This window comes from Peromyscus eremicus, chromosome 5 (assembly GCF_949786415.1).
Source record: "Peromyscus eremicus chromosome 5, PerEre_H2_v1, whole genome shotgun sequence".
Classification (NCBI taxonomy): Eukaryota; Metazoa; Chordata; class Mammalia; order Rodentia; family Cricetidae; genus Peromyscus; species Peromyscus eremicus.
This window is the reverse complement of record NC_081420.1, coordinates 10,993,140-11,137,318: the sequence shown is the minus strand read 5'-3', so window position 1 is coordinate 11,137,318 and position 144,179 is coordinate 10,993,140. Positions and strand designations below refer to the sequence as shown.

Here is a 144,179-nt window from a genome sequence, read left to right as displayed (position 1 = left end):
AATGAAGTCATTCTGTGATGTTACTAGGATGTAGCCATCCTCTCTGGGACTTAGGCAGCCCTCCAGTGTGAGGTGACAAAGACATGGGTGACATTCCTCCTACAGTTCAGAAGTTCTGTGTGCAGGAGAGTGACTACGTGATGCTGTTTCTCACTACCCTCTGTCTTTTGGAAGTTTTTTTTTTTGTAGGGAAGGGATTATAGGTCACACCCAGATCTACAGAGATGGGGTCCTTGTGGATGTAAAAATAACCTTGCAGGTGTCAGCTCCAGAGAACTGCATGCCTGTGCTATCCAAGCTGGGACGATTTGGGAAATAAGAAAGGGGCACAGTAGAAATAAAGCAAGTGAGCAGCCTCGCTTCTCCAGCATCCACAATGTGTGCGAACTACCATAACTGTTTGATGTGCTGGGCAGACACTCACCTGACATCACTTTCTGGTAGTCAATTTACAGCAAGGCACTGAGAATTACTATATATAAAAATTCAGAAAGTGCTTAACGTGAAAGTAAAATCTGTTCTGAGGCTAGTTCACATCTTGTTATGTTATTGCTACGCTGGTTAAGTCAGGATTTACCAAAAAGGATATAGTTTCCATCCCATGTGAACACTAATATTTCTTTCTCCCCTTAAGAAGAAAAACATTTTTTGCTTTATTATTTCAACAAGTTATCAATCTTAGTTTTCAACTAGTCCTCATAAATTCTAGTTGTTAGTACTCATATCATTTTTATGACATGGCACCAGACTCTCAAATAAATACTGACAGGAACCAGGCTGGAATTCATGGTACAATGTGTCGTTTGTATAATCTACACCCCCCTGGAGATACATAAATCATGCATTCCTGTGTGACAGGACAGGAGACCCCGTGTGGTCCTGCAAAGGAACGACACACATATCTGTGGAGTGTCAGAGCCCTGCTTCAGGAGGAAGGCCCTCTTGATGTGGTCATCTCATACCTGGGGGTCTACCTTCAAAGGAAAGTGGGTGCCCTTCACTCTAAAAGGCCAGGTCCTTGCACGGAGTGGACGAGTCCACACATACCACCAGGAAGTAGCCAGCTCTCTGTGTGGGTTTGATAACTTAATGTCTGATGATGGAACGGAGGGAAGAAAGAGAAATCTAAGAGATCATTAGAACCAGTTCATAGGGGCAGTTAAGTTCTGAATAAACAAGACAAATAAGTCAACTTAGCTTCGATAGGTGAAGATGCATGCTAAGGAGACTGTATGCCCAGAAGTGGGGAACAGTCTGGGGTGGTGACGAGAGCATCCATTGAGGAGAGGACAGTGAGTAGGAAGCAGAACAGGAGCCTGTCAGAGGAAAGTGTTCTGGACAGTGGGAAGACTGAGGAAGCTTTGCAGAAGGACTAAGTAAGGGAGTGGTAAGAGTGTCACAGAACATATAAAGTCAAGGCCAGATCACATGGGGGTGCCGGCCAAAGGGGAGGTTATTGTCCTTTCTACAGATGAGACAGCTGTGAGGAAAGTTAGCGAGAAGAAAGAGACATGAGTGAATAGTTTGAAAAGTCAACTTGCCACCACCTAGAATCAACTGGGAAGATTCTTTTGTTGTTGTTTGTCTTTTGTTTTCTCCAGACAGGGTCTCACTGTGTAGCTCTGGATGTCCCGAAACTTACTATGTAGATTAAGCTGGCCTCAAACTCACAGAAATCCTCCTGCCTCTGCCTCCCAAGTACTGGGATTAAAGGCATGTGCTTCTATGCCTGGCAGGGAAGAGATTCTTAATGAGAACTATCTAGGTCAGGTTGGTCTGTGGACATGTCTGTGGGGGGTTGTCTTGATTGTTAATTGATACGGAATGGTGCCTTTGTGAGTGGCACTGTTCTGTAGGCAAAGAAACTGGCTGAGAGCAAGGGAGAATACACGTATCTTCTCCTCTTGAATTGAAGGTGAGGTGACTAGCTGCTTGACTTCCCACAGTGACTGTCTGTGACCCGGAATGGTGAATCCTTTCCTAAGCTGCTTTTGTCAGGATATTTCATCACAGCAACAGAAACGAAACTTGAGCAAGATGTGAGTTGGATGTTTGTGTGTCTTCCTAGATGCTGGGATCAGGTGTAGCTGTAGCACAGGAAGGAGGGAACCGGAAGAAGCAGGTGCACACTGCCGTGACCTTCAACCGTCTGGTCGGTAACGGAAACACTGTCCGGGTCACATAAATTGGTTGGCTTAGGGTTGTTTTCCAAAAATAGAGCCAACATATCTCCTGCAGGATTTGACATGGCCTGTAAGATGGAGCAAAGACTCAGGGGGGACAGAAATCTCCAGCCCGAGTGATATTTGCACTGGGATGTAAACAGATGCTAAGGGGCCACCAGGTGAGAAAAACCCGAAGTGACTTTGTAGATCTCCAGAGTTCGGCACGCCTCTAAAAGTCAAGTAGAGATGCTGAGGGCGTCACTGAGAGGGTGACAGCTCAGGATGTCACTGCACGGGTGACACAGCTCAGGATGTCACTGCATGGGTGACACAGCTCAGGGCGTCACTGAGCGGGTGACAGCTCAGGGTGTCACTGCACAGGTGACACAGCTCAGAATGTCACTGCACGGGTGACAGCTCAGGATGTCACTGCACAGGTGACACAGCTCAGGTGTCACTGCACAGGTGACAGCTCAGGATGTCACTGCACGGGTGACACAGCTCAGGATGTCACTTCACGGGTGACAGCTCAGGCGTCACTGCACGGGTGACAGCTCAGGGTGTCACTGCACGGGTGACAGCTCAGGGTGTCACTGCACGGGTGACAGCTCAGGATGTCACTGCACGGGTGACACAGCTCAGGCGTCACTGCACGGGTGACGCAGCTCAGGCGTCACTGCACGGGTGACACAGCTCAGGATGTCACTGCACGGGTGACACAGCTCAGGCGTCACTGCACGGGTGACAGCTCAGGGTGTCACTGCACAGGTGACACAGCTCAGGTGTCACTGCACGGGTGACAGCTCAGGCGTCACTGCATGGGTGACACAGCTCAGGCGTCACTGCACAGGTGACAGCTCAGGATGTCACTACACGGGTGACAGCTCAGGCGTCACTGCACGGGTGACAGCTCAGGGTGTCACTGCACGGGTAACACGGCTCGGGTTAAGAACCGTGGTTCGTACCTGTAATCTCAGCACTGGGGAGGCAGGCTGAAGCAGAAGGATCATGAGTTCCCGGATGGCCTGGACTACATAGTGAGATCCAGAACAACAATAGGGAGAAGCTGAAAAGGCGGGGGGGGGGGGGGGGGGGGGGGGGAACGGGGGGGGGGGGGAGCAGCAGCAGCAGCAGCAGCCACGTCATGCCCGCAGAACAGATTTTCACATTGCTCTTTCTCACCCTCTGGATCTTAACATTCTTTCAGGTCCTTCTTTTAAGATATTCCCTGAGCGTTGGGGTAGAGGGTGATATAGGTGTCCCACTTGGGGCTGGGTACTCAATGGCCATTTGTTCTCGGCACTTTGACCAGTTGGAGTCACTTCATTAGGGACTGGAGAGATGGCTCAGCAGTTAAGAGCACTGGCTGCTCTTCCAGGGGGACCTGGGTTCAGTTCCCAGCACCCTCATGTCTGCTCACAACTGTCTGCAACTCCAGTTCCAGGGGATCTGGCATACTCACACAGACATACATGTAAGCAAAGCACCAATGCATATCAAATAAATTTTTTAAAAAAGGAGTCTCTGCATTAAATGTTGCCCACTGCAAGTGGAAGCTTCTCGATCGAGGCTGAGAGCGGCACTAATCCGATTCTTAGCACTCATTTTAACTCTCCCATAATCCTTCTCTTCTGCTTGGAGGTCCTCTGCAATGGGCCATCTTAGTTTTTAAGACAAGGCTTCTCCTTGGCTTGGGATTTTCCAGGCAGCCTAGGCTGGCCAGCAAGCCCCAGAGCTCTGCCTGTCCCTGACTCCCCAGGCCTTGGTTACAAGTTCATTTACCATGCCTGGCTCTTTACATGGGTTCTGGGGTTCTAACTTGAGCCACCATGCTTACAAGACAAGTCCTATAACGGCTGAGCTGTCTCCCCAGCTTTGGAGAGGGTATTTAGAATAAGGAATCAATCGTAGCACAGTGCATTTGTGATGAGAGACTAACCCGCCAGAGCTGCAGAGGGCTCTGGCTGTAAGTGACGGCGGGAGAGAATGTGTCAGCAATTCTGTATAGACGGGCTTTGCTGGCCTCTGCCGTGGTCAGTGCCTGGACAGAGAGGAGGAAGGGAAGATTCTGCTCAGAGAAACCTACAGAGGTGAGGACTTCAGCTTTTCTCTGTGAAAGAAGGGGGAGTGCTGGAGCTAAGAGTGGGGAGGCAGATCTGTGTCCCCGTGGAGAGAGGAAGAGCAGGCCTGCAATCCACTGGTGGGAATCTGTGGACCTGGATCTGTGGCCCCAAGTGGGGCCTGAGTTCATGTCAGTGAGCTGAGCTGGGTGAGTTCCATCTGCTCTAATGGAACGGCAATGCTGGGAGAGCCAGCCAAGAGGTGAGCTGAGCCAGGATTCCTTCCACGTCTCTGTAAGCCTGGACTGGGGGTAGCTAGCTGCCTTTCATCCTGTTCACCTCTGCTTCTTAGTCATTCAGCATCCGCATCCTGTGATCTTGACCCTCTACCCACCTCTACTAGGTTCAGGCTACCCTCTCCATATATGGTGTGTGTGTGTGTGTGTGTGTGTGTGTGTGTGTGTGTGTGTGTGTGTATGTATGTATGTATGTGTATATATATATATGTACGTATGTATATTTATGTATGTATATATCATTGCAGATTCCAGCCCCTGGTACTGCCACCTGCTCAGACAGCATCATTGCTGTTCTTACTAAACCTAGAAAAAATCTTTAAATCTCTTTGCAGATTATTGCCCATCTGGATTGGCCTTTCTGCCTGTCACCCTACAGCATCACAAGCAAGACAGGGACATGGGCACAGAATGGAGCATTGAGAAGAATTCGTTATGTTAGTGGCCCTGAAATGCTCAAATGTGGGAAATAAGTCACAAAATAAAAGCAGGACTATGAGTCAAAGATCCAGATATTTAACACTGTGGAATATTGGAACTGACACACCTGGCCAGGAAATTAAAAAGGCATTGTTAACACTTATCAGCAACGTTCAGAGGACCTGGAAAAAAGTGAATTTTCAAGTATGTGGAGGAAATGTTATAGAATGCAGAACTCAGAACAGAGTGCCAAAGAGAGATGGATTTGATGAGGGATGGTTGCACAGATGTTCAAAAGCAGTTCCCGGAAATTTCTAGGCATATAAATAATGGATGCAAGGCAGTGGTGATGACTAGGACATTTCCAGATATTAAGATGCGAATCTTCAGGCTGGAAAGGCCTGCCAGCCTCCAGGAGAAGAGATGAAAGAAAGTAAGATCACATCTGGAATGTTATGGCACAGCTGTGGAATCAGAAGGGTGAGGAGAATCCTGCCATCACCAGACAGAGAAGACAAACCACAGTAAGAGACTGTCAGACTCACAGCCCACCTCTCAGCTGCACAGACGCCAGGGAAGGACAGAGTCAGGGGGCGTTCTAGTACATCAGGGTGAATCACTGAGAATTTAACTCCATACCCCACCAAAAGGTTATGATACAATTGTGTCAATGTCTTAGTCAGGGCTTCTATTGCTGTGACAAAACACCATGACCAAAAGAAACTTGGGGAGGAAAGGGTTTATTTGGTTTACACTTCAGCATTGCTGTTCATCCTGGACGGGAGTCAGGACAGGAACTCAAGCAGGGCAGGACCCTGGAGGCAGCAGCTGATGCAGGGGCCATGGAGGGTGCTGCTTACTGGCTTGTACAGCCTGGTTTCTTATAGAACCCAAGACCACCAGCCCAGAGATAGCACCACCCACCATGGGCTGGGTCCTCCCCCATCGATCACTAATTAAGAAAATGCAGGCCGGGCGGTGGTGGCGCACGCCTTTAATCCCAGCACTCGGGAGGCAGAGCCAGGCGGATCTCTATGAGCTCAAGGCCAGCCTGGTCTCCAAAGCGAGTTCCAGGAAAGGCGCAAAGCTACACAGAGAAACCCTGTCTCGAAAAACAAAAAACAAAAAAAAAAAACAAAAAAAAAAAAAAGAAAGAAAATGCCCTAGAGCCTGGTCTTATGGAGGTATTTTCTCATCTGAAGTCCCCTTCTTTCAGATAACTCTAGCTTGTGTCAAGTAGACATAAGACTAGGACATCAGGACAGATGTCATCATTAAGGTATGTTAGTTAGGGCTACGGAGACGGCTTGGCAGATAACGCACTTGCCTCCCACATAGAACAACTTGACCTCAAAATGGATTTTACTCTAAATGTGATCGTTTACATGGAATTCAAGAAACTTAACAAGGGGCTAGTGAGACGACTCAGAAAGTACTTGCCACCAAGCCAGGCCACCTGTGTTCGATCCCCGGGCAGAGGGAGAGAGCCAACTACTGCAAGTTATTCCCTGACCTCTGTTTATGTGCCCAATACACACACACAATAAATAAGCATAATAAAACATTTAAAACTAAGCAAGTACTGATAATAAAAATAAAAAGCCCCAAGTATTTAAGCTACAATAAAATACAAGGCAGTGCAATATGGACTAGCAAATCTTGGAGGAGAATTAAAATACAATTCTTTTTGTGCTGGGTGTGGTGACACATGCCTTTGATTCTCAGCACCCAGGAGGCAGAGGCACTTGGATCTCTGTGAATTCAAGGCCAACCATAGACTTTGATTTAACTTTATCCTTTACTAAAGATAATCAGTACAAATAGAAGCGTGATGGATGACTTTCAAACAAAACAGTTAAAAAAAATTAACTCAGCCAAAGTCAAAAGAGAAAAATAGAATCAAAGAGGAAACATAATAAAATTGAGATCTAAATTAGTTGTTAAAAATAAATTCAGTCAGGTGCAGGCCACACCATCCAGAAGAACAGATAGGCTGTCCACCTGCCCTGTTACCACACCCTCAGTTCAGTTCCCAAAAACCCAATCCGCTGCAACTCCTTCCTGCCTCACCAATCACCCCTGCTGCGATGCCCCCACCTCCACCTCAGGTAGATATCCACTGCTCAGGTGCAGACCACGATAGCCAGAAGAACTGATACCCACTCTCAGGCAGACTCCCTGCTGGACCAGAGACCTCACTGGCTGCCAGAATTCCAGATAAGCTGCCCACACAAAGGTTGCTCTCTCAGTGCCCACCCCTAACTATCTAAAATCCCCACTCTTTCCTCATCACCATGTACCACTCCCCACTCCCAAGTATGGCAGAGAACCCCTGCTCGACCAAAGGCCACTCTAACCTCCAGAAGCCCCGGTCCTAACTAGGATGAGAGTCCCTGTTGGACCAGAGATCACACCAGCTGCCAGAAATCCAGGCCACAAAGATCAGAAGAGCAAAAAAGAAACAGAAACCAAGGAACAAAACATCCATCTTTAAATGAGAAATCCACAGGAGTCTGCTTAAGGAATATTAGGAAATTAATTAGGATACAAATTGAGGAAATACATTCACAGATACAGCTGAAGTCCTTCTCTGATCTGACTGGGAGCAAATCCACCTGGCAGTTAGATCACACCAGGAAGCAGGGAGAAGGGACCTCATGACCCCTCTCCCTTTCCTTTTAAGAGGTCATATACAATGGCAAGAAACACTGTTGTTCAAATGATAGATGGTCTTAGAAAAAAAACCCAGATCCAGATACTGGGGTAAATGCTGAAAGATCAGAGAGACAAAGGAACAAGCCACTGCCACGTCTTACCTCTAGAGGACTCCTCAGCCTGAAAAGGCTTTATAAAGTTCCTGTCTCCTCACACCTTATATACCTTTCTCTGTCCAGCCATATCACTTCCTCCCTAGTGCTGGGATTAATGGTGTGTATGCTTCCCAAATACTGGGATTAAAGGTGTGAGATCTCAAGTGCTGGGATTAAGGGTATGTGATGCCCAAGGACTAGGATTAAAGGTGTGTGCCACCATTGCCTGGCTCTGTTTCTCTCCTAGACTAAATCAATCTCATGTAGTCCAGGGTGGTTTTGAACTCACAGAGATCCAGATGGATCTCTATCTCCCAAGTGCTAGGATTAAAGGTGTGCACCACCACTGCCTGGCCTCTATATTTAATCTAGTGGCTTGCTCTGTTCTCTGATCTTCAGGAAAATTTTATTAGGATACACAATATATCACCACAAAGCACCACCTCCTTTGGGCCATATAGCCCAAGGTCATGGGCAGGGCAAATACCACTACGTTTCCTCTTTTTGCCTAAATAAGAAGATTCTAAACCTAATGCAAACTATATACAATAAGAATGATTATCGGGCTGGAGAGATGGCTTAGTGGCTAAGAGCATTGATTGCTCTTCCAAAGGTCTTGAGTTCAATTCCCAGCAACCACATGGTGGCTCACAACCATCTGTAATGGGATCAGATTCTTTATTCTGGTATACATATAAAATATATGAATACATAAATCTTTAAAAAAAATAACCAAAAACATTGTCTTTAAAAAAATGATTATCAAGTATTGTTCAGGAAAAACATAGGGTAATAACATGAACAAAAATGGAACTACAACCAACAAGAACAACATCAACACATGCTAAATGTCCAGAAATGTCCAGAACATAGGTAAATGGCAAATTACTGAGATTACTCCAATAGTTGTCCTATCCTGAAGATTCTAACTTTAGTATCTAAAATGTTCTTAGCTAATATATGAGAGGATTATAACTGGAACTATCTAGTCTTCAACCCCCATCAAAGACCTGAGAAGTAAAATAATATTGCCTGAATAAACAGGAAGTGCAAGTGAGCAACTTCTGGAAACTGCAAGAATTGACAGAGACAGCTGGCAGCCTGAACAGTTACCTAATGTTTCTCAGCACTGTAGGGACATCCATTTTTGGCTACAGGCCTAGAATATCTGATAGACCATTTTCAGAAGCAGGAATTTTGAAAGACTGTCTTACCTTGTCTTGGCTTTTCCTTGTGTCCTGCTCATCCAGAAAGGACAGCGTTCATACTGTCAGCAGTCGAGGCAAGGGCAGTTCTTTGACCAGCAGGACATTTTGTGCCAAGAAGAAGACAAACTTCTTTTTGTCCATCCTCTCATCCTTGAAGCTCTCCCAGTATCCTAACAGGACAAAGAGAAGGAAATATCCAGGAGGGCCAGTTCTTACCCACATGTTAGAGCTTTTGCTATTGTGACTAAAAGCTTGACAGTAACAAGTTCAAGGGAGGAATTGTTTCTTTCAGCTGATCGTTTCTGAGGTTTCAGGCCACCAAGTTCTGTCGCTTTCAGGTCTGTGGTGAGACAGCATATATAGAACCGGAACACATGATGGGTGATGGGAAGCAGAGGGAGAACCAGGAAGGGGCCAGGGCAAGATGCAGCCCAGGTACATCTCTCCAGCGACCTGCTTCCCACAGTTGGGCCACCTCCTACAGATCCAGAACCACTTAGGTAGCCACCCCACCCCACCCCCCGACTGCCATGCCAGGGATCAACCCTTCAGTACATGAGCATTTGCATCTTGTCTGGAACAACACAGTTACTCTTACATAGAAGAGAAACAAGAATTATGTCTAGCTCGGTATTTGACTACCTCAACAAAAACTGGAGTATTTTTGCTAAGGAGTAAGAGAAGCATATACAGGAGATAGGCTACTAGCAGTGTTTTAACTATTGGATAACAAGATACAATTACTCTAAACTTGTACATACCTAATAACATCGCTAAGAAATACAGAAAGCAAAGGTTGACACAAGTGTATAGTCAAAATTATGAAATCCCAATCATGGTGGGAGCTTTGAAGAAGACTTTTTCAGAATTTGACAAATCCAGCAGGCACTGAGTGAGTAAAGACAGGAGAGACTTAACTGCATGCTTCTCAAGGGTTCTCTAGCGACAAGAGTGCTCCATACTTGTAGCTGGTGCTGGAGCGTAAATAAGCCCACTGTGCAGTTCAGCTAACACTTTTCAAGCAAGTTCCTCGATAAAGGGACTCGTGCACTGATTTACAAGCTGTCTTGTCATAGACTTGAGAAAGCAGCCACAGATTCCCTACTAAAACTGATGTTAATCCACCTGTTTCACCTTCATCAAAGATTTTGGGCCCCCTAAGATTAAATAACATGCCCCCATACTTTACTAGTCTTGACAAAAAATAATCAATCAAGGGCATTTGGATGGAAGAGTTCGATTAGAACCCTGGTAAGCTTAAAGGCCGTTGCTGCTCAGCACTCCACTGCTGCACGCCCGGTACACAGCTTGCCGTGCACGCACAGGTACAAAGTGGCACACTTCCTGTTTGTGAGCAAGAGCGGAGGTCTAGGCATTTCACCACGTGGAAATAGTCACTAGGCATTTCTGCAAATCTGAATCTCATTTTTCAATCTTATTGCATATTAGTTTCATCCACTAAAGCAATGAAATGCATTGTCAGAAAGACTCGGCCATCAAGTAGGGAAAGGGATTTTCATTCATTGAGCTGCGTTTGAGCCAAGTGAAGGTGGGGGTCTTTCTCCTGTTCCGTTGCCCGTCTTTAGGGAATAACTATGGGATCACAGCAAAGATAGACTTTTATGGTTCCAAAGACCTTATCTATGCTTAATCCTGGGCTGTTGTGGGAATTCCGCCATTCAGTATAATGACCAATGGAATGGAACAGGTTGCCCCAATGGGCGTGGTCTTCTCTAAGATATGTCACCTTTTAAGAATCAGAGGAGGAGGATCGCGGGTCCTTTTTTGGACGGTGGAAGGCATCCTGATTCCATGGCTCGGTGATCTAGTGGGGAGTTTCCTCGTCTCTCTGGTGGACGAAGAAGCAGCGTCTGTCCTTCGTTCTGTGTCTGTGAGTGTGTTGTATCGATTTCATCCTTGAATAAATCTTCCTGATCCAAAACTTCTGTGGCCTGCCACAATACCGGCGGACATTTGATTTCCTGTAAAGTAAGAGTTCAAACCCAGCCTGATCAACAGAGCAAGTTCCAGGCCAGCTGGGACTACACAGAGAGACCCAACTGTGGACATTCCTTGGCCCAGGCCTTGCCCACCTCCCTTCATTGCTGTGTGCAGACAGTGAGCCAGGCATCCTTCAGGCTCATGTTGGTGCTCACATGTAGTGCAGGTGACTGTGGGACTGGCATTCTCTTACCAGTAACGGGAAAAGTAACATCAAGCCCTTCTGTTCTCTGTTGCTTGTTTTTTCCTCATTAGCTCTTAAAGGTTTATGGTGGTCAGTATATATAGATCAATCTCACTCTTTCCTACTGGTGTGATAAATAGATCTATCTATCTATCACCTACTTATATATAATTTTGAATGGTATATTAATTAATTTAGAATTTACGTACAGATGGATATTTAGGCAATTTTTTTGGTATGAAAAACATACAGAGCTGGCGTGATGCCTCAGCTGGTGAAAGCCCCTGCCACCAAGCCAGACTACCCAAGTTTAATCCCCAGAACAAACATGGTGGAAAGAGAGAACTAACTCCCACAGACTGTTCTCTGATCTCCACATGCATGGCGCAGTGTGTGTGCCTACATCTATATATACACAGATACACATGCAGGCAAAATACCCACACATACACATAAAATAAATCAGTAAAATTTAAAAGTAAAGGAATACTAGACTATGAAGGTGTTCTCTGCTGGTTTTATCCTGTTCTTCCCTGAGCACTCATGAGGAAGAGTTAAATTTTTTTTTTTTTTTTTTTTTTGGTTTTTCGAGACAGAGTTAAATGTTTTAATAGTCATTGTGTGACCGCTTATGAGACCATACACATTTTTGCAGTTTGAGGGTCCGTGCTTGCTCCCTGTTTCTAAGACAAATTTACTAGTGTCTCCAAAAGCAACTTGGGAAGAAAAGGGTTTCTTTGGCTTACGTGTCCCAATCATACTCCATCACCAAGAGAAGTCAGGGCAGAGACTTGAGGCAGAAACCTGAGGCAAATGCCATGGAGGGGTGCTGCTTACTAGCTTACTCCTCGTCACTTGCTCAGCCTGTTTTCTTGTAGAACCCAGGACCACCAGCCCAGGGTGGCACCACCCACAATGTGCTGGGCCCTTCAACGTCAATCATTAATCAAGAAAATGCCCCACAGACTCACGCACAGACCAATCTGATAGAGGCATTTTCTCAACTGAGGTTCCCTCTTCCCAGATGACCCTAGCTTGTGTCCAGTTGACACAAAAATTAACTAGTACAATCCTGATTTCTCCACTTACCTCTTTCTCTTCCATTTTGATGAAATAATTGAGAGTTGTAGCTACACACTGCCTCTTGTGTGGGTGAGCAAGATAGCTCAAGGGATAAGGTGCTTGGGCCGGAATTTGATCATCAGAGTCTGTGTGGCTGCTTACAACCATCTGGTAACTCCAGTTTCAGGGGATACAGCGCCATCTTCTGGCCTCTGTAGAGCACTGCGTACATTTGGTGCACATACAAACATGAAGACAAAACACTCATACACATAAAATAAAAATAAATCTTTTTTGAAAGTGCAAAAACACCAATCTATGTTTCTGCTGTTAGAGGAGTCTTTATTTAATAACTGAAGTCTATGTAAGCTATATCATTAACAACTTCAGGTGTAATTCTAAATTTTTTCATTTTTTGGCTCACAATTCTTCACTTTCAAGTGAAATCTTCAGTTTGAACAGTCACACAGATGCATAAATTTTATATATAGTAAGTATGATTTAGAAATTCTTTTAGCAAACTTGTTCTGAGTTCTACTTCTGCAGCTGTCCATTCTGTTACACCCCTTCAGTGTATACTTGAGATTGAGGACTATTATTTAATTTACAGTAGTAAGAGTATCCTTTTTGTATGTGTGCATGTATGTATATATATTTGTGTGCACACGTGTATGGGGAACAGAGGCCAATATCAGATGTTATCTTAGTTAGGGTTTCTATTGCTGTGAAGAAACAACATGACCATGGCAACTCTTATAAAGGAAAATCATTTAATTGGGGTGGTGGCTTACATTTTCAGAGGTTCAGTCCATTATCGGAATGGTGGGACATGGTGGCATGCAGGCAGACATGGTGCTGGAGAAGGAGCTGAGAGTCCTACATCTTGCAGCAAACAGGAAGCAAACAGGAAGTGAACTGAACACTGGGTGTCACTTGAGCATGAGACCTCAAAGGCCTCCTTGAGGACCCAGTGACACACTTCCCCAATAAGACAACACCTCCTAGTAGTGCCACTCCCTTTGGGGGACATTTTCTTTCAGACCATCACAGATGTCTTCCTCTATTGCTCTGTCTTGTACAACATTTATTCATGTATATGTGTGTTTTGTGCACACATACATCTGTGTACCATGTGCATGTTTGTTAATTCCAGAGGCCAGAAGGGGGCATAGGATCCCCTGGGACTGGAGTTACAAATGTTTGTGAGCCACCTTGTGGGTGCTGGGAACTAAACCCCTGTCCTTTGAAAAAGTGGCCAATGCTCTTAACCACTGAGCCATCTCTTCAGGCTCTCTTGTTTAATCTGGAGCCTGTGGAATGGGAAACACTGGCTGGCTAGGGTTGTGGGAATTGGTTTCACCAATGGCTTTGGGGGTACAAACCCTGGGCTATGACTTTCTGTCTGCATATGTGACCTCTTAAGAGTGGAGGGAGTAAAGTGGTGAGCTCTCTCTTGGGTGGTGAAGACTGGATCAGGTGGCATGAAGCAGCGTGTGATCGGTCCCCAGGTTTCCAAGGACTCTGCAACTGAATTTACCATATCCTGTATTTGTGAGTGTATTTCCCCTTTTCTTATCTTAATAAATACCTGATACCCCTTAAACAGACTCTTGTGGTTCCCTCACAGGATAGGGAGTTTTAGGGACCCTCCTTTTTCTGCTTCTCCAGTGTTAAGATTACAGGTGCATACCATAATGCCGAGTCAGAGTCTCTTCAGATTAAGAAAAGACATTCTATGCTTTCTATTTTCCATTGCTTACTTACACCAAGGGTTTCATTAGCTTATTTTTATTTTGTATTGTGTTTTTGACACAAGGTCTCATGTAGCCCAAGTTAGCCTGAAACTTGCTTTGTATGAGGATGACCTTTAACTCCTGATCGTCCTGCCTCTATTTCCCGAGTTCTGGGATTACAGGAATGTTTACCATGCCCAACTATGCTAAGGGTTTTAATAGAAAGAATTGACCATAACTATTGACAGCTGGGAGGATAGAGATTCACACACCCATTAAAAATTTTGACCTGTGCCAGCGATGGTGCCTCATGCCTTTAATCCCAGCACTTGGGAGGCAGAGTCAAGCAGATCTCTGTGAGTTCGAGGCCAGCCTGGTCTACAGAGCGAATTCCAGGACAGCCACGGATGTTACACAGAGAAATCCTGTCTTGAAAAAAAATTGGCCTGATTCCCAGCTGGATCTTTGTAAACATGTTCAGCAGATGTGTAGGGGTGACTGGTATAGCCTGGGAGGATGTGCAGAATTCAACATCCGGCCACTTGATCTGTCACTCTGAACCTCTCTCCTCTTTTGTCTTCCTGACCTCTTACAAGTGTCTTTCACCAGCAGACACCATCCCAGGAGCAGCCATGCAAGCTTCTGGGGGCCGAGGGCTCTGGCTCTCTTGCAACGTGGGGGCCATGACGGAGATGACAGACAATGCTGCATCCCATCAGGTCCCCCTGTTACCTCCTTTTCCTCCCAAGTCCGGTGCACTTGCTCATCTCCATCCTTCCATTAGTGCATCTTCATGCAAAGTACCCAGAAAGGCTTCTTTTATTTAACCTTATTTTTTTAAAAAAGACTGGTTTTTTGTTACTTTAAATTGTGTGTGTGTGTGTGTGTGTGTGTGTGTGTGTGTGTGGTGGGAGTGGGAGTGTGGTATGGTGTGTGTGTGTGTTTTGTGTGTGGTGTGCTGTGTGTGGGGGCTGTGGGTGTGTGTGTGGAGGTGTAGGTAAACTCACCTGCAGGTGGCAGCAGAGGCCAGAGGCATCAGATCCTCCTAGCTCTGGGGTTGTTGGAGGTTGTGAGCCACCTAACATGGGTGCTGGGTATTGAACCTGAGCTGCTGAACTTGGGTTCTCTAGAAGAGCAGTCCATGCTCTTAGCCACTAAGCCACCTCTCCTGTCCCTAGGGAGACTTCTTGGCTGTTTCTCTGCATAGTCCCTAGCCACCCTCTTATCTGAAAATGTGACCGGGGAGCAGGTGCAAACGGCACCTACTGTTTGGTGGTGAGCTTCATTCAGTGGCAGCATAAGGAACAAACTTGCGGGAATCCTCCTGTCTCTGTCTCTTGAGTTCTATGATCACAGGCCTGTACCACCACACCTGGCTATAGAATCGGTGTGTGCGTGTGTGTGTGTGTGTGTGTGTGTGTGTGTGTGTGTGTGTGCACATGTGTGTGTATGTGCACACATGTGTGTGCATGTGCATGGGAAGACCAGAGGTCACCCTCCGGTGTTGTTTCTTAGGAGACTTCCGACTTGTTTTTTTTTGAAACACAGTCTTCCACCAAGACCTGGGCACACTGACCAGGCTTGCTGACCAGTGAGCCCCAGGGATCTGCCTGTCTCCACCTGCCAAGTGCTCACATTCTAAGTGCTATGTGACATGCCCTTACGCTTGCTCAGCAAGCACTGTACCAGCTGAGTTCTTTCTCCAGCCCCTATAGAAATGTTTTGTCTCATGTCATTGGGACTCATAAGGGAACTCAGGACAGCACGTTGAGTGGCAGTCATGACCATTGACTTTATATACTTGTCTGAGCCGTGTGCTGACCACACAGGTGGTTACACATTGTTTATGAAGGTATCTGTGGGGGCATTTCTGGAAGGGTTTTAGCATTTGACTCTATGGACACGCAGAAAGCAGACTCCGTCTACCACGACCCAAAACCTGGGTTGCTATCCAAATTGTAGAGGGTTTGAATTGACCAAAAGGCTGAGGAAGCTTGGATCACTCAGTCTTATTTAGGACTTATTTATGCTCCCCTGCCCCTTGAACTCCTGGTCCTCAGGCTCCAGGCTCAGACCGAACTCGGCCAGCTCAGCTCTAGGCCTTTGAACTGTTCAGTTGGCTGTTTACAGCTTGTAGATGGGAGACTGGAACCTCAGACTCCATGTCTTAGTCAGGGTTCTACTTCTGTGAAGAGACACCATGACCACAGCAACTCTTACAAAAGAAAACATTTCACTGGGGTTGGCTTACAGTTCAGAGGTTTAGTCCACTATTACCATAGTGAGAAAAATGGCATGATGCAGGCAGACATGGTGCTGGAAAAGAAGCTGAGAGTCCTACATCTTATTCCCCAGGCAGCAGAAGCAGACTGTGTGATTACCAGCACCTACCTGGTGGCTCATTACCATCTGTAACTCTAGTTCCAGAAGATCTGATACTCTCTTCTGGCCTCTGGGAGAAACTACATGATGCACAGACATACATCCAGGTAAAACACCCATACACACAATAAATAAGTAGATAGACGGTTGATAGATAGATAATAAATCTTTAAAAACCTTCATGTGCATGTGCATATAGGTGTGCCTTCCAATGTCTTTCTGTGAGCCTCTGCACAGAACCTTGAGTGCATCTTCCAGTGCACAAGAGTTTTCAGGTCCTTTTGTACTTAGCACACTGAGCATAGAGGAATGTACTAGGAAATGTAACAGATTGGAGAAAGGCCAGTGGTAAAAAGCTGAACTCACTGCTAAAATTTCTCAGGAAAAGATTAGGAAAGACTGTTGTTTATATACTTTATCATCTTATCTGGGACACATTGTTACTCCATTTGTATTGTTTGTCTAATAAATGAAACACAAAAAAGAAATACCTATTTTTTTCTCTTATAGAGCCAAATACCGCTCCCTAGCTCCTAGCTCCAGATATTAATGCAGATCTCACAGTCATAAACCTGGGTTACAGTGACTGTACATGGAGACAGGGCATGGGATGTAGTAATTACACTCTTGTCAATAACAGACGTTCAGTGAGGGCCTCCATGTGTGCAGCACGCGTCTCAGAATGTAAAACAAACAGGAAGTGGCCGAGAACACATGGTCTGCTCGGTTAGATGTGTGTGATCTTGAGCTTCATGGTTCTGGCATTTGAGACTCAGAGCTTTATGCACAAGAGTACACTGGTCTACTTAGCCTGGTTCTGAGGACGGATCATGCTTGAAACATGGACGCCATATATGAGGGATGAATTGGTCCACTTCTGCCGAGTAACAGATGATCCCCCAAATCAGCATCTTCAGACAGTGCCTTTTTATAATGCCACAGGTTCTGTGGGCTGCAAGTCCCTCAGCAAGGCACTACACAGGGCTGGGCTCACCTGAGGGCTCAAATGGGGGAAGGGTTTACTTCCAAGATCATGCAAGTGGTCCTCCCAGAAACCCAGGGGATGACTATAGACCCCCCTTTTTTCTAGGCAAGCACTCTACCACTGAGCTACACCTTCCTGCTTTGGGTTGTTGTTGTTTGTGTTTGGTTTTGGTTTTGGTTTTGACTTTGAGATAAGGTCTTGCTAAGTTGCTGGAGCTAGCTTTGAACTTCTGATCCTCATGTCTTAGCTTCTTGAGTAGCCACCAGGCCTAGCTGTTACTCATGTAGCTCTTGATGGGCTTCAGATCCTTAAAGTTTGTAGAACTGAAAGTCCTGCTCCTTACTGGCTCTTAGCTGTGGTGGCCACACCCTCCCTGCTTTGACACATGGTCAATTTGCTTTAGCATAGCCACCAAGGATACAGCGCAGTGGTACAGTATGGGTTTAGAATACCCCAGGGAGCTGGGCAATGGTGGTCCATACCTTTAATCCCAGTACTCTGGAGGCAAAGGCAGGTGTCTATGAGTTCAAGGCCAGCCTGGTCTACAGAGTGAGTTCCAAGACAGCCAGGGCTACACATAGAAACTCTGTCTCAAAAAACCAAAACAAACAAACAACAACAACAAAATACAAAAACCATAAGAATAACCCTGGGAGGAAACAATCTGAGAAAAACCCCTAAAAGCTGCTCTCCATGACAACTGATGCAGCCTCAGTGCTGAGCAGATGTTCAGACGAAACAAGTGGTGGGGTGGGCTGACACAGCTTCAACCAGGAGGCAGCGGCGGGCAGACCCAGTTTGGGTTTTCGTTTTGTCTTACTGTTTTATTTTACTCCTCCACACTCGTCAGCTAGGTAACATGTTGACACCTCAAGGTTTGAGGATGCACACAATGCTGCAAAACCCAATCCTCATACCTGTGGATCTCAGGGGACCTGGAATCCTGTTTATTTATTAAAGTTTTTTTTTTGGGGGGGGGGTTTGGTTTTTCGAGACAGGGTTTCTCTGTGTAGCTTTGCGCCTTTCCTGGAACTCACTTGGTAGTCCAGGCTGGCCTCGAACTCACAGAGATCATTTGTTTTTCTTCATGAGTTTTTTGCCTACATATATATCAAGGCACTTCATACATACCTGTTGTCTGAAGAGGTCAGAAGAGGGCATCAGATCCCTTGGAACTGGAGTTAGGGATGGTTGTGAGTGGTCAAGTAGGTTCTAGGAACTGAACCTGGGTCCTCTGCAGGAGCAGCCAGTGCTTTGTTTTGTTTTATTTTTATTAAGAAATTTTTTATTCATTTTACATACCAACCATAGATCCCTCTCTCATCCCTCCTCCTGCTCCCCCTCCCAGCATTCCCCACCAGCCCACCCCTATACTCTCCTCCGAAAAGGTAAGGTCTCCCACGGGGAGTCAACAAAGCCTGGTACATTCAGTTGAGGCAGGTCCAAGCCCTTTCCCCTGCATCAAGGCTGTGCAAGGTGTTCCACCATAGGTAATGGGCTCCAAAAAATCAGCTCATGTGCTAGGGATAGATCCTGATCCCACTGCCAGGGGCCCCTTAAACAGATCAAGCTATACAACTGTCTCCCGTATGTATGCAGAGGGCCTAGTCCAGTCCCATGGAGGCTCCACAGCTATTGGTCTAAAGTTCGTGAGTTCCCACTAGCTTGCTTTGGTTGTATCTGTAGGTTTCCCATCATGATTTTGATGGCCCTTTCTCATAGAATCCCTCTTCCCTCTCTTGGACTGGACTTCTGGAGCTCAGCCTGATGCTTGGCTGTGGATCTCTGTATCTGTTTCCATCAGTTACTGGATGAAGGCTCTATGATGACAGTAGGGTATTCATCAATCTGATTACTGGGGTAAGCCAGTTCAGGAACGCTCTCCACTATTGCTAGGAGTCTTAGCTGGGGGCATCCTTGTGGATTCCTGGGAACTTCCCTAGCACCCGGTTTCTCCCTATCCCCATGATGTCTCCCTCTATCAAGGTATCTCTTTCATTGCTCTCCCACTCCATCCCTGTTCCAGCTGGACCATCCTGTTCCCCTATGTTCTCATCCCCCATCCCCTACCCTTTATTGCACCCATCACCCCAAGTTTACTCAGGTGATCTCATCTGTTTCCCCTTCCCTCTTAGGGTCCTCCTTGTTTCCTAGCTTCTCTGGAGCTATGGGTTGTAGTCTGGTTATCCTTTGCCTTACATTTAGTATCCACTTACGAGTGAGTACATACCATGTTTGTCTTTCTGAGTCTGGATTATCTCACTCAAGATGATATTTTCTAGTTCCATCCATTTGCCTGAAAATTTCATGATGTCATTGTTTCTTTACTGCTGAGTAATACTCCATTGTGTATATGTACCATATTTTTTTTAATCCATTCTTCGGTTGAGGGGCACCTAGGTTGTTTCCAGGTTCTGGTTATTACGAATAATGCAGCCAGTGCTCTTAAACACTGAGCCACCTCTAGCACATGGATCCTGGTATTTAAAAAAACCAAAGTATAAATGGGAACACCTAAATACTAACTGGAAGGAGGGTGGAGTAAGTGTGGAAATCATCACATTTGTCAAGCACGATAAAGGTACCAGTTACAGAGGCAAGGTACAGTCCTTCCTCTGTGTTCACAAATTCTTCACCCATGGATTCAAGTAAAATTGATTGGAAAAAAATAATTGAAAACTGTTCCAAAAGCAAAGCTAAAATCACCAAGCACCAAGTACCACTGTTCCATCCAGGACAGTGGGAATGTTGTCCATTGTGCTACAAGTCTGTGTCCTGGTTAGTTCTGCCTGCAATCACTGCGGTGTGTGTGTTGAGCATGTGCAGATTCAGTCTTGTCATCCTCTAGATGACTGTCCAGGTGTGTGGGGAGGCGGGTGTGTGGGTTCTGTGACTTATTTCTCATGCTCTTCCGTGGGGAGGCGGGTGTGTGGGCTCTGTGACTTAGTTCTCATGGTCTTCCGTGGAGAGGCGGGTGTGTGGGCTCTGTGACTTAGTTCTCACAGTCTTCCGTGGGGAGGCGGGTGTGTGGGTTCTGTGACTTATTTCTCATGCTCTTCCGTGGGGAGGCGGGTGTGTGGGTTCTGTGACTTAGTTCTTACCGTCTTCCGTGGAGAGGCGGGTGTGTGGGCTCTGTGACTTAGTTCTCATGGTCTTCCGTGGGGAGGCAGGTGTGTGGGCTCTGTGACTTAGTTCTCACGGTCTTCCATGGGGAGGCAGGTAGGTGTGTGGGCTCTGTGACTTAGTTCTCATGCTCTTCCATGGAGAGGCAGGTGTGTGGGCTCTGTGACTTGAGTACTCAGGGTCTTTGGCTATCTCCAGGGTTTCTGGAGCCAATGCCTGATGGATACCAAAAGACAGCTGTGTCTTGTTTCTTGGAAGGGTGACATGTCATAGAGTCTGTAACCCACTTTATAATGGCACAGAAAAATATGTACATAGCCCTGTGTTATCAGAAAAAAATATAGATCAAGACATGAGAACAGGAGAATATTGCCAATAGGGTTTTTTTTTTTTTTTTTGTTGTTGTTGTTGTTGTTGTTTTTAAGAATTTTTGTCTTTCTTATAAATCTTTACAAGGCTACTTGTTTTCTTGTCTGTTCTAAGGCCTGAGCAGGCCTGACCAGGCTGTGTCGTTCCCCTCAGCTAACACTGGGTTCACCAAGCATCTGCGCTTTGCTTTTTGTTGAACCAGAAGTTTTGTATACATTCAGCTTTCCCCTGGAGGGAGCAGCTGGTCCTTCTACACCATGCAGATTTTTCTATACATTCTATACCTTATAGATTCCTTTTTTCTCTTTTGAGACAGGGTTTGAGCCCTAGTTGTCCTGGAACTTGCTTTGTAGACCAGGCTGGCCTTGAACTCAGAAATCCGCCTGCCTCTATGGCGAGGAGCACCACCACCTGGCTACCATATAGATTTTATCCCATGATGTGTTCATAATGCAGGTCTGGCTGGGAGCAATGCCAGGTTTGTATTGGGTGTTTCTGACCATAGTTGGCCATAATGGCTTCCGGCTTCCCAGAGAACCTTCCCTGGTGCGGTGAGGTCAAAACTGAACAACACAGCAAACTGAGTGTCGCAGAAACCTGGGAAACCAAATCTTAGCGATTCTAGCCTCTAGGAGGGGTAAACAAGGAAAGGAGAGGTTAGGAATTGGGGCTGGAAAAGCTAACAAACAGATTTTGTTTTTCACCATTTCAGACGATAACTAAATGTATTTCCGAGCAGATTTCCTTGGCAAAGTATCTACAGTGTTAAAGCAAAACAATGCAAAACCTGAAAACTAGGGGCTGGAGAGTTGGCTCATCAGTTAAAAGCATGTGCTGTTCTTTCAGAGGACCCAAGTTTAGATCCCATCATTCATGTCAGGCAGTTCATAACTGCATCTAACAGTTCTAGGGTATCTGACGCCCTCTTCTGGCTTCATCCGGCATCCACAGATACACGCACATACCCCATATATATATATGCACCTGTGTGGGGGTATATATATATATATATATATATATATATATATATATGATAAATATATATGTTTATATATTATATAACAGAATATATACTTATATATTATATGATATGTATGTATTTATTATATATGTGTATATTATATATTTGTATATTATATTTATATTTATATATTATATTATATATTTAATTTATATATTATATATTATATTTATATAGTGTATATTTTTATATAATATTTATATTTGTGTATTATATAAAATATATATTATGGATAAAAATAAATGACACCTAAAAACATGAAAAATAATCAAAAGTCACTGAATTTACTGTGAATTATAGTATTAAAGTCCACCTATAAATATTTAACAAGCCACAGATTTACACAGCTCCACACCACACATGGGGCTAGAAACTTCACTAACAAAAGTCAGTAAGTGATGCTGCATGTCTTCAGAAAGTTTATAGTACAGATCTACAAAACATAGCCAGAATGTGAGAGAGAGCCTACAGAAACAAACAAAAAACCTGGCATTCTCTGTGGGCACAGATAACTGAGGACTGAGCCATTTCGGGGTTTTGTCTCCAGCAGCAGAACAGGGAGACAGTACAACACGGGGTGGCCAGAGTGGGCACCAGGGCAGCAGAGACCTTTTCATGCGACTGCCGGTGTGAGAGCACAAGCAGGTGCCATCTAGACAGATACCACTCCAGCCCCACAGCCCTTCTGATCGTGTAGCACAGCCCACGCTCTGCACTGAGCTTTACAACCGGGCGGCTGACAGTGCCTGGAGTTTCCGTCCATCTGCGAGGACTTGGGATTCCGCCCCCCGCCCCCCAACACCCCCAGACAAGCCAGGCATTACTTATGACAGCAGATATGTTCCTGGAAATCTTGGTGCTGGTCCATTACACAGCTCAGCACTCACCCAGGAAGCCTGGTCCAACATAAAGAAAACTCGAGTTTCTTGTGTGGAAACTCCCCAGGACCACACGGAGTGCCCAGTGCCTGGTAGTACTGAAGCAAGTGAAGACCAGAAGGGAAAGCTCCCCATCAGGAGAGAGGGAGGCAGCCTTGTGTCTGCCAGAACCAGAGTGCTCACACACTGTCATCTGCACTTGAAAACAAATTCAAGAAAAAACCCCTCACCTCTCCTTTTTTGGTCACTTCAGCTTTTCTCTGGTGGCTTTAAAAACGTCTTTTCTTCCATGACACACTAGGAAAGGCACTTTTGGAGCTGCGGCATAGTTATAAATGACTCCCCCACAACTGTTTTTTATTTCCTTTTTGTTTCACTGACTGAGAATGTAAATTGAACTCCAGGGCTATTGTGCTTTGTTCTGCCTCTCTGTGGAAATGTGTTCCGAATTAAAGTCCACGGGTAAAGCAGAGTAGTCCTGAATGTGGCCCTGCAGGTTTTGAACGGCCCCCAGAGCCAAGAAAAGACAGAGCGCAATTTTATGAGGCCCAGATGGTGTGGTGGGTGTCGCGGATGTCTTTATGTGGGGAGGTCATGGGTTCAGGTTCCATCTGGAGGGAACTCGGAGGGAGCCCTTCATATCTAGGGAAGAGAGATGGGTGCTTGGGCAGGAAATGCAGCCACCTGCAGGCTCTGCATGCTGCCTTCCTGGCCCAGCCTAGCATCCCCACATGTAGCTGTGAAGAAGAGGTTGAGGGGCTGAGAACAAAGGGAAGCCATCAATTCTGTCCCTGCCACCTTCTGTGTCCAGCCGCTGTGTTGTGGAGATTCTTGACCAGCTTTTCCCTTGCTGGCTCTGGGGAGTCAGTCTGCTCTCTCATCAACTTACTCCTGAAGGAAGTAGGACTGATTTTACATCAGACCCAGCAGGAATGTTGACTTTTTAACATTGGGAGATGATGTTGTCAAGTTCAAGTTGGAGATCATGTAATTGAGTAACAAAGTTTTTAAAAAGTAGCAAAAACAACCAACCAACCAACCAACCCCCCCAAAAAAAACCCTCATAATGTTGTAAGTATGTTTATGATTTGGGGCCATATTTATAGCTATCTCTGGTTGCGTGATGCTGGTGCAAAGGGTGGGCATGCCTGCTTAGGCCATCAAGACACGGTGGTCCTTAGAGAGGGAACCGTCAAAAGGAAGTTGTTAAGACCAGTCTCCGCTGAATAAAGTGGGTACAAATGCTTCCTGGTGATTTGGTTTGATTTGGCTGAAGAATAATGCTGATATGGCAAAGGTATAGTGAATGACTTTATGGCCACAATTAATTCATGCATGCTATATTTATTTATTTATTTGTTTGTTTGTTTGTTTGTTTAGTTTTTGTAGGCTAGCCTCTAACTCACAGAGAACTGCCTGTCTCTGCCTCTTGGGTGCTGGATTTATTTATTTGTTTGTTTGTTCTGAGATATTTGTACACCGTGTGAAGGTGTATTATTGTGATTGGTGTAATAAAGAGCTGAACAGCCAATAGCTAGTAGTAGGTATAGGCCGGACTTCCGGGCAGAGAGAGAAGGTTGGAGGAGATAATCAAGGTGCAGAGGAGCCGCCAATGAGACATGGAGCGCATTGGACATACAGAATGAAAGAAAGGTAAAAAGCCACGAGGCAGAACATTGGTTAAGTTATAAGAGCTAGTGGGACAAGCCTAAGCTAAGGCCAAGCATTCACAATTAATAATAAGTCTCCATGTTGTTATTTGTGAGCTGGTGGGCCAGAGAAAAGCCCAGCTCTCCAGTGCCACCATGCCAGAAGGGGCATTAGCAGGCCCGAGCATGGCAGACATTGCAGACAGATTTTGCCATGTGTGGGCCTGCTAGAGCCCCTTCAATGCCTGACTCTTTTCTTTTTTTAATTTGGGGGGGGCTTTCAGTGGATAAAGCAGTTGATGAGCAATCCTGAGGACCAGAGTTTGTGTCTCCAGAACCTATGTAAATGCCAGGCAAGCATGGCAGCCATCTACATCCCAGCCCTCAGTAAACACAGACCATGGGGCAAGTTGGCTAGCTAAATCAGCTGAAGTATTGAGCTCCATGTTCAAGTGAGATCCTATATCAATACAACATAAAGAAAATTACCTACATAAATCTCTGGCCTCTGTATGTGTGTACACACATGTACACACACTCACATACATGTGGATGTGTATATGTACACACACCACACATACACATAGACACATATGCCTAAAACTTCACTGGATGTGGTGGCACACATAATCTCAGCAGTTGGGAGGTTAAGACAGGATTGGAGTTTGAGTCCAGCCTGGGCTACATGGTGAGATCCCAGCTCAGAAGCAAACACAGCCTAGCATGGTGGTGACTGCTGGCAATCTCAGCACTTGGGAGGCAGAGGCAGGAGGATCAGTTCAAAGTCTGCAAGTTTGAGGCAAGCCTGCTCACCCTGATCTACATATCAAGTTTCAATCTAGCCAGGGCTACACAGTAAGATTAGGATACAAACAAACAAACAAACAAACAAACAAAACACAGCTTTAATTGGTGTAAAGCACACATTATCTTAAATGCGCCATCATAACCATTTTTAAAAGCTTTGTATTATTTTTATTCATATAAATGTGTCCCTATGTGAGTGTGTGTATACCTGAGTGTGGTGCCCTTGGAGGCCAGAGAGGACTCTCGGAGTTGGAGTTATAAGAGGCTGTAAGCTGCTGGATATGGGCGCTGGGTATTGAACCCTGGTCCTCTGCAAGAATATCAAGCACTCTTAACTGATGAGTTATCTTTCTAGCCCCAAAGTATTGCCAATGCACCTTCAACCAGATGGCTAAAGGATTTCTTCTCCTTTTGTTGTGACCAGGAATCAAACCTAGAACCTCACACATGCTGGTCCAAGTGCTCTGCCACTAAGCTACACCCCTCAGTGGTCATAACCATTTTAAAGGAAACATTCGAGCAGTATTAGCATTCACTACAACACACAGCCCTGGCAATCCTTTTTTGTTTTAAATAGGGTTTGTTTTAAATAGAATATTTTTATATAGCTCAGACTAGATCTGAACTCTGGAGCCTCCTGCCTCTCTCAGGTGTTGGGATTACAGGCATGTACCATCTGACAGTCTTTTTTTTATTATTTTTTTTAAAGATTTATTTATTTATTATGTATACAGAAGAGGCACCAGATCTCATTACAGATGGTTGTGAGCCACCATGTGGGTGCTGGGAATTGAACTCAGGACCTCTAGAAGAGCAGCCAGTGCTTTTATCCTCTGAGCCATCTCTCCAGCCCCCCATCTGACAGTCTTAACTCATACATTTTGGCAGATTTAAAAAAAATATTTATTATTATTATTATTTTTAATTGTGAGTGTGTGAATGATAGTTTGTGAGTGTGTGTGTGTGGGGGGGGGTGTGGGTGTGTGGAGTGTGTGAGTGCAGATGCTTTTGGAGACCAAAGGCATCAAACCTTCCTAGTCAGGGAGTTGTGAACCACCTTCATCAGAAGGTACTAGAAACTGAACCAGGTCCTCTGGAAGAGTAGCCCTGCTCTTAACCACTGAGCCATGTTTCCAGCCTGCTTTTGTAGACTTTCAAGTGTGGATTAAGCAGATTAGTTCATGAGGGGAAGGAAATATTTCCCCCTTCTTTGTCTTAGACTAATGGGTTATGGCCTTGTAAGTTAAGCTGACAGTAACCAGATAACAGGAGAAAACCAGCTAGTTAGCGTATGTGTTGCTCATACACAAGGTGTGTGTGTGGAGGGGGGCACCAAGCAAGAGAATCTTGTGGACAGTTTAGAACTGGGGCTTGCTTATCAGTAAAATGTAGAGCAAGCACCAGACAGAGGAAAGAGCCGAGCTTCAAGAGGCAGCAGCAGGTTGTGGGGAGGTGGGTGAGGGGAGAGTGGAAGAGGAGGTGACTGGCTGACTGTCACATAGGGCCCTGGTGCCTCCCCAGGCCCATGGGTGTGTTGGTGATTAATACCAGCTCTGTGGTTCCTACTCAGAGGGAAGAGGCACTTAAAACACCTTTATATTTATTTACTCATTGTATGGGGATATGGTTGGGTGTGGGTGGGGCGTGTGTAACTTTACCCATCCAAGTCCTGCCTTGGGAAAGAGGATGAAGACAAAGCCTTCTCCTGTAACTGCTCCTTCATAGTTGCCTTTGGCTCAAAACGGCTGAAGCTGTCCTCTGACTTCCACGTACAGCTGCCCACACAGGAGCACGTGTCCTACCCAGGTACCTGCACATGCACACACACGCACGCATGCACACACACACAGATGCACACAGGCAAGCATGCACGCATGCACACACACAGCCCTGGAATGTTAGGCCAACCACAAGGTTATACACATAGAACAGAGAGTCCCGATACTCCTGTCTCCTCAGTGCTGGCATCTTGTATAACAGAGCCCTAGGCACAAGCCCAGGAAACTGGCATGGATGCAGTGCTGCTAATGAACCACAGACCTAATGAGAGCTTTGCCACTTTCCCTGCTGTCTGTCCAGAGTCACCTGTGTCCTCGTGGCTCCTTAGTCTGCTCTAGTCTGAGACTCTCCTCCGTCCTTCCTCACCTGCCTCCCCGCACCGGTCTTGGTGCGCATTCGGAACACACTGGTCAGTTCTTCCTGTAGGACGAGCCTGAACTGCACTCCTCTGATGTTTTCTTCAGTTACAATGGGTTCAGCAAGAACGTCAAACACACCATGACCACTAGCCTTCCCATTGCACAGACTTCTCTGTTTCTTGGTCCTGTCTAGGGGCCCGTAGCACCTGCAGAATTTCCCACTGTATAGTATCATCATCAGGGAGACATTTGTTCTGAAACACAAACATCCTGTTTCTTCCAGTGTTTTGTAGATGTCAGTCTCCACGCAAGAGTCATCACTGCCCCAGGTGCCCAATGGTACCTCTCTCCCACCCTGGTCCTCTTTACTGATCGAGTTGATTTGTAAGAAAGAATCTTCCTTCTTTTCCCTGGTTATTCATTTATCCAGTCTTTAGCTGCATCTGCACGAACCCATTGGCCTTGCTTTACGGTTACTGTCACTACTCCTTCGTGACTGATGGCCTTGGCTGCTTCTCAGGACTCAGGCTTCACCGCACTCCTGGAGCGAGGCACTGTGATTCAGCTGCACCCTCACATGTACCTTTTCCCCCATCACCTGCCACCCAGTGGGTATTCCATGGGAAAGACACTGAATTTACCCCAATATCTTTTTTAAAATTTAACATAATGTCTGTATTAATTCTTGAGGAATTTCACATCCTGCACCCTAATTCCGCTCACCTCCAGAACCCCTATATCCTCCCCTCGTCCCTGCAGGACCCCCTCCAAAAAGAAAATTTAAAAGCATCAAACCAAAACAAGTAAGCAAGCAGACAAACAAAATCAAGAACAAAACCAGCCCCCCCCCCCCCCACACACACACACAACATCTTGGCTTCTCCTTCTTTCCCGCCTCTCCAACCCCTCTTCATTCCTCTGGTGGCACTGGGAACGATGTGTCACATATTATACCCTTTTGTCCAATCAGCTTTACTAGCAAATATTCATTGCAATGTGCCACTGGTCTGGTTCAAGGCCTCTGGTTTCTGGCACACCATCCTCGCTGGATCCTTACCGGAACTCCTCTTGGATCTCCTGAAGTCATCCTGAATCCTGAAGATCCTGCAGGTATCGTTATCATTCCTCAGGACCAATCCCTTCCCAGGCTCCAGCAAGTTCTAGATGGGGCAGATGTTAGGGTAGTCCAACTCAAGGCCTGGTTGTGGGCCTGGGTGGTAGCTGGGCTGGTCAGTCCAGGCCACTGGGGCCACCCACCTCAGGCAAGTGGGCAGAGCCAGCTTCCCTATGCCCTGGCCAGCTCTCTTGCTGCAGTGTCCAGTGAGATGCAGGGCCAGGGAGGGGTAGAGTAGCTCAGTCTGGCACTTGATCATGCATGGTTCCTATGGCCCCCTGAGGTGACACGGAATACAGATATCAACACAGATCCCAGTTGCAGCCTGACCACAGACCCAGACGTGACCCTTGACAGCAGCCAGGGCCTGGATGACACCATGGCCCTGAATGGCAGCACAGGCCTCCCAGATCTGTATGGCTCCGGCTGCAGCATGGGCCCCAGATTCCAACAAGGCCACAGGCTGTGGCCCAGACCCTGGGCTTCCACATAGGCCCTGGTGGCAATGTAGGACACAGACTTCAACACAGATCCCAGCTGTGGTAGGACCATGGACCCAGACATGGTTGGGGCAGCAGCCCGGGCTGGATGTCACCATGGCCACAGGTGGTGGCAAAGGCCACCAAGATCTGCATGGCCCCAGTGGCAACGGACCCTGGGACACCAATAGGGCCCCAGGTGGCAGCCCAGACCTTGGTAAATAGCATGGCCCTAGATTTACTCCAGTATTTTAATACAACACTCACTCATGTATCTTAACTTAGTGATCTTATTTCTTTATTTATGTTATATTTTATTATTTATTTATTTTTGTCTGTAAGTGTGGACGTTTGTGTGCATGTGGCAGGCAGTGACTGCCTTTCCGTGGCATTCCTCAGGAGCAATTCGCCTTTGTTTTTTTGTTTGGTTTTGGTTTTGGTTTTGTTTTGTTTTTGAGACAGGGAACTCAGAGATCCACCTGCCTCTCTGCCTCCCTAGTGCTGGGACTAAAGGCATTCATCTGTACCCACCATTTGTAAACCTTTAAAAAAAATTTTATTAGTTGAGAATTTCATACAATAAATTTTCATCATGTTCACCCTCCCTCCCGCAAGGGCACACATGTTCCCTTTCGGGCTGAGCATCTGCTGTCTCTCCTCTCTCCCAAATGTTGGTCAGCATTTTACCTGAGTGCTGGGGTTCTGAACTTGGGTCCTCAAGCTTGCGCATTAAACATTTCACCAACTGACCCACCCCCTTCCACCTAGCCTCCCCCTCCTCCAGCTCCCCCTCCCTCTCCCCCCCCCCAGCCTCCTACATTAAAATACTACCTTAGATAGTTTGCAATGTGACCTTGAGCCATTTTTCACATGGTGAAAATCTTGCTTTGCTAGGGAGACACAGTGCAGTTCCCACTCCGGGTGCAGACATGCACAGTGCGGTTCCCACTCCGGGTGCAGACATGCACAGTGGCTTCCCTTGGGCACTCAGTCACATGTGTTTTTACACCGGGATGGTGTTAGGTAAATTATTTTGATAGCTTGTAAAATATACAGATTTTATTCATTGTTCTCCCTTTGAAAACAGTACCACCAGGAAAACGGGATCTGTTAAAATTTGCCCAATACAGTAAAGAATTTTAATTTACTTATATTTTGGCTTTGAGAAAGAGGGTTGCTTAAACAAACTCCCTCAAGACCTCAGCAGGTCGTGGGCCAAGTGCTGGATTAGATTAACCAGTTCTTGTCTCCTTACCTAAGTGTAACTGGGCAGGACTATTAGCTCCCCATTAAAACAACATTTGTTCACCATATTTTGTTAAAACTCAGAATGGAGCTTTAACCAAAATCAATTTAATTCAGAAAGTTCTTTTAAAACAATTTTTTAAAGATACATTTTTAGCAGGGTGTTGGTAGCATATGCCTTAATCCTAGCACTGGGGAGGCAGAGGCAGGTGGATCTCTGAGTTCAAGGCCAGCCTGGTCTACAGAACGAGTTCCAAGACAGCCAGGGCTGCACAGAGAAACCCTGTCTTGAAAAACCAAAAACCAAAACCAAGCAAACAAAGAAAGAAAACAAAACAAAACAAAACATTTTTATTGTACGTGGTTTTCCATACATGTATGTATGTGTACCTCATGTGTGCCTGGTGCCCAAGAAGGCTAGAAGAGGGCATCTGACCCACTGGGACTGGAGGTACAGGCAGTTGTGAGCCACCACGTGGGTCCCAGGAACCCGGGGCTTCTGGAAGAAGAGCAGGTGCTCTTAACCACTGAACTATCATTCCAGCTCCCAGAAAATCCTTCAGATAGAAGTAGACGGTGATGGAAGGAGAGAACTGACTCCCTCAAGTTGCCACTGTGCCCACACACATGCACAAACACACACACAATAACTACATAAATGTCAAAAATGTTTAAAGAAGGAAGCCTTCAAAGCATTGTTATTCAAGAACACCTGGGAGCAAGGCCCTCAGCCTTAACTGTAGTTGACAGCAGTGACTGTGGTAACCCAAGTTTTTGGTTCTTGTCCCTCAGAGACTGACAAGGGTGGAGAAGGCCCCTGTCAGGAGACAGGGGAAGGGATTTGGGTGAGAAAATCCTGCTCTGATTCCAGACCCTTAGAGCTTCTAGTTGTGTGGAAGGCTCCTCTCCACTTTCCAGAATTAGTGACCTTTGCCAGACCGAGAAGCCTCAGAGCCAGGCCTGCCAGCCCCGCCCGACCCTTCACTCCATGCTCCAACAGGCCTGTATTACTTGAGACTCTCCAGAAAATCAGCACCAAGGAGCCACTGTCTGCCAAAGACTTCAGATGATCCCCGAAGTAAGCAGGCACAGACTCGGGGTTGATATCAGGAACTGATATTCATTCGGGGAGAGCAGAGTTAACAGAAAAAAGTAAGCAGAGGGATTTAGACAGGGGGGAGGGTGTTTAAGTGGATGACATGATGACTTATGTTCCCCGAGAAAAATTGTGATTGCAGAATGAGGAAGTTCAAAGCACAAATCAGCAGAGAATCTTGTTCAGGTGTCTGTGCTGCAGATCAGGGCAGGCAGGTGATCCTGCCCTGTGGGGTGGTGGGCAAGGGAGATGGGGGTGGAGATTCTTCACCTACTGACTCGACTAACAGCAGGAAAACACACCCACTGAACACCTACAGTGCAGGATCACTGAAAAACTGAAACCAATCCAAAACAAAAACAAGACCCTGTGTCTTAGAGTTTCTGTTGCTGTGATAAGTCACCAGGACCACAATCAACACGGGGAGGAAAGGGTTTGTTTCCTCTTACAATTCTCAGGTCACTTGGGGGCTGCTTTATCTGTTGAGTTCTCTATATGATTTCTGTAGAGTTGAACCCAGGGCTTTGGAACATGTCATGCAAACTCTCCACGACTGTGCTCCATCCCCAGTCCACAGATAGTTTTGATTTAACTAATTAAATAACATTTCAAAGATGTATTTTTATTTTTTCTTTATGTATCTCTCTGTGTTTAATGCCACCACGATGTGTTGGTGCCCACAGAGGCCAGAAGAGGGCATCAGATCCTCCGAAGCTGTAGTTGTGTGTCTGTGAGAGGCCTGAGGTGGGTGTTGGAGTGTACCTAAAACATGCCTAAGGAGACTTTCCTAGGCAGAGCTGTGAACACAGTGTCTCCACAGGACTGGGCCCCAGCTGCCCCGTGGAGCCTCGCCACCAACCCCTAGATGTGCTTCCCTTCCTGACTTCCCCCAAGGAGTTTCCCAGATTGGTTTCCTGCAAAACTCCTTTCCTAGACTCTGCTTATGAGGAAGCTCAGGCCGAGACAGTTGGCACAAATTCAGCTAGATGCCCTGGTGTGGGGGTGGGGGTGCTCTTGTGGTCTTGTCTTATGCTGCTAGGGATTGGGGCTCCGCCAGCTGGGTGGGGAGCTTCCTGGCTGTCACTCTGTGAGTCGGTAAGGGTGCCATGCAGAGGAGAAGCCAGGGAGATTGGAGGGCCTGTGTCGGCAGTGCTGTTCCTCCAGGATTTCATCTTCCAGTGGCCCTTCCCTCCCCTTCCTCCCGCGCTTTGGATTGTTGGGTAGTAGAGGAAAAGGCAGGAAATAGAGCAAACGGAGCCCAGAACAAGGTCTGGCTGTTGGAGTTGAGGGGGGTTAATTACTTTGTTTCTGTTTCCCTACGTTTAATAGGAGTTTGTGGAGTTTAAATGTGATGCAGTTTGTTGGACAGTTTGAGACATTACCCTATGGGTATACACTCTCTATAAAATACCATGGGCGATTTTAAGATAAGTCTGGGAGTACAGAGGACTCCACTGGGTCCCCCTCACACGTCTGGATGAGATTCTCCACAAGTTCCTGTCTTGTACTCACTCTCAACCTTGAGAGTTTTCCCAGCATCCTTCACAAATAGGAAAGCCCTTGCAACCCCCCAGCTGTCTTCTGAAACCCAAACATGCCTGGAATATCATTGCTCGTGATCATCAAGACGCAGCCATAAGAGACGATTTCTGAAACAACGTGGGAGAAGGCTGTGGACTCCTGAGGTGTGGCAGGCTCCCTGAAAAGTCAGCATTCTTGCCATCAGAAAGCATTATGTACCTACAGCTGGACTGTGTGGAGGGGCCACTTTATACCCTCTTGTTTGACTGCAGCTGGGGATGGGGTGGATGGAAAGACTGTGTTAATCTCCTGACCAGAGGAAGAGGAAAGGGATGAAGAAATCCCCAGACACAGGTGTGTAGGCGCCACCCAAGCACACTGAGGCAGGTTAGTTTCCAGTTCCTTTTCACTCATTGATTCATGTCATTTGTCTTCCTCAGGGAAGACACTGAATGCTGACAAGATGCTAGTGGTGTCATTTGTGTGGCAGGAAGGCCATCAATGAAGAAGCAAGGTAAACGGTGGAGTCCAGACATATAGAACTGGATCGCTAAACCGCCAAGTCAAGAACGAATAAGACCCGTACTGATATTCAGGACCCATACAAAGTTCCCCAGGCCTTTCAGGGCACAAGGTCTGCTGCAGCAGCACTGTCACAGAGGGCCGGATAGCAGCACCCACAACCTGGCCTCATATAATCAAGTCCAGACGCTGTTGCCCAAAGAGAGCTCTGCACCATTCACAACCATGACCCGGATCATATTTCAAAAGTGTCAAATCAAAGCTGCCCCACCAAAACCCAGTTCTTAATGACTCCCTTATGCATTTCACATATTGAACACAAAACCGGGGTGTCCTTTGGGGAGTAGACTTCAGACTTAGGAAAACAAACCCTAGCTGGTATGATCCTTTGTGAAACCCACACCGAGGGGTTGGCTGTGCACCGTGGGGTTATTTACTGCCTCACTTAACTGTTTGCGTTTAAAAAGCCACATCTCAGAGTCATCATAATATTTACAGAGGAAAGGGAATGAGAGTTGGAGGAAATTTAGTAGGAATCTGGGCATCTAGGCATATTAAAACCCCACCGAGGCTGTCACTGTGCCATTAAGAGTGAGAGTTAAAGACCTATCATGTCTGCACGTTAAATCCTGGTGTCTTTCCTGAGGGACAGTCCAGACAGGAGACTGACTGGTCTATTCAGCTGAGAATATCAGGTTAGTTGGTAATAAGGGCTAATCCTTTCAAAGAATAGAAAAGAATCCTTCAAGCTGATCAGCAAGGCACAGACAGAGTGGCAGATGGATAAGCAGCTGGGTAGAAGGACTGTGAGATGGGGTGCATAGAGGGATGGCTGTTGAGGTGTCGGAGAGGGTTTAAGTTGAAAGTAATGCCATTACCTTTTGGACAATAGCAGCTTCCTGCCCTCAGGTCACCAGTTCACCAGGACTATGTCTCACAAAGACTATGTCTCACCTACAGCCTTGGGAGGCACTTACTCAAGAGTTGAGGGACACGGGGTCTGCCTGACGACAACGTGAAAGGTTCTGATATTCTTGAGTACGGAAAGCATCATGTCCATCCTTTCAGTTCACAGATATTAGAGTTCACTCCACACTGGGGACAGGAGAAACTTGGTTCATGAAACGCAAATGGCTGGTCCATCCAGTCCCTCGTGCAGAGTCGTCTCAACAGCCACAGAAGACAGGGTAAGCCGAGCGTTCCAATTTCATGTCTGTTGCTAGGACAAACACCCCGACCAAAGGCAATGTGGCCCACAATTCCAGGCCACATTCCATCACTGAGGGAAGTCAAGGCAAGAACCTGCAGTAAGGAGCAGAGGGAACTGTGAGTGTGTGACACCCTGAGTGAGTGTGTGACACCCTGAGTGAGTGTGTGTTATTGGCATGAGTACAGCCACATCAAGGACTCCAAGGCCTCAGCCCGATGGGAATGGCAAAGCCTTCCATGAGCGAGGCTCAGAGGATGGCAAAGCTTCCCTCAGGGCTCTGAGTGCAAATGACTGGCCAGTGTGTGCAAATATAGCAGCTGTAGCCTTTCTGCTATGGGATGTCTTCAGGGCGAGGCTGCTTGCTTTCAGAGATCTCCTCCAAGACTACCCAACCAATCCCCATGTGCTGTACCTAATAAACACACTGAGGTTCTCTAACTGACCCCCAGACCTTAGCATAACTAAAACCATGATGTAAAGACCATTCAAGCCTTGGAAACCAGCACAAAGGTAGTACCACAACCAACATGAGAACAAAGACCTAATCCATCAAAGTCCATAGTTCTGGGAAAGTGCCTAAATGTACTGACCTTGCTTCTGTATTCAGCTTCTGGCTAACTGTTTTTGCTAACTGAGGTGTGTTAACCTAGGCTGTGGTTTTTGTTCTTAAAAGCTCATCCTGAGAAAGGCTGGGGACTACACTCAGGTCTAGAATATCCAGTGTAGTCACCATCTGGCTAATAAAGACTTTCTATTGGCTTGAACCCGTGTCTGAGTGGTCTTCTCTGGTGGATCCCCCACAACAGTTCTGGGTTCTGGCCTGAGCAGGTGCCGCTCCATGGAGTGTGCACACCCCACCTGACCCCTCTCCTGTGTTGCCTGTGTATCTGTACTTCTTTCATTCTCTTGTCACCCCTAGTCAGGGTTCCAGGGCCCAAGCCAGACAGGACACAGCCCCCCTGAAGGCAGGTCAGCTTGCTGTTCACACACCATTAACTCTGACCAAGGAACTCACTTCACAGCCAAAGAAACGAGGCAGGAACTGTGGAGGGTGTTTGCTGACTTATGCGCAGCTAGCTTTCGTAGGTAATTCAGAACAATCTGCCTAAGGAAGGGTGCGGCCCACAGTGGGCTGGGCCCTCCTACATGAATTAACGATTAAGTCTGCCTCCTGCTAGACATGGTACTGAGGCCAGTTTGATCTCCATTGAGATTCTCTTCTCAGATAATCCTAGATTATGGCAAGTTAAAACTAACCTGCCCACCAAGTATGAGGGCCCATGTGGTTGATATATTGTGTACCCCAATAAACTTATCTGGGGGTCAGAGAACAGAACAGTCACTATATTAAACAGAGGTTAGGCAGTGGTAGCACACGCCTTTAATCCTAGCATTCCAGAGGCAGAGATCCATCTGGATCTTTGTGACTTCAAGGCCACACTGAAAACAGCCAGGCATGGTGACACACACCTTTAATCCCAGCACTTGAGATCTCACGTCTTGCTTGGGAAGGACACATGCCTTTAATCCCAGGAAGTGATGACAGGAAGCAGAAAGGTATATAAGGTTTGAGGACCAGAAACTAGAGGCTTTTTAAGCTTTTAGGCTTTTGAGCAGCAGTTCAGCTGAGATTCATTCCAGTGAGGACTTAGAGGCTTCCAGTTTGAGGAAAAAGGATCAGCTGAGAAGTTGGCAAGGTGAGGTTAGCTGTGGTCTGTTCTGTCTCTCTGATCTTTCAGAATTTACCCCCAATAGCTGGCACTGAGTTTTTTTTATTAATAAGACCATTTAAGATTCGTGCCTATGCCTGCTTGCAGTCATCCTAGTACTTGGGCTGCTGAGGCAGGAGGATCACAGTTCAGAGTCCCCCTTGACTACAGATGAGACCTCATCTAAAAAAGCAGGACGAAAATAAACAAATGAATGCCCTGGAAAGAATCCCCGGGCAATGGTACAAGACTCTGGGCATCTAGAAGGCAGACCCATGAAAGTGCTTAGAATCAGGTGAAACAAGGTCTCAAATGCCTGTGTTTTCCTTTTGTCCCCCAGAAGACCCCAGACTGGATGACAAAAAGGCCTGAAACCTCTAAAAGTCACATAGGGCGCTCTCCCCAGCCCCACAATAGGGCAAAAGTGGGGTGGCCTCCTTTGTCTTCAAACCCATGCTGGGCTGACCACCCCCTCTCCAGAACTGGGCGAGTGGCCAGCCAGCCATTGAGACAGCATCAGCAAAGCAAACTGTTGCCTTGCTTTGTTTGAATCTCATTGCCTGAGGGGCTATAGGCCCATGGCTTCATTTCCTCCCATCTGCCCAGGCAGAAGGTGGCCTTGCCACACAGCAGCTGGGACAGAGAAGCAACTTCTGTTCTGTCAGAGAGCAACAGCAGAGACCCAGAAAGAGCCCTAGAATGCCAGAGAAAGCAGGCCGGTGAGCAATATCACATGAGCAGGAAAACACAACACAACAGTGTTGGAAGCGTGAGACACAGCTGCAGCCAGAAGCCAGCCTCCGCTCCAGAGAGGCGAGCCTCTGTTCACTGCGGAGCCTGGAGTCCCACCCAGAGGCCCCGAGCAGAAGAGCCAACATGTCGAGGATACAATGAAAGGCACCGGTCTACGGATACTCAGGGAAAATACACATTTGGTGAGGAAAACAACAACAAAAACCTACCCATGCAAGTACTGAAATGAGTCATGCTGACATTATTTCACGAGGACTGGAAGGTCACAGTAAGAATGCTTCAACAGATTATTCCCTCGAGACAAATGAAAACCAGCCTCAGCCCAGCTCTCAGCAAAGAAACAGACTCTGGCAGATATGGAAATCGTCGGACTGAAAAACACAATGGAAATGAAAAACTCGTTGGACAGACACAGTGTTAAAGTGGAGACGGCAGGAGATAAAGCCTAAACTCAAGCCGACCTCAGTGGATACATCCTCAGTAGAGAAAAACACAGTAAAAATAAACAGACACCAAGGGCCTTCAAAACCTGGGGGAGTCTCTCCTACACCTAGACTACCTCACAGTCGTATCTTTAGAGTTCTAGAAGAAAACGGGAAGAAGGTGGGGCTCCAGAGTCCCCAAATGAATGGTGTCTGTCAATCTCCCAAAGTTGGCCAGAGACATAAAACCTCAGAGTTCTAAGGGTAAGTGAAGCCCAAGAGGATAAACCGAAACAAATCAACACCCAAACACACAGTAATTCAACTGCCAAAAATAACTAACAGCCTAAATACATAACAAACAAACAAATCTCTGAACAGCCTGAAATTAATGCAGTGCCTAGAGAGGAAGACCAGTTGAGGGACAGAAGATCTGAAGTCATGAATACCAGAAGTCAGTGGCACAGTTTATAAGTGATTTAAAAAAAAAAAAAATCTGTCAGCCATAGTTTCTATAGCTGAGAAAATTAATCATTCCAAAATGGAGGGAGGAAACAAAGGGGGGTCAGTGAATGGCTCAGTGGGTTAAGGCACTTGCCGCCAAGGCTGATGACCTAAGGTCCATCATCAAATCCCACACAGAAGAAGGAGAGAACTGACTCCCAAGGGTTCTGATTTCACACGTATGGTTGGTAGCTTCTGAGTGTGGACAGAAACTTACACACACTAAGTAAACCTAATAAATTCAATAAACACAAAAATGAAGAGGGCCCCATCAAGATGGATCAGTAGGTAAAACGCTTACTAGGCAAGCTTAAGGACCCACGTTCAAATCCCCAGGGCCCATCTGAAGCCAGCTACGTCAGCATGCACTTACCCTTCTATGGAGAGATGGAAGCTAGTCAGAGTTCTGAGAGCCTGTGGGCCAGTTAGCCTGGCTTTCTCAGTCCAACAGCAAAAAGTAAACTCAGTCTCAACAAGACGGGAGGTAAGGACTGACACCCCAAGTAGTCTCTACCTCCACATGTGTTCAGTGGGATGTGGGCACCCACACTTACTTCAGACACACACAGGGAAGGGACAAAAGACATTGTCACACGAAGCAAAGCTACAGATTTGTTATTTGTTCGTCTCTGGGTTTAGGAGGAAGGGGGATGTAAGACAGATGTCCTGTGTGTGACTGAGCACCCCACAAACACTTATACTTGTCACTTTGACCAGCTGTGAGTTAGAAAAAACTTAAAAAAAAAAAGTGAATGAAATTAGTAACATTAACAAATGTAAACAGTGAAAAGAGGGGCACCCAAATGGCTTAGTTCATAAAGTGTGTGCGGGGCAACATCTTGACCTGAGTCCCAGTGCTAGGACCAAGGCTTTAGAAAAGCTTGTAGTCCTAGTTCTGGGGAGATAGAGACAGGAGGATCCCTGAGGCCGTGGATCTTATTGCTTTGTCTGTTCATTAATATGGTTATATAGTGTCCAGGACAAGCCGCACAGTGTACTAGAGGGACAGAGGCATATACAGTACCACGGCTCCCCAGAACGGGGGAGGGCCTGACATAGCCTTTCTCTAACCCTGTGGTAGGGACAATTCTTTTAAAAAGACTTATTTTATTTTATGTCTATGCAGTTTTGCATGCATGTATGTATGGGTATCTTGTGCATGCCTGGTGCCCTCAGAGGTTAGAAGAGAGAGTTAGAGCCACTGGATCTGGAGGTAGCGATGGTTTGTGAACCACCATGTGGGTGCTGGGAACCAAACTTGGGTCCTCTACAAGAGCAGCTGGTGTTCTTAACTGCTGGGAGAGGGAAAGACTGGACATAGAGCGTGGGAGAGACTGACTGATCACAGAGCACAAGAGAAGAGAGACAGGGAAACGTGAGTGAGCAAGAGACTCAACACAGGATAGAAGTAATACTTAAGGGAGAACTGATGGACAGAGGGAACCAGCATCTGCAGTTTTGCTTATTTGGTGTTGGTTGTTTGAGACAGGGTTTCTCTGTCTAGCTCTGGCTGTCCTGGAACTAGCTCTGTAGACCAGGCTGGCCTTGAACTCACAGAGATCCACCTGCCTCTGCCTCCCGAGTGCTGGGATCAAAGGTGGGTGCCACCACTGCCCGGCTAGCATCTGCAGTTTGTGCAGACCTGGACCACCCATCACAGAGACTGCTGCAGATCTGCATGATGTTCTGTGCCCAGGGACGTTTTTTTTTTTTTTTTTTTTCCCTTAGCTTTCTTCATAGTAGGAAAACATTAAAAAGAAACTGAGATATCTACAAAAGAAAATTGATCAAATAAATTGTCCTACAGCCAAACTGCAGAACACTCTGCCAGGGTTCAGAGAACATGCCTTACTGGTGAGATCAAGTTCCTACATTAAGTCTGAATAATGAAGTTACACTGTGGATGTTATTTCCAACACCCTTTGAATGTGGGTAGAGATGTATGAACTCATGAAATGTTATTGCAGGATGGCCAGCTCAGCTATTCCCTGGGAAGGAAACTGGGTAGAAATCAGGTTTTCAACTTTTATTATTCATACCTCATTATTATTTGGATGTTTATTTTTAAACATTACATGTGTATGTATGGGTGTGTGTGGAAGATGGAGGTCAACCTCAGACTACTGCCCCAGTTTCTGTCTACCTTTGACTTTTGAGACAGGGTCACTTACTGAACCTGAAGATGTTTATGGGGTCAGACTGTTGATAGACAAAAATCACCTGCCCTCCTCTATGAGGGTCTGGCGGTCAAGCCTATGATTGTGCAGTCAACATTTTACCAACCGAGCCATCTCTCAGCTCCCTGTGTAATTTAAAATTGTAAACAGTAACGAAGCCAGGGGGGCCCCCAGGCACCACGTGACAAAGACAGGGTGAAAAAACGATAGCACAGCAGCAGCCCCTCACCCAGTGTCGGCCCTAGGGTAGAACCAAGGGTCCACATTCTGTGGAGCAGCAGGGATTTGAAAAGCCAAGTGGTGGCCACCACACAGAAGTCCTGCACCCTGGAAGCTGGAGGCGGTGGGGGCTGTTGTAACTTCAGGCTACTCAGCAGTGTTCCAGGAGGCCCAGCCAAGGTGGCTTTTCTGTGAGGGCAGTAGAGAGAGCCTTGCAGGCCCAACAAGGGCACCTGGCCTTGGATCTTACTGCTGCGCCCTGGGCTGAGCAACCAATGGAAGCCTGGATTTTGGGAAGCTGGAACAGAATCTGCCTCCCACTGCCCTGAGGCAGGGGAGTACCTCTACAGGACATACTCTTGGAAATTTGCACAGAGCTCCTTCTCAGGTTACCTCCTTTCCCTGTGGCCAGAGTCCTCAGTTCTACACCTACATCTTACAGCTGTTTATCACACAAAGATGAATTCTCACTTAGCAGATGGGGAACGGAGGCGCAGGGCTCATGGTGACCGTCCAAGTCCAGGCAGGTGGAGAGGAGAGATGCTGGGCTCTCGGCAGAGGCTTTGATGGGAGTGTGCGGCCCGGCACCTCCTCACCACTGGAAGTATGGTCAGCTGCATCCCGAGGACTTGCTCTGCCCGGCCTTTCTCTAGCCTGGCACTATCGTGTGTGTGAACCTGGAAGGCTGTGTCCCTGCTGGTGAAGGAGACAAGACTGCACGTCAACCCCTGTAGGAAGGGACTAAGAGTTGTTGTTGTTTTTAAATGAGATGTTTGTTAACTTAAAAATTAAGTTTTGGTGTAGTATTTTATTCATTAATTAAAAATCAAAACGAGATCCAAATGCTTGACATGGCCTACAAACTTTGCATGATTTCAGCTATCCCATATCAGTACCACACCTACTATTAGTAGTAGTAGTACTTAGTACTAGCAGTATTAGTATTAGTACTTCATCTACTCACTATACTCCAGTCAACCTCCCTAAGAGCCCTGCACACAAGACCTTTCCTGACCTCACTGACTGCTCTTCACTGTCCTCTCTACCTGGGACAGTCTTTCTTCCATTTGGTCATACCACGGTAGGCTTCCATCCTTCCTCAGATCCATCTTAAATATCATGTCCTGCTGGGGGATGTCTTTCTGTACGCTGTGAATATATGCTGTTCCCATTGGTTAATAAATAAGATGCGTTGGCCTATAGCAAGGCAGCTTAGAAGCAGGTGAGAAATCTAGGAGAGAGACAGGAAAGAGAAAGGCAGAGTCTAGAGAGAGATGCCAGCCACTGCCAGAAGAAAGATGTGAAAGTACTGGTAAGCCACGGCCACATGGCAACGTATAGATTAATAGTTGCGGGTTGAGTTAAGTTGTAAGAGCTAGCTAGCGAGAAGCCTGCCATAGGCCATACAGACTGTAAACAATATTAAGCCTCTGAATGATTATTTTATAAACGGATGAAGGACTGAGGGGCTGGGTGGACCAGAGGAATTTGGCCTTGGGGCTGTGACCTCACCAGGAGCCACTGTGAGTTGTAGACTCCGTTCTTATAGAATGCTGGCTGGAGTGTGCTCCCCTCCTCACACTGCGGAGAAGCTGGTGCACGGCTGAAGGGCAACTGCTCAGACTTCAGTTGTGACAGACATGGATAGTGCTCATCTCTCAGAAATGGATACTGATCCACTTTGACCTGAAGATAGGGAGTTTGTTTCCTGTTTCCTTGGTTTTGGTTTGTGGGTTTTGATTTATATCTTGTGTTATTGTTTTGGTTTGGGTTTTTTTGTGTTTTATTTCATTTTTTATTATTATCCATTTTTCTATTCTTAACTATTCATTTTTCTTTGACATTTTTATATGACAGAGATGTAACAAAAACGACCATTATGGCACAAAGGAGGGAGCTATGTTAAAACATTTCTCTTTCTTTTTTTTTGGTTTTTCGAGACAGGGTTTCTCTGTGTAGCTTTGCGCCTTTCCTGGAACTCACTTGGTAGCCCAGGCTGGCCTCAAACTCACAGAGATCCACCTGGCTCTGCCTCCCGAGTGCTGGGATTAAAGGCGTGCACCACCACCACCACCCGGCTCTCTTTCTTTTTAATCAAAACTAAGTTAATATTAATCCAATGTAGGTTTGGGTGCATCATTAAAACAACCAGCAAGAAAGTAATTAAAACAAAGATTACAAAGCCAGGAAAGGATTTAATATGGAAAACCAACATTTTAGTATTTTATACAACATTAAGCCCTCTAGTCTGATAATTTCTATACCGACCTTATTTGTTCATTGTTGTGGAATATTTTGATTGCATTCTCATGCTCCTGAGGTTGGCAATAAAGTTTGCTTTGAATCAAAGGGCAGAGCTAGCTACTAGCTGACCAAAATTAGCCATAGAGGTTTTGGAGGACCAAGGACAGATAGAGAGACAAAGGAAGTAGTAGAGCAGAGCTTGGAGATAGTCTCAGCCCTTTTGGATTGAAGAATGAGAGGTCATCACTGGTCACTTTCGGATCATTCAAGTTCTTGACTCATATTTGATTCTCAAGTTTTTATTGATAAAGAATAATTACATAAATGCTTTGTCAGGGGGAAATGTGAAATAATCTTTTTGTACACTGTGAAGATGTGTCTTTGCCAAGGTGCCTTCTGGTTGGTTTAGTAAAAAGCTGAATGGTCAATAGCTAGGCAGGAGAGGTTCTGTGAGAGGAAGAGGAGATGAATCTAGTAATGAGACACCAGAGGACACAGAAAGCAAACAGGACATGCAAGATGGAGTAGAGGTTAAAAGCCCTGAGGCAACATGTAGATGAATAGAAATGGGTTAATTTAAGTTATAAGAGCTAGTGGGACAAGCCTAAGCTTTAGTGGGAGCTTCCATAATAAGTCTCTCGGTCATTTTTGTGACCCCCCCCCCCAAAAAAAATCCATCTACAATTTATTTATTTATTAACTTAGGTTTTTTGAGACAGGGTTTCTCTGTGCAACAGCCTTGGCTGTCCTGGAACTCAATCCATAGACCAGGCTGGTCTCGAACTCAAGAGATCCACCTGCCTCTGCCTCCCACGTGCTAGAATTAAAGGCATGCGCTGTCACTGTCCGAACTATGCAAACTTTATTGCCTCTGTACTTGCTTTTTATCTGTTTGAATTTGATTTCCCATCTGGTACCATCCTTCCACACTGAAAGACTTTCTTAGAATTCATGAGGCAGGCCACCAATTCTTTGTCTTTATCTGGGAAAGCTCCATTACTGACAGTTTGGTTGGGTAGAGAACTCTTGGCAGACCAAATTTTCATTTCAGTACTTTGACTAGTTCATCTCAATGCCTTCTTACCCACCCCCTTCCCCAGAGAACTTAGCCTTATTTGAATGTTGGTCTTTTGTATGTGCTGACTTCGGTGTTTATCTTATAGTAGGTTAACTTGGTTGTACCTAGTATTTCTTTGACTTATCTAATTTGGAGTTTGTTGAGATTTTTTTAAAAATTTTTTATTTTATATACATTGGTATTTTGCCTGCATGCATGTCCAGAGTGTTGGGTCCCCTGGAACTGGAGTTACAGACAGCTGTAAGCTGCCATGGGGGTGCTGGGAATTGAACCCAGGTCCTCTCCAGGCAATCTGTTGAGATTCTTGAGTTTTCAGGTTCTCCTGTGGTAACTCTCCATTATTGCACCACCTTTTTTTCCTTTCCTTGTTGGAGAACTAGTATGTGTCTTAGTGGATGTGATGTTCCCATCAATGACATGGTCATTGTCCTCTTGGGCCTCAGCAGCTGTGATTAGCAGCATGAGAGCACAGAAAATTGAGCCGCTCACAGTCAGCCTGTCATGGAGGTGGGCCTGGGCTCACAAGGCCCCGTTCTCCCTAAGGATATACAGCAGCTGACAGTTACCTAAGTCTGCCATTGTACTTGTAGATGACTGCAGTGAAGTCGCTGGTTTACCAAGCTAGACATGAGTGAACTGCTTCTTTGGTTTTTCTTTTTTTCTTTCTTTTTATTTGAGACAGAGTTTCTCTGTATAGCCCTGGCTGTCCTAGAACTAGCTCTGTAGACCACGTTGGCCTTGAACACACAGAGATCCACCTGCCTCTGCCTCCTGGGTGATGGAATAATAATTATTATTTTAAGACAGGGTCTCATGTAGCCCAGGCCCTTGAATGACCTTGAATTTCTGATAGTATTGTCTGTACCTCCTGAGTTCTGGGACTAAAGGCCTGTGCCACCACAGTTTAGTTTCTTGGGTCTTCTGCTGGTGTCTTGTCTGAAGTGGACAGATGTCTGTTCATGTCTTTCCAGAAGCTCACACAGTAACGGGGTCTGACCTAGGGGCTACATGGATCTTGCACTCTGAACTTCCTGTGAGTACTAGGTAGGCCCTGCTGAAGCTGGAGGGAGCCCACCAACGGGAGAGGTGCCAGGAGTGCAGGTGACCTGCTGTCTCTGGACCTTTTCTTCCCAGCAGACAGAATCAACTGCTGTCTGTAAAGTTCTCTGAAAGCTGTGTGTCGCTGTCACTCAGTCAGGCTTCCTTCCCCAGCTGAGCAGCAAACCCAGGCCTTATGCTTCTAGCCAAGTACTCTCCCATTGAACTAAGTCTCCCACCCTTGCCCCAGCATTTTTATAGTCCTAAGCAGCCAATGTTTAAAGTAGTAGGAACCTAAGAATTTTAAGACAGTATATACTCTTTGGTTGGGCAGGGAGATGGGACTAAGAAATTAAATTATTCTCTAAAACAAAAGAAAAACACACAGGCACAAAGAATACTGCCTCAGATTTGCAAAAAGGTTAAAAGAGAGACTGCTGGGCTGAACATGTTGCTATACAAACAGATTCATTTTCAGGAATATAGGCTCTTGGAGGTTTATTTCATTAAAAACCAAAACAAAACAGACCCATCCCCGACAGGACCGTACCCTCACAGCAGCAGCAATCACAAGGCACGTATGAAATAGAAACATTAAAAATGTCACAGATCACTTAAAAAGATGCTGATCACTGTTAACATGAATGCACATCATAAAACGACGTTTAAATGACCTGATTCCTCTGCCTGTGCAACAAGGGAAGGGTGACGGCCTTCCATGGACCCGCTCCGTGGCACACATCACAAGCCTTTCCACCATTCACCACGGTGGCCAAGGAGAACAGCAGCCAGTGTACAGCCTGGAAGTCACTTTCAGAGCATTCCTGTTTTTGAGGCATCTGGAATTTATAGGATGAAAAGAAGTTCTCGTTTTTCTCAGCTTAGAAAAAGCCCACAGTTCTCTGCTCCTGGACAAAACCACCATGAAAAAGGACATCTGACATATTCAAAAATACCCAGGGCATGATTTGGGGGCCAGAATAACCCTCTTCCCAAAACCGACCAGAGAATATATAAAAATATAAAGTCAATTACACAAAAATAAAATAACGTTTGATTCAGATTATTGCTTAGGAAGCACTATGAATATTTTGTTAGTGAAGCTCAGACTAGAGTGAAATGATAACATTCAGTAACTAGTGCAATAAGGTTCTAGGGTTCGAATACGCTTTATGAAATCTCTAACTCGCAGAAAGTGTTCTCCACACAGCAGCCACCACTGAGCGCCACCTGAGGGACTTGGGAAGACGCAGCTGACTCCTTCTCCCACAGTAACTGTGGTACATGGCGAGTTCCTCTTAGCTGCTAAGTCCTTTTCTATGAAATACGGAGGAGGCTTATGGATTCATTACCACAGATGGGGGAAGGAAAACTGAGGCTCCACTTTAAATGAAAACAAATGTAAATAGCAGATAGTAAAGCATCCAAACGGGCCAAACGGCACAATGTAAATACAGTTCTATGCTGTCATCTGTCTTCTTATAAAAAACCATCCATTGATTACAGCTGCGCACTCAAGCTGCAGCTGCAGCGCGGGCAGCAGCACTCCACTCCCTGGCCAGCTGGAGGTCTCCGAGAGGTTCTGCCTGCAGGTGATGTGGCAGGAAGCATTGGGCCGCAGCCTACAGCAGCACAGCCTGGGCGGCCTCCCTGATGGTGGACGCAGCCCTCTCCAGCTCCTCCTCCGTCTGCTCCACCGTGACCACAACCCTGATGCTGAGAAAGACAAGGCACAGTGAGGAGGCGGGACACACACCGGTGCTGGGGACCATTACAGTTCTTCAGGAAGCCCACCTTTGGTCCCTCCACCCGCCACTGCTTTCCTACCATGCAGCAGCAGGCAGCAGCTGTGAGAGGGATCCATGGCCTAACAGAGGTCTCTATGGCCACAGGCAGAAGTTATGCCTCCTGACTGTCCCCACTCACCTGCATCTAGTCCGAGTGTTTTGTTTTGAGGCAGCCACTGGGGCTGGGAAACCAAGTCCTCTCAACAACCTACCACTCTAAGCAGTCCTGGCCCAGAGCAGGAAGTCAACATTTCTCACACCAGTGACTGCCTGGTTGCTCCTATTTAATAATTCAGTTGAAACATGAATGCCTACGTCAGAAAGCAAAGCAGACATTTTCAAGGAAACAGGTGGATGAGGCAATGCTCCTCCTGTCCTCTGCCAGCACTGGCTTTAAGCACTAGGCATGGTCACCAAGGAAACAGAACAGGCTTGTCTCCTGTCTTAATCCTGTGCCCCGAGAAGGAAGCACAGAAGCACAGGGAAGGTGGGCACAGGACAGGACAGAGTCGGAACTGTAAGGTGTTTGAGCAGCGACTTCAGCGAGCTCAGTTCCGATCTGGCCTTCTGCATGTGAGAACCCCTCCACCCACAGGGAGTCTGTGCTCCTAGTCCATGGCATATTATACTCTGTGTTCCAGGTTGTGCCACTGCACACCCCAGGCAATTAGTGTCTCACTTGCTGAAGATCATGGTACCTACCAGGGTCCTCTTGGGCAGATACTGCTTGGCCCAGGGTGGGACCACACGCCAACAAACCCTCTAGCAATCTAATCTACAAATACCACACTCAGCCGGAGCACAGTAATACCTATGCGCTCAGGACATTAGCCTACAGTGTGGAAAAGTCCCAGACAGCAAATGTACTTTGTATGTCATGCTATTAGACCCTACTAACACGAGCAATCAAATGCTCTGGTGGGAGTGCTTTCCCATCATGGTGAATCTGAGGGGAAAGCATCAGAAGCTGGGGACTGTCTGCACTTGACTCTCCCAGGTCAGGGTGTCACCAGTTCTAGTAAGCCTCAGCATCATTCCAGTCTCCTCTGTGACCTCTGACCCAGGGCTGTGGTGGTCAGGGTGTCCACTTCCTCTGATTAGTGTAGGCCCTTTGAGATCAGAGTTGTGTCTCTACAGCCTATTCAAAAATCCTGATCTTCCCCTTTGCCTGGCAGTCCTGAGGTAGCTTTGGTGTCCCCAGGATGATGCATCCAGAATCCAACCAGTGCAGCCGGGAAGGTGACCACATCCAGGCTGCTCCCTCTCTAGTGTCTCCATGGCACAAGTTACAGTTGGACTCCAGTTGTTATTACACACTGCCAAGAGGATGTCATCAGTTCATTCTTGGGTCGCCAGATAATCCTTTGAGTCACCTAGGCGGACACTGAGTCCTCAGATGCTTCTCAGTTAAAACAAAAAGCATCTAGATGAGAGGTGAACTCAGGTATGTGCTGTACTTCAAGGTCATTCTTATCCTGCAATAGTCCTTCCAGTTTCCCACCATGACACATTTCAGAGTGTAAAGCGGGGAGGTAGCACTGTGCTTTGACATTAACCAACCTTGGAGGAGGAAGGCACTTCTCTTCCTTGTCCAGGTAGCGTGCCTGAGTCAGCGCGATGCCCTCGTTCATGCACTGCAGGGAGAAAGGGGTAGAACAATCCAGACTCAGACCCCAGGAGAGACCTCTGCTGCCTCCACAAGTACCTGTCACCCACAGTTCCACTCAGAGTTCTAGGAGACAAAGCTTATGTGCCCCCACTGTACTCTGAGGTGAACTCTTCTTTTGCACTCAGACCTTCCTGTGATGGTAGATGTGCCGGGCTATGGAGTCGGGTGGCTACAGAGCCTATGTGATTCGGGAGAAATGGCTAGGCTCTCTAGAGACTGTAAATCTGATTCTACACACTTTGACCCAGTCTTCAGTTACACAGCCATAGACAGCTAGAGTCCACCGTTTCAGACAAAGCAGAGTGAGGACGCAGGGAGGCCAGGAGCAAAGCCCTGTGTGTGGACAGTGTTGGCAGGACTGTATCAGAGAGCAGCCGTAGGAGTACAGGCACCGTGAGACCGTCCATGGTTCCATCTTGGCACGGTGCTCCCAGGCACCAAGAGACTGGCATTGACAGACTGTTCTGAGCTTTCCTACGCATCAAGCACTCACTGATTACGTGTGTAACTGAGAAGCCTCCACTGTAAAACAGAAAGCCCACAACCTTGAACGAGGCAGGAGTTTATACAGAGTTCCTTTTGGGTGATGACAAGTTTGGAATTAGACAGGAATAGCTGCAGAACCCCGTGAATACAGCAAAGACCGCTGAATTGCAAGGTTCCAAGAGTTGTACGGGCTGTATTTACTGTGTGTGTGCCTGTGCACACCTAAGTGCATACGTGATGCATAGGGCAAGGCACGGTGCACAAAGGAAGAGACGACCACCTCACATGCCCAGAGTTAAAGCATCCGCCCAAAGGAAGGTGGCCACAAGCTTCAAGGAAGAATGGGCAACGGTACAGATGGCAGCACAGCCACCTGCTCACTTCAGAAACAGGGAGGAAATTTGAAAGTGTGCCGGCCTCCCAAAATCTGGCCTGGCTCTGTGTCTAGCCTGGCTTGTTAAGAGACATCACAAACCACAGCTGTTTGTGAAAACAATGTCCTGTGAAGCAACTCAACATAAACTTGGTGAAAGTTGTCAGGTGTGCAAAGAGTAATTGTACTCTGATCCCCTTCTCTAAATACGGGTTAGAACAGGAGTGTGGGGCAGGGGATCAGGAAGATTTTAGAGGGGAGGTTGTGAAGGAGCTGTGAGGCTGTGTCCATGCTGGATTTCTCAGGGTGATTTCCCTAGATAGCCAGTGACGTAAGAGAGCCTGCAGACTAGATATGACTTGGGAACTGTGGACTGCTCATGGGCTTGCATCTTTCTTATTAATTGGCTCCTGTGTGTGTACATATGTATGTGTGTATGTGGAGGCCAAAGGACAACCTGGCTCTTGCTCCTCAGGCACCCTCCACCTTTTTGAGACAGGGTCTCTCACTGGCCTGATGCTTACCACAAAGACCAATCTCTCCAGTGTTGAGATCAAAAGTATGTGCTGCTATAACTGCTTAAAAAACAAAAACGATTGCAATCAGATCCACATGACCAAAGTCAGCAAGTGCTTTACTTAGTGTGGTAGTTTGAATGAGGACAGCCCCATAGGCTCATATATTGAATACCTGGCTCTCAGTTGGTAGAACTGTTTGGGAAGGATTAGGAGGTGTGGTCTTCCTGAAGGATGTGTGTCACTGGGTGCAGGCTTTGAGGCTTCAAAAGCCTCCTGCTATTTATTCAGTGTGTTCTTCTCTGCCTCCTACTTGTGGATCAAGCTGTGAGTTCTCAGGTGTTGCTGCCACTGTGCCTTTTCTCCAACCTCATGGACTCTAACCCTCTGAAATGGTAAGCCCAAATTAAACACTTTTTACATAAGCTGTCTTGGCTGTGGTGGTTTGTCACAGCAACAGAAAAGTAACGAACACACTGAGCCATTTCTCCTGCCCCATCTTCTGGTTTTGTTCTGAGAACGTCTGTGCGTGCAGTCTGCTCATGTCCATTGCTTGCACATGAGCCCCATGTCTCTGAAAAGCAGCTTCACTGTGCTAAGGAAAAGAACAGAATGGGGCTAATACAGAACAGATGTACTGGCATGAAGATCACTCCAACTACAGGGCAGTGCACAGAGCACAGTCCAGGGAAGACAGGCTCCTTTTAAGGGCTGCAACACAGGCACACTGCTTTTCTGGAGCCTCTGCTCTGTGTCCACTGGCCTGGCCTACCAATGAGAGCAGTCCTGTTGAGAACAGCAGACTCAACAGACACATGGAGGTAATACAATCCGCTTGAGTTGTACTGCCCTGTCTTTTCAGTTGGTTCTATACGTGTGCATCTGCTTTTACCTTTGTCTAAAAACTCTAACAACTAACTTATTTTTATGTCTGTATACATCTAGGGTAAAGCACTGAGGCAGTAAAAGGGCGGAGGAATGCTCTGCCCCTTTAAGGAAGTCTGTCTTTCCTCAGGCCTGCAGAGCTGAGCCTGAGAGGACATGTGTGATGTGTCCTTTTCCAGCCAGGCAAGTACTGCTAGCCTGATCATCATACTCTGACAAGTGTCTTTAATTAATCTTAGATTCTGGTTGGTTTGATTTTAATACAGCAATCCTAAGAGGTTGTGTGCCATGTGCAGCCTCCACAGACTCTCACTCCAGATCACACAATTAAAACATGGTAGGATAAAGGATGGTCCAGGAAGCTTATGCAACCACAAGAGGTCTTTACGTAACAGCTGCACACTGAATATCACACGACCAGCCAGTGCCCTCCAGGCATGCCACAGGGATGGAGGGGGTCGGTCGGTCGGGGTATCATTTTATTTACTTTAAGGAGCCTGGTGATACTGTCTCAGGGCAATGACAGAGGGGAATGGGGCCTTTATTCCTCCTCAAGGGCACAAAGGGTCTGTGCCAGGTTCCATGGGAAGGTTGCATGAGCCCAGGTGCGCACATCCCCAGTGCTGCAGCACATCCCCGGTGCTGTAGCATATCCTTGGTGCTGTAGTACACTGGGTTTCTGCAAGGAGAGGGCAAGAAGGCCTCAGGAGAGGCAGCTACTGCTGGGAGGATGGGCCAAGCCACTGCCCAGTGAGCGCATGGAGTCAGCAACTTGGCCGTAATTAGTAAAAACAAAAGTGAAACATCAAATCAGTAAGGAGATTTAGTCGGGAGTAGTGGCTCACACCTGCAATCCCAGCACTAAGGAAGCTGAGGCAGGCGACGCAGGAGTTGGAAGTCCAGCCTGGGCTACATAGTGAGTTTCAGGCCAGCCTGGTGACAGAGTGAGATCTTATCTCAAAAATGCAAATGGTGAGTGGGAGAGTGTTCTGCAGGGCTATTCAGGAGAGAAGCTGAGCACAGACATACACAAGGCAGCAAGTTCACAACATCAGGAGCTGAGTGGCCCAAGCGGAGAGACCTTTAGCCAGCATTTCAGGAACCCAGTGGGCTCAGCAGGGCTGGCTGGGAAGGTCAGGGCTATTAGACAGTCCCCAGCATGAGCGTGGTAACCAGCTGCTTCTGGCATACCCCACGGTGGGAGGCATTCCTGAAAATGAGGTAAGCGAGGGTGGAAAGGCTGCCTAGTGCTCACCGCGTAACTGCCCACTTACTTGAATTATGATTTCCTGAAGTAGCTTCACATCCTTCTCCCGAGACCCAGTGCTCTCTTCCAGCTGCAGGTGAAGTGCCGGGGAAAGGGGCTCCCCCACCACTTTTAAACCAGAAATGCTGGAGAAACAAACACATGTGACATCGGTACACAGCAAGTTCACAGAGATCCCCCACACACAGTGTAACTGTTAGTGCAGGCTCGGAGCTCAGAGCATCAGGCTCGCCTAGCATGTGTGAGGCCCTGGTGGGATTCCATCTTGGGAAACCATGTATTGGGCAAGGCCTCCTGGTCCAGGGAAGGCCTGTGAAGCTGTTTCTACAGGCACAGGCCTGGAAGGAAGGCTCCTGTTCACGGGACACTGTAGCCTTTTCTTTTCAGTCTCCCACGGGAGCCTGGGCATTGCTGCTGCTTGCCCTACATGCTCACCCTTCTCACAGCCCCTCAGCCCTGGGGTTGGCACTCCCGTCTCTTCACTAGATATACACTGCTCTCTTCTGCCCAAGGAAGCCGTCCATACTGAGGTCCAGATCCCATTGCCTTTCTGGAGGGACCTCCCGGGAGCCTCTTACAGCAGGACATGTACTACCATTTCTATGATTTGTCCTGTTTCCTTCCTTTAGGTCTATGTACTATCATACCACTTTGCCTATTATCTAGGCTGCAGAATGTCATAGAGACGTGATGTAATAACATTATATTTTTACTATCAACAATAGGTTTAGGTGGCATGATTGCCTTATCTGTGTGATTTGCTTTACATCTTATGTGGATTAAGATTTTCTTCTTAGATTAACACACAGAAATCTACTATGTCAGGGAAGACGACAGAGTCCTTTAGGGTAAAATCTTGTCCTTTGAAATGAGATGCAGGGCAACACTATGAGTGGTAGTCAGTCAGGTTCACTTTTGCCTATATTATCCATCTCCTAGGACACAGCTGTGATATACGCCTGTTTGAAACTGGGCTACCTGTTTCAGATTGGCTGCTTTTGCCCAGCTCCTTGTTCTTAGACCCAGGTTTCCCCTCAGGATAAAATGAAGCCCTGGGCAGCACTCAAAATGCTCCCAACTTAGGACTCAATAAGCTTTTAGTGACTGTTGCTATGGCCTAGAAGAATGTCTCCATTTCTCAGTCCCACGGAACACACTGGCAGGTGTCATGTACTTTCAGAAGGTGGGAAGTCCTGAGGTCACATGGGTGTACCTCCTGAATGGCACTGTGGGTCCTAACTGCCTCTTTCTATTTCTTGGCTCTGTTCAGAATCCCCAAAGAATCCTTGACTAGACCCACCAAATCATGAAGAAAAAAGCCTTTCAAATTTATCAGTTAACTGCTTCAAGCATTTTATTACAGAGATAGAAAGCTTGTAACAGGAACTGTGAGGTGCTGGCAGCTAATCTTACTTGGTTTACAAGCCACGCCCAAACATTACTTATTTGTGTTTTCTTTATTTGAATGTAATTCAATACATTAGGTTTTCTCAACAGAACAAGGCACAGGTCTGCATTTAGACCCTAAGAACTAAGGGTATCTGCAGTGTGGGGAGACCTACGTTAGTTTTCCCTAATGCAGAAACTATGCAACACACTCCCAAGACCTGCCAATTTCTTAGGTTATGTTCCCTCATGAAGAACCTTAAAAATTATGCTTTCCAATGGCACCCCTAATGACCCAGGCTTCCTTCAGTCTACAAAAGGTAGACTGCTCTAAGCAGATGTGCCATGCATGGGGAGAGCAGGCTGGTGGAGGAAGGAACGAAACAGAATGCTGTCTGTGTCGAGACCAGATGGACTGAGTTGCAGTTGAAGTTCAGAAACTAAGGCGCTTTGCCTCCCAGACTATTATACACTTGGCAAACACATCACTTTACCCACACCAGTAAATACCAAGCCCTGGGTTAGATCCTAGGCTCAGAGCCATCAACAAGGAAGCCAGGGCCTCCATCCTGTAGTTCAGGAAGAGAGTCCCCTGCAAACACTGTCTCCACACATAGTGGAGATCTTCAAGCTCTGCTGGAGGCAAACAGCAGGAAGATGACTTCCCCAAACCCAACCTCAGAGACAAAGGAGGAGGCTCTTCCTCACTGGCCACTCTTCCTCAGCCAGTTCCACCCGCTACACTTGGAAATGCTTTCAATGCTCCCAGGTGCTAAGGACTCCAAACACCTCTCCAGGCCAGAACTTCCAAACATAAACTTGGAAATCCAAGGCTGCTCTCCAGTGGATGTCTGATGAACAGCTGAAGGTTGACATATACCTTGCACTGAACCTCCCACTGAGTACTCCCTCCATGGTTCTAGCCAGTCCCCAAGCTGCTACTTCATTCAGTCCTGAGGGACTGAATTAAAGCTTTAGATCAGCCATGATTCTGTCTCACTCATCCAGTAGACAAACTTGTGACAGAGCCTGTTGGATCTCCCTGCATTATATCCAGAGTCCAGGCATTTTTCTCTGCAATTACGAAGTTGGTCAGCCACCTTTTGTCTGTATGTATCTCCTAAATGGCACCCTGGCCTCTGCTCTTTTCGCCATACAATATATACCACACAAGAGCAACTTTGTTAAGACTCAAGGCCAATAGCTGTAGGCTATCTCTTCACTCAATCCATGTCCTCACCCACTAGTTCTCCTCACTTCTTGCCTCCTTGCTGTTTTGTTTACTGTTCCCTTCCACACTGCCTGCTGACAATGGGTATCGAGTTCCGGCAAGGGTCTTCCTAGTGTTGCCACTGAGTGCATAGCTTGACCTGGATTATGGAGCCCTGAATCAGGCCACAGAGGAGACACACACACATCTGTGAGTTGTTCACGGACAGAATTATGAAATAATTTGGGACTAAACCCTAAAGAGCAGGACATTGAAGAAAGCGTTCCAAGGAGACTAAGATGAAGAAATTTAGAGTCTTAAAAGGAAGCTGACAAGTTCGTTGCAGCAGAATGCAAAGATGATAGGGTGGTCCTTGAGCTGAAAACCGTGAGACACTGTCAGATGAGTTCTGAAGTGGGTCCTGTTGATTCTGCACCTCTGTCATCACTGGTAACCCACAGTCTGATCAAGTGTAAAAGAACAATCAGCTCTCGGTTTCTAGCAGAAGTCAACATGACCATGTGGAGAGAGCATGCACAACTCTTGAGACTAGCAACAAAGAGCAGAAAGAAATGGAGTCTTGACAGAAGGGAGGGAGTCATACGGACAGGATTAGACAGGATTAGAAAGACATGGGGTGGAAACCCTTTCCTGAAACCCAGGAAAGGGGAGGGACTGACAACCTAGCAGACAACAGTCCTTAAGAAGAAGGGTAAAGTGCTTGCCTTGTGGGCACAAGGACCTGAGTTTGAATCCCCAGAACCTCCGTAAAAAATGCTGGGTGTGGTGGTGCATGCTGGGATCCAGTGCTGGGGAGTTGGGAGGAAGGTGTATCTCTAAAGTTTGCTGGCTGGCCAGCCTAGCCAACTAGGCAAGTTCAAGGTCAATGAGAGACTGTATCTCAAAAAATAAAATGGATGGCAAGTCAAGGGCAACAGCCAGTCATCCTCCCTATATACAAGCATGCATGTGTACACACACAGACACATAGACACAGACAGACAGACAGACACACAGAGACATAGGCAGGCAGGCAGGCAGGCAGGCAGGCAGGCAGACAGACAGACAGACAGACACACACACACACACACACACACACACACACACACACACTCTTCTTTGTAAAAGAGGGGACACTGGCAGCTGTCCAGGAGTAAGCAGGGAGTTTCTGAGTGACAGGATGAGGACAGGCTATCCACTAGAGTGGGTGGATAGAGACAGAAGGCAGGAACAGCAGAAAGATGGTTGGACAGAGCCAGAGGAGGTGGGACAGGACTTAGAGAAAGCTGGAACACAGGACACCTCAGGCCGGTGCTGGTGGATGTGCAGTCCTCCAACGTGCTATGTTGTGCCAGAAAATTAATAGTGCACAGCAGCACTAGTGGCCCTCCCCAATAAACCACGTGAGAGGCATCCCCATCCAGCAGACACACAGAACACCACAGTCTGCCTGCTCTACCAACAGCTGCCCCGCTCCCTCATCTGCCCTCTTTCAGCAGTGTCCATTCTCATATCTTACAAAGAAGATAGAACTTTCACAACTCAAGAGGCACACATTTCCTTAGGGAGCAAAAGGAAAGATCTAGAACAATGCCAGATCATTTCCTGTGGAACCAAAAATCAGCCTGAAGATTTTTTTCTTTTTTAGAAAAAGAATAATCATGACTAATTTGAATTTCCTAAAGTAGCAGGGACGGCAGGATTTGAGACTGTCCAGTACACAGCACACAGTGCCGTCCTTCCTCTGTGGAGATGAGGAACCCTGTGCACCCGGGTCATCCCGAGAGCAGTTGCGGCTTGTTTTCCTGTTTAGTACAGTGCCCACTACAGGCCAGGTAACAGTGGCAAATGGCTGGTCCAGTTGTATTCAAAGCTGCATGGACTAAGTTTTTGTTTTTGTGGTTGCAATGTGGGCGAAGGGCCCAGAGCCCATAAAACTCAGAACTGCAGTTTGCTAAGTGTGGTGCAGACGCATGTTATGCTGGCTGAAAAGCACAATACTTACCCTTGTAGAGATCTATGGATGTGCTGGCATTTTTTCTTTAAAACTGCAAAAATGCCTGCACAGGAAAAAAAAAAAAATGTAATGGTATATCTAGGACATTTAATGGTTTCAGCTTATGAATTCCTCTACACGCCCAGATCCTTAGTCTGAAATGCTATGAATGCTTCCGGTGAGAGCAGACACCCAGCATGCATACCTTGCGGGCCTGGGTTTCTGACATCATCAACTGGCTCCTTCTCGCTCGTGCTGCCCACTGGCTAGACCAGAGATGGTAGCTTCTGAACCAAATGCAGGCTCTAGTCCTTATCAAGATGTACATAGTCCAGCTAAGACTTACTACTTTACTTACTTACTTTGCCACTTACTATTCAGTCTGAACTTGAAACCAGTGGGTAGCAAAGTAATTGTTTGGGATGTTTTCCTTTTATCCAGAGAAAGCTCAAAAGTGAAAACCATGTGACTGGAAGTCAAGACCTGGACACCCTTCTGGAGATGTGTCTGAGTGCATGAGACACATCTGACTGTGTGAACTGACATCTCTGCTGGAGATTCAGGGGTGCCAGCTAGGAAAGGCCTCTTGTCCTTTCCTGTTTCCTAAATTTACTCATTATTAGTGTGCACCGGGGGTTGGGGGTCCATGCACCACTGGGCCTGCGTGGAGGTCAGAGGCCAATTTTATGGAGTTAGTTTTCTCCTACCACCTTTGTCTGGGTCCTGGGGATCTTACCCAGGCTGCCAGGGCTGCGCAGCACGGACCTTTACCTGCTGAGCCATCTTGCCAGCCCCATTTTGGTTTGAAGGCTGCACTGCTATAGTCAGAGGCCACTCGCTAAATTCTCAGGTGATGTTTTTCGCCCACTGAGTTGTCTGTGACAGACTAGCACTGAATTAATCAATGATTCAAAGGCTGAAGGGAAAACAAGGTAGAAAACGACATCCACTAACCTCAGCACACTTCCCCAAACACTATAAGCCACATGATGACAGCCACTACACTTGGGGAAGCCCCCAGGACTGGCGGTGACACAGGTCTCCACCTTTCTGGCATTTCCCCCTGGAGAATCAGCCAGCTACTCTGGCTCAGCACCACACTCAGAGCTAAAGTTCTATGCACAGTCCGGAGGCAAGTCCACTGCCATCTTCCCACAATGCCAGGCACTGGTGAGCACTCCCATTTAAATGCTGGGATGAGGCATGGTTTGGATCTTGGTGTTTTAGACTTTGTGGCATATTCGTAGACTACTGGTTAAATTTTACACACCTGTGCTCAACAAGTTTGGATACTGGTTTTTGTATTACAGACATATGATTTCTAAAGTAATTCAGTTTTGTCTGATAAATAATTCCCTTGGGCTAATTCTTCCAGAAAACAAGCTGGCACCACAGTTTACAGAACCAGCTGTTACAAGACTATACCTGGATTCTCCTCCATGATGTTGAGGGCCTCGATGGCGGCAGCAGCTAGCAGGGGAGGTAATGAAGCTGAAAAGCAGTATCCTTGGCCAGAGAGCCGCTAAGGAGAAACAACAGAAACAGACATTCTCTCTGGAGAGACATTTGGAAGGCACTGCATCTCCACAGGCATCTGAGCAGCAGGCACACTGAGTGCACCATGAGGGCAGCCGAGGACACATGTAACAAACCCAAGATGCCTTCTTAAGAGATAGGGGCTTTATGTGTCGAAATACTCTGAGCTACCCTTTAAAAATAGGCTTTGCAATAAAAACAGTACGGTCAATTATGAGTTAAAGCTTGGATTGGATTGCACTGTATTCTGCAATGACAGTGGGGACAATCATCTGTGACTGTGCTTCACTTCTAAGGAGCATCACCTGATGGTCAACCACGAAAGACCTGCCACAGCAGAAGCCCCCGACAGATGCTAGAGCGTTCTCCATGTTAGCACTGATTAGGTCGATGTCCTCAATCTGCCAGAAAAAAGAGAAAGCAAGTCACCATCAAGCCCCTCTGCGGGTGGTTCGTTCTCCTGATTAAGTTTTCATATCATCGTTACATCTCACTACATCCCTACCCACACCCACTTGCTGATGTCAGCTGTCCAGCTACCTTCATGCAGCATTACCCTGTACTCTTCTTCAGCAGTACAGTGCTGCAGTGCAGATAACTCAGGAGACAGTGGATTTTATCTGTCAACTTGGTGATACACAGAGAAAAACCCATCACCCACATGGTTTCTTTTGGAGAAAAGGCACCCTGTAACCATACCCCATGGTGGTCAGCAAGGCAGCTATCACCAGCCTGAAGCACCGGGAGCACACCCCAGGGCACCTGGTCTCTCTATCTCCATTTCCCTTTAGTGAAAGGAAATTGGTGACTTTTATTCCAACTGTTTGGGGCCTTTAGTAGCTCCTCAGCAGTGTTTTTGACAGCATGCATGTGTATGCATCAAAATTACATATAAAATATGTACACACATACTGCCACCTACACAAACATATACACACATATACATAGCACAATTGTGCATATGCACTTCCACAGAGTATATGTGGAAATTTAAATACTGAAAATGTCTTTTAAAGAACTAAAGGAATCCTTTCTGTTGTTGCTGTTTGTGTGGGGGATCTTTTATGTAGCTCATGAAGGCTTCAGTTTCCCATCTGCTGCTGTGCCATGACGCCCAGCTTCTAAGGCAATTCTTAATGACCTTAATAATATAATACAAAAGTAGCTGCTACTAGAAGAGACATGAAAAGCCAAGTTCAACACCTTATCTCCATCCCTGGTCAACAAAAATGCCAGAAGGATTGGGCTAACCAGATCCACCCAGACATCAAAGCCTCGGGAGCCTCTGATTGGCTGAAGGGTCTTTCTCATGCCTCTGATAGGCTTCCAATGTGGGGAGCTTCCCCAGTGAGAACTCACACTGATCCCATAGTGCTCGGTTACTCCTCGCCCATGCTCTCCAAGGACTCCAAACGAAAGGCTTTCCTCCAGAAAGAGTCTTGCTTTATATCTGTATTTTAACTTAACCTAGGTGTTAAATAAAACTGAACTTAATGCCATCACCATTAGCAGCATACATAATGTATTTTGTAGAAAAACATTAAACTTGTAAAAGTGCTGACTGTTGACCCTCAGTATTATAAATTCTGTATTTGCAAATTTATCTGTTAACAAAAAATCAATATCCACTCATCCATCCTTCAGAACATTTGCGTGGGGTGGAGAAGAAATGAGTGAACGACCTGCCAACAGGTGCTCCCAGCTGAGGAGAGAGGTCACTGTCCTCTGAATAAGTGTACATTTTCATATCATTGTGCCATTACTAGAGATTCTGCTGTTCACACTGTCCCTGCTAATGCGCTTTCTAGTATTCTCAGATGCAGAAAGGCTGAGAAATGCCTTCTGGGCAAATGTGCATTGGAGAAACTTCCCTCAGCATGAGTTATAAAGCCGTGGGCAGGAGTCCAGTGTGAATGAATCAACACTATGTATTAGATTGTTGTCTTTAAACAGAGCCACACCCAAAGCAGCTGTGTCCTGACTGCCGCTCACAGGGTCCCAGGAGAAAAGACTCGTCCTTCCCTATGTCATTTCCTGTGGTACCTTTACAGAATGTAAGGACAGTGGATAATGAGAACCAACCATCCTTTCAGTCTCTGAAATGACCCACATTAGTTTGTTTTTTTTTTTTTTTTTAGATTTATTTATTTATTTTGTATACAGCATGTATGACCAGAAGAGGGCACCAGATCTCATTACAGGTGGTTGTGAGCCACCATGTGGTTGCTGGGAATTGAACTCAGGACCTCTGGAAGAGCAGTCAGTGCTCTTAACCTCTGAGCCATCTCTCCAGCCCATGACCCACATTAGTAACAGACACCAAATACTGAGTTTTAAAAAGGGAAATGTTAAGACATTTATGTGTACAGACATACAACTTATCTGTTAAATACTTGTCTGACTACATATAAAATTTCCTTGGAAGTATAGCTTTTTTCTCAGTAGCAATTTCAATTTGGATTCACAGAACTGTTTGAATGTTAAAAAAAAAAGTTTTATTATGTTTATTATTATGGCTCATTAGTCTGTTTTCCACTTACTTTTATTCATTAATTTACTTTTTAAAGAGGCATCTCACTTTGTAGCATAGGCTAGCCTAGAACTTGCATGCAGATCAGGCTGGCCTCAAACTCGTGATCCTCCTGTCTGAGTCCCCTAACTGCTAGGATACAGATATTATAGGCACGCGGTGGCACGGATGGCTTGTTCTTCTCTGTCATCGGGCATATAAAAAATCTTTTTCCTTCAAGGTTATTAGATGTATATTTATCTGTATTTTGTTCTGAGCTTTTTTTTTTTTTTTTCCAAAAAAAAAGGGAAGGAAGATTTGGGGGTGGATATGATCAAGATACATTGTAGACATGTATGAAATACTACTACTAATTATTATTACTATTATTGGTTTATCCAGACAGGGTTTCTCTGTGTACCCCTGGCTGTCCTGGAACTTGCTCTGTAGACCAGGCTGGCCTTGAACTCAGAGATCCGCCTGCCTCTGCCTCCTGAGTGCTGGGATTAAAGATGCGTGGCAGTAGACATGTATGAAATTATTAAAGAATAAATAAACATTACTGTTAAAAACCTTACCAGCAATGCATTAGGAAGTAATAAATGCATGTTTGCATGTATTTTCCCCAAGTTGTAACTAGGAGCTAAGGGCGGGCGGTGAGGACAGTGACTGCTTAACACAGTGGGGTCTGCTACATGCTGGAGCTCGATGGAGTTGATGCACAACGAACACATTGTACAGTGTGCTGTGCGCTTTAAAACACAGGAGCTTCACCTTGATTAGGAAAATGGCAGCGGCTGTGGTTTCTGAAAACACTGTAATGCTTTCCCTGTTAAAGGCTGTTTTATAAAGTAAATATCATTTGTTTTCATTGATACAAAATTCTACAGATGTTAAAACTAATCTATAGGAACAGAAAATACATCAGTAATTGCCTGGCGCCGGCAATGGGTACGAGAGAACTTTCTAGAATAACAGAAGTGTCCTGTACCTTGACTGTGTTGGTGACAGTATACGTCCATACATATCTATTATCCATATACACAAGACATCCATACACATATATCAAAACTTATCTAACAGTACACTTAAAGTGAGTTCATTTTTGCATGTTAATTTTGTTTTAATAAAATTTGTTTTTAAGCTGGGTGGTGGTGATGCATGCCTTTAATCCCAGCACTCGGGAGGCCAAGCCAGGCGGATCTCTGTGAGTTAGAGGCCAGCTTGGTCTACAGAGTGAGATCTAGGATAGGGACCAAAACTATACAGAGAAATCCTGTCTTGAAAAACCCAAAATAAGCCGGGCGGTGGTGGCGCACGCCTTTAATCCCAGCACTTGGGAGGCAGAGCCAGGCGGATCTCTGTGAGTTCGAGGCCAGCCTGGGCTACCAAGTGAGTTCCAGGAAAGGCGCAAAGCTACACAGAGAAACCCTGTCTCGAAAAACCAAAAAAAAAAGAAAAAAAAAAAAAAAAAAAAAAAAAAAAAGAAAAACCCAAAATAAATAAATAAATAAACAAATAAACAAAATAAAATAAAATAATTTGTTTTTAAAAGCTAAGTTATCCATTACTCTTTGAAGGCAGTATTGGCCATTAATGTTATCGACTTTACTGATGTAAGAGTATTTTTATGATACCCACCAAGCAAAGTGGTGTACACACTGTTGCAGGGTATTTGTTCATACTTTGTGAAGATGTGTTTATGTTTTGCCTCACCTGCCTAAGGCACCTGATGGGTTTAATAAAGAACCGAATGGCCAACAGATAGGCAGGAGAGAATAGGCAGGGCTTTTGGACAGAGGGAGGAACTCAGAATGAATCTAGGTGTGCAGGTAATGCCAGCAAGACACAGAGCAAGTCAGACATACAAAATGGAGGAGAGGTAAAAAGCCACTTGGCAGAACATAGATTTACAGAAGCAGGTTAATTAAGTTATAAGAGCTAGCTGGGAACAAGCCTAAGCTAAAGGCTAAGTTTGCATAATAACAAATCTTCACGTCATTATTTGGGGACTGGTGGCCCAAAAGGAAAGTCTGACAACAACTCATCATACGTTCATTATTATTTTTTTACATATAGTTCTTATTGATTTGTGTGTGTGTCTGTATGTGTGCATGCCACAGCTTGAGTGTGGGGTTGGAGCACAACTCTCATGGGTCAATTCTCTCATTCCACGCTGTGAGTCCTGGGGATCAAACTCAGGCTAGCCTAAACGCAAGCACCTTCACCTGCTGCGCAATCATGCCTCAGGCATCATGCTTTAAATGTGATTCTACGTGAAAGGTCTAATTGTCAGATAATCAGCACAATAAGGATTCAACAGGGCTGCTCACCAGTTCTGGAAGAGGACAGATGGTTCCAGTGTTCATATATAATCCTTCCACGACGATGAAACGCCGAGTCACACGAGCCTTTCGAGGATTCTTTAGAAAACCAGACATCTTAACTGTCATAACTCCAAATATAAATTGTTACTCCCAAGGACTTGTGCCTCATAAAAGATTTATTTAAAAAGAAAAAGGGCCATAATGAATTAAAACTCAACTCTTGAGATCCTATTATTTTGATAGAAACACTAGTGAGAAGAAGCAGCTCCCTTCCTCAGGCAGTTTTTAGTTTACGATGTCAGTGAGCTGACCTCACACACCACTGGAGCAGCCCTAGCAATATCAAACAATGTCCCAGCCCCAGAACGGTTGGGAGATAGCCCAGGGAACTTAATGATGAAGCACAGACTCCAGAGTGAGTTACAAGGTAAAAATGGTCAAAATTACACAGTTAGGATTTACATATTTCAGTGGAAAAGGAGAGAAAATTACAACGAAGACCATTATCACCACACACGGCTAGGGCCTGAGGAGCAGGGAGAGGCACAGATGGTACAAGTGTGGCGGGAGGTGGACGACAACAGTAAGAAAGGGGCAGGGTGTGTGTATGCGCACACGAGCATGTGAATTCTACTACTGTACTTCCCTGTGTGCTGGCAAGCTCTAATCTTCCTCTCCCATCAAAATACAACGCACTCCTTTGCTTCCCCTGCTCCTTGCTGACCTATCAGTGAGTCAGGTAAAATTCAAATGTGATCTTGTCTGATCAAATACAAGGTGGTATCAGACAGTATGTATCTCCTACTCCTTGTCCAGAAGGCCAGGAATCTATCACACCTAAGAACCTGAAGATACTGCAGGTATGACAGACTGGAAAACCCGAGTTAGAACTCACCTCCCACTTCCCTACGCAAAGATTTCTTACTTGTGCTCCATCACTAATTGTAACAATGCTCTAGGGGTATTTCAGGACCCAGCAGGTGCTGTCTGCATAGAAGTACTTCTGCTCTGTAGGGTACACATCACAGAGACTGGCAGTCTCCCACAACTCACAACTGAATGCTGCAGCTCATAGTTGAACACTTTCAAGATGGTAGTATGGACCTGTCAGAGTCCCCGGTGGAAAGAGGCCACCTGCATGTCAACACAGCATCCAGACAACTCCCTTTTCAAATGTGTCCTGTTTGCTGGAGGACTTTCTACAGGGCTTCCTTTACACACACTAGTTAAGCGCTCTACCATATCCTCATTCAAGTACCTGCTTAGGATTTCAAAATAGTCGATGTAGGAGACTTAGGATGAGCAAAAATATATATGGAAGAATTCTAAAAAGTAGCCATTCTATGCATTGATATCTTTTTTTCTTTCTTTTAGATATTTATGTATGCATCACTTTTTCTAAAAGTCAGGATTTTACTGTAGTAATTTTAGAATCTGATTTTTAAAAATATTACATTGTGAGCATTTCAAAGTTTTACTTAAAACAGTTTTACTTTGTTCCTTTGAAAGATTTATATTTATTTTATGTATGTGAATGTTTTGCCTGCTTGTATGCATGTGCATGTGTGTGCAGTGTCCACATGAGGTGATAAGGTGGTGGCATGAGACTCCTGGAACTGGAGTCACAGGGCTGGAAAAGGAATCTGGGTCTTCTTAATCACTGAGGCATCTCTCCAGCTCTGCACAACATGGCCGTACTGGAGACATGGTCTCTTGTCGGTATACTGCCTCCTCACCATTCTCAGTGCTGGAAGCAAGCAGCTACCTTTGGTTTGCATTTTACATCACATTGTAAGGATGTGCCAATCTTTGACACAATTTCTATTTGTTTTCTAGAGACAGCATCTCAAGTAAGAAGATCTTTCGAAAAATAAAATGTGAAGTTATTTAATAGCCTACTCCTGGCAGAAAAATGAAATATAAATTAATTAGTAAAAAAGTGAAATTAAATTTCTAAGATACATAGTTTTCTTTCCAATTGTTATCCATAAATATCTCCATAGACTATAAATCTTATGAAAAATACACATGAAATCTGAGTATGACAGCTCCTAAATCACGCCATGAAAACCTCCAGCAGGCTGGCTCCTTAGTCACACTTCCCAAAACAGTATTTATTCTGGTGGTTGGGATCTAGTACTTAATCACAATAAAGGCCATCTTTTTAGTCTGTTGAAAGAACTAATCTATTTGACAGTCTCAAATTCAGAATTTCTTTAGCTTTTTCTTAATTGTATAAATACAGAACATTGGCTGATAGTATATTTAGCACAAAATGGTGAGTTTATGCATATTCAATACAACAATGTACATATTCATGAAGTATCTGTCACACAGGCTGACTCCTAAACAAAGATGACAGAATCATCCTGAATGATAATGCAAATATTTAGGAAAATCTAAATGAACACAAAACCAAGAAGGCAGTGAGCATTTTCATCAGTTACACTAGTTATGAATGAGTTGCTTGGGCAAGGTCAAACTTGAAAGGGGTGCTTGAGATGTGAGAACCAGGCTTCCAAGACAGTACACACACCATGGGGTCCTGCTGCAGAGTCACAGACCAGCTCAGCCTTTCCTATCCATACTGCCTGGAAAGTAAGTCATAATTCTCCCCATGATGCTTTGAACACACTTTCTCTAAAGTGCTGCTTTCCAGTCATGACAGGGAAACACTACCTAATCACCACATCTAGGGGTGCTCAAGGCTCCCAGGCATTCCCTCTTTAGGGTAGCTGCTCCCCACAGGCAGCAGGAGCTTTAGGAGGGCTTAGGATTTGATGGCATAAATAAGTATATTCTGAACTTAATCCATGCACCCCCCTTACCACCTTCGTGTGTTCTGGAGCTCCTACACAGAATTCAGAGTACTGTGTCTCCTCAAGGACAAGCTGCTGCTCTCCCCTCAACCCCCAGAGAAAGCCACCTCAACCTCCTCCCCCTAAATATGACAAGGTTCTCCAAACTGAAATACATTTAATAAGCAGGAACACCCTTTACTTAGTATCCAAATGTGATCTGCAGGCACATTTTCAGTGACAAATTACCATTTCATCTATAATTCAGCTGCTTAGGAAGTACAAACAGCTGCATAATGTTCTTCAAAAGGATCATACCTTTTGATCTTCAATCTCTTGTTCTTTTAGCAGTCGCTCCAGGTCAGCTACATTATTATGCTTAAATAACTTAATGTCACTGCGTGATGCCTGTAATCCTTTCTGGATAGCAAAGCAAGCCGCACTGTCCCTGCAAGGAGGAGAGGCAGCAAATTGGGGTTAAAGAGCCTTGTCAATGTTCTCAGAGGAAGAATGCCTGCTTTTATAAGTTGACCAGCCTCCAACTGTTACTGGAAACACAGCAAACAGAGAGTGTTTGAGAACTCACATTCACTGCTCTTCACTCTGCAAGGCCTTTTCATGTGACTACTTCACTTACCTCTTCCAGGAAACACAGCTAGCCACATCATGACCTCTCTGAAATCAGGATGCATGCTGTGGAGGGCATCTGAGCTTACTCACGTGCTCCTCTTTCTAAGAACTTTGAAAAGCACTGGTGACCTGATGTCAGTGGCATCTCTGTTTACCTGACTCACTACTCCATGACTTCTCCACGAGGAAAACCACTGGCAGTCAGCTGGAGGCACAGCTGCTGGGCAATAAGCACGTGACTACAGCCAAGCAGCACAGGGAACTGGTTTAAACTCACCCACACCAGCTGCGGTTGAGTGAAGCACTTAAGACAGTTGGCCTTTGAAGGGTTATTTTGATGGCACCCTGCATCCCTCCCTGGGAACACAAACTTCTACCCAACGTCGTAACAATGAGGCACCCTCACATCTTCCACGTGGACGAGGAAATCCAGTGGAAATCAGGACTGTCACCATCACAGCAGCAATGAAGCAACTGTCCTTGGGGGTCCAGGCTGAAGCAAGGGCTGAGACTGAACACGCTTGGCATTCGGGATGACACAGTCGTCTCCTACCTCCCATTTCCCCAGTGTCAGAGGAAGCCAACCCTAACAGATGGCACTGCAACACTGTAAAGTCCATGCTCCAGAAACACAACTCAGAAGAGGGGAAAATCTCACAATGTTTTAAGTTTAGAATTTTGTGTTGGGCCACATTTATAGCTACCTTGGGGTACATATGACCTGTGGACAGCAGGCTGGACACGCCAGTATAGACTGGAGCCACATAACATTGAAATGCCTGGGTTCCAACTAAGCACTCCATCAAGTATCACTACTAAGATGACAGAGACCAAGATGACTTAGCAGTGAACCCAAAGAGGCCAGGATAACAAGGCTGCAATGAGCGGTCACCAACACACCTGAAACAGTGAACTCAAGCAGAAAGCTGAGCAAAGAGGAGCCACAGAGAGAATCGTACGGAGAAAGCATTCTGAAAAACAGATTAGCCAATGAGATACACAGTGGACCAGAGGGAAAGAATCAGTGGACAGAAAGACATATTGAAATGAGTCAGTGCATGTCAGAGAGAAACAGCCTGGAAAGAAGAGAGCAGAGCTCCAAGGACCTGGGGAGGGGGCAGATGTAAAGCAGCAATCTAACATCCATGTCAGTGGAGTCCTAGGAGAAGAGAAAGACATTAGAACTGCAAACTGACATGAACAAGCTGGCTAAAACCCCAATACAAAAATGACTTAAACCTAAGGTTAAAGACAGTGAGCAAAACTCAAACAGGTAAGGCCAAATGAAGAGTCACAAGGGGTACAGTGAAACCCGAATCTCTCCAGGCTGTCAAATGCATGCACAATCCAACGTGGTGTTAGCCACTTAGCATCTGTCTAGGTGGCCAAGGGACTGCCTTCATCCATTACAGTGTGGACCAAGACTCGTTTATGAAAGTACAAGAAAAGCATAGAGGCATGACTTCACAGTGTCAAATGGGAGAAACCTAACATTAGAGTCTAAGACACTAATTCCCCCCATCTCCCGCCTGTCTTCAGGTCTGAGGACAGAGACCTCCTGGTAACAGAGGCTATCTAAGTGTGTGAGAGACCTCTGTAAGAGTCAGGATCACCCATGACAGCTGCACTGACCACAGGCCATGAGTCCACGTCACCCTTAGTCCAGAGAAGGGGTGTTCTTGTGCGTCCCCAGTAATGTGCAGGTTTGGGGCCTTATGGTATCACATGGTTTGGCACCGCTGATGGCCACAGGTGTGGCACAGGAGGTAGAGTACCTCTATCCACAATGATTCTGCCACGTTGGACAGAATCCTGTAGTGCCTGACTATATACCTGTGACTACGAGGACAAAACACCTGGGTTTATGGCAGGGGCTTCCGAAAATTTATGAACCTTTTTAGGTACTACTGATTCATCCCTAAGCAACCTACCACCTATGGATTTGAGATGAATTTGGGCTTGGATCACCCTCTAGTGGTCAGTGTGTGGCAACACAACAGCCCACTTCTGGTAAACCTGGTCTTGGGGATCACAATGCTCATTCTAGAAAGACAGGCACCAGCAAAGCTAGCTTGAAAAGACCAGTCATGACCTGTTAGTGTCCAGATGATGTTTCACACCCAAACCATCAAGAGTCTTCCATAAACAGAGACCTTGGGCAGGAGCATGGGCTTAGCCATTAAGAGCACTACTGCTCTGCAGGGGACCTGTGTTCAATTCCTAGCAGTACATGGTGCCTAGTGACCACTCTTAACTCCAATTCCAAGGGATTTGATGTCTGCTTCTAACCTCTGTAGGCACTGCACATACATAGTGTGCACATATATACATGCCAACAAAACACCCGCAAATTAAACAAAAATCTTAAAAAAACAAAACAAAAAACTCCAGGAGTTACGGGAGAACTCACAGGAGGAGTCACAGGAGGAGTTATAGGAGGACTCGCAGGAGGAGTTATGGGAGGACTCACAGGAGGAGTTACAGAAAGACTCACAGGAGTCAGAACATCCATTCCAAGGAAAACCAAGGAGCTCAGAGGAAGCATGGATAAACTTCTCAGTACTCTAACATGGAAATCTGATAAGAGGAAACAAACACACAGAACTCTGAGCTAAAAAAACCACAGTAAGTGAAATAAAAAAAAGTGACAGAAAGTATCAACATCAGGAAAGGTCAAATACAAGAGAGAAGTACCGTGCTCAGGGACAGACTATTCGTACATAGTTATCTGGAGAGAAAACACCAAGTGCAATGGAGATAGCCATAGGAGCTTTGGAGCAGCATTAAAAAGCAAACATCTAAGCCAATGGGGGTCAAAAGGATCCAAGAATGCCATCAGGGTAAAACTTCCCAAAGAGACGGTTAGAATACATAGGTCCAGGAAAGCCAACGGGCATCGCCAGTCAGATGCAACATGGTCAAGACTTCCTGGAAGCACTTCACAACCAGGTTCTTAAGAGGTGAAAGAGAGATTCTCAAGGTGTCCAAATTAGTCTCTGGCAGATTCGCTACAGAAACTTTAGAGCCAGGACTGAACAGTGCAGGTTTTCAACTAGATAGAGAAACTAAAAACCCAGAAACTTCCAATAAAGAATTCTCTATACAACAAAGCTATCATTTAGAAATGAAGGTGAGGAGCTAGAGAGATGGCTCAGTGGTTAAGAGCACTGGCTGCTCTTGCAGAGGACTGGGGTTCAATTCCCAGTGTCCACATGGCCACTCACAACTGTCTGTAACTCCAGTTCCAGGGGATCTGGAACCCTCACACAGACACTCATGCAGGCAAAACACGAGTACACATAAAATAAAAATAAATTAATTTTAAAAAAAGAGAAGAAATGAAGGTGAGTTCTCAAAAAACAAATGAACAAACAAACAAAAAGACTGAACTTCTTTTTAGGACTGATCTTTCTTTTGCTGGGTGGTGTAGTGATGGTGCATGTCTTTAATCCCAGCACCCCAGAGGCAGAGGCAGGTGGGTCTGAGTTTGAGGTCAGCCTGGTCTGCAGAGGGAGTTTTAGAAAAGCCAGGTCTACACAGAGAAAAACTGTCTCGAAACATCAAAAAGAAAAGAAGAGAAGAGAAGGTGAAAGTGAGGTAGATGATCCCAGACAAGCCAGAGCAGAAAGACGTTATGTCCACCCAGATCTCCTGAAAAAATTCTAACTGGAGTCATTCTGCATAGGGACAGAGATGCTAACACTGTAAACAATGAGGACAAACCACTCATATCTTCAGTACAATTTAAAAACTAGACCAAAACCCCTGAAATAATAACTATTTAGTAGGATGAGATAGTCAACACAGAAAGATGTAAATATGATACCCCAAAAATGTAAATGGAGATTGGAGAGATGGTCCAGTGGTTAAAGTGTTGGCCTTACAAGTATGAGGACTGGAGTTTGGATTTCCAGAACCCATGTAAATGCTACCTGTAAAGAGAGTGTCCCAGAGCAGGCTGGCTAGCAAGATTAGTTCTATCAGTGAGATCTGGGTTTGACTGAGGCCCTGCCTCATTAAACAAAGCACAACAACAACCCAGGCTAATTGCAAACATCAACCTTGGGCCTCCACAGATATGTCCACACACAAGCACACACAAAAACAGAAAAAAGAACATTTAAATGGGGGGAATGGATGCAAGGGCAGAGCTTCCTTACTATTTATTTTTGTTTAGGGTGCTTAAGTTGCAATCATTTGAAAAGAGCTTGTATGATAAAACGATGTACTTGAAGCTGCTGACATCATCCACATAGTCACAGTAAACAGCCACAACATGCATCTAGGGAATTCACCTCAGTTTGTAGACTTGCTGTGGGCAGTCAGGGACATCCCCACCTCATGGCTTCTATATCCATTATAAAAAGATTTTTTAAATTTATTTTATGTGTATGAGTGTTTGTCTGATCATATATATGTACATGATATGTGTACCTGGTATCTAAGGAAGTCAGAAGAGGGTATCGAATACCCTGGAATTGGAGTTACAGATAGTTGTACGCTGGTATGTGGGTGCCGAGCACCAACCTGGATTCTCTGCAATAGCAGCCAATGATCCTAAGCACTGAGCCGCTGCCCCTGCCTCAGCTCCTCTATCCTTAATAAGCACTGTGGCAAGATCACAGAGACCTGGAGAGTGAGAAGGGAGAGTGATGAGGAGCGTGTGACTTGGCCAGACACAGTAAGCAATGTGAGGTTGTGATCATGACTCACGGCATGCCAGGGTCACAGAGCCGACAGGGAAGGAGATGGCAAGCCTCCTTTGGACATCAGAAACTGTCATGGTACAGGAGACTGACTACTGCACTGTCAAGCGTCTTTTGGGTGAGGGTCTCAGAGCTCTTGGCCGGGGAAACCAAACAGTTAAAAAACAGAACAAAACAAAGAACCCCAGAAGACTCCTTCCTTTAGGCAGGTATTTTCCAAAGCAGGACAGGCTGAGCCCGGCAGCACAGTGCTGTTTCAGAAGGAATCTGATTAGAAGCGTAGGTGAAGGCACTTACACAAAAACAATATCCCCTCTCTTAGAGTATGCAGGAATCGCACTGGCTATGGTGGAAAATCCATACGAGTAAATGATAGCTTCTTCAGTCCTCATAAATTTTGCCAGGCGCTCTTCCAAATCCAGATGGACATCTATTTTACAAAAAAGTTAAAATAATTAAACTGTCTTATAATTCTTTTTCCTTTACCAACAAATGAAAAAAAGCACACAGTAGTTTAAATTACTGCCTCTTTCACCTTATAGATAAAATGCAACTTTAAAAATATGTATTATTGCTGTATGTCTGTGTTTGCGCCACAGCCCACGTGTGGAGGTCAGAGGGCAACGGTGAGAGCTAGAGCTGGCTGTCTCCATCCAGTGTTTTAGTTCTGGGGTCAAACTTGGGTCTCCAGGCTTGGCAGCAAGTGCTTTTACCTACTGAGCCATTTTACCAGCCCTTAAAATGGAATTAAAAGCAACAACAACAAAACCACATACACACACACACACACACACACACACACACACACACACACACACACACACAAAACAAACAAAAAACCAAAACCAAAACAAAACAAAAAACCCTCTAGATTAAAATAATTTAGGACCCAAAGTTCTTCTGAGACATGTGAACTGAAAGCAGCTCCCTGTCTCTAAGCATGGCAAATGGAGACCTCAGTTTAGCTCCGGGCTTCTTAAGTGTTCCAGAAGTCTGGAGTTAAGAGCTGATCCCACTGCACCGGAGCAGTGACAGAGCACGAAGCAGAGCCTTTGCCTCCTTACCCCTCCGAGTGAGAACCCCACACCCACCGACTTTACTCACCTTACCCACTTCAACTTCTCTGACCGCTTTACTGAGGCTTTACCACTTACACAAACGGCCTTCACACTTTAATAAAAAGAGCTTCATACACTCTGCACCAAGACACACTAGAACTCAAGTGGCCTCTTCTCTCACAGTCTGGGTTAGCACTCAGGTGTGGCAACTGCCACCCCCAAGTATACCAGAGAATTCAAATTCATAGTACCAAAAGACAGAAATGGAGTTCTGTGCAGAAGCAGCTTAAGAATGCTGGTCTAAATCCACAGAGCCACAGAGGGTAGGTATAAAGGACTAGAGGGTATGCTGTGGGATGTTCTGTATGGCAAATGTGTTGCTGATTAGTCAATAAATAAAACACTGATTGGCCATTGGCTAGGCAGGAAGTGTAGGCGGGACAAGGAGGAGAATAAAGCTGGGAAGTGGAAGGCTGAGTCAGAGAGACACTGCCAGCCGCCGCCATGATGAGAAACAGCATGTGAAGATGCCGGTAAGCCACGGGCCACGTGGCAAGGTATAGATTAATGGAAATGGATTAATTTAAGCTGTAAGAAAAGTTAGCAAGAAGCCTGCCATGGCCATACAGTTTGAAACCAATATAAGTCTCTGTGTTTACTTGGTTGGGTCTGAGTGGCTGTGGGACTGGCAGGTGATAGAGATTTGTCCTGACTGTGGGCCAGGCAGGAAAACTCTAGCTACAAGGGTACAGGAAAAGAAATAGAATAGATTGTCATGGGGGCGGGGGGGGGGGGGGGGGAGCGCTGGAACAGAAGGAGGAGGGAGTGCTGTGGGATGGTCTGTATGTCAAATGTGTTGCTGATTGGTCAATAAATAAATCACTGATTGGCCAGTGGCCAGGCAGGAAGTATAGGCGGGACTAACAGAGGAGAATTGAGAGAACAGGAAGCTGGGTGAGAGAGACACTGCCAGCTGCCACCACGACAAGCCGCATGTGAAGATCCCGGTAAGCCACGAGCCATGTGGCAAGGTATAGATTTATGGAAATGGATTAATTTAAGCTGTAAGAACAGTTAGCAAGAAGCATGCCACGGCCATACAGTTTGTAACCAATATAAGTCTCTGTGTTTACTTGGTCGGGTCTAAGTGGCTGTGGGACTGGCGGGTGAGAGAGATTTGTCCTGACCGTGGGCCAGGCAGGAAAACTCTAGCTACAAGGGAGGGAATTCAGGAGAGACAGCTAAAACTAAGGGCCACCTGAGGGGTGGTATGGAAACCTAATACAGTAGAAGCTTCCTAAAATATATAGGTACACGGAGGTGATCTAAATGAAATCCCCCCCAAAATGGAGTAGACAGAGTCCCAACTGGCCATCTCTTGTCACCAAATGAAGCTTCCAGTACCAACTGGGCTATGTTTGATTGAGCTGTTGGCCAAAGGGATCTCTGAGAATCCCCAAATAATCCAGGCTGTTGCCAAGACTATAGGTTGGTCTCCACACACTGAGGACAAGGCCCCATTGCTGAAGACAGCACCTCCACAGCTCACTGAAGATGACAAAGTCGAGCTGGTACCGACACAGAGCCTCCACCCCAATGCTCTAGCATCTTTGGTACAGAAAGCTACTCTGCACGCTACCAAAAGAGAAACACAAATATCAAGCCAGCCACAAACACTCTGATTTACAATTCTGTCCTGCCTATAAGATATGCTAGGGCAATGCTAGCACAAAGCTTGTGGGAGTAACCAACATCTGAATGGCCTGAAGGCCCACTCCACCAGATGGAACCCATACCCAACACTGCTTGGGGGATCAAGAACCAGACATTCTGCTATACTCACAAATAAGTGTCTTGCTCAGCCATCACCAGAGAAGCTTCCTCCTACAGCAGATGGGAACACATATAGAGACCCACAAGATGGCTATTCTAGGTTGTCAACTTGACTACATCTGGAGTGACTACAATCCAGAAATGGGAGGGCACATCTGTGAGAGACTGCTTTTGCTTGGTTTGAAGTGGGTGAATCCACTTCTAGTCTGGACCTTTGAGGTGGGAAGACACACCTCTGATCTGGATCTTGAGGTGGGAAGACACACCTTTAATCTGGGTCACATCTTCTGCTGGAAGCCTTTATAAGGGAATGGAAGAAGGAAGCTTCTGCTTGTTGCCTGCTTGCCCTTGCCTTGCTAGTACATCCATTCCTTCACTGGCATTGGAGCCCACTTCTTCGGGATTCCAGCATATACTGAAATGAAGACCAGTCAAGACATCCAGTCTTGTGGACTGAGCAACTATTGGATTTTTGGACTTTCTGTTCAGAGCCAGCCATTGTTGGATTAGCTGGACTACAGCCTCTAAGTCATTCCAATATATATATTCATTCTATAAGTTCTGTTACTCTAGAGAACCCTGACTAATAGAACCCACAACCAGACATCATGCAGAGAGTCAGAGCTAAATGGGGTGTCTCTATTAAATCAGTCCCCTCAGGGCTCAGGGAACTCCATGGAATAGAAGGCAGAAAGAGTGTAAGAGCCAGAGAGGATGGAGGACACCAAGAAAACAAGGCCCTCGAAATCAACCCGATCAAAGCTCATATGAACTCAGAAACTAAAGCAGAAAGCACAGTGCCTGCATGTGTCTGCACGTGGTTGTCCACATAGTACGGCTTCCAGTTTAACATTCTTTCGGGATTCCTGAGTGTGCAAATGAGGGAGTCTCTGATTTTTGTGCCTTCTCTTGGGGTCTTTTCCTCATTTGTTTGTCTTGTCCAACTCTGGTGTGTTAGTTTTTGTTTTATCTTATTTTATTATTAAATAATAGAAGCCTGTTTTGTTTTGATTTTGGAGATAGGATTTCACTGCATAGTCATGGCTGTCCTGGAACTCACTCTGTAAGCAGGCTGGCCTCAGACTCACAGACCCACCTGTCTCTGTCTCCTGAGTGCTGGGGTTAAAGAGGCCTGCTGCCTGGTATCTGTTTGTTTTCTAATGAGAGACAGAAAAGAGTGGATCCAGATGGGATGGGAAACTGTAATCAGGATATATGACATAAGAAAAAAAATATTTTCAATAAAAGTGGGAAAAAGAATGCTGGTATAACAGGATAAATTATAATACTGAACTGACATATCTAGTCACTGACATGTTTAGTCAATCATGGCTCCTTAAGGCCTTTCAATTCACAGTCTAAGCAATTAACTCATGCTCAGAAGGAAGGACAATCAGCCTTTGGAGACAGCCTGCCACCAACTGGCTCAGTCTTAGAGCTTCAAGTCCCTTTAAAATGAAGCATTCTGAGGAGAGAACTGGAAATGTAAGCATCCATTTACCCTTAGGACCAGATCAGCCACACGCTCCATGCAAGGAGCACTCCAGTACAGGCAGGGGAGTTGGTTCTGGCTCCTGACACTAAGGGAGGAATTAGGGGCAGGGAGGGGAGTAGAGGCAGATTCCAAAGTAGTGGAGGAAGGAGTCAGGGTGTGTCCACAGAGGATACTCTGAGTAATGGCCAGGTCAAGCCTTGTCCAAGTGAGGAATGTCAGGGAGTACCAATGGCAGATCCCAGATTAGCTAGACTCCTTAAAAGGTGCTAGACTTGTGAAAATAAACAGCAGATCCCATTTCAAGCAAGTGGTGACACAGCATGCTTCTCCACACTTACTGGTCACACTATCACTGTAAGGAACAAGAATACACTGCCAACTGCCATGGTCAAATCACAGACTAACTACTTTCCTTACATCAACATTAAATGAATGTGGCTTTCACGGGACTAGGCTTAAGTGCATCAGCAAGTCGTAGATCCATGACATTAATCCCATGGAGTCTAAGGCAGGTGGCTGCTCAGCCTCTAGAGAAATGTCACTGGGGAAAGGGTTCAGGAAACAAGTCCACAAAGAGAAAAGCCATGAGGACTTAACAGCTGGTCACCCCAAAATTTGCTGGCATAGGCATATCTTCCTTTCCTTTTCTAGGGTCCCCAGCATCATGGCCTGTGTCTCTGAAGCCCAGGCAAAAGACACCCCTCAACTACAACCCTGCCTCTGGCTGGGAGCCTACCATAACCTTCAGTGTTTAGCTGGTAGGTGGACAGTCTAGGCCACCAGACCATGGTTAAAAGCTCTCATTTGTGATCTCCATTTCAGAACACTATGCAGTCAGTCACACCATACTTTGGAGGCAGATGCAACATTTTTACTAACTCTGAAAGGGATTTCTATCAATTATTATGCAGGCTTCTTAGCTCTCCAGACTCCTGTCACTGGTGAGGGATAAGACTGAAAAGCTGGACGTACCAGGGCTTTAGAGGGAGCCTCTCGGCTAATGGAAACAGTATGTCAGAGCATGCTCATCACTGTGTACACTGAACACCACACACACACACACACACACAGCTGCAGGAGAGCAAGCTCATCACTGTGTACACTGAACACCACACACACACACACACACACACACACACACACACACACACACAGCTGCAGGAGAGCAGGCTCACCACTGTGTACACTGAATACCACACACACACACACACACACACACACACACACAGCTGCAGGAGAGCAGGCTCACCACTGTGTACACTGAACACCACACACATACAGGTACTGTATACCGGGATGGAGAATGTGAGTGATAAATCAATGACCTGCCTAGTCCCCAAAGTTTCTCAAACTGTGGCCTTCCCTCCTGCCTAACAACACAGATTTTAGCTGCTGTCAGTCTTGCAGAGCAGGTTCTGTGCTGGGTTAACAGGATAAGTGCAGAACTCGTTTCTCTTGATGCTAGCTTGTGAGTGAACACCTCCCCACCCAAGGGAGGGGGGCAGCAGGAAAAACCACCAAGGGCTGTTCTGTGACTTCGGATGGTCCTGTCTTCTGTGTGTAGATCCACCCAGGACAGTGAGGCCCCAACTATGCATGGAGTAAAACTCAAGCATTACCTTTTCTAACTTACATCAGCAGAGAAGAGGCCAGGACTGGGAGGTCTGTGTCCACCACTCCCTAAAGTCTCTGATATTCAATGCATTCCAGCCCTCCAAGAACCTGAGACAAGAGGTCTGACCACTGAGCTATCCTATCCCACAGCTCAGACTGCAGCCAAGCCTCCGGAGGTTCAGGCTGGGCACCCATCATTGGGTATACATTCATACAAGCCTGAGACTGTTCCACGCCTCCAATATCTCCTCTGACAAACATGAGTAAGAGCCACACCTTCCTCAAAGGGCTTCTGGGAGGACAATAATTTAACATGATATGACACTCAGAAAAGTGCCAATCTCTGAAAGAGTATTCATTTAAACCAACATCTAGAAAAAAAGCTTTCACTTCAAAAAAGAAAAGTCTGGTTACCGCTTATCTTCCAATGAAGTCACTGATTTACAGTAGTTAAAGTTTATTTTTTCTAGGGCCACTTGTCTGGCCTCATTTACAGTGAGGAAACAGCAAACCTCCTTGGTTGTTTTCCAAAGGAAAGACTAGAAAACAACCAACTTCACAATAGTTCAAATTCAATTTACCATATTTTCTTTTAAGAACTTTCTATTTGGGGTAAATACTATTCTTTTCCCTGTTTTTTTTTTTTTTTTTTTTTTTTTTTTGGAGGGTGGGGTGGTGTGGAGTGTGGTGGGTGGTTGAGACAGGCTTTCTCTGTGTAGCCCTAGATGTCCTGGAATTAGCTCTGTAGACCAAGCTGGCTTCAAACTCAGAGATCCACCTGCCTCTGCCTCCTGAGTGCTGGGATTAAAGGTGTGCGCCACCACTGCCCAGACTAATAAATACCATTCTTAAAAAAATATTTCTGAGCCACTGAGATAGCTTAGCAGGTAAAGGCACTTGCTGCTAGGCTTGATGACCTGAGTTTGAGCTCCAGGATGTACATGGTGACAAGGTAGAACTGACTCCTGCAAACTGCTTTCTATCTCCACACAGGAGCTGTGGCATACGCCCCTTCCCAAACATAAATAAATGAGTGAAAATTCCCAAGACAGAGGAGACATTAGCTTGACTACTTAGGAGGCTGAGGCAAGAAGATCCCAAATTAAGGCCAACCTGGACAACTTAGTGAGACCCTGCTTCAAAATAAAACTACAAAAAAGGGCTGGGGATATAGTTCAGTGGTACAGCGCTTGCCCAGCATGTGCAAAGCCCTGGGCTCAATTCCTAGCAACACACAAGCATGCACACACGTGCATAATTCTTCCTAAAAGTAAAAACAACAGCACTTGTGTATTCAAATGTCATGAAGAATGTCTCACATCCAGGACGCCGTGTTATTCTTACTGAAATGCTCTAAGCTATGTGCCTGCGGACAGCTCCCCACATCTACAAAATCACAATCTTAGGAGTCTGAAGAGCGCATGCTGGCCCCCATGCAGCTCTCACAAAAACAGAAGGAAGGCAAGGATGTTCACTTCTAAGTCCGTCACATAGTGATGTCTTTGATTTAGACCGAGACTAAGAAGCCAGTGAGGATTACGTGTAAGAATGGCTTCCGTGTATGCAAACAGGGAAACACTGGAACAAACAGGCACAGCACACCCTCCTGAACACACAGGACCTGACTACCCTGGAGGGAGACTAGATTCTCAGCTCTAAACCAAAAAGAAGTGGGTGGGAAACATTTCAATCATGACTTTCTATCTACTTTTAAACCACAATTAACAACACACATTAGCTGTACAAATCAGTAGATTTGTGTGTGATTTCTAAACATGATATGCATGTTGTGAGCTGGCCACCGGAAGGACTCAGAAGGACTCAGAGTTCAGTTCCCTCTGTTGTACTTCTGGGAGGGAGGAAGGCCACATTTACTCTAAAATCAGACAAACTTTAGCTCAGTCACCACTCCACAGTCTTTCTGTATTAATCATCTAATAAATATGTTACCATAAATGGTAAAAAAAAAAAAAAAAAAAGAAAGAGAATTTAAAAAAACCCTTATTTTGTATGTGCGCGTGGGTACAGGTGTGTCACGGTGCATCTGTCATGGTCAGCGGCCGACTGAAGAGCGCCAGTTCTCTCTTCCCACCGTGTGTTCTAGGGATCTACCTCAGCCTTGAGCAAGGAAAGTTACTGCTACTGTAAGAGGTTTATGTTCATTATCTACAAGTTAAGAGAAGATCTCAAAGGGAAAGAGCTTTGAAAACAGATGCCCAAGAGTACAGCAAGGAGGAAAGTATCAAATTAAAAGCAACCTCTGTGGGTCTAGGAAAGAAATTTTAAGCCTTGAGCTATAGTTCAAGTAAACATAACAAGTACAGAGAAGAGGAGGGTGCCCACATCTGCTATAGGGCTCAGTGCAAAGGGTGCCAGCCAGGCGTCTGCTCACTCAGGGTGATTCAACTGCAGGGCTGTGGCAGAGGTCTGAAATCAGCCTGAGATGACTCAAGCGGATTTTACTGAATGCTGATTCTAAAGCAGGTCACTATAATCATTTAAGTAATTGCTTCCAGAATAAGGGGAGACATCACTTACCTACCTGTCCATGTGGCGGCATGGCAGAGAAGACATGCCCCATCCCCCAACCCCCAGCCCATCAATGCCTGAGGGAGGTGGGAAAGCTGGCCCTGAGGTCTTAAGAGTGGGAGCGCTGTCCCACTGTAGCACCTGGGCAACACAGTAGAGCTGGCCCTGAAGGTGTAGGTTTGGGGAAACTGACCCTGAGGATGTGAAAGCAGGAGAATTGGCCCTGCCCCTTGCTCATCCTTGCAAGGGGTGAACTTGCCAGGGCAACGCAGAACAGACCCTGGTGGTGAGGACAGGGAAAAGCTGGAGGGCTGACCAACCCTGCAACTACCCAGGCCCAGAAACAGGTTTATGAGTTGGCCTACCCAACATCTACCCCATTTGTGATGTGCTGGAGCATGTGAAGGGTCTGCAGGACCTCCATGACATAGGACAACAACAGGACATCCAAGATGAACTCCAGGCATTGCTAGTGTAGCAGAAACCAGAGGCCTTGAACCAGACCCATGACTCTTGCTAGTAAAGATATACGGACAAGGGTTTACTGAGACTCACTTGTCACACTGCAGCTTTTGTGACAAGATTGATTTTATCTTTTTCATTTTTCTTTTCTTCTTTCTTACCCTCTTAAATATTATTTTATTTTATTTTGGGGAGTGGTTGCAAGGGCAGAGTACAGATGTGAAAGGACTGGGAATTTATGGGATGGAGATGCATGATGTGAAAGAAACAAAGAATAAATAAAAAATAAAGTTAAAAAGAAAACAGAGTAAGGGGAACATAGCCAACCAAACAGAAAAAACTCTGCTAGAAAACAGAAAAAGTACGAAGATTACACATGCACACACAGAGGAAACAAGCTGAACAAGGGATGAACCAACAGTCCCATTACATAACTGCCCTGCTGCACACGAGCCTGCAGCCCTGGTCAACTGGACCTTCAGGCGTGGTTTTAGGACACACGGGAGTGACTGGTCTGTAGGGTCGCTGCAAGTATTTACAAAACTGGATATTCGCTATCTACCTCTGCTGGTTATTTAGACGCCTGAACAATCAAATCCAATTTAAATCTAAAATATACTCATCTGGGGGCTTGGTACAGTTCGGTGGAGACGTGTGTGTGCCCACACTTCTCACAAGGCTGTGATTTTTCTCTAGTGTCACAGAAACCCAAACACATTCACATCCACATTAAAACACAGCCCAGGCCAACTACAAAGCTATTTACAACTGACAACTGCTTGGCAAAGGGAAACCCCATGGTCTCCAGTGGAGTGTCACTGGGTCTATCAACCACACTGCAGGACAGGTCCCACGCCCAAGTGTAACTGGCAAACACGAAACCAACTCTGTTTCTGGGGAGGGTGGGGTGGACTTTTGATTTTGTTTTGCTTTGTTTGGGCATTCTGTTGTCTTACCTTTTTTCATTCTTTTTTTAAGAGAAAATGAACATGAACTTGGGTAGAATCTAGGAGGAGTTGGGGGAGGGAACATGATCAAAATATAGTGTATAAAAATAAATTAAAAAATTGAAAAAGAAAGCAAGCAAAAATCAGAGCATAGAACAATGTGTAAAACAGTTTTATTTTTGAAAAATGGGAGAAATATACATGTACAGAAGTCATCCGCACATGCTGAAGAAAAGCCTGTGGCAGGGCCAAAAAGAGGACTGATGGTGGCTGACTTTGTTTCTGGGTGAGATGGTGGCTGGGAGGACTGGGTAGGTGGGGTAAGGCCTGAACTCTGCATCTGGACCAGGTTACTTAGTGAGGAGCGCTAACTGAAGAGCATCTAGTACTCAGAGGGAACTGGGCCTTTTTAACTGTATTTTCACAGCTCTGGAGAAATCTATCTCATCTGTCTTCCCAGGTTAACTCCTAAGCAGCAGTCAGGGCCACACAAATAAAAACTACTACAGACTCTGAAGAAAGCAGCTTCTTTACTCTGGCAAACTCAGAGAGCAAGCCTCATAAATTAGATGGCAGTCACCAAGTCACAAAAAAGCAGCTTTTCCTGTTTTCTAGTCCTGTGCCAAGGAAACAAGTCCCTACCAGTGAAAAGCAAGCAAACCACACAGCTTGCCTTAGACCAGAGGGCAGTGGGAGGCTTGGGTCTGAGCTCAGTCCTCTGATCCTGCCATTTGAGCCTGACTAGGAAGTTGGGACAGCGGGCCTAATTTCAGGGGAGAAATTCATGAACTGTGTGACTGAGGAGGAGGAGGAGGAGGAGGAGGAGGAGGAGGAGGAGGAGGAGGAGGAGTAACTTCCTGAGCATCCCTTCTCTTCTAAAGAGCTGGAGGATGGGAGGTAAGAATCTCTGAGTTCTGGCTATAGCCTTCTGGGCACCAACTCTCCTCATCTGTTCCAGCCTGAGAAAGGCAACCACCAAACTAAGAAACAAAGGAAGGGTCTCTTTCATAAAAACATGTTCCCCACTGGGGTTAAAACACAGAAAATGCAGAAATGGAAACAAGATAGTCTCCTAAACCAGAAGGCTATTTCCAAGATTCAGCCCCTGGAACACTTGACGACAGTCCAGAAGCAAAGGGCACCACTCACACACAGTGAGGGCGCTGAAGGCTGAGTTGGGAAGCTCCTGGTAGTTGCTACCTTCCACCACTGAGGACTGAGTGAGCTGTCCCAGGCACATAAAGACACTGGCGACTCTCCACCTCCATTGCAGAAAGAAAAAAAAGCTACAACCACAACCCAGGAAATGTGTTCTCGCCTTTCTCTGTGGTACACGCTGCCCAGGGCTCTTGGTCCGCCCTGCCTTCTGACCAGGTATGGCCTCTGTTAGCTCGTGCCAGTGGGCGGCAGGAAAGTGAGGTGTGAGGCCACCCAGCCTGTGGGAACGGCACTGTCACCTGCCCTTTCGTTCCACAACATGGTGACACTAGACATGGATCCCCACATTACTGCGAACAGCAAGGCCCCAGCAGCTGGACCTTGTGCCCAACAACTGGCACACACAAACCAGTCTCTCCTACACTGTCTGTCAGGACTCCTGCAGGAGAGCCTATCACAGCACATCCTCAGGCCTCGACGGCTCTTCCCCCTAGAGCTCCCACCCACAACAAATGAAAATCAAGAAAGCGCACACACTCAGCTTGATGGTTAAGAATGCTTCCTAAGGAGCTCCAAACTCAAACTGATCCTTCAAGGGAGTCTGAAAAAGAATGTGACTTACCAAACGTGCCATAAAATCCTCGGGGTCCACAGGTACCCACGCCATACTTCTTTAAAGATGCTAAAGCTGCCGCCTTTAGGGAAGCAAACACGCTGATGATTTCCTTGGTGTGGTCCTGACTACCCTTGCTATTCTTGGACCTACATGGCCCATCCCCCGCTTCCCCTTCTTCCCTGTAACGATGGCAAGTCCAACAAGTCCAGGCAACATGTTCCACTCTCGGACCCATAGGGCTCCTCTTCCCCTCTCCCACTCCCCCCCCCCCCCCTTTCTGGGAACTACAGCAATTCTAACAGTTTGAGAAATAGACTAGTAAATGAGACACAGACTGGAGCAATGGATAAGTGACATTTGTCTAATTCTAAAAGCCCAATGACCACTAGGTTTTTCCTGAGGGTGTCTGCAAGTCCCAATCCTGCAGGAGCTGATGTTCCCTGACTACTAACCAGGTCTGGCTTCCGGGGTTCTCTGGCTGCCACTCACACTGAGCCCAGCAGACACTCTGCCCTGCATGGGCCAAGTCCAGACTTTGGTTCTGTCAGACACAGTAGCGTGAAATGCTGTCCCTCTCGGATGACCCACACCTGTCTTTCACATCATTTCCGCAGCTAGCATTGTCTTGTCCCACTTCAGAACTATGTGCTACTCACCTTAACCCGAGGGTTGGCCAGCAACCCAAGAAAATTAAAGGAGGCAAAGTTTACACATTCTTTTCCATTCACCACGATGTTGTGGGTTGGAGGGCTGGGGAGAGAGACAGAGAGAGGTTCACTTCAGGACCCATCTGGGCACAGGAGAGCAGGCACAGCACAACTATACAGTCATCCCACCTGACTTGCTCTCCACCTCGTTCCTTCTTACTTTTTGATAAGTTAGATTGGTGAATTAAAAGTCAACATCTTCCCATCAGGTCTGTTCTTTAATAAGCTCCTTGTACAACTTAAAAAATGAATAAGATGGTAGCGGGTGCTGGGAAAGACAGCAGATGACTGGGGTTTGGTTCTCAGCACAGACATGGTGGCTCACACTGCTTGTGGCTCTAGCACCAGGAGATCTGATGCCCTCTTCTGGCCTTCACAGGCACTGCACACATGTGGTGTTCACATACACACTGAATACATACATTCACTTAGGCAAAAAAAAATCATACAAATAAATTAAGAATAAAACTAAATTTTTTTAAAAAGATAAAGGAATGATAAATCTTTGATTTTATAACTTAAGAAGACAGTAGCTAAATAAAATGTCTAAAAACTAGAATAAAACAATCAGGGAAGAAACATAAAATGATCAAGATCAAAGGCAAGAACAGGGAAAGTGAGTTGTAATCTTAGAAAAGATGTTTTTTAAAATGTAACCTACAGCAACCCACTGAAATAACAACTCATTTCTAAGTTAATGCTCAGATGCTCTTTGAAAGAAATTCCCCCATGCCCTCTCGTCACCCCTCATAAAAGAGTAAGAGCAGCCAGCTATCCAGGAGCCAGATGTGCTGAGGTGGGAGAGAGGCTCTTGGGGAGACAAGCGCCGAGCCCTCTGCCAATGTAAGGCAACAACACAACATGACGGAACAGACAGATGCTATCCAACTGTTGTCCAAGTGAGGAAAAGGACTGTGTCCTGGAACTGTGGCTCCAGTTACCCTGCTGGCTGGCTGCATCTGTGGTGAGCCAGAAAGGACTGGCACACTGCTCTCAGAGGCACTATTTATTTCTTTTTCAACAGAACTGGTAACTCATGAGAAAAGAGGTACAGAATTCTGGAAAGCTAGAGAAGGACAACCTGAAATCAATTCACAGTATTAACATATAAAATGCAAGAAGACTCAGCACTTGGGAGGCAGAGCCAGGAGGAGCTCTGTGAATTGGATGTTAGCCTGGTCTGCATAGTGATTTCCAGGCCAGCCTGGGCTACAGAGAGACCCTGTCTTAAGAAAACAAAACAAAGCAAAAGAAAAAATCCCACAGAAATATGAAAGAGCACATAAGCACACGGAGAGTAGGGAAAAGTTAAAAGTACAGTGAGCAGATGTTCCAGAAGGAAGGAGTGAGGAAAGATAAAACAAAGGAGAGACACATGGCAGGTGGGACACATGGCGGGTGGGGGAGGTGGTCACCTCTGTCACTCATTTGTCAGCCAAGCAGACAGGAAATGTCTGAGATGAAATATCTGAGCAACAATAAAATGCCTGATGCAACGGATACAAGACACCCTGAAAATAAAGCAAGCCTTTGCTTTATTATAAAATACTAAAAATATATTATAATATTCAGTACTATAAAACAGTGGTATTTTCTTTTTATTTTGGAACAGGGCCTCACTTTGTAGCTCACAACAGTCTCAAATTTACTATATAGCCCAGGCTGCCCTTGAGTTCCTGAACCTCTTCCTGTCTCTGCCTTCCAAGTGCTATGATTGGTTACAGCTGTGAGCCACTACATCCAGCAACACTGTGTATTCTAATATACAATATGGGCAAACTATTTGCAATAGCCTAAAAGACACAAAGCAAATCTCAGCAAGGACACAAGAATTGTTCAGAAAGGAAAACACTTTCCAACAACAAAGTGATGAATCACTAATCACTAAAAAGACAGTTCAAGCAAAGCAATGTTCTTGGTTTAAGAAAGAAAAGAAAATTTTAAAAAATCAAAATGAAAAATTGGGAATAAGCAGGTATCAAAAGCATGTTTTAAGGGCTGGTGATGGCTCAGTGGTCAAGGTGCTTACCACAAAGCCTGTGACCTGAGTCCAATCCCTGGGACTGACTCCTGAAAGCTGTCCTCTGACCTCCACAGGCACGCTGTGGCATGCACGCTGTGGCATGCACGCAGATACATACATACATAAAATGTAATAAAAATATTGTTTCAAAGTGTCTAACTCTTTTTATAGCACACATTAAAAGCGGGGGCTACAGCTGGACAGACCTTAGGAAGAACTTACATCCCTGAACAGAGATCATTACCCCTTATCTACACTTCCTAAAACTTTAAAGCAACCAAACTCTTTAGGTGTTAACCCATCCTAAGCAGAGAGGAGGTGGCAGTGCTATGCCTTTCCCAGGCCACAGCACAGTGCTCTCTTATGTAAGAAGTAAACACAGTATCTTCCAAAATCTACAAAATTCTGAATGTCTGCTCCTAAGATATCAGAAAAAAAGACCAAATCACTACTAGAAAAAGTAAACAGGTATAACTGAGTTAACTAAATTAGTGAATCGTAAAAACGCAAAAAGGCAAATCCCAAGTATGACTCAATTTACTAAACACAGATGCAGAAATGACCCTGGATAAAGTTCAGCATGGATATTTAAACTCTCAAAACCAAGATCAGAAGGAGATAGAATTGATAAGACTCTTCATCTGAAATATGTAGATAACAAGGAGGACAATGGAGGCATTCTCTTTAGAAACAGAAACCAAAGCTGCTTAGTATTTTCTTACTGCCCAACTTATCACAAAAGGCCACACTGTGTGTACTGAGGCCACTTACATAAACAAAAACAGTCACACCATCACCTGCAAGGCCCTGCATCACCTCACATACAGACTCCAGACTCCTGAAACTACTGGAACTGTTGTTGGTGGGGACGATCTACAATGTGTAATAAAACATAGGCAGGCAGAGACCAAGGGAACCTGGCACGCTGACAGCTGCAGAGTAGAGTATAGACCCACAGGTAGCAGGCCACGCACCAGTTTCTTCCAGTGTCAAAGTGGAGAAACCATATGCAAAGGTGAATTCCAGTCACTTTTTCTTTTCTTCTTTTGGTTTTTCGAGACAAGATTTCTCTTTGTATCCCTGGCTGTCCTAGAACTTGCTCTATAGACCAGGCTGGCCTAGAACCCACAGAGATCCATCTGCCTCTGCTCCCAGAGCACTGGGATTAAAAGCAGCACCATCACCATCCAGAATTCCAGACTCTAAGGAACTTAAAAGACACTCTAAAACCAACAGAAGCAAATAAAGAACAGAGTCTCAGCCACCTCAGGGAGGGAGAGGTCATACAGCACGGATGGCCCAAGGGACTGAGCTTAGTAAAATGAGCTAGACACAAATCACACTTTGCATCATTTCTTTCATATGAAATACCTAGACTAGCCTAGTCTGCACAGAGGGTAGATGAATACTGTCAGGGCCTGGGCAGGGACAGGGGCAGGAAGGAAAAGGCTTGGGATTTACTTTAGGAGGGAAGGATACGTTCTAAAATTAGATAGTGGTAACAGTGGCACACCTCTGTAAATACAATAAAACTTACTTATTTTAACTGAATATTTTAAAAGAATTAATTTTATGCTATGTGGATGCTCAGTAAAGCTTGTTTTCAAAGAATAAAACTAACATTAAGTAACACTTTCATGTCACTCAGTATGGAAGCAAACAGTATTACATCAGCAGCAGCAAGACTCAGTTTATCAACATCAAAAAAACCATGCTCAAGACAAGGTCCTAGTTCAGTGGGACAATGCCTGTCTAGCACACAGGGCCCAGATTCCATTCCAAGCACCACAAATATTGGTAAAATCACCAGTGATAGGCTGGGGATATGGCTCAGCAGTGAACAGCCGGCTGCTCCATTATGAAGACCAGAGTCCAGATCCCAGCATCCTTGTTGGGCGGCTTACAAATGCCTGCCACTTTAGCTCCAAGGGACCCAACAACCTCTTCTGGCCTCCACAGGCAACCCCCCACACACACTTTTGCACATTCTCTCTCTTCTCTCTCCCATACATACATCAAACTGAAAAACTTTAAAACTAACTACTGTGTTGCCTCTTCCTAGTTCTCTACCACTGAGCTAAAACCCCAGCTCATTTGTTATTATTATTGTTTTAAATATTTTTTTTTGGAGACAGGCTGCTTTGAACTCACTCTATAGCTTAGGCAGGGCTTAAACTTGAGATGTACCTGACTCAGCCTCCTGAATAGCTGGAATTCCTACAACACCAGGCCAGGACTCTTGTAGCTTTTGTAAACAATGTACATAATGCTTTTGATTTTAATAAAATTGTTGAAAAAAAAAAAGAATGGATAGTGAGGATCACCAGCGTATAGGAATGTGAAATAAACACAAACTTAAGATAAGCATACAACATATTTCAGACTCTCAGGAGTATGTCTGTATTCTAATAACATAAAGGAGAAAATTTAAAGAAAGCCTGGAACAGTCAAGTGCCTATAAGCCTAGTGCTGGGCTGGGCTCAGACAGGAGGATCACTGGGTCAGGCAGCCTAGCCAAACACCAGTGACAGTGTTACATGCAGGAGACATGGTCTCAAGAGAGTAAGGCAAAGGGCTGCAGGGAAAGACACTCAACCACTGGCTTCCAAACATTTGCCTATGTGAACACTGGATGTGTGTACCTTACCTGCTTACCCACTTGGAGAGAGACAGAGAGAGGGAGAAGAAAAAGGAGAGGGAGAGGAAAGGAGGGGCCAATATTTTCAAGCCCACAGATAAGATTATAAGGCTACTCTGAGCAGCAGGAGCGGGACAGAGAGTTCTACAAGAAAAAAGAAAAGAAACCTAATGGCTAACATGACTGAACAATGGAGATGTACAGTCCTGGAGGAAGATACAGTGGACTGCAGACTACCACAGAGAACCAAAAAGTGAACTACGGATGACGTTTAACTCTAGAAGAAAGAAAAGTATATGAGAAAGGAAGTATAGTCACATGTACGGGCCTCTTTAATGGCAATATGGCCAGAGTCAGAAAACTGAAGCAGTTTACAATCTACAGACATGTTATGTTGCAATTAACAGGGAAGGAAGGAACAAGGCTGGTGCACGCAGCTGAGCTGTGTGCACAGGGGCACTTCAGGCACTTGAGGCTAGCCCAGGTGCAGAGGCACAGTCGAGGGCCACAGCAGGCCACTGTACCCGCTCTAGAGCACCTTTTCCTAATCTATGCAAAGACCTGATAGAGGATGCTGCAGTTCTGGGGACAGCAGGGACAGCTGTGTTTAGAGGCAGTCTGTAGTCCGACCACCCAACAAAAAATAAAAACTCACAGCAAGGGGAATCAAGAAACAACAGAGTGCAAGTTAGGGGAAGAAAGATTTGTTTTTTAAGGAAAAACAAGAAGATAAGCTGCAATGCCCAAATTAGAGTTTAAAAGATTCCCAGACCATCCCTTGAAGAAAATTCTACATTGAAAAGTACAGTGGTTTCTCAAAGAAATGTCTTCATTCAACAAGGGAACACCACACTTCACACGCTTGGCAACAGAACCAAAGCCAGGTCAAGCCCTTCAAACAGCGAGCCAAGCAAGTCACCCGGAAGCCCTTCAAACAGCGAGCCAAGCAAGTCACCCGGAAACGATGTTGTAGTTGAGGGCAGGATGGTTTTTCGAGACAGGAGGGACGAGAGGTTCTGGCTGCCACTCTTCAATCAGTTCTTCCTTTTCCTACAGAAGAAAGGAAGTTACAGTGTGGCGCAACACAAGTCACCTCACACCATCTCTGCTCTCTGCTGATGCCTAACTGCAGCGCTGCACCAACACACAGCGCACCACAGAACACCCCTGCCAGCTGTTGTGCAGAACGACCCCTGCCAGCTGTTGTGAAGAACGACCCCTGCCAGCTGTTGTGGAGAACGACCCCTGCCAGCTGTTGTGGAGAACGACCCCTGCCAGCTGTTGTGGAGAACGAAGGCCATCCTTCTTGAGTTCTGGGGACTTACCACCATCACCTCTTTCCTTATTACAACTCATACCTTTTTTCATGCAGTTTTTGGGTAACTTGACAACCTAAAAATCTTATTTCAATGCTTGGGATTTCTTCCATCTTCCCACACAAAACACATCAAAATTCTCCTTGAGATGTGGGTATTTCCAACCCTGAATCCCCTTTCTGAAGACCACATGGAGACCCCTCCTTAGGCCTCAGGGACAACTCACACAACCTGTGTGTAGACACTGGAGTCCAGCAGCTGCTCAGGCGCCCCAGAAACCATCTACTTGGGGCTGCTATCTCCTCCAGGGTGGCTTTATTGAACTTTCCTCAAATTCTGTCCACTCTGATGTTCCATACTCCCTGCTCTCCTTACATTCAACATTTTAACACACTGCAGAGTCCAGTTTCATTCCACTTTAGAAAGATGATGGAGCTGCCACATACCTTGAATAAAACAAGTATCATTTCTTACCTTGGCTGTAAGATCAGACCGCTCCTGCAACTTGTAGGTTTTAGAGAAAACCAGTCTGATTATCCAAAGTATTAGAATCCCTTCCAGAATAAGATGGTATGCTGGAGCCTGCGAGGGAGCAAAGCAAAGACAAAGGAAAGAAAACAAAGAAGTCACTTCAAAGGTTGCAGGGAAACTGAGCCCACCCAAGTGCTGCCTCTCCTGACATCACACTAACACCACACACACCTGCTGCCAGGACTTCCTTAATGGCTCCACATGCCTTTCCCACCTCAACAACTGGCAGTTACTCCACCACATGAGAAACCCCTAATGCTTCAGCTTAAAATCTTTTACTAATGACAATGGAAAAGAGGTAAGATGACACACAACCCCAACACTTAAAACATCTCTCTCCTGTCTTTCAGATAATTTACACTTTTATTGTCAGGAAATGACTAAGAAAACGGCACACATCTAAACACACCCTCTATCACCTCTGCCCATTGGATAGTTAACAAAACTATGTGGAAACCAGCTTCCACAATTAGTCAAGTTTTGCACCTTACTATATTTTCAGTCCCCTGCTAAATCTCCTTAGATCTTAGACAATGCAGTGTGGAGTGGGGGTGGGCTTGGCAGTAATAAATGCTTAAAGGAAATTGATTCTTTCCTATCATGTTACCCAAAGGATGCCAACCTGTCTCATGTTGATAGGCACAAAAATATCTTTATTTTCATTTAAAATTTTTATTAATTTATTTTTATTTTATGTATATGGGTATTCTGTCTGCATGTATGTCTGTCTACCACATGTCTTCCTGACACCTGCAGAGACCAGAAGATTCCCCTGGAACTGGTTACAAATGGCTGTGAGCCACCATGTGGTTGCTGGGAATTGAATCCAGACCCTCTGGAAGAGCTGTAAGTGCTCTTAAATGTTGAGCCATCTTAGTAAGATGGACTCTTGGCTATTCTACTGTCTTGTCTTCTACATAGTTTCAGGATAAAGGCATGGTTGAGTTTACATAGAAGAATCTAGACACCATAACTCTTCAGTCAGTCAGTGACAGGATACTCTATTCCAGGGGGTTACCACCAGAAAAGTCATTTAAAACAGGCATGTTAAACTGGGTGTGGTGGTGCACGCCTTTAATTCCAGTACTTGGGAAGCACAAGCAGGCAGATCTTTTGAGTTTAAAGCCAGGATGGTCTACTAGTTGGACCCTATCTCAAACAATCCAACAACAACAAAAGAAACAAAACACAAACCCAGGCCTTTTTTTGTTTGGATTTTGTTTTTGAGGCAGGTCTCACTATGTAGCCATGGCTGGCCTGGAACTTATTATGTAGACCAGAAGTGTTAGGACTAAAGGAGTGAGCCACCATGCCTATCAAACCCAGGCCTTTGAAAGTTAGGCATGGTGGTGTATGCCTGAAATTCCAGGAACATTTGAAGTTCAAGATGAGCCCAAGCTACACAGTGAGACTTTATCTCAAAATAAAGACAAGTACCTACAAACTTACATACAAAAACATATTAATGATGAGGCAGAAATAAGGGATGGTATTTCACCATAGCTAAAAAACAAACAAACAAACAAACAAACACCACACCAGACTATAGAGACTGGAAAACTGCTGACAAATTCACATATGACTTTTCATGTCAATGTGAAAATACCTTTAAAACTACATAGACCACACACACACACACACACACACACACACACACACACACACAAACGTGCACATGGACCTTTAATTTTCAGGTATACTATATAAACCTCAAATTCTACAAAATACACAGAAACTGAGAACAATAGAAATCTCTATTCAAAATGACTTAAAATTTATGCTGACCCCTCTTAAACATAATTAATTTAGGAGTAAGTCCAGATAACCTTGATTTTCTCAATAATTGGATGATATCAGGCAAAAATCTGTTCAACTCAACAAATAGGCAACCCATAAAGAAATTACCCAAGATGAAACACTACTAGTCTACAGAATTATTCAAATAATCATAAATACCAGTTTTATTTTTTCTCTCTCCCTAGGAAATGTGATGCACAAAGAATTCTCGAAAGTCTGTGTTGGCTCCCTTTGGGGAGTAAGAAGTCACATTGTAAAACAGAAAATTACTCATTTCTTTTTTAAAAAAAAATTCAATTTTAGTGACTCAGTAGCTATAACTAGCCTAATACTGGACCTCGATATAGAATAGGAAAATCAAGTATGCTCTTTCTCAAATATTATTTATGAAGAAATTCCAAGTAAACTGAACTTGGTGGTGCATGCCTTAATCCCAGCACTTGGGAGGCAGAGGCAGGCGGATCTCTGAGTTCAAGGCCACCTTGGTCTACAAAGTGGGTTCCAGGACAGCCAGGACTATACAGAGAAACCCTGTCTAGAAAAACCAAAATAAATAAACAAATAAACGAGAAATTCCAGATAGCTCTTGTAATGGAGCATTATTATTACCTATAAGCAGCAACTTTTGATAACGTTATCAAATGAAGTGAAATTCACTGTTAACTAACATGAGCTCTCTGTGCACCAGGATTTATCTGCTTGCTCACAACACCATCTCCAGGCTTCAGATCTGTGTGGTACAATACATAGCCACTAGTCATATATGGCCACCGACATTCACATTAAAGTGCAATTACAAATTCATTGCCAGTGCCTATTATCACGTGGCGTTAGCGACTGTCGTATTGAAGAGTCCCTGAGATAGAAGACACATAAGTTCTGTAGGACGTAACAGACAGAGAAGCTCAGTTGTCTCCCAAGACTGGAATTTGGATTTCACATTTTCTTAAAAAAACAAAACCACCCTAACCCTTCAACTATTCTTTAAAAATTCTTCAAAACGTTATATGTTTATAATATAGAAATTGCGGGCAAAAGAATGGCTACTCAATTTTCATAAATTCCCAATTATTCTGTTTTTCTAAACCACTCTCCCCCACCATGGGCAAAGTTTACTATTTATGAAAAGGCATTCGTCCCACCTATAAACGCCCACTCCCACAAACCCGGTCTCGCCATCAGTTCCAACTGTGGCTTTGAGGACTTGCGTGTCCTCGGCACCCCTCCCAAGTGCTGCTTTCCGGAGTCCTGCCTGACTCCAGGAGGCCAGGACAGCCGAGGCTCCGTCCCCTGTGCGCCCCGGGAACAGGAAGCACCGCGGAGCCGGGTCGCCGGTCGCTAGGCCCTGCCCGGGGGCTCACGGGAGGCTCCGGCGATAGACGTACCTCATACAGCGCCTGCACCATCTCCACCAGCACCCACTGCTCCGCCACTGTCGCCATGGTCAGCCACCCGGCTTCCGGCAGGCGGGTCACAGCGCCTCAAATAGTGCGCGGCGCGGACTGGTGACGTCACGAAACCTCGGGGGCGGGGCCGGGGGCGGGGGCGGGGGGATGCGCATCGGCTCCTCACGCGTAGTCGTTGTTCGTGGACGGGCGGTGAAGACGGTTGATCGGAGCTCCTGAGATTTGAACAGGGTCCTGCTGTGCACTTTGTGTTGAGAGAATCAGTACGTGGCCTTTGTTCTTGACGGTCGGCTGTGCGCAGGGTTATTAAGATGAACGAAATTAGGCCGGGCGAGGTGGCGCACGCCTTTAACCCAATTTGAGAGGCAGAGGAAAGCTGATCTCGGGAGTTCTAGCCTAGCCTGCTCCACCCACATGGCCAGCTCCAAGCCAGACAGGGATACACAGTGAGACCCTGTCTCAAAAAACAAACACACAAACAAAACCAACAACAAAACAATTAAAACAACATGCGGGAAATATGCCCTTCCCTTTTAATGACAAGCAATCCAGTCATGCAGCATTATTAAAATAACCCACAGAAATCTATGCAGTTGGTTCCTCAGGGCTAGTTGGGAGTCGTAACTTCATAATATGGGTATGTCTGGCTATTCTCATGGCGAAGTACAATAAAAAAGCTGCTATGAACATTTAGATACCAAGTTTTATGTGCACACCAATTTACATTTCTTGAGACTTGTCCAGAAGTGCTTTTGGTACAGCAATTTTATTTAAAGGGGGAGAGAAGTAAATTGGGGCTGGAGAGATAGCTCAGTCAGTACAGAGGACCAGAGTTTAATCCTCAGCACCCATGTAAGCAAAAAATGAAGATCCTAGCCCTGGGGAGGTGGAGAAAACAAATCCCTAGGGTTCTCTGAAGGAGACCCCTGAACTGTAGGAGCTTCCTCCTGGACCCCAGATTAGGCACAAACCACACCCAAACACCTGTTTTCACAGAGAGATCCTTTATTAAACAGGAAGAAAATAGCAGCAAATGACCTTGCAGGTGTCATTTTTAAGAGGAGGAAAAGGGGAGGTCTGTTAGAATGGGCTAGGATGTGATGTTAAGGAGATAGGGGAGGGAAGGGAGCGAAGTAAAGGGGTAGAGGTATTTGTCCAGAGGGACAAAGGACTGCCTCTGGATAGAGAGGAGACAGACATGGCACATAGGAAAATGGCAGTTTCTAAAGGTAAAAGGGGAAACCCTGTGTTAGGATGAGGTGCTTAATTTTAATTGGGCATGTTAATGAGGTGAACCAAATAGGGCTTTTGATTGCTAGACTTTGGTAGTCAGCCTCAGGAGGAGGAAGTGGCCAAAAAGGGAATAGGCCTTAGTAGCAGCCTTTAGGAAAGTAATCTTAACAGTTTTTAGCAGGGCAGAAGGAATGGGGGAGAAGGACAAGGCTTTCCAGAGCCACATGCTTGAGTGGGCCAGTGTCCCTTCACTCTCTGGGTCAGGCACCCTAGACCACTTGGTGAGATCCAGGCCAGAGACAGCCCCGTCTCAAAAAACAAGATGCATGGCTCCTGAGGAAGGATACCCAAGACTGTCCTCGGGTCTCCAAACATACACACACATACTTGTACATACCTACCCTCACCTACACAAATATCCAAACTGTTTTCCACAATGACTGTACCAGTTTTTGCATTTCTGCTAGTAACACTATTCAGTTTCTCTCCACCCTCACTAGGATTTGTCACTTTTTAAAACTTTGACCATTCTTACAAGTGTGTGCTTATATCTCATTTTGGTTTAATTTGTTAGTTTTTAACTAGACAGTGATATTGAAACTTCTATATATATTTATTTGACATCAAATAAAGCATTGGTTTTTTTTTTCCTTTTTTAAGATTTATTTATGTGTTTCGGTGGTTTGCCTGCATGTATGTATGTTCCCCACATGTGCCTGGTACCTGTGGCGGCCAGAAGAGGGCGCTGGGTTCCCTGGAATTGGAGTTCGATGTGGTTATGCTATGTGGGTACTGGGAACTGAACCTGGGTCCTCTGCAAGAACAGCAAGTGCTCTTAATTGCTTGAACTATCTCTCTATCCCCCCAACTAAATCTATTCGTTGCTGAAATGTCTATTCATGTCTTTTCTCCATTTTCCAGTTGGATTATTTCTGTTTTGCTGTTCTGTTTTGAGAATTCTTTGTATAATTCTAGATACTAGGCTATTGATTGGATATGTAGTAGAGTGAATATTTGTATTTCCAAACCTGATTTTAGTGTAGTGATGCTATGGCTTGAATATCTCCTCCAAACTCATGTTGAAATTGAGTTGGCATTGTAAGATATTAAGAGGTAGGGCCTTGAAGACAAGATTATGTATGAAGGCTCCATGCTCATAAATGGATTAATACTATTACCATGAGAGCAGATTAATTCTCAAAGTAGCAGCTTTGTCTGCACTTGTCACGTGATGGCCTCTGACAGGTTGTGGGGCAGTAGTAAGGCTCTCATCAGATCCTAGCAATTTCCTCCCTTTATAAATTAGTCTGTGGGGGGGGCGGGCAGAGGAAGACACATGATATTGGGAGCTTGGGGCTTTGGGAGGTCATCAGATCATGAGAGTGGAGCCCTCACACTTGGGACCAATGCTTTTAGAAAAGAGGGCTCAGAGAGTTCCCCTGTCTCCTCCCCACCTTGGCAACTACCACCTCACTTTAAGAATTTAGTTAGACATCTCATACAGTGCCATCTGGTATCTTTCTCTTATAATTCACTTAATTAGAATTATGTACTCAATCTCAACTGTACTATAGTGTATGACAAGACTCCTTATTTTTAAGGCTGATGTCCTTGTGTGTATACCACATTTTCTTTCTTTGTTCATACGTTTATGGGCCTCTAGATGGCTTTTAACTCTTTGCTATTATGCACAATATTGAGCTTTCTTTTTAAGCAGGGTCTCACATAGCATAGGGTTGCCTCAAACTCCCCATGTAACCAAGAATGACCTTGATCTCCGGGTACTTCCTGCCTCTGTATACTCTGTGCTGGAATTACAGGCATGAACCACCACACCTGAGTCAAACCCAGAGCTTCATGGATGGTAGGCAACCACTTTACCAACTAAATTGAACCACGGTCCACTACATGTTTTGAATTTTAAAAATTACATCTCTCTTTCTCTCTCTCTGTCTCTGTCTCTCTCTGTCTCTGTGCGTGTCTGTATGTCTGTGTGTCTGTGTGTACAGGAGTCTGTTCTCACCTACTATGTGGGACCCAAGAATCTAACTTGGGCCTTTAGGCTTACCCACTAAGCCATCTTACTGGCCCCCAAATATGACTGACTATTCATATACCTATGTGAGCTGTCTTTTTCTTCTCCAGTGCTAGAGATTGAATCAGACTCACATGGATAAGCAAATGCCCTAGTACTGAGCTAAATGAATTATTTTGTTATACCTTAGTTGGATGGTATTTCTCCCTTGGGAAATGTTAGTTACTTTCTCACTGCTGTGACAAGTACCCAGCAGAAGCAGTTTGAGGAGAGAAGGACTTCTCTTGGCTAACAGTTTGGAGATACAGTCCATCATGGGAGGGAGGGCATGGCAGCGGGAGTGTGAAGTGGCTGGTAGCATCGTGTCCACAGTCAGGAAGCAGAGGTGAAAGCTGGTGCTCAGCTTGTTTGCTCCTTTGTCCTTTCTGTTCGGTCCAGGATCCCAACCCACGGCCCACACTCAAGGTGGTTGCCTCACTTAAACCTCTCTTGAAATGCTCCATAGACAGAAGTTTCTGTCCTGCCAGCAACTGCCAAATACCCAGCAGCCTCTTCCCAAATAATTGACTTAGAGTATTAATATTATGTATGAATGCTTGGCAGGTAGGTCAGGCTTCTTGCTAACTAGCTCTTACACTTAAATTAACCCATAATTCTTATCTATGTTTAGCCAAGTGGCTTGGTACCTTTTCTCAGTACAGCATTCTCATCTTGTTTCCTCTGTGTCTGGCTGGTGACTTTTCAGACTCAGCCCTTTCTCATCCCATCATTCTCACTTTGGCTTTCCCGCCTAACTTTATGCTGTTCAGCTATTGGCCAGTCAGCTTGTTTATTAAACCAATCATAGCGGCATGTATTCACACGCTGTACAGAAGGATTATTCCACAGCAATGCCCTCTTAGCCATGCCCACTTGTGTGTGTCCTAGGTGATTCAAAGTCCAGTCAAGTTGACAATGCACATTAACCATCAAAAGTTCATTCCTTGTCAACTTGACAGCCCAGCACATAACTTTTAAATCATAATATCCTACCCTGGTCCTCAAAGACCCATTTCCATCTAATAAGGCATAGTCTATTCACTACCAACTTTCTAGGAGTGAAGTCACTGGCTTATGTGGTAACTCTGTATTCACACTTAATGAAATGTAAACTTTTTGAAAACATGACTGGCCACTTTGTATCCCCAAAGGCAGCATTTGAGGTAGACATATGTTACATATGCCACGTGTTTCACCTCAGATCTAATGTATGTATTTTCTCCCCTTTTATTGAAATATTGCTTGTTACAACTAAACCTTCAACTCATGTGGCAAGAAATGGTAGAAAACAGTGTGTTTCAACAGTCATTAAATAGTAGTTTGTTAAATACTTGAATTCTCTGACATCTCTTAAGTGTTCTTAAGACTATTGCAGCATGCATCTACAGCACACACTCACATGTTAGCAACACTGCTGACACTGCATTGAGTGTTCTACTGGTGGCAGGCATCCTAGTGAACCGGAAGTGTAGCTAGAGTTTTCCTGCCTTGCCCACAGTTATGACAAATCTTTGTCACCCGCCAGTCCCACAGCTGCTCAGACCCAACCAAGTAAACACAGAGACTTATATTGCTTTCAAACTGTATGGCCGTGGCAGGCTTCTTGCTAACTGTTCTTGTAGCTTAAATTAATCCATTTCTATAAATCTATACCTTGCCATGTGGCTTGTGGCTTACCGGCATCTTCACAAGCTGTTTCTCATCGTGGCAGCTGGCAGTGTCTCTCTGACTCAGCCTTCCACTTCCCAGCTTTATTCTCCTCCTTGTCCCGCCTACACTTCCTGCCTAGCCAATGGCCAATCAGTGTTTTATTTATTGACTAATTAGCAACATATTTGACATACAGAACATCCCACAGCACGGAAGTGCTGTGTCATGGTTGTGATTGCATTTCCATAATGATTAATGATGCTGTGTGTCTTGTTTGAACTTGCATAGTGAGTAAATATACAACTTTCTTCATCATTGTTGAATTACTCTTAATATATCTTAGATGATATCTTCTCATTTACCCTTCATTCCTCTATTTCAAAATGGCTGTTAAAATATTTTGGCTCTTCCGAGTTTACCTTATATGCTTTTCAAGTTTACATTCTGCCAGTTCCCTTCTCCTTCTGTTTTGTACCACACATGATTGGTCCATAATTCATCTTTTAGTCATTGTTATTATGTTACTCAACCATGTAGTTTTCAAAGATTTAGGATGTATTTTTTGTTATTGAAATGCTTCAGGGTCTCTTATTTATGACACTCAATTCTTTTGTAAGACTACTTTTTCCTCTTCACTTACCATCCAACCAACATCCTGAGTACCTACTGTAAGTCTGTTTGAAGAAAGAGGAGGGGAAAAAATAAACAGTGAGTCAAAAATCTTCCTGAACGGAATACTCTCCCAGAGGACCTACACACGAACAAGATAGAATATATTAAGTCCCAAGAAATGCTAGAGAGAAAAACACAAAAGAAGAATGTGGAATTGAAGTCAGTGTGGTGGTTTGAATAAGAATGGTCCCCATAGGCTCATGTATTTGAATATTTAGTCATCAGGGAATGGCACTAATTGAGAAGGATTAGGAGGTGTGGCCTTGATGAAGTGGGTGTGATCTTGTTAGAGAAAGTGTGTCACTAGGGGTGGGCTTCAAAAGCATCTCTCTCTGCCTGTGGATCAGGATGTAAGGGTCTCAGATACTGCTCAAGTGCTTGTCCGTGTGCCGCCATGCTCCCCACCTGATGATAATGGATTAACCCTCTGAAACTGTAAGTAAACTCCCAATTCAATGCTTTCTTTTCTAAGAGTTGCTTTGGTCATGGTGTCTTTTTACAGCAAGAGAACAGTGACTAAGAGACATTATAAGGCACATATGATCAAGAAAGCCTTTCGGGAAAGCTGACAGATGGAAATGATTGGGCTAGCCTGGGAGATATGCAGTGGATCTTCTTGTCTTTTTTACACTGCCTGCCTCAAGTGCTTCTCAGTGTCTATGGACTTTGCAGGCAGAAGGGACAGTGGTAGGAAAGACCACGGTTGGAGCTTTCCTTGAGTGTCCAAGAAAGTGAGGAGAGTTGGCAGCGCATGATGGGAGTGAACCAGAGTGAGCGAAGTAAGCAGTGAGGGCTGGTGGAGAAGCAGGTCTCTGGGGCTTGTGGGTCCCCCGAGAACCTGGGGGGGGGTGAGCTGCTGGGGTTTCTGAAGAGCTGTGACATGCTCTGACACCATTTTCCCAGGATGCTTTGCTTGTTGGGTAGAAAATCTACCAGCAGGAACAGTGTTGGAAGCAGTGCTTAAATCTAGAAATTTAATCACTTTATAATTAATTTAGTATTAAATCTAGAAATTTAGTTAACCAGGGTCCATCTAGAACATGAGAAACACTTTTGATCGTAGAAAGCATAATACACAGCCCTTCTGTGTCTCACACAGTCTGTAATGGGCCCCTCTTGCGACCTGCTCCAAGTTTTAATTTTTTTTTAATCTTAAACATTTTAAATATTTATTTAAAAATAAAACTTTTGTTTTTGAAACATCCAAACTGTGACTAGCACTACACTGCAAGATTCCTTGAGACTCCTCCAGTACTGTCCTATCCATTTAATCTTTTGAACTTAGCTTTATATCTTTTCTGACTCCAGGATAGGAGAACAATGTTTGATGAACTCAAGTCATACCCAGCATGTGCTCTTTGATTAAAAACTCTTTGATTCGAGTTTTTAAAGTATTTATGTTTGCGCCCCAAACCCTAGGAATTTCAATTATTTGTGATATGCTGATTTTTTTCTTCTACAAGGCAGTCTATTTTATCATTAAACTTTTTCTCTGACAAGAAGACCACATTCAGATAGCTTAGGACAAACTTCTGCACCTCCTCATCAGTGCATCCCAGAGAGAGCAGCTTCTCCTGGATATTTGTGTAGTTCCTTTTGGTACAGTCATTGGAAAGATCTAGGATTCCAGCTCCTGGGCCACATATCAGAAGCAGCAGATTCTCCTTGTTTAAGTTGAAAGTCGACTGCAGAAATTCCATGTTAGTTTTCACCCATTTGGTGCTCTGAATTAAGATGGAAGGATTTTTAGAAATTATCTTCCTCAGAAAATCTGTGGAATCCTTGTGACCTAAGGATATACTGGTCTCCTGCAAAAATTCAACCATTTGTTTATTCAAATTCAGGCTATTGGAGAAGGTTCTAGGGGCACTGGTCAATAGTCAGCACAGGCATTTATTATTTAATCCAACAGAGCAGAGGAGCTTTATATTATTCTCTAAGTTTAGGTTGTTATTAGACTGAAAAAAGGATTCAGGAGAACACTCCAAAATATTTACAATTTCAAGGTCTGATGCCATAATCTTTCTCCACAGCTCCCACCGTTTTGAAAGACCTTCTGTTGTTATGATGTTTTGGCTCGTGGGTATCTTGATATACTACCAATCACTTTGTCACTAGCTCCTTTGTATAGAAGGAATATCTCCAGCACCTGCTCACTTGTACCCACCCTGTTGAACACTCCAGGCTGCCATCTCCTCGCCATGTCAACATCAACTCCCATGGTGAGTAAGTTCTTCAGTAGGTCCTCATTCTCCAGGCTCCCTGTCTTCACTGTCACATTTCACACTAAAAGGCCTAAATGAAATCGATTTGAGGAAACTGTCTGCTGAAAATTGGATCATCCAACCTCTTGAACCAAAGAGGAAGTTCCTTCCCATACACCAGAAGTTTCTTGATGCCTTAATCATCAGATAGCCCAAAGTTTTTCAGATACTTTTACTTCTGCCTCTAAAAGCCCTAAGTTTAAAAATTTTTCAATAGTACTTTTAATACTAGCAATATTCTGAGCAAGCAGGTCTATTGCCATGCAGCCTGATGGTGCTGTGTGAGCCGCCTTATATATCTCATTTGATTAGGGCATGCTGACACCAGTGATAGATGGGGAAGACTGGTACTTACCCTCCGAAAATTAGATACACCAGGAAAGGTTTCCTGCGGGAACACCCACTCAGGTTTCCAGTTTAGGAAAAAAAAAACCCACTCTATTGTGCTATGTTCTTTGCTTTCACGTGGTCTGCTGTTGTGAGCACCCTATGCCACAAGCACAGATGAATGTGGTCCTATCTTTCTACAATGTCAGACTTAATAGACTGAGAATAAGTTCACAAGGTCCATCAGTTTCAATGGCAGCATTTTGACTACTTTAGTAATCAAACCAAGGCACTTTTAGCCTTTTTATTCTAATCTTTATCACTAATAATAGCTCTCCTATCACAGAGCACACAGGATGTTTGTCCGTGTGTTCATATGTGCCATTTTCAGAACAAATACAAGCTAGAGAGTATAGCAGAGCTCAAGAGGTTTCAGAAGTGGGCTGAGGGGCTGGAGAGATGCTCAGAGGTTAAGAGCCCTGGCTGCTCTTGCAGAGGACCGGGTTTAATGTGGTATTGTATTACCCAAAATATTGTGCATGCTAATAAACTTATCTGGGGTCAGAGACAGAACAACCACAATATTAAACATAGAAGTTTGGCAGTGGTAGTACATGCCTTTAATCCTAGCATTCCAGAGGCAGAAATCCATCTGTTCAAGGATACAGCCAAGCATGGTGACTCACACCTTTAATCCCAGAAAGCCAGCCTTTAATCCCAGGGAGTGATGGCAAAAACAGAAAGATATATAAGGCGTGGAGACCAGAAACTAGAGGCATTTGGCTGGCTAGGCATTTGGCTGGTTAGGCATTTGCCTGGTTAAGCATTTGGCTGGTTAAGCATTTGGCTGGTTAAGCATTCAGGCTTCTAGCAGCAGTTCAGCTGAGAGCCATTGGGATGAGGACACAGAAACTTCTAGTCTGAGGAAACAGAACCAGCTGAGGAATTGGCAAGGTGAGATAGCTGTGGCTTGTTCTGTCTCTCTGATCTACCAGCATTAACCCCAATAACTGGCCTCAGGTTTGATTTTATTAATAAGACTCTTTAAGATTCCTGCTACAGGGTTTAATTCCCAGCACCCACATGGCAGCTCACAATTGTCTGTAACTCCAGTCCCAGGGCATTTGATGCTGTCTTCTGTCTTCCATAGGTACCAAGGATGCATTTGTACACGGACATACATGCAATACCCGTGCACGTAAGATAAATTGGTGATGATGATAAAGGTAAAACATTTTTAAAAGACATGGGCTGAGAGAAATGCAAATAGAGTCTGTGTTAATAAGATGAGCCCACACAAGTAGTAGGAAAGGGGCTAATGCTGTCGAGGTCAGGCCAACAGAGAGTCAGGGTCTGAGGAAGAAAATGTAGTCAGCTGCAGAGATGCGAGAGGTCAGAGCAGGAAATTGTAGGTTTGGATCCAGGTGGACGAGTAGCTGGATGGCAGATGGCAGTCAAGAAGGCATGCCAACAGTGGAGAGCTGACCCAAGATGAAGCCCCAGGAGCAGCTGAGGGTTCTTTGCCTGTCAGTCCTGATGCACACACCAGACATCAGATTTTAGGTTGGTTTGTGGCCAACATTAGGCATCCATTGTTTTAATGGCATCCTGATGAAGAAGTTACCCTTCCCAAGTCTGGCATGTTTGATAAGTTCTTTGGGTTACTTTCCCTAGTATGATTTTAATATGCCCATGTATCTCTGAAGTCTTAATTCATCCCAAGAAATTGATAGGATGATAGCCCTTGCACTTGCAGAAATAAGTCATTAGTCTGTGCCATGTGGGTAGTGCTAGACAAATGGCTTTGTTTTTTATCTGCCCAGGAGTACAATCGTTTTATACCCTCAAAATGGAGTCAAAAGCTGCTGATAACATGGAGTCTATCAGGGCAGGATGTGGGGGTTCCTGCAGGTATCATGGCTGGCAGTGAAATGATCTATGAAGAAGTGAGAATGCAAATTTGCTTCAGTTTGACTTAGACTGGATCAAACTTCAGGAGTCTGATGCCAGGTGATTTACTGTAAGTTTATTTAAGCAGTAGAATTTAGGGAAAGGTTTCCAGGCAGCAATCATTCTAGTTCCAGGTGCACAATAAAGCTAAGGTGTGACAACACAGAAACTGCTTTGCAAAGTACATGTGGCCATGAAAATGGATGTGGTGTGGTCTCTGACTGAGGTGACATAGAGGTCAGCAGGCTATAAAATAAAAGTAACACTCCCCCACCCCCCACCCCCGCCAAGGATGGATTCCACTAACAGAGCTAAAGATAAAGAAAGGTCCAGGGAGGGAGAGTCTGGGGTAATCATGGGGACTGGGTGAGGTCTGGCTCTACAGATAGCAACAGGTCACAGGGTCGTTAACAGCGTCCACTCTCGGCTTTCTGGGTGGGAAGCATGAATTTTATTTCCTCCTTTGAGGAGATGCCCCTTCATGGTTAACACTCCTGGTTCCTCTAGTGCTTATTTGTGAATACAAGGATCTCGTGCCCTCCACAGCAAGGCACAGCCTGAAAAGCCAGTGTTTCACACAATATGGAATAATTTAAAGCAGAACTTAGCCTGATCTCAGTACCTGCTCTGCCTTTCTCCTCCCTGGTAGTGGCCTCCAGAATCACCGTCATGGCTGCAAGCCCGAGGCCATCGCTATCAAATGCAGAAACTGCTATTTTCTACCAAAGAGAATGAGGATAAATTCACTCTGACTTTTCTGTTTATTCTCAGAAATGAACAGCACTGTCTCTCATCCTTTTGGAATTTTTACTCTTTGGCAACACAGTAATTGTAGCAGTTGCCATTTTTGAATGTCATTTAAAAATAGAATAAGTGGGGTGGATACAATGTGACATTTTCATTGATGCATGCATTCTGTAAATGGTCAGTCTAAGGCTGTTGGCATATCCATCATATTCATCATTTGTGAACTGAATATTTCTTTGCAGTGAGAACTTCCAGAATCCTCTCTTGTAGCTGTTTGGAAACATGAAGTATGATGTTGTTGGTCACGGTCACCTCACCATGGGAACAAACACAAGCATCTATTCCTTTTAACTATTATTTTTTAACCTGTTATTCCCCCCTCTCTGACCCTTTAGTCCATCCTCTGCTAACCATTATTCCATTTATCATTGGCCATGAGATCAGTTTCTATGTTTAGATTACACATATAAGATTATTGCTATCAACTTAAAAACACAACTTTCACTTCAAAGGGGATAAAAGAGAGTTTATTTTGTAGCCAAATGTGAGTGACCAATGGCCTGAGAACACAGATTCAGGTTACCCCAAATTCCATTTTCCAACATGAAAACAGTTTGGTGAAGTGGTTTTTTTTTTTTTTTTTGTTTTTTGTTTTTTTTTTGAGACAGTGTTTCTCTGTGAAGCTTTGCGCCTTTTCCTAGAACTCACTTGGTAGCCCAGGCTGGCCTTGAACTCACAGAGATCCACCTGGCTCTGCCTCCTGAGTGCTGGGATTAAAGGCGTGCGCCACCACTGCCCAGCAAGTTTTTTTTATTATTATTAAGAAATTTTCTATTCATTTTACATACCAACCACAGATTCCCCTCTCCTCCCTCCTCCTGCTCCCCAGCCTTCTCCCCAACCCACCTCCCATTCCCACCTCCTCCAAGGCAAGGTCTCTCATGGAGAGTCAGCAGAGCCTGGTACATTCAGTTGAGGCAGGTGTAAGCCCCTCCCCGCTGCATCAAGGCTGCTCAAGGTGTCCCACCATAGGCACTGGGCTCCAAAAAGTCCTCTCATGCACCAAGGACAGATCCTGATCCCACTGCCTGGGGGGCAATTTGGTAATGTTACTTCTGTTTCTATTGTGTGGAACAATTTGAAGAGCGTTAGTATTAGCTCTTCTTTGAAAATTTGGTAGAATTCTGCGCTGAAACCATCTGGTCCTGGGCTTTTTTTTTTTTTTTTTTTTTTTTTTGGTTGGAGACTTTTAATGACTGTTTCTATTTCCTTAGGGGTTATTGGTCTATTTAAATAGTTCATCTGGACTTGATTTAACTTTGGTATATGGTACCTATCCAGAAAATTGTCCATTTCTTTCAGATTTTCCAATTTTGTGGAGTACAGGTTTTTGAAGTATGACCTGATGAGTCTCTGGATTTCCTCATTATCTGTTGTTATGTCTCCCTTTTCATTTTTGATTTTGTTAATTTGAATGCTCTCTCTCTGCCTTTTGGTTAATTTGTATAAGAGCTTGTCTATCTTGTTGATTTTCTCAAAGAAGCAACTCTTTGTTTCATTGATTCTTTGTATTGTTCTCTTTGTTTCTATTTTATTGATTTCAGCCCTCAATTTGATTATTTCCTGACATCTATTCCTCCTGGGTGAGTTTGTTTCTTTTGGTTCTAGAGCTTTCAGGTGTTCTGTTAAGTCACTAGTGTGATTTCTCCATCTTCTTTATGTGGGCATTTAGTGCTATGAATTTTCCTCTTAGCACGGTTTTCATAGTTTCCCATAAGTTTGGGTATGTTGTACATTCATTTTCATTGAATTCTAGTAAATCTTTAATTTCTCTATTTCTTCTCTGACTCATTAGTGATTCAGCTGGGCATTATTCAGTTTCCATGAGATTGTAGGCTTTCTGTAATTTTTGTTGTTGTTGAAATCTAACTAAATTCTGAGGTTCCTATTCGAGTTCCTAAACTTTTCATTTTCAATTTTTCCTCAGTTTGGGCTCTCTTTTTAATTATATTTCTACTTTCATGCCTTGGGCTTTTTCTTCATTTCATTTCACAGTTTTGTGTTTTCATTTATTTCATTAATGGATTTATTCATTTCCTCTTTAAGGATGTTTTGTTTTGTTTTGTTTTGTTTTGTTTTGTTTTGTTTTTCGAGACAGGTTTTCTCTGTGTAGCTTTGCGCCTTTCCTGGAACTCGCTTTCGAGACCAGGCTGGTCTCGAACTCACAGAGATCCGCCTGCCTCTGCCTCCTGAGTGCTGGGATTAAAGGCGTGTGCCACCACCGCCCAGCCTCTTTAAGGATCTTGAACACATTCATTATAGCTATCTGAAGTCCTTGTCTTGTGCTTCAGCTGTATTGCATTTCTCAGGACCTACCTTAGTAGAGTTGCTGGGCTCTAGTGGAGACATATTTTCTTTACTGTTATTGTGTTTTTATGCTGGCATCTAGGCATCTGGGTTCGGGAAGATTGTAATTCTAGGTGCTGATACCTTTCTTGTCTTTGTTGGCTGGGTGTTCCATTCCTTGGTTTCTGTTGCCCTCTCTGGTTCTTAGGAGAGTGGTGGCTGAGGTTTGCCTGGTATGCAATGCTTCTGAGATCCTGTCAGATGTGGCCACTGGGGGTCCCTGGATAGATCTGACACTTGGGGATGGAGATGGGCTAGAGGCTCAGTGCAAAAGTGTCCATTAGGAGGGAAGAAAACCGGGTTTCCCCCAGGAGCTGCATAGAACCCTGGGAACTGGGGCCGAGAGGAAGGAGAGGCTGCAGTAGAAGGTCTGCTACACGCTGGGGATCAGACTAGGGGCTTGGAATTGGAGGGAGGAGGGGAAGTGAAGGTCACCACCTGTTTTCTTGGCCAGTGTGGCCAGCGAGTTTTCGGTGAGTTTCTGCTTATCTCTTATGGACTCATAGTTTGTGCTTCCCAACGACCCCCCATTTAAACAGTACAGCAACAGCATGAATATGAAAACAGTCTACATCTCGGTATGGAGAGGAGAGGGGCTCAAGATCTTCCACTCCTAGCTAAGTAACTATTGACAATTGATGGCTTCTGGGGAAGGGAGACTCTGCCTTCTTTGTGTGGCCTCTGGTAGGTTGACTGTGCATCGGTAGATGGTCCATATTCATGAGTATATGGGCAGCACAAATAGAACTCAGTACGTTACCTAAAAAGAAGAGGAAGACACGAAGATGAGAGGGGCTGGGGAAGCAGGAGCTGGTAGGAGTTGGGTGGAAGAGTGGGAGGTGAATATGATCAAAATTCATTATACACATGTATAAAATTCCCAAAGAATCAATAAAATACCATAGTAAATAAAGCTGTGGATGTACAAGTATCTCTGTGGCATAATAAAGAGTCCATATAGATGCCAAGGAATGGTCTAGCTGGGTCATATGCTAGTGCAAGTTTCAGTCTTCTGAGAAACTCCATACTGATCTCCACAGCATCTGTACCAGTCTCCACTTTCACTAACAGAGAATGGGCTCCTCTTTCCACACACCCTCATTTTTATCACAGAAATGATGTTGGATATTTGACTTCTGTACAAAATTGGATAATTCTTTAAAGTTAATTCACATTCCTTTTTTCATAGTCACTTTAGTACAGCACACAGTAATGGATTTTATTGTGGCATTTCATACCTGATGAAGAGAATGAACAAAATACTTGGGCTCCAATTAAAATGTTAGACTTACGAAAATTTAAGGAGGCAATAGCATCTTATGGCATGCACTCCCTATATGTAAAACAAATGTTAAACAACTGGTCAACTAGTAATAGGATTATACCAAAGGACTGGTGGGAATTGGCACAGGCTGTTCTTGAACCTGGACAACATCTCCAGTGGAAAATGTGGTTCAATAATGAGGCTAAAAATATAGAAAAACAATGGAGGGATAGCGGAATACAAGTCTGTCAGGATCAGCTTATTGGAGAAGGCCAATATGCTTCAGTAGAAACACAATGTTTATATGATGTCCAAACCCTAGTTCTATGTCAAACGGCAGCTTTGAATGCATGGGACAGAGTTGAAGAACCAGGAAAAAAAACTGAGTCATTTACAAAGGTTATACAGGGCCCAAAAGAATCTTTCACAGATTTCTTACAAAGATTAACTTCAGCAGTACAGAAAATGGTCCCAAATTCAGAGGCTAGTCAGATAATAATTGAATCTTTGGCCTTTGAGAATGCAAATGTAGCATGCAAAAGGATAATCAGGCCGTTAAAGGCAAGATCTGCACCTTTGGAAGATTGGATTAGAGATACAGTTAATGTTGAGGCTTATGACCATGATGATATGTGGGTAGGAAAAGCAATTTCAAAAGGTTTGAGCAATGTTAGATGTTTTGGATGTGGAAAGCAAGGACATTTGAAAAGGGATTGTAAACAGGTCATTCCTAGAAATAATGTTTCTTCAAGGAACACTGGCAACAGAATGCCCCTTCCTTCTGGAGTATGCAGAAGGTGTGGTAAGGGAAAACACTGGACCAACGAATGTAGATCAACAAGGGACAGACAGGGTAATCCTCTGCCTCGAGCTTCGGGAAACTCCCAGAGGGGCCTCAGGCAGGCCCCCACAGTAAATCCAGTTCAAACCTTTCCTGCAGTTGTAGAGGAAACCCCTACTCAAAGCAACTAAATAACCAAATGTCTATAGGAATAAATCATGTTAGTCGAGATGATGAAACAGAGAAGAACGGGATGCTGAAATGAAGCCACATACACACATAGCCAAGAACAATGGACAGCTGAATTAAAAAAACATCAACAATTTCCAGAATTTAAAATCCTGAATCATGACATGAAACTAGTGGAATTCAGGTATTTCTGGTATATAGACTGCTCTCACCCAATGTGAGGTTGAACTGTTGACCTTGTGTACATTCTACTTTACAAATGAGTCTGTCAGATACGCTAAGCCTATAGGCTGAAGATGATGCCCCAACACTGCGGAGAAACCTCAGATGATTTTCCAGGCAGCTGGCTGTTTCTGTCAACTCACAAGTTTTTGGAAGTTGCTTGCATATACTTCCTGTTTTTATTTTTTTTGTTAGCTAATACTATTTCCTTCTTGGGTTGTGGGGCGTTTACCCAACCACCCCCACAGTTCCCCAGAGTTTTCTTGAGTGCGAGCAGCAGGAAATATTAGATAGAAGGATTTATTGCGGAGAATATCGCGGAGATAAACAGATAGAAAATAAAGGATAGCCTCGAGAGGGCCTGGAACCTATTCCAACGGGCCCTGACTGTCTCTGCCCCAGGGTTTTTATAGAGACACCAAGGGGTGGAGCAAAAGACCTCCTCCCCCAGCACAGCCAAGTACAGACCATCCCAGACACCTGCAGTTAGGCCCGTGGTCTAATCATCCTCTATGAGGACCTGCTGGGTAAAGCCACGAGGAACCCGAGAACGGGCTCCCACATTGGGTCTCTGAGGGAGTTGAAGATTAGTTAGTTATAGTTGACGATTAATTAGGATAGAAAGTGAATTAGATACAATAGAATAGATAATGGAATTATTTTCTCTGAATTTGTCAAATACAAATGAACTAGACATTGTTTAGGTATTTATTACTTGTATATATTGTATATAGTTATTGTACTTTTGTATATAGTTTTTCTTATGTTAGTTATAAGCTTTTTCTTTTTTCCTTTTTATTAAAATAGAAAAGGGGAAATATGGTGATATTTTATTTGTATTAAAATGTTATTTGTATGCTAATAAATAAAGTTGCCCGGGGGTCAGAGCTATTAGCAAGCCATAGGAAAGCAGGGCAGTGGTGGCGTATACTTGTAATCCCAGCACTTGGTATGCAGAGCTGGGTAAGTCTCTGTGTGTTCAGGGATACAGCCATTATTGGACACACATGCCTTTAATCTCAAAACCAAGCAAGGAAAACCTGGAGGCCTATACAGACAGGCCGTGACGAGGCGGTCATGTGGTTGGGTTTACAACCAATGAGAAGGCAGAACAGGAACACTATATAAAGACATTAACACAGGGGTAGTGAGTTCGGAGAGGTAGGACCACTGCAGGAGGAAGGGTAAGGTTTTAGCTCTTAGCTCTGACCTCTTGGCTTTCTTCTTTGCATTGGTTCTGTGTTTCTTATTTAATAAGAAAGTTGGTTACATCTACAAATGGCGTCCAACGTGGTGGCAAGAGTTTCCACCTAAAAACTGAGAAAAAAAATTCTAAAACGGAGCTTAAAAACAGTTTCTAATTGTCTCTCTCAAATGAGCGGCAGCTGCGGGTTTGAGCTACTTGTGGGTTCCTGGCGTGAGTGCTCGACCTGCAATATGGCAGGAATGAGGCTTCTGCAAGTGGCACATTAAGCTGCATGGTGGATTTAGCCTTTGCAGGTATAAAACAAAAAAAGAGGTTTCTGGACTACATGCTGCTTGGATAAAAGCATAGACCCATGATAGCTCCCAGAGCTGGTGGTAAACGTAGCCATGCTGGGAAGCTGAGGTGGGCAGAGCCAGCAGCCACAGCTGCTGCAGTTTAAAGCAATAGATTCACAATAAGACAGATTCAGATGTAATAGTTTACAATGTGTGTAAAAGATACGTAGGCTTGAAAGACAAAAAAGGTGATATATAGAGTTATAGAAACAAATACATAGTTTTAAAAAATAAAGTCTTTAAAGAGACAGTAAAGGTAGTATAAAAAATAAGCCACGTAAAAATGGATATTACACAGAGAATCTGGATTGTGTTGTCTTTGGGATTTTTAACTGCAGAAAAACATTTGATTGTAAAAGCTGTTGAGTTATGCCAAAATGTATATTTTAAAGATACCTTGACTTCAAAATTTGGATATAAGGATATGTTGCTTTGGAAAAGAGTCTCTTTTGTTCCCACAGAAAGCCAGAGGCTATGGATTTGTTCCAGATTAAGATACATCAGGTTTGACCAGCCAAGACCCCCTGAAAGGTCTCTGATGACACCATGGCCCAGATGATCCAACATCCAGAATGGTTTCAAGGCAACTGGCTCAGATGATACAGCCTCACGGACTATTCCATAATCCTAAAATTTTCTTTGTATCCCCATAAGATGCAGCGCCCCCCTCCATCAGGAAGTAGTAAGAGAAGCTACGCCCAAATTCCCAAATTATATGTAATTTTACTTTGTAAAGGTTAAAACCTTCCTTTTTGAAAAAAAAAAGGGGGAAGTGCTGTGGGATGTTCTGTATGGCAAATGTGTTGCTAATTAGTCAATAAATAAAACACTGATTGGCCACTGGCTAGGCAGGAAGTGTAGGCGGGACAAGGAGGAGAATAAAGCTGGGAAGTGGAAGGCTGAGTCAGAGAGACACTGCCAGCCTCCATGATGAGAAACAGCATGTGAAGATCCTGGTAAGCCACATGCCATGTGGCAAGGTATAGATTTATGGAAATGGATTAATTTAAGCTGTAAGAACAGTTATCAAGAAGCCTGCCATGGCCATACAGTTTGTAACCAATATAAGTCTCTGTGCTTACTTGGTTGGGTCTGAGTGGTTGTAGGACTGGCAGGTGAGAGAGATTTGTCCTGACTGTGGGCCAGTCAGGAAAACTCTAGCAACATATGCCATTATACTTTGTCACTGTTTGTCCCCCCACACACCCTTTCCTTTGGTCCCTGTTGCCCTCTGGCTAGTTTCCCCCTTTCTCCACACAGTGCCCCTTTCTACTTTTGTGCCCCATGTACTTTATTACCCTTCCTTTCCCATTCACCCTTACGACCTCTTTTGTTACCACATTATTAGGTACCTCGTCAATACTCAGTAAATAATTATTAAACAAATAACTGTATTTCACTATGTCAGCCTCACACTGTTTGATGTTGTATAAACACAGTCATTCAAACACACACTTTAAAATAGAGATTAGATTAGAATAAAACAGAGATGAGTATAATGGCTGTTTCATTGACATGCATTTGCATTTAATGCTATGTTTAGCCATATTTAAATCCAGAATGTAAATGGTCTACTACACAAATAATTGAGATACATGATTATAAGAAATATATGAGTAGAAGGAGAAAGTAAACTGTAACTTTGTTATATTTCTAACACTACAGAATTTATCAGTTGCTTATACATTGATGTGGCTGTGTGGTTAAATATCTACATACTCTTGTTAATTAGAAATCCATGGACATGTCAGCAGGTGGGCAAATGTTATTGCTGTTTTCACCACACTTGCCATTGTAGTATTAATTAAAAGGGAAGTTGGTAAAAACATGGCTCTATTCCTTAGTATGTATGACATCCAGGCTGTGTATGTATGCTTTCAGATTGTGAGCAACGTTGTTAGTTACGGCAGTGTTAGTGGTGGCAGTTTTTAAGCCTGCACAGCTGTGAAATGTAATGGGACCCAGTGATGGCTCTTTCTTACTAAGAGGGCTTACTAGCTTGGGATTTTGACTGACTGGTACACTCTATCATTGTCAAAAGTTAAATAATTTGGATTTAAATTTTCCTTGATGATAGTTTGAGACTCTTAGCTTTCCTTATTAAAAAATGAGAGAAGCTTGTGAAGAATTGTAAAGTTTGGGACTCATCTTTTGTCACTATGAAAACAAATAAGCTGATGTGAAAGGGAAATGCCCAAACCTGATGACCTGAGTTTAACCCCTTGTACCACATAGTTGAAGAAGCAACCATGATTCAAGCTAATTCCAATGAGAAATGTACACATGCGTGCACACACACCCCCGCCCCCAAATCCATAGAATCCATTTTGTGTTGACCAACTACTGCTAGGCATGGGCCTGCCCTGGAGTGTGGTTGATGAACCCAGTGATGCCACATTGGAGAAAACTGATTTTTTTCTTTCCTAATAGGTATCAATTTCAAATAGCTTCTTGGTTTGGGGTGGACTTGGTGTCTACTTCCCCTTCTCAGTGCTGGATTTTGTGTTGTGCGAACCTATGCAGGTCCTGTGCATTATGTCCAAGGTTATTGGTCTCTTTTCCATAATATAGCCCATATATAATTGGGGAGACAATGCCCAAAATAGATACCTTATGCCATCATGTAAGACCTCTCCAGAGCCAGGAATGGGTTACGTCTTATTGAGTTATTGGTCCTACAGCCCCTGCCAACACCGTTTTCTATTGCCAAGACTATTAGTTACTTTTGATAACCTATTGCTGAAGACACAACTTACATGTCATTGAGCATGGAGAAACACCACCATCAAGCTGGTGACCAAATAGAAGCTTCGTCCCTACTAACTAGCATTCATGGTGCTAGAAGGTACTTTGCACACTTCCAGAGGAGAAAATTAATCATCAGTTTCACCCAGCTACATACCCTGTGACCTACAACAGAATCCTGCCTGCAAGATACACTGGTGCAGTAACAGCACATATATTATGGGAGTAATCAACCACTTTTTGATTAGATTTAATGCCCACTCCATGAGATTTAACCCATACATGGCCCTGCTAAAGTGGCCAAGAACCTGAGATCAGATAGGTCATGGGCCTAAGGGGAAGCCTATTATTATTCTTCTAAGGGAACATAGTAATGAAATGGTTAACCCAGTGACATAGTGGGATATTCATGGAGCAGGGCATCACGTAGTCCTCATCAGAGAAGCTTCTTCTTATTGTAGATGGTAATTACCACCCACAGCTGGACAATGTGCAGAGGATGAGAGACTGGAACACTCAGTCCTAAATGGGATGTCTTTATTAACCCCCTCGCCTCAAGACTCAGGGATCTATGCAGAAGAGGAGGCAGAGATGGAGGATGACTCCAAGGAAACAGCATCTTTCAGACACAACAGGACCGATGCACACAGGAACTCATGAGAAATATTTTTCAGTAGCATACTAAGTATTGGGTTCTATTCTGGCATTTTCAAGTGTGCTCATTCTCTCCCATTTACCTGCTCCCCCCTGGTACCCTTCCACCCTGAATAGCTTTTTCTACTTTGTGTCACATGATCCTAGCCATTTTAAAAAGCTACTCTGGATCCTAAATTTTGAAGGAAAACATTGTCTTAGATTTTTCAAAACACCACTTTGTTTTCTTTAAGTGGAATTTATATTCTACTTGGCCAAATATATTTCCCTTCAAGATGTTTCAAGTCAGCAATTTACACTGAAGCAGAACTTGATCTTTCATTCTTGAATTGTCATACATTTGGGAGAACTCCCCATGATTTGGGAAGTCTTCTCCTTAAAGGTGGGATAAGTAATTTTAAGAAGTTATTGTGTTAGACAGTGGTCAGGGTACACCCGTGACTCTGCTTTTGTGGGAGCTGAAACCAAGGTCTTGAGGGAACCTCTTTGACAGTGGGCAAGCTTCTGGGCTGCCATTCTACCAATGGATATAAAAACATAACAATTCATATTTGTTGTAGGAAGCAGAAAAACACTGTTCCATGCTATGAATTGTTCCTATCTGTATCCCCTGTGGCCCCAGGACAATTGCTAAAGCTTTCTGCCCAGTTTCCTCCTCTGTCAAGTAGTGATAAGATGAGGATCAGGCACATGCAAAGGTGCTAAGGAGATGGCAGGTCCCTGGTGAGTGCTGCCTAGCTGTCCCCATGAACACTGCTCCCGTGTTTATCACAACAGCAGGCTCTGAGTACACAGCCACTAAAGAAGCATGGTGGTTTGACCCAGATTCTACCTGTAACCACCTCTAAGTCCTGTGGTCAATGTGTTCAAGATGAAGAGTGAGTTGTATGAAATTGAGCAGAGGTGTGTGAGCCTGGTAAATATTATTCCTCCCCTCTATGGCTTCTGAGATGGGTCAGCTTTGGTGATATATTGCTTGTAATCTAAGAGATAAAAGCTTGCCTGAAGACCAGAGAGACAAAGGAACAAGCCACAGCTACTTCTCACCTCACCAGCTCCACAAATCCTCTTGACTGAATGGTCCTGAGTCCTCAGCTGGAAGAGGGCTCAAGTTCCTGTCTCCTCAAGCCTTATATGTCTTTCTCCTCCCTGCCGTATCACTTCCTGTTTCAACCTTCTAAGTACTGGGATTAATGGTGTATGTGTTTCCCAAATACTGGTAGCAAAGGCATGAGATCTCAAGTGCTGGGATTAAAGGCATGTGACTCCCAAGTATTGGGATTAAAGGTGTGTGCCACCACAGCCTGGCTCTGTTTCACTCCTAGATTGGATCAATCTCATGTAGCCCAGTGTGGCCTTGAACTCACAGAAATCCAGAGAATCTCTGCCTCCTGAGTGCTAGGATGAAAGGTGTGTGCCACCACTGCCTGACCTCTATGGCTAGCTCTGTGACTGACTCTGTCCTCTGATCTTCAGGCATGTTTTATTCGGGTACAACAAAATATCACTACAGTCATACATCAAGAAGCCATCCTCCATACAGCAGGCCCGAGCTTCTGGAACTATAGGGCAGGAAGGAACCTGGGAGCCTTCAAGTCAGTCATATTTCAGAGCAAAGTCATGGCTGAAGGAGCAGGAACAAAGTGACTTATTGAAGACACTAACTGATCGGAGACAGAGACAAACAGAACCCTTGCTGAAAAAGAAAACTACCACAGGAGTCTGTGTTTTATATCATCTGTCTAGCTCTCCCTGTGCATTCTTGGGTCTCCCAGCAGTGCATTCAACTGAGCACCAACTGAAGATATTCAGAAAAATGGCCAGAGAAATGACTCAGTCAATGAAGTGCTCGCTGTGCAAGAATGAAGACCTGACTTTGCGTCCCTGGTGACCACAGGGAAGCCAGTCATAACAGTGCATGACTCCAATCTCACTGCTACCGAGGGCAAAGATAAGAAGACCCGTGCGCTTTATTGGCCAACCAGTCTAGCTGCAGGTGATCTCCAGGTTCAGTGAGAGACATTGCCTCAAAAAGCAAAGTGGAGAGCAACAGAGGAAGACAGCCAACATTGCCTCCACACGAAATATACCTACACATGAACATACATGTATACACCACACACATGAATGCACACACACAGAGAGACTATAAAAATTACTCAGAAAAAAAGCTGTATCTGTATTCAGAGCGTGTAAATGTTTTCTTATTCCTTATGCAATAGAATGGGACAGCTGTCCACACAATGTGAACATGGCCTTTGGAATTGAAATGATCTAAAGAAGGTTTAAGGCACATGGGAAATGTAGGCAGAAGTTTCTGTCCTATCAGCCAGCTCCCAAACAACCACATGGAGACTTCTCATTAATTATAAAAGCTCAACTGAGTGCTTAGGCTTGTTACTAACTAGCTCTTACAACTTAAATTAACCCATTTTTATCAATCTATATGTTGCTATATGACTAGTGGCATTTACCTGTCCTCTTGCATGTCTTGCTCCATCTCTGTTTGGCTGGCAACACCACCTTTCTTCTTCCCAGAGTTCTGTCTGGCTCTCCTGCCTATACCTCCTCATGCCTATCTATTGGCCATTTAGCTCTTTATTGAACCAATGAGAGAAACACATCTTCATAGTGTACAAAAAGATTATTGTATAACAGAGAAAGAACATATAGGTTACTGCATACACTACATCATTTTCTGCAGGGGACTTGAGCATCTACAGGAATGAGTTACATCCTATGCAGACCCAAATCTAAGCATGGTGAAGTAAAACCCTTTGTACAGAATGGCATAGGATTTATAGATAACCTATGTACGCATGACCTATACTTCAAATCACTTCAGACTACTTCTAAGACAGAGTAACAATCATAATTGCTAGACTGTATTATTTAGGGGTTATTTTTAGGGGAAAAAGGTTTGTACATGTTCAATACAGATACAAATTGTTTTGCTAATATTTTTGTTCTGAGGTTGGTTGAATTTATAGATGTGGAACCTACAGGAACCCAGGACAGACTGTGTGTGTGTGTGTGTGTGTGTGTGTGTGTGTGTGTGTGTGTGTGTGTGTGAAATATTTATGTGTATATCTTCATACATGCACACATGTATTTCTCTCCATATTCAATTGATAGTCTAGTATGAATATCTCCAGGTGATGAAAAATCTTAACAGAGATTTGTTTTAGCATTTTCCCTTTATTTCCTTTTGTCCTTTTTTTCTCTCCATCTTGGTGCTTGTCTAGAGTTGACAGAGAAAATAACTGAGTCAACCCTCCCTTAGGCTTCCAAAGTCCACTGGGCTCTGGATCCATCCAGGGCTGAGTTGTGGTGAGTGCATTGGTGTGCTCTTTGTCAGGATGCTGGACCAGGAAGGAGGCCACACAACAGGGGACAATTAAGCTAGATAGCCCCAGCTCTAAGGTTTTGCCTTCAAACCTTACTTTAAATTCCTTTGCACATTAAACAGAGAGCCTGGTGGTTTTGTTTTTCTCTTTTATGCAACCAAGCTGGAGAAATGTGAAGATGAAATTATTTAACCTACAGGAAGCAGCAGGCAGTAGGAACAGACAGCAGCTGTTATCATTAGGAAATCCCTAGGATGAATGGGGACAGAAGGGCTGGGAGCCTTTAAAGCACCTCAGAGGATAAGCCCAGAACTGGTTCTGTGGAGACTCCCTTCTGGTGACACAACATGATCCCCAGCAGCGATAGCTCATGGCTTGCCTTTGATGATTTCATTTGGGTCATTCAAAATGAGGAAAGCATTCACACTTAGCCTGAGCAAAAAGGTGCACCACTGATAAGACGAAAGGAGTCCAAAATAAGGTGAGGATTTCAGCTCCTTTCTTCCTCCACAACAACAGCCCACATTTAATGAAAAGACTTGCAAACTTTGGCACAGTTCACTTTGACACAATGAATGTTCCAAGGCTGAACTCTTTGGGCCTGACCTCCTTATCTGCTGTTCCTGCCCTCCATGTTCTCAGGTGAGTCAACTGACTTCCCTTGGCCTTAGTTTCCTGGAGTGTGCACCAAGGGATTCTGGCAGGTGCTTCCTAAGACATCTGCCTCACCTTTCAGACATCACCATCTCTGGTGGTGATGCTTAACACTGGTTAAAAAGAAATGGACCTGCTGGGTAGCAGTGGCACACTCCTTTAATCCCAGCACTGGAAAGGCAGAGGCAGGTGGATTTCTCTGAGTTCAAGGCAGCCTGGTCTATAGAGTGAGTTCCAGGACTCCCAGGGTTACACAGAGAAACCCTGTCCCAACAAAACAAAACCAAACAAAAAACCAACAAAAACCGAACAAAAAATGAACCTGCCTAGAAAGACACAGTACAAGGCAGTCAGGTGCACCAAAGGAAGAGGGCAAATTAGAGTGTATCATAAGTTGCCATATGGCTGACTCAGTGGGCAGAGACCAGAAGGCTCAAAGAGGAGGGGCCAGGGCTGAGCAAGAGAGAGTTTAGTGAACTAAACTCATCATCCCCCTCTCCAGTCCTCACCCAGTATTGTATGCACATGTTCTAGCCATTCCCGATGTAGCCTAGACTGAATTGTGTTAAACTGGATTTTACACGTTTGGTATATGCATGTGTATGTGTGCAGGAACACTAACCCTAGTGGGTGCATGTGGTGGCCACAGATTGACATCAGAATGTCTTCCTCAGTTGCTTCCCACCGTGTGTTTTGCAGAGAATCTCTTACTGAATCTGGAGCTTGCCAGTTTGACTAGGCAGGCTGGCCAGTGAGCTCCTAGGCTCTGCCTGTCTCTGACCTTTACCACTGGGGTTATGGACACTGGCACCACCACATCTAGGTTTTTAGGTGGTCGCTAGGGATCTAAACCCAGGCACTCATGCTTGTTCAACAAGCGCTTCACCCACTGAGCCATCTCCCGAGCCCTCAAACTAGATTTTAATCTGAAATGCTTGTCATCCTCTGTGTTTGAACACCCAGGCTCTCACAGTGATGTGTTTTTAATGCCACAGTTAGCAGGGTGTAATTAATTTCCACTCTTTTTTTATTACAAATGTTCAGTTGTGTGGTAATGCTAGTCCTGATCACTTTAGGCTTAGGGAAGGAAATGAAGGAAACAAGGAAAATCAGGAGCCTCAGATCTTCTCAAGTGTCTTCTCCAGAATCAAGTGTGGGCTTCTAGCAGAAGCAGGCAGATCTTTGTGAGTTTGAGGCCAGCCTGGTCTACAGAGCGAGATCCAAGAAAGGCACAAAGCTACACAGAGAGACCCTGTCTCAAAAAACCAAAAAAAAAAAAAAAAAGAACATTTGGGGTCCACAGGAGCAGGATGTGTTTGACAACAACATGTTCTCCTTTGCTGCAGTTGTCTGACCTAAATTTCCTAAGAGCAGGCTTGCACAACAGCACCAAAGGTTTATGTCTTAATGTGTTCCATTTGTTCCCAGGGATACATGGGGATTTAAATCCTGGAATTGCATTTCTATTGGTGTAAAGGGTCTCTCAATCAACATTGCTAAGGTGACAGGAATTCTAAGCCTTCTGGGGCTTAGGAGAGAATGAGCAAGTGATCAGAAAAATTCTAATACACCACACTCTGTGGGAAGGAAAATGAGCATTGTAACCATGGTAGAGCAGTGTGGGCACAGGGGCCATCTTTGTTTCTGTGGCTGTGCCTCTGCTGTCTTGTGCACCATGTGCATCCTCGAAGTGAAAGAGTCAAGGCCACAGAACAAGGGACAGAAGAAAATCTCGTGCATCTTAACCCACATGTTCACTTCACTCCCTCTCCCAGCACTCTGGTGTGAATATTTTGAGATCACATTCACTTGTATTTTTTTTTTTTTTTACAGAACATTGATGTTACCTGGCCATAGTTTTAAAATTGTACTTATTCATTTAAAAAATTTGGCAAGGACTGTGAGGATGATCCAAAGGCACAAATACCAGATTCAGGAAAGACAGACCTGAATTATGAATTACCCAGATGTTTTAAGACCTTAGCTCTGGCAGGTGGCAGGGAGGAGGAGAGAAAAGGCCACTCCAGACAAGAAGCAGCTTGTACACAAGCCTGCCAAGTGGAGCAGAGATCATGGGATAGGGAGAGGCAAAAAAATGAACCATGGCTTTCTTTCTAAGGCTCTGAATGCTGTGGGATGGTCTGTATGTCAAGTGTGTTGCTGATTGGTCAATAAATAAATCACTGATTGGCCAGTGGCTAGGCAGGAAGTATAGGCAGGACAAGGAGGAGAATAAAGCTGGGAAGTGAAAGGCTGAGTCAGAGACACTGCCAGCCTCCATGATGAGAAACAGCATGTGAAGATGCTGGTAAGCCACGAGCCATGTGGCAAGGTATAGATTAATAGAAATGGATTAATTTAAGCTGTAAGAACAGTTAGTAAGAAGCCTGCCATGGCCATACAGTTTGTAACCAATATAAGTCTCTGTGTTTACTTGGTCGGGTCTGAGTGGCTGTGGGACTGGCAAGTGAGAGAGATTTGCCCTGACTGTGGGCCAGGCAGAAAAACTCTAGCTACAAATGGTGCCCAACATGGGGCACGAGTTTCTACCTAAAAACTAAAAAAAAGATTCTAAAACGGAGGTAAAAACAGTTCCTAATTGTCTTTCTCAAATGAGCAGCAGCTGCCGGTTTGAGCTACTGGTGGGTTCCTAGCGTGCGCACTCGATCTGCCATATGGTGGGAATGAGGCCTCTGCAAGTGGCACATTAAGCTGCATGGTGGATTTAGCCTTTGCTAGTATAAAAAAAAAAGAGGTTTTTGGGCTACACACTGCTTGGATAAAAGCATAGACCCACGATAGCTCCCAGAGCTGGCAGTACACGTACCACTGCCATGTTGGGAAGCTGAGGTGGGTGGAGCCAGCAGCCACAGCTGCTGCAGATTTAAAGCAATAGATTCACAATAAGACAGATTCAGATGTAATAGTTTACAATGTGTGTAAAGTATACGTAGGCTTAAAAGAGACAAAAAAGGTGATATATACAGTTATATATACAAATACATAGTTTTAAAAAATAAAGTCTTTAAAGAGACAGTAAAATTAATATATAAAATAAGCCACATAAAGATAAATATTACACATTACACAGAAAATCTGGATTGTGTTGTCTTTGGGATTCTTAACTGCAGAGAGATATTTGATTGTAAAGAAAGCTGAGTTAAACCAATATGTATATTTTAAAGATACTTAACTTCAAAATTTGGATGTAAGGATGTGTTGCTTTGGAAAGGAGACTCAGCTTTTGTTCCCACAGAAAGCCAGAGGCTATGGATTTGTTCAAGATTAAGATACATCAGGTTTGACCAGCCAAGACCACCTAAAAGATCTCCGATGACACCATGGCCCAGATGATCCAACATCCAGAATGGTTTGAAGGCAATTGGCTCAGATGATACACCATCATGGACTATTCCATAATCCTAAAATTTTCTTTGTGTTCCCATAAGATACAATGCCCCCCTCCAACAGAAAGTAGTAAGAGAAGCTACGCCCAAATTCCCAAATATACCAAACTAACTTTGGAGATGTGTAAAGGTTAAAACCTTCCTTTTTAAAAAAAGAAAGAAAAGGGGAAGTGCTGTGGGATGGTCTCTATGTCAAGTGTGTTGCTGATTGGTTAATAAATAAATCACTGATTGGCCAGTGGCTAGGCAGGAAGTATAGGCGGGACAAGGAGGAGAATAAAGCTGAGAAGTGAAAGGCTGAGTCAGAAAGACACTGCCAGCTGCCGCCATGATGACAAACAGCATGTGAAGATGCTGGTAAGCCACGAGCCATGTGGCAAGGTATAGATTAATGGAAATGGATTAATTTAAGCTGTAAGAACAGTTAGTAAGAAGCCTGCCACGGCCATACAATTTGTAACCAATATAAATCTCTGTGTTTACTTGGTCGGGTCTGAGTGGCTGTGGGACTGGCAAGTGAGAGAGACAATCTCGGAAGTCTCCAGAAGGAAGATGGGGCCCCAACAACAGCAACTCTACTCAATCCAGAATGATGCCATGGTAATCATCATCATACTACACTTCTTGCCAGAATTTCACACAATCTTACCCATTACTCTAAGACTTGCTGCAGAACCTACAGTTAGTCTAACTGAGATTTAACTATCTGAGCTTTCTCACAGTACCCAACAGAGATAACATCACCCCCTGAACAGCAGGAAGTAATTCTAAGAAAACAACGCCCCTTCTCCCTTAGGTTTCATAATTCTCAGGGTTATGGATGATGGTTATAGGGCTGGGGGTGAAAAAAATATTAGACTCAGTATTCAAAAAAAAAGAGAAAAAAGGGAAAAGAAGAAATGGAATGGATAGGTATAAGATATTATGGTAGATTATTGTATATACTAGTAAACAAATTTAGTAAAATAGCAGCCTTAGATAATTTGCACTGTAATTTGCACTGTTATGGATTCTTATATGTTGATACAAATGTAAACTATTTTTATATTCCTGTTTAAGATAATTTGTATATTGATACAAATATAGAACTATATTTGTTAATAATGTACATATATTTCTACTCTTATTTGAAATATTTGTATATTGATACAAATGTAAATTTATATCTGTCATACTTTATGTATGTTCTACTTCTGTTTAGGATATTCGGTATATTGATATATATTTAAGATTATTGTCATATTGCATATCACGCTATATATTTCTACCTCTGTTATAAATATCTTGTGTATTGTCACAATTTTGAAGTCATCATTCTTTACCATACATTTGCTTATAGACTGTTTACCTTGTTTACGTGAAGCCTTAGTCCTTAGGTTATTTCGGTAGATAAGACTTATAGATTTATAGTCACCTATGCTTGTCATCTCTATAGTTACGTTAGTTAGGTTATCCAGATTTACAGATACATAGGTCAGATGGACAGGTAATCTTCAAACACTTCATAGACCTAGAGAATATGGCATTTAAATAACTTAGAATTCTGTTGATGTGAGACACAATTGCTCCTGGCTGCACCAATTTGATCCCGAGAGAATGTTGGGCTTCTAAGACATTTCCATTTGGAAGTTTGTCTTCTTGGCACAAAATGGCCTACTGGGCAAAGAACTGCCCTTGCCTCGACGGCTGACAGTACAAATGCAATGCTATCCTTTCTGGACAAGCGGGACACAAGGAAAGCGACCACTTTACTCAAAAAAAGACAGGGTAAGATGGTCTTTCAGAATTCCTGCTTCTGAAAATGATCTGTCAGATACTTTAGGCCTGTAGCCAATTTGAATGCACCAACAATGCTGAGAAACATTAGGTGACTGTCCAGGCTGCCAGCTGTCTCGGTCTACTCTTGCAAGATTCCCGAAAGTTGCTTGCATCCATCTACCATTTCTCAGGTACCATTATATTCCTTCTCAGGTCTTTGATGGGATTGAAGACTAGCAGTTATAGTTACAACTTAGTAGATAGAACATATTAAGTATTAGATTCAGGTTCTTTAGGATAGGACAACTTTTGGAATGATCTTTGTAACATGCCATTTACCTATGCTCTATACTTCTCTGGATTTTAGTATGTGTTTCTTGCTTGATATTGTTTGCATTGGTTGTAGTTCCATCTTATCTAGGTCATTATCCCTCATTATTCCTGGACAATATTTGATAACCATTCCTTTGTATATAGTCTTCTATTAGGTTAGAACTTTCTTATTTAGACAAAAAGGGGGAGATGTAGTGGGTAGCCATTCCAGCTTTGATCTTGAAGTTCCAACCCCCATTGACACTTCGGCAACTGTCACTCCTACAAAGCAGGGCCAAAGGAGGCACCTGGAGACCCGAGATCTGGATGGGCCAGCACTCTCTCTGGTGCAGGACCCTGGATGGTGGAGGTGGGCCAAGCAGAACTCCAGAGAACACCGCTGGACTGCGATACACCTTCCCCAGACCCCGCGACCTACCTATCCCTTAATTTGTAAGTTACGCCATTAAATGAATCTCTGAGTGGCTGTGGGACTGGCAAGTGAGAGAGATTTGCCCTGACTGTGGGCCAGGCAGGAAAACCCTAGCTACATCTGAATGTCTTGGAGATATTTTGTTAGTGTCTGTATGACAGATAAACCAAAGTCATATGAGGAGATCATTTAGGAAATGTGATGGGTGATGGTGCTCTGTATGCTGTGAATGTGTTCTGATTGGCTGCTAAATAGAATGCTGATTGGGCAGTAGCCAGGCAGGAAGTATAGGCGGGATAAGCAGACAAGGAGAATTCTGGGAGAGGAGAAGACAAGGAGAAGGCTGAGTGAGGAGATGACAGCCCACTGTCCAGGGAGCAGCATGCAATGGCACACAGGTAAAGCCACAGAACACATGGCAACATATAGATGAACAGAAATGGGCTGAGTTTAAGTGTAAGAGCTAGTCAGTAGTAAGCTTGAGCTAATGGCTGAGCAGTTTTAATTAATATAAGCCTCTGTGTGTTTACTTGGGTCTGAGTGGCTGTGGACCAGGTGGGACACAGGAAAATTTTAGCTACAGGAAATGGGTCAGGTTTGAAAAGAAGGTTGATGCCACCTGCACTGAAGGTGTGTGTGTGTGTGTGTGTGTGTGTGTGTGTGTGTGTGCATGTGCGTGTGTGTCCGAGAGAGAGAGAGAGAGAGAGAGAGAGAGAGAGAGAGAGAGAGAGAACAAGAACAGAGACAGACTGAAAGATGAATGTTGCCACTCATTTATCTGACAATGCTTGCTGAGAACCTTCTACATGCCAGGCTCTGTCTTAGGCCCTGAGAATCCAGCAGTAGGGTTCCTTGACTCATGGAGCTCACATTTTTTGGACTAGGAGATGAGCAGTAGGGGACATGTGGTGCCTGGAAAGGGAGGCAGTCATGAATTCATAAGAAGTGCTAGATTGATTGTGACTCCCATGAGCCTTCCCATATACTTTCCTCATGGACATTTAAATCTGTGCTAAGGAAAGGCACTAGTGGGTGTCTACTGACCCCAGGGAGTAGACAGATCTGAGGCCTGATAAAGTCTATGTGAGGTCATCATCACAGGTGGAGACATATTCTTCAAATTATTTAGCTATCCTAACTCCTGGTGCTTCCGATCATGATTTCATTCAAAGACAAGGACTTTGAAAGATGAATTTGATGGAAATGAAGTCACCAGTGAGGCTATAATCCAAAGTGATCAGTGTCCTTAAAAGGGAATTAGGACACAGACACACATAGAAGGACAATGCTTAGGAAATGGAGAGGCCATGCTCAGGCAGAGACAGTAGAATTCCAAGTTCAAGGCTGATCTAATCAACTTAGGGAGACCCTGCCTCAAGAAAATGATTTTAAAAATGGTCTGACAATGCAGCTGAAGGTCATAGTGCTGCCCAGTGTGCTCAAGGCCCTGAACTGTACAGACAGCCCCTGTGACTCCTCACCTAGGAAAAACAGGCTAGCCAGTATTTATGTAGCCTTTGCAGTGGCTTCTGTATTGAGTCATCTAGAGAAGCTGTAAGTGTAAAGGGTTATGCAGATGATATGTAAATACTAATTTTAAAAGTGATTGGAACACCCCTAGGTTTTGGTCCAGTGATGGTTCCTGGGGCTGATTTCATGCCTGTGCTGAGGACAGCTGGATGTGAGAATATACTCACAGGAGGATGCCTCTTGTTTCTCACAAGCACATCCTTGGAGAGCTAGTAGGTGACATTCTCACCTATGGTCCAGAGAAGCCCCACAACCTAGAGCAGTCTTTATGCATGTCTTCCATTCCTGACCCCTTTTCCCTCCAAGACTCTAGGTATATGGGAACATAAAATAAATGTATAAATGAAACTAAGTCTTGGCTTGAGTATGTGACACTGCAGGACTTAAAACATCTTCACTTTTTAAAATTTTTTTAATTTTTTGGGTTTTTTTTGAGACAGAGTTTCTCTGTGTAGCTTTTCTCCTTTCCTGGAACTCACTCTGTAGACCAGGCTGGCCTCGAACTCATTGAGATCCGGCCGTCTCTGCCTCCCAAGTGTTGGGATTAAAGGTATGCACCACCACCACCCGTTGTTATTTTTTTTAATAGCATTCATGGATATTTTGATTCTATGATTGTCAATGCTGAGAATACCACTTCCCATATACATGGCAAAAGTGTGTTTAGGGTCAAACCAGAAGATGGTGGAAATTCTGTACCAACCTAAAATCAAACTTATTACTATTTTTTCTTTCTTTTTTTTTTTTTTTTTTTTTTTAAAAAAAGAAACTCATGCCAGCAATTTTAAAGACAGTAAACATTACTGGACATGGTGGTGTATTCCTTTAATTCCCAGTGCATGGGAGGCAGATGCAGGTGGATCTCTGTGAGTTTGAGGCCAGCCTAATCTACAAAGTAAGTTCCAGGATAGCCAGAGGTACATAATAAACTCCATCTTAAAAATGAAAAACAAAACCTAAAGACACTAAACACTGCAACACAATCCAAACATATATGTACTTGATAAGTTGAGGAATGGCTTTGGTGCCTGGTGGTAAGGAATCCTGCAGAACCTCCTCTGTCAACCTGGGTCCTGTGTTTGCTTCTGTGGGAAATATCAAGACTAAAACAGATCATCCTTGGGAGCATGGGGTGAAGCTGCTTTCAGGATGCTTGGAGACACTGGGCTGGAGCAGGTCATTTTGGGCAGAAGGGGGCGGGCTAAGGCCATTGTTGGACATTCAAGTGAGGCTTTAGAACAGAGGAGAGGCCTGTGTGGGGCTGAAGCACCAATACCCTGAGCTTGAGGCCCTTGGCCTCATTGCCCCTGTCTCCCTAAGACTATAGGACTTTTGAGCCCAAATCATGGGCCACCATGAGTGGTCCTATGTGGGGACAGGCTCTATCTAGGCCCTGTCTCCATTCCTTGGACAATGGAAGGCCTGCCCCCACAGACTCCATGCCCCAGACAATGAAGACACAGAAATGCCGATGGCTTGTGAGCCTTCAGCTAGGAAGGCACAGTGTCAGTCACTTTGTACATGGGAATCCTGGCCCTGATAAGCCAGATGTCCAGTTTCTTTAGCTCTCAGGCCTTCAAATGGTGCTTCAGCCAATCACATGCTACTAATGGATCACATGCTGTCTGCAGCCAATCGGGCTGTTTCTGCACGATGTGTCGCTATTGGCAGTTTAACTGCCAGGGTTGCAGTGCTGCTGGAGGTAGAACAGGTCGGGACCTTGTTAATACAACTGTTGACTGCTTTCCTGTCAGGATCCCCACCCAGGCACCAGCAGAGAACCTGTCTGTGTCCTCCAAGGCTTTTGTGGGGAACTCAGAGGTGACTGGGCTGCTGGAACTTGAATGGGAAGCTGAATTGCCTGGCAATATAGAAGCCACAGTATCTGGGACCACTGACCTCTCGCTCAGGGTCACATTGCTAGGTTGTAGCCAGGCCTGAGAGCCCTTCAGCATCTGGCATTGGGGAGATGGTGACAGCAGAGTTCAACACAAGGGAGGGGTGGAGGGGGCTGTGGGGACCAGAAAGTGGAGGAGGTTGCTAGGGGAGTGCAGGAGCAATGCCCTGAAGGGGCAGGCAAAGCCAAAGGGGTCCCTTAGAATTCCGACTCTACACCGCCCCCTGTGGGCTCCTGGAAAGGTGCAGGCCTCCACATTGCAGGTTAAATAGACACCACATCCAGGCTTCTGGCTCACCCTTTCCATAGCGAGTAACACTTGATTCCTCTCTGATTCCACTGTCCATGTCGCCCTCTCTCTCCAGACACTTGTTCTCACTTGAGAGGAGGACACAAGAGGTTGGCTTCCATGGTCCTCTGCCGTATTTTCAGCTTTCCCATGAGGTGAGTCCACAACTATCGGCACTTCTCTATCTTTCAGTGCCATATTCAATAAATTACAACATGGAGCACTTAATTATAAATTAGGCTTTGTGTGGCATGGCTTTGCCTAAGTGCAATTCATTTAAGTAAGTCTTCTGGACACAAGCTGGGCAGGGCTGAGCTGTGATGCTCAATAGGTCTGTTCATACCATTTTGAAATAAGAAAATTTATACCTTGAGGGCTTTTGGCATGTGACCCCCTTTTGAGTTGAGGAGCATCTGTATATGGTTTCAGTATTTCAAAGAAACAATCTGGGGGGAGGGGGTGACTGTAGAGCCCGGGTTTCTCTCCTTCCCTACCTTCCCCTCCACCTCTCCTCACACATATCTCAAAGGAGTCTTTGCAGTGGGTCTCCCAGTTTAATAACACTTTTGCCCACTTTATTGTTGGCAGTCTGGCTACCTAAAGGTTATCTTCATGTCTTAATTTGGAAAACACTTAAACCAAAATGAGAATGTATTTCGGATTTAGTAATTAACCAAAATTTAAACAATGGGTGGATATCAAGGAATCATGTAGATGTGAGTCCACTATAGTGCTAACTATGGCCGAGCTATAGGCCAGTGTCAGCTTGAAAAACACTCCCACATAACTCGCCCTTGTTTGAGTGCAGCTGTCTGGTAGATATCACACTGCAGGATATCTGACGAGTCCTCTGCATTGTGTTCTAACAAAACCAGGAGACAATGTCTCATTAAGCCAAGAAGCAAATGTGCCGTGTCCTGCTGGGACACAGAAAGGTGAAGTCAGCATAGCCAGATGTACTCACTATGGAGTCAAGGAAAGTGAAGTGGCCCAGATTCTATACCATTCCTCTTCCTATGTGAAGTGTAGAACTCTGCAGAATGAAATAGTGTATTCTTTACAGATACATCTATGTGGAGAAAAACAAAAATACAAGTAATGATAGACATTGGGGAGGATTCATACCACCACCAAAACTAGGGATAATGCTCATCCTTTAGGCATATTGTGTGCCTATGTTTCATCTTATATTTCCTAGGTCTTTTCCATAACATGAAATAGTTTGAATGCTTTGTACAAAGTCACAGTGCAGATGCCAGAAACCCAGAACCAATTGAGAAACTCCTCCGAAGGGATTTCCTTTACTGTTTATTAATTATAAAACTCGAGGACAAATATAAGAACCTGAGATGGTTACCACAGCCGTGATGTACCTGCCATTGTTTATCTTCAGGCCCTGCCTACTTTCCCAGGGCCACTCTTTCTCTCTTCTTGGGTTTGCCAAGGAGTTATCTATCCATTCCAGCCAGCTGAATGTGAACTCCATCTCTTGGACCAAATGCTCTATTTAATTGGATAATGGACCAGGGCATAAACAGAATTCCTGTAACATTTCCCCCTTTTGTCTAATTAAAAGGAAAGTTTTTTAACTCTAACACAGTAAAACACTATAAACAGTAAAAATAATTATCAAGTATTTCCCAAATAGAAAGGAAAAGTAATAACCTTAACAAAAATGAAACTTCATACTACAAGAATAATTATCAAGTGAGAAATACATTCTCAATGTCCAGTCCATATGTAATTGGCAAATTTAGAGAGATTACTCCATTAGCTGTCCTCTTCTGCAGAGTCCAGAGTATATACACCTTTTACCATGATTCAGGAGAACTATAACAGTAATTGTCTAGTTTTCAATCCTATCAAAGACCTGAGAAGACTATAATATATCCCGAGTAAGCAGGAAGTGCATAGCAAGTGACTTCTAAAACTAAGAGAAATAATAGAAACTGCTGACTGCCTGGACAGTCACCCAAAGTTCCTCTGTAGTGTTGGGGCATCCATCTTTGGCCTACAGGCCTAGAATTTCTGACAGACTTTTCTGAAGCAGGAAATTGTGTAGGACTGTCCTGCCCTGTCTTCAAAGTTTGGCAGTCACTTCCTTGTGTGTCCTGCTTGTCAAATTTGGACAGCATATTGTCAGCAGTCAAGGCAAGGGCAGTTTCTTGCCCAAATGGTTTGCTTTTGCCACAAAGAAAGCAAACTCCATATGGAGTTTCTTCAATGCCCATCACCCCTTTTTGAAGCAGATGGATGCCACCAGGAGATGTGTCTCATATCAAGAAAAGCCTATGTTATTAAATATTTTAAATGCCAATTTTTTTCTTCTTTTAAGAAATTTTCTATTCATTTTACATACCAACCACAGATCCCCTTCTCCTCCCTTCTCCCACCCCCCAGCCTTCCCCTTAACCCACTTGCCATTTCCACCTCCTCCAAGGCAATGCCTCCCATGGGAAGTCAGCAGAGCCTGGTACATTCAGTTGAGGCAGGTCCAACCCCTCCATGTGCCCTCCCCCCATCACCAAGGCTGTGCAAGGTGTCCCACCATAGGCACTGGACTCCAAAAAGTCTGCTCATGCACCAGGGATGTATCCCAATCCCACTGCAGGGGCCCTCTAAAAACAGTTCAAGCTAAACAACTCTCTGGCCTATGCAGAGGGCCTAGTACAGCCCATGAGAGCTCAACAGCTATTGGTTCACAATTCATGAGTTCCCACTAGTTTGGCTTGGGTGTCTCTATGTTTCCCCATCATGATCTCAATGTCCCTTGCTCATGGAATTCCTTCTATCTCTCATCGATTGGACCCCTGGAGCTCAGTCTGGTGCTCAGCTGCTCTGTATCTGCTTCTGTCAGTTACCAGATGAAGGCTCTAATGATGACAGTTAGGGTATTCACCATTCTGATCACTGGAGTAGGCCAGTTCAGGCACCCTCTTGTAGATGGAAGTTTTCCTGTGTCCCACCTGGTCCGCAGCCGCTCAGACCCAAATAAACACACAGAGGCTTATATTAATTATGAACTGTATGGCCATTAGCTCAGGCTTATTACTGACTAGCTCTTACACTTAACCCATAATTCTTATTTATGTTTAGCCACATGGCTTGGTACCATTTCTCAGTTCTGCCTTGTCATCTTGCTTCCTCTGTGTCTGGCTGGTGACTCCTGACTCAGCCTTCCTCTTCCCAGAATTCTCCTTGTCTGCTTATCTCACCTACACTTCCTGTCTGTCAACTGGCTAGTCAGCATTTTATTTATCAACCAATCAGAGTAACACACATTCACAGCATACAGAACTACATTCCACAGCACTTCCTCTTTTCTGTCTAATCAAAAAAGTAAGGTTTTTAACTTTAGCAAAGTAATATTACATATAATAGAACAGTTATCAAGCAAAAATTACAGTTACAATATCTAGTTTATTTGTATTTGGCAAAATTAAAGAAAATATCCTGTATTTGTGAGTCTAAAGTTTCATATCTAATTTATCTTTTATCATAACCAAGGAAAATTACAACTATCTAGTCTTCAACTACATCAAAGATACCAGAAGGATATAATATTACCTAAGTAAACAGGAAGTGCATTGTGAGCAACTTCCAAAAATCTAGAATGACACAGATAGCTGGCTGCCTTGACAGTCACCCAAAGTTTATCTACAATGTTGGAGTATCCATCTTCGGCCTATAGGCCTAGAGTTTCTCAGTCACTTTTCTCTGTGTCCTGTAGAATGTCTCGCAGTAGCAGGAACCTGAAGGACCATTTTGCCTTGCAAAGTTCAGTGGTCACCTTCCTATGGGTCCTGCATGTCCAGTCATTACAATATTTTTTCAAGCAATCCACACAAGAACAGTTTCTTGTCCAAATGGCTATTTTTGACAAGAAGATAAACTCCATATGGAGTGTCTTCGAGGCCCATCTTTCTCTTTGAAGTAAATCATTGTTGCCAGGAACAGACATGTCTCATTGTCCAGAAAGTCTTAAGTTTTTAAAGCATTTTAAATGCCATATTCTGTAGGTCTTTGAAGTGTTTGAAGATTACCTACCTAACTGAATTATCTCTATGTATACCTAGAAAACTTAACATGATTATAAGTTTGACTATCATTGAAGACTAATTATTAATCTATATTTCTTAATTATCCATTACAATTTAAATGAGTTACATAAACATAATACCTTAAACGAGAGTAGAAATACATACATACAATATAACAAAATGAACTTTAAATTTGTATCAATAAACTAAAATCCATAGCATTGTAAAACATTTCAAACAAGTTGTTACTCCTTAAAAGTAGATTCAATAATCTCCTCTTTCATCCTATCATATCTATACTATCCCCTTTTCTTCTTTGGAAAGAGATTGCCTTTATAATCGACCCCCTTTAAATAAAAAAACACATTTATAAACAATATTTTGGGAATTTGGGCATAGCTTCTCATACTACTTCCTGCTGGTTGTGGGTACTGGTAATCTTATGGGGATCCTGAGAAAATTAAGAATTATGGTGAAATCCTGACTGGAGTAGTCTATGATGCGGCGCTGTCTGAGCCAATTGTGTTGAAGCTGATTTTGGATGTTGGATCATTTGGAGACCTCTCAGGATCTTCCTTGATCAAACCATATGAGCCTGGAAGCAATCCATAGGTTCTCATCTTCTGTTGAAACAAAAGCAGAACCTCTTTTCCAAAGCAATATATCCTTAGACATAACTGTAAAAGCTGCTGAGTTAAGTCAATATGTATATTTTAAAGATATCTTGATTTCAAAATTTAACTCAGTAGTTTTTATAATCAGTATCTCTCCACAGTTAAAAATTCCAAAGACAATATAATCCAGAATCTCTGTGTAATATCCATCTTTACGTAGCTTATTTTTTATATTACCTTTACTGTCTCTTTAAAAACTTTTTTTAAAACTACTTCTTTATATAACTGTCTATATTCACTTTCTTCTCTCTTTCAAGCCTATGTACATTTTTACACACACTGCAAACAATTTAAAGTCTTATTCCATCTGAATCTGCCTTATTGTGAATCTATTGCTTTAAACTGCAGTTGTCAGTACTGAAGCAGTAGCCTTGGCTACTGACTCCATCCATCTCAGCTTTTAACATGGTGGAGATAATTCACTGCTAGCTCTGGGAACCATGCTGTCTGCTGACTCTGGGAGGCAGTGGGTTGATGCTTGTATCAAAGCAGCTTGTAGCCCAGAGACCTCTTTTTTTTTTTTAAGGCTTTCTGAGGATTTTTTCAGTGGAAACTCTTGCCCCACATTTTGACACCATTTGTAGTTAGAAGATTTCCTGTGTCCTGCCTGGTCCTGCAGCCGCTCTGACGAGAATAAACACACAGAGGCTTATATCATTTTCAAACTATATGGCCTAATGGCTCAGGCTTCTCGCTAGCTAGCTCTTACATCTTATATTAACTCATTTCTATAAATTTATGATTTGCCATGTGGCTTGTGGCTTACTGGTACTTTACATCTTGCTTCTCCTGGTGGTGGCTAGCAGCATCTCCTTTGTTGTTTTTCATTCCTCTCTCTCTAGAATGTCCCGCCTAACCTTATTCTGCCTCACCATTGACCAAACAGCTTTATTTTATCAACCAATCATAGCAACACATATTCACAGCATACAGAGAGACATTCTCCCCTCACCTTCTCAAATATGGCTAGTAGTCTAAGGTGGGGTCATCCTTGTGGATTTCTGGGAACTTCCCTAGCACCCTGTTTCTCCTTATTCCCATGATGTCTCCATCTATCATGGTATCTCTTTCCTTGCTCTCCTACTCTGTCCCTGTACCAGTTTGAACATCCCATTCCCTTATGTTCTCATACCCCATCCCCCACCCTCCATTACCCCTCCTCCCAGTTTGATCATGTAGATCTCATCTATTTCTCCTTTGCAAGACAATCCATGAGTCCATCTTAGGTTCTTCTTTGTTAGCTAGTTTCTCTGGAGCTGTGGGTTGTAGTCTGATTATCCTTTGCTTTTCATCTAGTATCCACTTATGAGTGAGTACATATCATATTTGTCCTTCTGAGTCTGAGTTACCTCACTCAGGATATTTTCTAGTTCCATCCATTTGCCTGCAAATTTCATGATGTCATTGTTTTTTACTGCTGAGTAGTATTCCATTGTGTATATGTGCCACATTTTCTTTATCCATTCTTCAGTTGAGGAGTATCTAGGTTGTTTCCAGGTTCTGGCTATTATGAATAATGCTGCTATGAACATAGTTGAGCATGTGTTCTTGTGATATGATTGAGCATTCCTCGGTTATAAGCCCAAGAGTGGTATATATAGCTGGGTCTTGAGGTAGATTGATTTGCAATTTTCTGAGAAACCGCCATACTGATTTCCAAAGTGGTTGTACAAGTTTGCACTCCCACCAACAGTGCAGGACTGTTCCCCTTGCTCTGCATCCTTTCCAAAATAAGCTATCATCAGTGTTTTTGATCTTAGCCATTCTGACAAGTGTAAGATGGTATCTCAGAGTCATTTTGATTTGCATTTCCTCGATGACTAAGAATGTTGAAAAATTCCTTAAATGTCTTTCAGCCATTAAATGCCAGTTTCTGTAGGTCTTTGAAGTGCTTGAAGATCATCTATCTAAATCATATCTCTGTATGACCTTGAAAATGTAATATGAGTGTAAGTTTGATAGTTACGTGTGACTATTAACCTGTATTTATCATTCTAAATAGCTTTCAAGGACTAAAACTTCACATTGTGTAATTAAATGAGCTGTATAGATATGAGCTGCATAAGTAATACCTTAAGCAAAAATAGAAACATATGTACAGTATAACAAAAATAACCTTAAATTTATATCAATATACAAAAATAGTTTAAACAAGAGTAGAAACATATATACAGTATTTAAAAAATAATCTTATATTTGTATCACTATACAAAAATATCTTAAACAAGAGTAGAAACATGCCAGGCGCATGCCTTTAGTCCCAGCATTCGGGAGGCAGAGCCAGGCAGATCTCTATGAGTTCTAGGGTAGCCTGGTCTACAGAGGGAGATCCAGGACAGGCATCAAAACTACACATAGAAACCCTGTCTCAAAAAACAAAAACAAACAAACAAACAAAAAGAGTAGAAACACATACAGTATAACAAAAATAACTTCAAATTTGTATCAATATACAAAAGTCTTTACCAATGTAAAATTTTTTGAGATCAATAGTTGCTTTTGGTATTAAAGTAGATTCAATAATCTACTCTTTTCTCTTATCAATCCTACATCCCCGTTTTTTCTTTTCAGAAACAGATTCCCAAAATCTAACCTCCTTTGAATAATATTTTCTTGACCATCAACAGCCTCCCTGAATGACAAACATCTATAATCCATTGAGTAACAAAAAACCATTCATTTCTCCTCTTGGGAATGTAGACATCATGGTTTCTACATCATTTCCTGCTAACATGGGGCACTGGCATCTTTAGGGGACCCTGAGTAATAGAGATAATGGTCAAGTCTTAGGGAATACAGCTGTTGTCCAGTCTGGTGTGACAGGACAATGCAAGGCTATCTGAAGTCCTGGATGGAGTAGTCCAAAAGGCTGGACCATCTTAACTGTCTTGAGTTGTCGTGAGCAGTTTGTAGTCCAGAGCTTAGCCACATAATTGCAATCCAGGTGGAATCACCATTGTGGGGCCCATCATCTTTTGGAGATTTCAACAGTCATTGTTAGGAGTGTTCACTATTCACTGTAGAAAACTTAAACATTTTAAATGTCTGATGCAGCAGATCTTGGGGAGGTTAAAGAACTATAATCTATTAAATACATCTAAGATACACAGGCTTAATTCTTAAATACCTGCTTCAAACTCAAGTCCCAAACCACATACAGGAAGCTACATGAAGCCTAAGGTTAGGATTAGTTAGTACTCTATATGACCATTAATATCCAAACTGGAAGTTTAAATTTTGAGATAGTATTTATACCTTAAGAAAAGTTTTAAAGTGTCAAAATAAATCTGAGGGATATGAGATTAGTGACAATAGAATGGTCCCTAGATCTTGGTTTTCTTCTGTCCCATACCAGGTGGCTCTTCTGGTATTAGATAGACACTTTGAATATTCTAACAAACATGCTTGGGTTTAGAGAAGGAGAGAACCACACTCCAACTCTAAAGTCAGCTTTAGCTTTTAATTGAGTCAGGACTACATAAAGAACACCTGTTAACATGTCTGTAGAGACCAGCAGAAACAGACATTTTGAAAGGTTTATGAAATTTTACCGTGTTGTAAGTGTGCTATACCATTAGGCCAATTTACTTTTATTGGTATAATTTTTCCAGATGATTCTCCTTTCTGCTTCTGATGCTTCATCTGTCCAAAGGTCTTTAGATTCTTTAGTTGGATGTTTTTGTTCTCCTGGAAAGACAAAAACCAAAACCCTGCCACAACCTTAGTTTTGTTTTTCTTTTTCTAGGTTTAATTGCCATGTTTCCTAATCAAGAGGTCTCTTATGTTCAAAACGATTATCAATTTTGATGGTATCCATAGCTTTTCTTTTCCTGTGGAAACAAAAGCAAAACTTCTTTCCCAAGGTAACACATATCCTGGTTTACATTCTGAGGTCAATACATCCTTAAAGTATACAGGCTGATTTAGTTCAGCATTTTTTTCTACTATCCAATGTCTCTCTGCAGCTGTTGATCTCTTTTTATTAGCATTTAAAAGTTTAAAGCTAATAAAGCATTGTGCAATCTATCTCTTAGGGACATTATTATCCCTGTTTATTAAGCATATCTTTTAAAGTGTGATTTGATCTGACTGCTTGTCCTGAAGTATTGTGTGGTATATGTATAATATGCTTTATGTTGTAATATGTAAAAACTTGTTTCATTTTAGTAGAGGCATATGCAGGAGCACTGTCAGTCTTAATTTGTACAGGTATCACCATGATGGCCATAACTTCTAATAAATATGTAATTACAGAATCAGCCTCTCAGAACTCAAAGCAGTTGCCCATTGAAAACCTGAATATGTATCTGGTATGGTGTACATATTTTTATTTCCCAAACTTTGCAAAATGAAACACATCCATTTGCCAAATCCCATTTGTTTGAGTACCCTTTGGGTTACTTCCTGCAGGTAGTAGAGTTTGGCTATACAAAGAACAAGAAGGACATTTCCTCAAACCCTTGCTATTAACATGGTGTTTCTTATGAAATTCTGAGGCTTCTAGCACATTTCATACCAATAGCTGATCATTTTCATCATTACCTTGTGCTAAAGGGTAGACCTATATGGGATCTGATATATGTTATATATAGGGGATGATTTCTATCCTATTTCCTGTAATTGGATAAATAATGAACTTAATTCTGAATCATTGGGAATAAGTTCAGTGTTTTCAATATGTAAAACAACTCTTTCTGCCTATTGAGAATCAGTTAAGTATATTAAGATGTTCTGGAAAGTCTCCATGAGAATAGCATATAATTCTGGCTTTTGAATTGAATCATAAGGGCTTTGAGCCACTTTATTTAAATTTTCTGATTTATAACCTGCCTTTTCTGATTTATTTGCATCAGTATAGAATGTAGGGGCTCCAGATATTGGTGTTCTCACACAATGTCAGAAAGGACCCAATTGGTTCTTTTTATAATTTAAAGTCTCTTGTTTTGGGGATATTTGTTGTTAATCTCTCCCAAAAAACATTGCATGTTCTTTGTCAATGTTCATTTCTTACCTATAAGGAGGAAATTTCAGCATAGTAAAAGGTACTACAATTTCTGTTGGGTTCATTCCTGTTAATTGATAAAGTCTCAATTTTCTTTTTAGAATAAATTCAGAAACATTTTCTATATAGGTCTTTAATTTTTTGCTCTGTTTGTGTAGCAAAAACATCCATTCTAAAATATCATCTTCTTTATGCATGAGAAAGAAGCATGATAGTTAGTCTTAATCAATAAACATCGGGAGTCAAATATTTGGGTAAAAGCTGAAAGATCAGAGAAGCAGAGCAGCAGCCACCAGAGACTTTATCTCTCTGAATTCTCTACCAAAAGGGCCTAGATCCTGTCTCCACCCACTCATCACTTCCTCTCCTCCCAGACTTATCATTTCCTGTCACCTGTCTGCATAGACCTCCAGACTTCAGTGGTTAACTAATGGCTAACTTCACCCTCTGATCCCCAGGAAAGTTTTGTCAGGAACACAAACAAAATATCACACAACATTTTCCCTTTTTGTCTAAATAAAAGTGAAGGTTATAATTAATACAGAAAAACTACATACAATAATTACATATAATATATACAGTCAAGAGTTACATTAACAATATCCAGTCCATTTGCATTTAACAAATTCAGAGAAAATACTCCATTATCTATCCTATCTTAGTGAGTCCAAAGAGTTGTACCTAATTTACCTTTTATCCTAATTTGTATTACCAACCCAAAACTATCTTTTAGTCTCAACCTTATACACTTTACATTTCTTTTGAAGTTTCTTTTCTGAATTTCTTAACAAGGAAGACTATAACTATATAGTTTTCAACTCCATCAAAGACCTGAGATGGAAATAATATTACCTAAGAAAGTTGGAAGTGCAAGTAAGCAACTTCCAAAAAATGTGAGAAATGACAGAAACAGCTGGCTGCCTACATAGTCACCCAAGGTTCTTCTGTAATGTTGGGGGCATCCATCTACAGCCTACAGGCCTAGAATATCTGACAGACTTTTCTGTGAAACAGCATGTTATGAAGGACTGTCCTACCTTGTCTTGGCAAAGTTTGGCAGTCACTTTCTTTTGTGTCCTACTTGTCCAATTTGGAGAGCATACTATCAGAAGTTGAGGCAAGGGCATTTTCTTGCCCAGTAGCTAACTTTTGCCACAGAGAAAGTAAACTCCATATGGAGTTTCTTCAATGCCCGTCATCTTCTCTGAAGTAGACTGGTGCTGCCAGGAGCAGACATGTTTCACTGTCATTAAAAAAAAAAAAGAGCCAGGTGGTGGTGGCTCACGCCTTTAATCCCAGCACTCAGGAGGCAGAGCCAGGCGGATCTCTGTGAGTTCGAGGCCAGCCTGGGCTACCAAGTGAGTCCCAGGAAAGGCGCAAAGCTACACAGAGAAATCCTGTCTCGAAAAACCAAAAAATAAATAAATAAATAAATAAAAAAGAACCTAGGTTATTAAAACATCTTAAATGCCATATTCTGTAGGTCTCTGACAGGTTTGAAGACCACTTGTCTACCTAAAACATATCTCTGATTGACCTTGAAAACATACCTAACATGACTACAAGTTTGATTGTAATAGGTGACTATTTACCTGCATTTTTTAATTGTCTTAGATAATTTGTAATAATAGCTTTCAAGAACAAAAATTTGCTTTACATTGTTAAATGAGCTGTATAGGTACAATAGCTTGAACAAGAGTAGAAATGTATGTACAATATGTTCTAACAAAATTAATCTCAAATTAGTATGAATCTCCAAAAATATCTTAAACAAGAGTAGAAACATATATCTAGTATAAAAAAACCCTAAATTTTTTATCAATATACAAAAATCCATACCAATGTAAAATATTTAAGACGAATAGTTGCTTTTTTGGTTTAAAAGTATATTCAACAATCTACCCTTTTATCCTACCATATCTATATACCCCCTTCTTTTCAGAACAAAAACCCTGAATCTAATCTTCTTTTTTCAACTTTTCTGCTGACCATTACCAATAACAACCTATAACCAACCCCCATAAATGATGACAAATATCCATAACCCGTTGAATGACCAAAAACCACCTGCCCCATCTCTTGGGAATATGGGCGTCATGTTCTTAAAATTACATCCTGCTGTCTGGTGGTGATGGCATCTTTAGAAGACCCTAAAAAAAATTTGGATAATTATCAAGTCCTGGGAGAGCTAGCTGTAACCTTTTTTGTCCAGTCTCTGTGTAATGGGAAAATTCAAGGCTTATCTCAAGTCCTGGCTAGAGTAGTCTGTGAGACTGGACCATCTCAGCTAGCCACCTTGTAATTGTCCTGAGCAATTTGTAGTCCAAAGCTGATCTTTGGGTGGTGTTTGTCAGCTTAGTGGCATTACCATAGTCCTGCTGGAATTGTCGTTGTGGGGCTCCATCTTCCTTTTGGAGACTACAAAAGTCACTGTTAGGCCTGGTCATGGTTCACTGCAGAAAACTTAAACATTTTACATGTCATATGTAGCAAATCTCAAAGAGGTTAAAGGATCCTAATTTGTTATGTGCAAAGCCCAGCATGACCTTTGGACAGTCCTTTATATAGGGGAGTGTGGACTGAGAAATAATAGACATAAAAAATAGAGATGTAGATGTAAAAGAAAAAGACAGAGACACACAATAGGTTTGGGAGGGCTCTGAGTCAATACCACAGTTTCCTGGAGTTTATTCCTCATGGGCTTCTTATACACCAGGAAGGGGAGAGGCAAAAGACCTCCCCCTCTCAAGGACCCCATGGTTTAAGGTACAAAGTACAGACAAGTGTAAACACTTCCTTAATTCTCAAACATGTAGTAGCCACACCTTATGGCAAAGCATTCTGTAATTAGGCCTCAAAATATAAGACACCTGGTAACCATGCCTTTGGCCAAAACATTTTATTATGCAGCCTTGCAGGACAAAACAAGCTTGGACTTTCTGACCTTGAGCCAAGATGGAATAAGACCACATTATGGAGTCTCTGTGGGCCCCCACAGTTATGTACATCCAGAGTACAAAAACTTAATTCCTAGTTACCTGATAGAGACTCAAACCCGAAATCATGTACAGGAAGCTAGATGAAGCCTTTTTCTAGAATTAGCTAGTACTCTAGATGATCATTAATATCATGACAAAAAGTTTAAAATATACATATATATTAATTTCATATGGTATTTGTACCATATGAAAAGTTTTAAAGAGTCAAATAAACCAAAGAATTATGAGATTAGTGGCAATAAAATATCCCTTAATTTTGGATTTTCTTCTATCCCATATCAGGTGGCTCTTCTGACATGAGACAGATCTTGGATTCTCCTATAACAAGCATGCTTGGGTTTAGAGAAGGAGAGAGCCACACTCTAGCTCCAAAGCCAGCTAGCTTTAATTTTTTATTGAACTGGGACTACAAAAAGACCATTTGCATTATATGTCTGTAGAGAACAGCAGTAACAAACACTTGGAAAGATTTATGAAATTTTATCCTGTTGGGAATGTGACATACCAATAGGCCAATTTTTCTTGGGATATTTTCTCTGGATGATTTGTCCTTTTGCTTCAGATGTCTCATTTGTCTAGTGGTCTTCAGATTCCTTAGCTGGATGTCTTTATTCTCCTGAATAGACAAAAACAAAACCCTGCCCCAACCCTAATTTTGGGGCTGGTTCCCTTTTGACAAGTTATATCAGATCAAATGAAAAACATTTATTAGTTTTATAAGTTAGTTTAGATTTAATGGTCAAGTTGTTTGATGAACTATCACCTCTCCTAATCAGTAATTCTCTCTTGTTCTAGTTTCTCCTGAAATTTTTGTTTTAGCTTCTAAAGCTTCTAACATCCAGAGCAGTATTTTTTTTTTTTTACAATAGGCATTAAGTCCTTTAATTGCTCTGGAGAGGAGTTTCTCCTATGGTGACAGGGAGCTATTGAACCATGGGGGCCTATGGTAGGGCCACAGGTAGGCCCCCCAAGTTATTTCCTGATGGCAAAGGGTTACCTTGTCTGTTTCTAGTTGATCTGCATTCATTGGTCCAAATGTCAGCCTTTGACATACCTTCAGCATACTTTAGAAGGCAAGGGACTTCTGTTTTGATAATTCCTAGAAGAAACATTGTTTCTAGGAATGCCCTATCTACAGTTCCTTTTTAGGTGACCTTGTTTGCAACAATTAAAACATCTGACATTTTGATTTTTCTCCAAGCCTCTGGAAATCACCTCTCCTATCTGAGCATCATCATGGTTATGTGCTGTGGGATGTATGGCAAATGTGTTGCTGATTAATCAATAAAACACTGATTGGCCATTGGCTAGGCAGGAAGTATAGGCGGGGCAAGGAAGAGAATAAAGCTGGGAAGTGGAAGGTTGAGTCAGAGAGACACTGCCAGCCACCACGATGAGAAACAGCTTGTGAAGATACCGGTAAGCCACGAGCCATGTGGCAAGGTATAGATTAATGGAAATGGATTAATTTAAGCTGTAAGAACAGTTAGCAAGAAGCCTGCCACGGCCATACAGTTTGTAACCAATATAAATCTCTGTGTTTACTTGGTTGGGTCTGAGGGCTGTGGGACTGGCAGGTGAGAGAGATTTGTCCTGACTGTGGGCCAGGCAGGAAAACTCAAGCATCATCATGGTTATGAGATTCAATATTGACTGTATCTCAGAGCCATTCCTCTATGGGTGCTGATCTGACCTTTAAAGACCTAATTATCCTTTGCATTGTGAATTAGCACTTTCAAAAGCCAGAGATTCAATTATTATTTGTCTAGCTTCTGAATTTGGTATCATTCTTTTTACAGCTGAAGTCAGTCTTAGTAAAAAATCAGTAAAGGGCTTTTTAGGGCCTTGCATAACTTTAGAAAATGACTCAGTTCTCTTTCTGACTTCAATTCTGTCCTAAGCATTCAAAGCTGCTGCACAGAATAGAGCCAAGGTGTGGTCATCACATAGCACTGTCTTGTACATCAGCATAATCACCCTCTCCAAGAAGTTGGTCATGAGAAATTTCAATACCTCTAGCCTTACTTCATTGTTCAATAGTTGTAGCCTCATCTTTCCACAGGTCCTCCACTGCAGTTGAGGACCAGGCTCCAATACTGCTGTAATCAAGTTTTCCTAGTCTTGTGGGACAGTTCTGTAACTAGCTGATCATGAATTTAACATCTGCTTCACAAAAGGTGAATGTACACCATATGAGACTATTGCTTCCTTAAATCTCCTCAAATGTAACATTTCCACAGGATCTAGCCAGCGCTTACACAGCCTTGGGGATAATGTCATTTGGCAGTTACCTTAAGGTGACTGGATAAATTAAAGATGCTAGTTTGAAAACCTTGGGCTGTTCCTTTCTAATTTTATAATGTAATACTGAGGTTTGTTCTCCTTTAAATTCCTCTGTCTTTGTCTAAATATCTCTTAAGGCTTGTAACATATCAGTCAAAATGGCATTATGTTCTCTAGTAAATTTTTCTAAGGCCTGTACCTTGGCACTCATATTAACCAACTTGGCAGTCATATCAACCAACTTTTTTAGGGACAAAGCAAGAATTATCAGACTGATAATGTTTATAATTGTTATTACATAAATCCTATCTAAGTTAATTATCCCTTCATTTGGATGTTCCATTTAGAAACCATTAATTGTGTAACTATACAGGGACCTAACTCCCTCCATCGTAATAGTGTTTCTCATTTTTTACCATGGGAAAAAACTTTTTTTTTAAGCTAACTTCCCACTTTAAGAATTCACAATTGTCTCACCAAATTTGCTGATGATGATGGTGAAATGTGAGGTATAGCATGTCTGAGCAGAGAACACAGGTGGTAAACAGCCTGGTGGTAAGGACAGCTGCCACTGACTGAGTGTCAGAAGCCTGAGAAGGGGGTCCAGGGAAAGCCCACAACCCATGGGGAAAAAGAAGCCAAAAAGCCAGCCATCTGCATGGGAGAAGATATGAAAGTGGCTAACACTGACAACATTGGGAACCCAAGTGCCTTTGGCATTTGCTGTAGAGAGGCTGCAACAGAAAAATCGCAGACTTACTCTGAGGGCTTGGGGAAGAAAGGGAAAGGCAGCTGGTGGTGCAGGGATAAGAAAATGAAATAAAAAGCACACAGATTTGGAAAGAAGAAAAGAAGTTTTCTGTTTTACAGACAATAAGTTTGTCTAGCCAGAAACTCTGACAAAATCAACAAGAAAACTTCTTGAAGGGATAAGTGGCCATACCAAAGCTACAAAGTTTAAAGATTAATATTGAAAAAGCAGTCTCCTCCTTCTAAGAGCACATCAAATAAATAAATTGAAAACATAAATCCTACTACCTTATATTAAGTATTCAAATAAAAATCAAAATACACACAGGATCCATATAAGGACAAGCACAACACTGTGACTGAAGGAGACAGAGCAAACTGCTTCTTGTTCCCACAGATAAGAAGACTGAACATTATAAATATGCCAGTTCTTCCCTACTTGCTATATAGACTCAGTGTAAAGTATTTCATTGTTGTGATGATTTGAATGAGAATGGCCCCCATAAGCTCATGCATTTGAATGCTTGGCCCCCAGTTGGTAGAAATATTTAGGAAGGATTAGGAGGTGTGGCCTTGTTGGAAGAGGTATGCCATTGGGGGTGGGCTTGGTAGTTTCAAAAGCCCACACCACTCCCAGTGTGCTGCTCCCCTCTGCCTCTTGCTTGTGGATCAAATGTAAACTCTCAGCTACCAATTCAGCGCTTGCCTGTCTGCTGCCCTGCTCAACACTATGACGGCCAGGGACCCACCATCTGAGACTGTGAGCCCCAATAAGCTCTTTCTTCTATAAGTTGCCTTGGTCATGGTGTCTCTTCACAGCCATAGAAAAGTAACTGAGAAGTCAGTACCAGAAGTGGGGTATTGCTGCCACAGGCCTGACCATGCTGGGGTTTTGAGGACGGTAGAAGACTTTGGGACTTTAGACTAGGAAAGTGGCTGAATGCTGTAAACAAGTCTTTAAGGGAAGTCCTATTAGGAGCTTAGAAGTCAATGCAGCGCTGAGAGCAATGTGGATTACAGAGGCCCAGATGAAGAGACTCCAGGGGAATGATATTAGTTCTAGAGGGGCTAGAGACAGTTCTTGTGATATTTTGGCAAAGAATCTGCCTGAAGCTAAACTGAACAGCTTTGGACTAATTTCAAAGATTTTAAGAGGCAGAGAAGATTTCAAGACAGTTTAATATTGACTCTGTTGTGTGGTTATTAGAGATCACTGTTATGCAGATCTGCAATGAAAAAGAGCAAGCAGGGC

At 44.1% G+C, this 144,179-nt stretch overlaps 1 protein-coding gene and 1 pseudogene across 3 annotated transcripts; both read right to left on the bottom strand.

Annotated features, from left to right (window-relative positions):
* Window positions 1-45,105: 45,105 nt before the first annotated feature.
* Window positions 45,106-92,919, bottom strand: Sptlc1 (serine palmitoyltransferase long chain base subunit 1). Of its 3 annotated transcripts, XM_059262935.1 has the most exons (16): window positions 92,812-92,919; window positions 89,573-89,680; window positions 88,738-88,832; window positions 83,071-83,164; window positions 82,421-82,493; window positions 71,000-71,132; window positions 65,685-65,814; window positions 62,575-62,664; window positions 59,092-59,199; window positions 58,038-58,133; window positions 57,622-57,718; window positions 56,206-56,260; window positions 51,612-51,729; window positions 47,970-48,043; window positions 47,498-47,502; window positions 45,106-46,301 (listed from the first exon to the last, which is right to left on the bottom strand). In XM_059262935.1, exons 1-16 carry the CDS (start codon window positions 92,866-92,868, stop codon window positions 46,123-46,125), a joined length of 1,512 nt encoding a protein of 503 aa, XP_059118918.1. In that variant the 5' UTR covers window positions 92,869-92,919; the 3' UTR covers window positions 45,106-46,122. The 3 variants fall into 3 exon arrangements, with proteins under 3 accessions (XP_059118918.1, XP_059118916.1, XP_059118917.1); XM_059262934.1 differs by lacking the exon at window positions 47,498-47,502 and having other exon boundaries at window positions 46,123-46,338; XM_059262933.1 differs by lacking the exons at window positions 47,498-47,502; window positions 47,970-48,043 and having other exon boundaries at window positions 45,106-46,338.
* Window positions 92,920-99,720: 6,801 nt separating this feature from the next.
* Window positions 99,721-100,900, bottom strand: LOC131910951 (transcription termination factor 1b, mitochondrial-like; annotated as a pseudogene).
* Between the last annotated feature and the right edge of the window lie 43,279 nt (window positions 100,901-144,179).

What these genes read in the sequence shown, in the direction of transcription:
- Sptlc1 (XM_059262935.1), bottom strand. Translation starts at nt 92,868, where the DNA reads ATGGCGACAGTGGCGGAGCAGTGGGTGCTGGTGGAGATGGTGCAGGCG. An exon ending in CCGAGCACTATGGGATCAGT is followed by an intron (nt 58,134 to 59,091) that starts GTGAGTTCTCAC and finishes TTTTTCTGGCAG; the next exon opens with ATTGAGGACATCGACCTAAT. An exon ending in ATCCATAGATCTCTACAAGG is followed by an intron (nt 51,730 to 56,205) that starts GTAAGTATTGTG and finishes TTGTTTCTCCAG; the next exon opens with CATTTCTGGTTTAAAAGTGG.